At 46.1% G+C, this 144,179-nt stretch overlaps 1 pseudogene; it reads right to left on the reverse strand.

Annotated features, from left to right (window-relative positions):
- Window positions 1-9,946: 9,946 nt before the first annotated feature.
- On the reverse strand, window positions 9,947-118,690 carry LOC141258624 (dead end protein homolog 1-like; annotated as a pseudogene).
- Window positions 118,691-144,179: the final 25,489 nt, after the last annotated feature.

The raw sequence follows: 144,179 nt of genomic DNA on the forward strand, positions 1-144,179 counted from the left end.
ACATTCCTAAACCAGGGCCTCACATCTGTTAACCATCAGGAAGTTTCAATGGTTAACTAATTCCAAAGGAGGGGGTTAGCTGCACAGAGTGAAATTTAAAGACATCTGGTTAGCCGAGTGTAAACTCTTTTTTCACAGGAAAAATATATATATCTTTGTACCATGTTAACCAGTAGATAGGCTTTTATCATGAATTTTAATTTTCTCCATGACACCCTTAGTATTAAAAATCAAGCAAAAATTACTTACAGCAATCAGTCCACATAGGATTTTATTAAGGTCTTATGCAAATTAATACACTTAACTCTTCCAGTCTTCGGAAAAAAAATAGAAACTGTGATAATGGAAGAAGCATTCCGTGCCACTCTTTGGGTGGTACTGTTTAATTAAACTTTTGAGCTTTCCATAACTTCATTATGTGAAACTTGCTTAATTTGAGGAGACATTGACAATATAAAAATGCTAAATACAACGTAGTGTATTTAAAATTTTCAATCTGTAGCTTTAGTTAGTTGATAGTGATGAGCGAGCGTGCTCGCTCCTGCTCTGTACTCGCCCAAAGCATCTCACTGCTTGAGATGCTCAGCGCTTGGTGAGTACTTCTGGGATGTTCGGGCGGGAGCTCGAGTCCCCCCCCAGCATGTTTGGCTCTGTTTTAACAGCAAATAAACATGCAGGGATGGCCTGCCACTCACTGTAATACCGCAGCCATGCTGGTTGTGGCATTACCGTGATTGACTGGCTGCATAGCGTCATCGGGTTCAAAACTATTCACACTTGGTCGCTGACCAATATCATACTAATAGGCCACTGCCTAAAACCGTGTTCATCAGACGTGATCCAATATTACTGTGGTAATAATCGGGACATTTTGGGGAGTGTGCCAGATATTACACTCCATTTAAACTCTGCCAGCTTTGTGTTGTTCAAACCTATTTGCACTTCGTTGCTGACCAATAACATATCTGTGAACAATGTTGTCAGAGTATTATGACATTTTTATGGACTGACAATAAAACATACAAAAACAAAGCTAAAACAGATTTTCCTGGAAGAAATGTTAAACATTCTTTGCAGGGTCATGACTTGTATGTAAGGCAAAATAAATAATAATAAAGAAAAAGGTATGGACTGTGGAAGAGATTCATGCGACCACAATGAACACTCATGTCGAGCTGATGATATCACCTATCAGCACCTGTCTCTATTGTAAATGCATCTAACAGTAGTATCAATAGGGAATAGAAAAGATTTGTATTTTTTTTCTGCAGCACCAGCAGCACGCAGTATGAGGCAATAATACCTGGCTGGATCGGGGTAATACGCTATCCATACTGCGTTAGCTCACCCGTAAACAAATTTCAGATAAGACAGGCAATATTCTAAAATATAGAATCTATTTGAATTGTCCTTCCCATTATTAAGGGTCTCCAATACTGTTATTGCATATGCTGCAATTTCAAGGGCTGCCAAAAATTAGGATGCACTCCAATACACATTTGAAGAGACGTAAAAAATAAAGCTATAAAAACTCAGCAGGATCTTTAGTATAAAAACCAGACTCGCCAATGTAACCTCTTAATCCTTGCAAGCTTCAACACAATGTTCACAAATTAGACAGCAGCGTAGTCAGTCTCCTAGACAATGAGCAAACTCCTTCATGACGATAGAGGCCACCATCTCCTTAGCTTGCTGGTACTTTTCTGTGGGAATGAGCTTGTCTCCAACCAGCAAGGAATATCCAGTGAATGGCACGCCATGATTTGGTATTAGCACCCAGTACCAGAAGCGAAACCATCCACAATTTCCATATCTCAGTCATTAAAATTGGTAGACTGGCTGCCCAAACATTAGTTTCTCACAAAGGAGCTGAAGTGGCAGTAGGTGCAAGTTTCTCCAACATGACCTGTTTGTTAGATATGAGAGGGAGAACAGAATTAGGATTTGCCAAGGTGCCAGATTGCATCTTAAGTCTTATGGATTGCTGGAGTCAGTCCACAGTAGAGATGAGCGTTGTTCTACTCGAACTGTTCGCCAATCTCAAATTCGAGCTGTTTTGGGCGGTGTTCGAGCCGGTCGGCGAACACGAACAATTTGAGAAAAATTCGGCTGTTCGAGGTTATGTTCGATAACTGTTCGTGCACCAAAATCATAACTGGATTTTTTCTCAGTAATGATGAAAATTAATGTTAATACGCAGTTTGAGTGTACAGCGGGGCGGGGGGAGGGGCAGGGGATGGATCTCTGCAGGAACAATGAAGATCTCCATTTTTTTTTCTCTTTCCCGCATTTGCAGTGGGGAGGTGCAATCTGTCAGCCTATCAGCAGCGCACACACGGAGCGAAGTGCTTTTTTTCACACAAGCAAGGGCATGTGTGATTGGCAGTGTATGTCACATGTCCTTGCCCTATAAGACCAAGCCATTTTCCCCGTCGCCACCATTTTCTCACTGCTGCAGCTGCGTGTTAGACGGCACCGCTGTTGCTGTGTGCGCTATACCTTGTTAATTTCAAGCCAATTTTCGCACAAATAAACAGATAGCTTGGGAGTAGGGAATAGTTGTGATTGCAGTCCTTTTAAGGACTAGGTTACAGCATTTCCTACGACTTTTATCAGGCAGGTCTGTGCTCTTAAATAGATAGATTGTGGGAGTAAAGACTAATTGTAATTGGAGTCCTTTTCAGGACTAGGTTACATCAGTTCCTATCAGTTTTTGCCAGGCAGGTCTGTGCCAGTGCTGTGCAAGTTTTTTTCACAGCATTTGGCTGAATCTAGCAAAGCTAATCCTTTTTGGCCTATTGCAGAGTGTGTTAGTCAGTGGAGTAGCCTATCTGTGTTGCAAGATATACCACCTGTGTATAGAATACCAATTTTTTTACTGCACCTAGTGAAGTAAAATCTTTTGGGCATAGCATCATTCTATTAGTCCATCTATACTGACCTCCATCAGGTTGCAAACTGAATATAATTTTTTTCTGCATCTAGCTCTGAAAAAATATTTGGGCTTCTAGCAGTGTGTGGGACTTGGTCTATTAGTCCATCTATACTGACCTCCATCAGGTTGCAAATTAAAAATAATTTTTTTCTTCATTTAGCTCTGAAAAAATATTTGGGCTTCTAGCAGTGTGTGGGACTTGTTCTATTAGTCCTTCTATACTGACCTCCAGCAGGTTGCAAATTGAATATAATTTTTTTCTGCATCTAGCTCTGAAAAAATATTTGGGCTTCTAGCGGTGTGTGGGACTTGGTCTATTAGTCCATCTATACTGACCTCCATCAGGTTGCAAATTAAAAATAATTTTTTTCTGCATCTAGCTCTGAAAAAATATTTGGGCTTCTAGCAGTGTGTGGGACTTGGTCTATTAGTCCATCTATACTGACCTCCATCAGGTTGCAAATTAAAAATAATTTTTTTCTTCATTTATCTCTGAAAAAATATTTGGGCTTCTAGCAGCGTGTGGGACTTGTTCTATTAGTCCATCTATACTGACCTCCATCAGGTTACAAATTAAAAATAATTTTTTTCTGCATCTAGCTCTGAAAAAATATTTGGGCTTCTAGCAGTGTGTGGGACTTGGTCTATTAGTCCATCTATACTGACCTCCATCAGGTTGCAAATTAAAAATAATTTTTTTCTGCATCTAGCTCTGAAAAAATATTTGGGCTTCTAGCAGTGTGTGGGACTTGGTCTATTAGTCCATCTATACTGACCTCCATCAGGTTGCAAATTGAATAAAAAAATTTTCTGCATCTAGCTCTGAAAAAATATTTGGGCTTCTAGCGGTGTGTGGGACTTGGTCTATTAGTCCATCTATACTGACCTCCATCAGGTTGCAAATTAAAAATAATTTTTTTCTGCATCTAACCCAGCCAATAGTTTTGGCCTAATACCACAGTTTGGCCACTCAGCTCTGCTCGGTTACCATCCATTGTTTTTTTGTGCAAACAACTCCAGAGTTGTGAATTAGTTAACCACCAAAATGAGTGGAAAAAGGCCTGCTGCTGGTGGAAAGGGGAATAGGCGTGTTGGGAAGGGGAAAAAAGGTTGTGTCCGTGGGGTAGGTGCAGAAGAAAGACCATCTTCCAGCCAAACTAAAATGTCTACTTCTTTTAGCGGACAATGTGATAAGATCCCTTTCTTACGGCCACGCCAATCGCTACAAATTCCAGATGAGGCACAAAAACAGCAGGTGCTTCAACGGATATCAAGTGCTCCTTTAAGTGGGCTCTCCTCCACATCAACTTCAACATCACAAATACTCCAGTCCTCAAAGGTGTCACCCAAATCGCACTTGCTTCCTCACAGCTCCCAAATCTCCAGCTGCCCGTCTGAGTATGAGGTAGAACAGATGGTTGAGTCTGCAGAGCTGTTTACTCATACTATAGCCTGGGAATCAGAGGTCGACTCCAGCGCTTCTGTGAATCCAGACGAGGAAATGATCTGCACTGATGCCCAGAATCTTTATGAGTCGGATCCAGGACCAGACGCAGAAGGTTCTGACCATAATGTAGACCCTCATTCCCAAACTGTAACTCCTGTTGGTGGAGACAATGAGGAAGACGATGATAAGACTCAAATACCTGATTGGAGCGACAACTTTAGTTTTTTGTCAGGGCAGGAACAGGTTGGCTCTGAGGACGACGGGTGTGATAACGCACAGGGTGATGATGATGAGGTCGGAGATCCCACTTACTGTCAACCCACAGTCAGCCAAGAGATGAGGTCAGCAGAGGAGGTGGAGGAAGATGCTAGTGACGACGAGGTCAGGTTGCGCCTTCCTGGACAGAGACGTAGTACTGGAAGCACGTCAACAACTGCATCCTCAAACACAACTCTGCCTCTCACCACAAGTCGTGGTGGCTCTTCAGGTCGCATGGGTGCTAAGCCTTGCATAGCCTGGGCATTTTTTCAGATCGATAAAGATGACCCAACTCGTGTTATCTGTAACATTTGTCAGCAAAAGCTAAGTAGAGGCCAAAAAATACATAGTTTGAGTACTTCATGCATGAACCGGCACATGGACATGAAGCATAAGTTGCAGTGGGAAGCTCAGTGTGCTACAATGCGGTCTAGCCGGCCGGGCCAACCACCGTCTGCCATATCTTGTGCATCCGCGGCCTCTTCATCCTCTGTGACTGGGGGGACAGCAGTCACACCTGTTTTGGGGCGCAGACCTGCCACCTCTTTACCCGCAACAGCCAGCGTGATTGGCAGGTCATCATTTTCTTTGGAGGTGGTAACACCAGCTGGTCTTGAGCGCTGTCCGACATCGATAGCACCACCTTTGGATCAAGGCAACCTAACTTGTCCGCCTGCATCTTCCTCACAGACCGGCAGTTTGCCGGGGACACCCTTATCAACCCCGTCTAAGCACAATAGCCAGCCCTCGGTCCCTCAGATGTGGACAAGTAAAAGACCATTTCCTCCTAGCCATGAGAAAGCTAAGAGGTTGAATTTCACCATCTGCAAGCTCTTGGCTACAGAAATGCTGCCTTTCCGCCTGGTGGACACAGAGGATTTTCGAGACCTTATGTCCGTCGCAGTGCCCCAGTACCAGATGCCCAGTCGGCACTACTTCTCAAAGAAAGGTGTGCCTGCGCTCCACCAGCATGTCGCACACAACATCACCGCTTCTTTGAGAAACTCTGTGTGTGACAGGGTGCATTTCACCACAGACACTTGGACGAGTAGGCATGGACAGGGGCGTTACATGTCGCTGACTGGGCACTGGGTAACTATGGTGACAGCAGGACAAGGGGCTGCTGTCCAAGTCTTGCCGTCCCCACGAGTTGTGCGTCAATCCTCTTTATGTCATTTTTCCTCCACTGCTTCTGCCTCCTCAACCTCCTCTCGGTCTTCCACCTGCACCCATAGCCTGTCTGGTCATGCCACAAGCTTTCTAACTGCGCAGAAGGGATCCTGCACACCTCCTTACTATGCTGGCAGTAGGGCTCAACGTCATCAGGCGGTTTTTACATTGAAATGTCTGGGAAATGTGAGTCACACAGCTGAGGAGTTGTGGTCAGCTCTGGAGAACCAATTTCATGAATGGTTGTCTCCACTGCACCTGAAACCAGGGAAGGCCGTGTGCGACAATGCTGCAAACCTGGGTGCGGCCCTTCGCCGGGGCAATGTCACACACGTGCCTTGTATGGCTCACGTGTTGAACCTGGTTGTCCAGCAATTTTTAGCCCACTATCCCAGACTAGATGGCCTTCTGCAGAGGGCACGGTCGCTGTGTGCTCACTTCCGCCGTTCGCATCCCGCAGCTCAGCGACTTACATCTCTACAGAAGTCGTTGGGCCTGCCACTTCACCGGCTAAAATGCGATGTGCCTACCCGGTGGAATTCAACTCTGCACATGTTGCAGCGACTGTGGCAGCACCGACAAGCCCTCGTGCAATACGTTCTGACGTATAGCCTGGGCCAACGAGATTCAGAGGTGGGGCAAATCACGCTGGAGGAGTGGTCTCAGATCAGGGACCTATGCACCCTTCTGCACAGTTTTGAAATGGCGACGAAGATGTTTAGTGCTGACGATGCCATTATCAGCATGACTATTCCGGTGATTTACATGCTGGAGCACATGTTAAACAGAATTCGGAGTCAGGTGGTGGCACAAGAGGAGGTGGAGGAAGTAGAGGAGGAGGAGTTGTATGCGGAAGGGCTAACATCTGCAAGGTCCAGACGGTCGGCAGCACCAGGGCGGCAGGCATGTGAGGGTGGGGGAGATGATTTTACCAGGGCGCATGGTAGCAGCCAAACTAGTGAGGAAGGTGCAGGAGCCCAGGAAGAAGTGGAGGACGAACTGATGGAAGACTCATCAGATGAGGGAGTCCTTGATCACATTTCTGTTGTGCGAGGTTGGGGGGAGAGGACAGAGGAAGGAAGCATGATTGTTACCTCGCCACCAACACAACAGGGACTTGGTGCTCCTGGATGCGCAACACACATGAGTGCCTTCTTGCTGCACTACCTGCAACATGACCCTCGAATTGTGAGAATTAGAAATAATCCTGACTACTGGGTTGCCACACTGTTAGATCCCCGGTACAAAAGTAAATTTTCAGAAATTATTCCTGCCATAGAAAGGGATGCACGCATGCAGGAGTATCAGCAGAGACTGTTGCAGAATCTTACATGTGCTTTTCCACAAAATACCAGTGGTGCACGTAGTGAATCTCACAGTTCCAACTTGCCAACCGTGGTCTGTATGGAATTGTTCAATAAAGGGCCCAAAATTAAGATAACATAGATGGGAGAGGTCTCTATGAATAGGAATTCCTAAGTATTTGATACCCTGTGAGGGCCAGGCAAAGGGAAAGTTGGACTGGATGGAATCCTATATGGATTTAGGGAGGGAGACATCAAGGGCCTCAGACTTCGCTGCATTGATTTTAAAATTTTACCATGTAACAAAGTGATCTATTTCAGCCATAACAGCAGGGATGGATATATGTGATTGAGTGATATATACTAGGACATCATCAGCAAATAGAGAGCACTTGTACTCGGTGCCTCCCACCTCAATCCACCTAATATTGGGGTTATGGCGAATTGATGAGAGCAGGTGCTCCGTCACTAGGATGTATAAGAGAGGGGACAGAGGACATCCCTGCCTTGTCCCATTGGTGATTGTGAAAGGTGATGAAAATGTTCTGACGCACCCCCTGGGCCTTGGGACACCCGGAGCCGGACCCTTTTTGGTGGATGCTGGTGGTTGTAGTCTTCGTGGCGGCGATCCGGTTCCGTGGCTCAGGGCGGTCAAACCAGTGGCGGAACTATTTATGTGGTTTTGATGTTTAAATGTCCGACTACGCCACCCGTGGATTGCGGTCAGAGTGAACCGCCGCTACAGGGCAGACCGCTAAGGCTGGTGTTGTGGGTGCAGCAGAGCGTAGCATAACTCCCCACGGGAGGAGTATAGCCTCAGGGCAGTGTATGCGGAGGATGGGAGTGATGGTGCAGGGCAGCAGCAGTAACGACACGGAGTCAGTGATGCAGTTCAGGGCCTTTACTCACAGTTCTTATTATCCAGACCACGTCTGCAGGTAACGGCTGCCCACGTCGTACTGTGCTCACCAGGTGAGGGGCTCAGACAACTCCCAGATAACTTTGGAGCGCTTCACAGGACCCCCTTTGTGTGTCCTTTGTCTGGCCTTTCTTACCAACACTTCTGTCCGGCTGCCTCGGGCCTCCTCTTGGTAAACTTGGCGCCAGTTTCCCTGACCCTATGTGGTGCCTTCCTAGCGGGTGGAGCAAGGGGCTGCGCCACATAAAATGTCAGAGCCTCCGGTTTCTAGCTGAGGGTCGTTTCCTGCCTCCACTAGTTCGGGGACCGGTCTCCCCCTTTGGCCTGACCCCTCCACGCAGGTGGATTCGGGCGTGCGGTGGCGACTCGCCCGTCCGCACCCCTGGGATCCCTTCATTCCTCGTTCCTGGAGCCTTCTCCGCTCCTCTTCCTTCCTTCTCCCTCTTCCAGGCCTGGGCCTCTGTTACTAGGCCCGCCTCCGGAGCAGAGCTCATGCAGAGCCCCTGCTCCCTGCCACTTCTGCTCAGACTTCTCTGCACTGAACTAAGATGGTGCCCACCTTTTATACTCCCTTCTCAATGCACCCAGGAACTGCTTCCTCCCTGCTCCTGCACTGCAGGGTTCCCCTTCCTCAGTGTTCCCTCCCCCCACTCCAGCCAGGGACAGGGACTGTCGTGCCCATCTCAGGGGCATATTGGTCGCCCTGCCCCACGGCAATGTGGTGTAATGCATGCAGGTGTCGGGTCCTGATCCACACTCCATCCTTATCTGAGAGTGAGATATCACACCTCTGGGTGAGGTGCAATACGTCTGTAGCAACCGAGCCCTCGGTGCTACAGTTCCATTCATCTTCAGCCTAGGTGACGTATTGTGATACAGGGCCGTGATTTTGGCTATAAAAGGGTCCCCTAGACCCCTACCCCAAGCTTTTTAAGAGAATCATATATGGCGTGCCAGGAGACTCTATGGAATGCTTTCTCAGCATCCAACGAGAGTATCTACTTACAAATTTTTAACTGCATCTAGCCCAGGAAATACTTTGTGCCTAGTAGCAGTGTCTGCTAGTCAGCGGATTATCCCGGCTGTTAAGCAAGCTACACCACCTGTAGTTTGGACACTTAATTTTTTCAAAGGAAATGCTTCGGGACCACGGGATACTTAGTGAAGAGCATCAGGAGGCACCCCAAGGCATAGGGGCTGGGACTGGCACTAGGATGCCTTGCGGTGGACAGCCGAGCTCGATCCTTATAAAAGCTTTTTAACTGCAGCAGCTTTAGTGGACGCTACTGGAGCTGGAATTACGCGGCTGCTGGCATGAGACTTGCCCTCCAATAGATCCTTGTAAATGGATTTAAAGTGTATTCATTCAAATTAGAGGGACAATTTAAATTAAAAAGCTTAGAGCTGCCTCCACCACAGGGGGGCTCTCTCGACCCACCAGCGGACAGGCACCAGTATTGGGAGAGGGGGGCTGGCCGTCAGGGTTCACCGCGGCTCTGGCACAAACCCGGCGACACGGAGGTGGCACGGGCAGGAGCGGACTGGCCGTCTCGGCTTCTCACTTTTTGGATTTTAGAAGGGCATGACATGCCTATATCTGTGTCTCCCCCTCCTTTTACTCCTCCACCTCTTTTCTTTTCGCATGACTATATGTACTTGTCACTTTTCCATGTGTTAGTTGTGTCTTCTGAGCAGTTTATCAGCTTTTGGACACCTTTGAAGGTGTTTTCTATGTGTTTCTATGTGTTTTTGTTTGCCTGCCATTGGTTTTAACGGTGTTCGAAGGTGTTCGACGAACAGTTCGACGAACAGTTCGGCGAACACACGGGTGTTCGACGAACCGAACCGAACTCGAACACTACGGGGGTGGCTCAACACTAGTCCACAGTAAAAAAAAAGCAGCCATCGAGTGTCTAGGAACCCTCACAAAGACTTTTCTTAGCCTGTGCTGCTTTTCGGTGAGAGTCGTGTTTCACCTTAGTCATATTCTTTAGGTCGGTGAAAGGACTTGCATAGAAGGAAACCGTTTCTACTCTGGCTGTCATTTCTCCCAGGAAGTCCTCTATTGCAGCTTGTTCCATAAGCAATTGCAGCCCGTCCAACTTCATCTCACACTTTTTGGTGCTCTGATAAACAAAGATCTTTATGCCTTGAATTTCATGGCTACAAAGTTGGTCAGTGGCCTGATCTGCAATGCATTTTGAGAAATAACGTGCATAAGCAAAGCCACTGTTTAGGCCACTGAAGGTCATGATTAAGAGAAACTCATACAGCTTTCCCACAAACTGAAAGAGGGGTATCAATGCATCTTAATATATCTCCTGAGGAATATTGCCAATAAAAAGTTCAGAACCATGTGGAGGAGCTTCACCAACCCAACTTGGAGGGGGGCCACCATATTTCCTTTGTTCATTTTCTTGCACTAGTGAAAAATTAGAGCTCCTAATCCACTCAATGAGTCCAGCTTTATTTTTCCTGTTAACAGAGTTAACAGGTCACAGGTCAAGGATTAGGGAGGGTAATTCAGGAGGATGAGGGGAACATGGACAGTTGTCCTCATGGTGGGGCACGTGCTTGTGTAAGGCGGGGACGGCACACCGGGAGAAATAATGGTGGTTGGAGACTGAGTACCTGGGGATAGCAGCTGCCATCAGGTTGCGGAAAGCTTCCGCCTCCATGAGCCTAAAAGGCAAAATTTCTAGTGCAAGCAGTCGAGAAATGTGGCAGTTAAGTATTGTGAGCGGTGGGTGGATGTGTATTTGAACTTGCATTCCAAGGACTTGGGTAGGGACAACTGAACGCTGCGCTGGGACAAGGACGTGGACAAGGCTGCTTACTGTAATGAATGCAAGTGTGCAACGACAGGTGGAGGGTGGGAGGCATCTTCGCCTGCATCATGGACGGAGGCTTGGCGAGCAGGTACAACAGGGGAAGAGGCAGTGGCATCACCCTCAGACACTGTTTCTGGACCCTGGCATTCTGCCAAACTAGTTGGGTGCTTTGATGTCATATGCCTGAGAATGCTGGTGGTGGTCAGGCTGGTAGTTTTGCTGCCCCTGCTGATTCTGGCATGGCGAATGTTGCAAATGACCTTTTAGGGGTTAACTGGACAGTCTTTAAAAAAGAGCCAGACTCGGGAAAACCTAGCAGTTGGACTGGCAACTTCTCTGGTATTGGTGTTTTGGGGAACAGTTGCCAGCCTTGTGTCTGTAGCCACCCCACTGCTTCTTCCTGACAGTTGTCCTGCTACACCTCCCTCCCCCTCTGCGCTGCTGTCCTAGTTTTGCATGTCACCTTGCAAGGTTGGGTCAGTGACTTCATTGTCCACCACCTTGTCTTATACTTCCGCACCCTGATCCTCCCCCTGACTTTCTGTCCATTGTATCTCATTATCATACACCTTTTGCAACAGTAATTGCACTTTCCCTCCATCAACTTCATGTGATCATCATTGCTGAAATATTTGGGCATTGCTACATGCGATCTCTCTGTTGCCCCGGTTGAAACGGACCGAGCGAGAGGCCAGAATCTATAAATGGAAAGATGAACAAAACAGCTCTTCGGAGTGTCCAAGTATGGGATCAGTTGTCTCCAGGCACTCAACATGGTGGGAGGAAGGAGGATCAGGGTGAGGAATTTGCCGACTCCAAGTAAAAAAAATCTTCCGAATCCGCACACTCCTCAAACAAAAATATGCAAAAACAATTGTACATGCCCTCATCATCTCCCGCCTTGACTACTGCAACCTCCTGCTCTTTGACCTCCCTTTTAACACTCTCGCATCCCTGCAATCTATCCTAAACTCTGCTGCCCGACTAATCCACCTGTCCCCTCACTATTCCCCTGTTAGAACCCTCCTGTTAGTTTTTTCTATCTTGTGTTTTGCGGTCACGTGACCATCTGCCTATGTATTCCAGCTCTGCCCTTCTGGCCTTGCTGGACTTCAGTGTTGCTTGACTGTCTCTCTAGCCAGGTGCTTCGATGCCTATCTCTGTCTAGTTCGCTTGGTCCTCTGGGACCTCTAGTACTTTTTGTCAGTTTGTCTTTGTGCTCTGCAACAACTTCTGTTTAGGAGGTGTCCCATTTTTGTCCCAGTCGTTAGTTCATTTAGGGACCCCTTCCTTAATTCTATAGGTCTTCGTTCAGACTAGCCGAGGACTAAGGCGGGTCTGTTCACAAGGAACAGGCAGCCCGCTCCATCGTAGGGATTCAGCTTAGTCTTACTGTAGGGATAGTTTTCCCCTATCTTTCCTTAGTTTATGTTGCAGAACATAACAGTAAGTCTAGCCCAAAAAAAAAAATAAAAGGAAAGAAATTCGGAGATCAGTATGGTTTCCGTCCAGGAGTTTGCTCAACGCCTGCAGGGATTGTCTCTGGAGGTGGCCGAGCTTCAGCAACACGTGAGTAGCTGTCCTGGAGCGCATTTTGTCGAACCCAAGGTAGGACTGCCTGATGTTTTTTATGGTAAACAGCAAGATTATTTTTCCTTTAAAAATGCTTGTTTGCTATATTTTCATTTGAGACCAAGATCCTCTGGGAATGAATCACAGCGCATTGGTTTTATTATGTCACTTTTGCGCAAAGAACCACAGGGTTGGGCCTTTTCTCTCCAGCCTAATGATCCGTGTTTAAGTTCTGTTGAAGAATTTTTTTCTGCTATGGGGCTATTATATGACGATCCTGATCGAATCTCATCTGCTGAATCAGAACTTAGACGTTTGAATCAGGGGTCTGTTGATGTTGAAAATTATTGCACACACTTCAGGAGATGGGCCTCAGAAGTTAAATGGAATGATTCTGCGCTGAGATGTTTATTTCTTGCTGGTCTGAGTGAAAGGGTTAAGGATTTGCTAATTGCATTCCCTGCACCTGAGACTCTGCAGGAAGTTATGCAGTTAGCTGTTCGTGTGGACAGGAGACTGAGGTCCAGGGTGAATGATGTAAAAACTTCTGTAACGTCAGGTCCTAGTTCCCAGAAAATCTGCTCTGACAGCGGAGAACCAATGGAGGTGGGGGCAATGTCACTCCGCTCTCAGGAAAGAGACTGGAGATTCGCCAAGGGTTTATGTCTTTATTGTGGTAAGGCTGATTATTTGATTAAGTATTGTGAGTGTCGTTTAAGTAAAGAAAAAAAAAAGGTCAGTTACGCCCGTATAGCTGGTTTGCACTCTGCAGGAGTATTTCTTTCTGGGAGTACTACTCTGCAGGGAGATTTGATTGAATTTCAGGTATTTGTGGATTATGGTTCAACACTTAATGTGATTGAAAAGGGTTTTTGGAAAACCTTAAATTGAAATCCAAACCTTTATCATCACCTATTTCTGTGGTTGCAATTGATAACACTCCTTTGAAATGTATTACTCACAAGACTGCTGCATTTTCCCTCACTATCAATGGAGTTCACCAAGAAATTTTGGACTTGGTTGTTTTGGATAATTTGCCCTCTCCAGTTGTTCTAGGATTGCATTGATTAAAACTGCACAATCCTTTATTGGACTTGTCTCCTAATGTGATTAAGTGTTGGAGTCCGAAGTGCTATGATAAATGTTGTAATGGTCGCATTGCGGCTGTAAATAAAGGGGAATTACCTGCACCTATTCAAGATTTTTGGAGGGTTTTTTTGGAGGAGAAGTCGCAAGTTTTACCTCCTCATAGGGATTATGATTGCGCCATTGAGTTTGTTCCTGGAGCTACTCTTCCCAAAAGTCGCTTGTTTAATCTGACTATCCCTGAAAGAAAGGCTTTGGAGGAGTACATAGAGACTAGCCTGGCTGCTGGTCACATTAGACCTTCTAAGTCGCTTGTGGCAGTTGGATTCTTCTTTGTTAAAAAAAGGATGGCAGTTTACATCCATGTCTGGATTTTCGTGAAATTAATAAGATTACAGTATGCAATTCCTACCCATTACCGTTAATTCCTGACTTGTTTAACCAGTTAGTGGGAGCCAAGTGGTTCTCCAAAATTGATCTCCGGGGGGGCATACAATTTGTTACGTGTGAAGGAGTTGTGGTGGCGGCTTTGGACTCCGTTTTGGAGAATGGGATTCTGAAAGCTCAAGATGATGCTCCATCTAACGCTCCCCATGGGAGGTTGTTCGTGCCTAGAGCATTTAGGAGAGATTTGTTTGTGGAGTGTCATGAGTCTTTGTTGGCAGGTCATCCAGGAATTTCAGAGACTAAGAAACTAATCAGTCGCAGTTTTTGGTGGCCTGGATGGCAGAAGGAAGTCATCAAGTGGGTGCGTCAGTGTACTGTGTGCGCTAGGTCAAAGGCTTCACATACTCCTGCTGCGGGGTTGCTTTTCCCTCTGGAGGTTCCTAGTGCACATTGGACGCATCTCACTATGGATTTTATTACTGATCTTCCTGTGTCCGAGGGTTTTACTGTCATCTGGGTGGTCGTGGACCGTTTTAGTAACATATGTCATTTGGTTCCATTCATTAAGTTGCCCTGCGCAAAGACACTCGCTAAGGCATTTGTTAAGGAGATTGTCAACCTCCATGGCGTTCCCATGGATATTGTTTCTGATAGAGGACCTCAGTTTGTGGCTCGCTTTTGGCGTGCTTTTTGTGACAGGTTGGGAGTAGAGTTGAGCCACCCCGGTAGTGTTCGAGTTCAGTTCGGTTCGTCGAACACCCGTATGTTCGCCGAACTGTTCGTTGAACTGTTCGTCGAACACCTTCGAACACCATTAAAATCAATGGCAGGCAACAAAAACACATAGAAACACATAGAAAACACATAGAAAACACTTCAAAGGTGTCAAAAAGTTGACAAACTGCTCAGAAGACACAACTAACACATGGAAAAGTGAAAAGGACATATAGTCATGCAAAAAGAAAAGAGGTTGAGGAGTAAAAGGAGGGGGAGACACAGCTATAGGCATGTCATGCCCTTCTAAAACCAAAAAAGTGCGAAGCTGACACGGCCAGTCCGTTCCTGCCCGTGCGACCTCCGTGTCGCCGGGTTTGTGCCAGAGCTGCGGTGGACCCTGACGGCCAGCCCCCCTCTCCCAATACTGGTACCTGTCCGCTGGTGGGTCGAGCGAGCCCCCCTGCGGTGGAGGCAGGTCTAAGCTTTTTAATTTAAATTGTCTCTCTAATTTGAATGAGTACACTTTAAATCCTTTTACAAGGATCTATTGGAGGGCAAGTCTCATGCCAGCAGCCGCGGGAATTACAGCTCCAGTAGCGTCCACTAAAGCTGCTGCAGTTAAAAACCTTTTATAAGGATCGAGCTTGGCGGTCCACTGCAAGGCGTCCTACCGCCAGTCGCAGCCCCTGTGGCTTGGGGTGCCTCCCGATGCTCTTCACTGAGTGTACCGGGGGCCCGAAGCATTTCCTTTGAAAAAATTAAGTGTCCAAACTACAGGTGGTGTAGCTTGCTTAACAGCTGGGATAATCCGCTGACTAGCAGACACTGCTACTAGGCACAAAGTGTTTCCTGGGCTAGATGCAGTTAAAAATTTGTAATTAGATACTCTTGTTGGATGCTGAGAAAGCATTCCATAGTGTCTCCTGGCACACCATATATTTTTCTCTTAAAAAGCTTGGGGTAGGGGTCTAGGGGACCCTTTTATAGCCAAAATCACGGCCCTGTATCGCAATACGTCACCTAGGCTGAAGATAAATGGAACATTTTCATCACCTTTCACAATCACCAATGGGACAAGGCAGGGATGTCCTCTGTCCACTCTCTTATACATCCTAGTGACGGAGCACCTGCTCTCATCAATTCGCCATAACCCCCATATTAGGTGGATTGAGGTGGGAGGCACCGAGTACAAGTGCTCTGCATTTGCTGATGATGTCCTAGTATATATTACTCAATCAGATATATCCATCCCTGCTGTTATGGCTGAAATAGATCACTTTGTTACATGGTCAAATTTTAAAATCAATGCAGCGAAGTTTGAGGCCCTCGATGTCTCCCTCCCCATATCCATACAGGATTCCATCCAGTCCAACTTTCCCTTTGCCTTGCCCTCACATGGTATCAAATACTTAGGAATTCGTATTCATAGAGACCTCTCCCATCTATGTTATCTTAATTTTGGGCCCTTTATTGAACAACTCCATACAGACCACGGTTGGCAAGTTAGAACTGTAAGATTCACTACGTGAACCACTGGTGTTTTGTGGAAAAGCACATGTACACTGTGTTCCAAATTATTATGCAAAAAGTGTTTAGGAGTGATAAGGTAAGAATTTTTTTGTTTGCCAGTTAAACTCATTGATGGTGATGTGTGTTAGGGCTCTTTATATCACTGTAAGAAATTGCAGACACCTGTGCTAATTAGTTTGGCAGGTGTGTCCAATGAAAGGCAAGACTACTTAAGAAGGCTGTCCCACATTATTAAGCAGCCTACATTTTCTGCCAAAATGGGAAAGAAAAAGGATGTGTCGGCTGCTGAGAAGCAACAAATTGTGGAGTGTTTAGGTCAAGGCATGACTACAATCAACATTGCCAAGACACTTCATCCTGATCATCGCACAATCAAGAAGTATGTAGCTGATTCACAGTACACACGTGGGCGTGCTGATAAGGGAAAATTACGTCAGGTTAAAAGAGCAGCGGCAAAAAAGCCCTGTCATAGCAGCAGACAAGTTTTTGAAGCTGCTGGTGCCTTCAACGTCCCCCGAACAACAAGATGCACGGTCCTTCAGAGGTTTGCAGCTGTGCGTAAGACATCCTGTCGACCTCCTCTATCCACTGTACACAAGCAGAAATGGCTCCAGTGGGCCAAACAATACATGAAGACTGACTTCAAAACTGTTTTGTTCACCGATGAGTGCCGTGCAACGCTCGATGGTCCAGATGGATGGAGTGGAGGATGGCTGGTTGATGGACACCCCATGCAAACACGGCTACGGCACCAACAAGGAGGAGGTGGAGTAATGTTTTGGGCTGGAATCATGGGGAGAGAGATTGTCAGCCCCTTTAGGATCCCTGAAGGGGTAAAGATGAACTCCATAATGTATGTGGAGTTTCTCAAACAGCACTTCCTGCCATGGTTCAAGAAGAAGAACCATGTATTCCACAGCAAGATCATTTTCATGCATGATAATGCACCGTCTCATGCTGCACATAACACATCTGCATCTCTGGCTGATATGGGCATAAAAGGGGACAAACTTATGGTGTGACCCCCATACTCCCCTGACCTCAACCCCATTGAGAACCTCTGGAGCATCATCAAAAGGAGTGTCTATGATGTCAGGAGGCAGTTCACATCTAAGCAACAGCTCTGGGAGGGTATTCTGTCCTCATGCAAAACAATTGAAGCAGAAACCATCCAAAACCTGACAAATTCAATGGACAAGAGAGTTCAGAAGCTCCTTTCGAACAAGGGGTCCTATGTGCAAATGTAACATCACCTAGAATAAAGTTTTGAGTTGAAAACTGTTTGATTTCAGTTTCTAATAACATGCTAATGCTTATAATTTCAAAAATGACCATTTTTTTGTTCTTTATTAAAATGAAAAGGTTGATCGAAAAGTGTGGGGGATCTAAGAGTGTGGCAGCCCAGTAGTCAGGATTATTTCAAATTCTGACAATCTGAGGGTCATGTTGCAGGTAGTGCAGCAAGAAGGCACTCATGCGTCTTGCGCATCTAGGAGCCCCAAAATTATTTTCCGGGCTAGATGCAGCTAAAAATTATTATTAATTTGAAAGCTGGTGGAGCTTAGTATAGATGGCCTAATAGAATCAGTACTGCAAACTGCTACAAGGCCAAAATTATTTTACAGGCAAGATAGAGATAAACATGATTAGTAATAATTTGAAATCTGGTGGAGCTTAGTATAGATGGCCTAATAGAATCAGTACTGCAAACTGCTACAAGGCCAAAATTATTTTACAGGCAAGATACAGATAAACATGATTATTAATAACACTGGTGTACAACAAAAAAAAAAAATTTCTGGCATGGACTTTAAGAACAGTTTTAGACTAATTTGAGGGTGCTGAATTCAAATTTGATCTTATAATTTCTCTATCACATCACGTTTTTGCGCTATAGGTATATAGCCCATTTTCAATAATTCCAAGAAAAATATTTGTAGTGTATGAAAAGTGCCGGTTTATACGGTTCACTAAGGTAAATTTAGTTTTCATTTAGTCTCCCAATAAATGTGAGAATATCTTTGTTTTCTTTGAACATGCATAATTCCCATTTGTTATGATAAGAAAGTAAAAAAACTGTTTTCAAACACCCTTGTTTTCTGTGCTACTGGGACAGTAGAGCTACAGCAGAGCATTGGGTGAAAACTGAATGGCCTCAGCGACAGAGTTTGGCATCTGGCGATAAGAATGTCATCCATGATCCTCTAGTGGATAGGAAGAACATTGTCTTTCCTCCCTTGCACATAAAACTTGGATTGATGAAGCAGTTCGTCAAAGCTCTCAATCACAGTGGAGAATGCTTTAACTATATATGTTCAACTTTTCCTGGTCTTAGTGAAGAGAAGAAAAAGGCTGGAATATTTGATGTACCTCAAATAAGAACACTTATGAGAGACCCAAACTTTATCACATCAATGAATGAGACAGAAGAGCTTGGAATGCATTTTGTAATGTGGTGCAGAATTTTCTAGGGAATAAGAAAGAAGACAACTATGAAGAGATTGTGGAAGAGCTACTAATGAGTCTGCAAAATCTTGGATGTAGAATGAGTATCAAGATTCACTATTTACACAGCCATTTGGACTTTTTTCCAGAGAACCTTGGGGATGTGAGCGAGGAACAAGGGGAGCGTTTTCATCAGGACATTAAAACAATGGAAGAACGGTATCAAGGCCAGTGGGACTCACATATGATGACTGACTATTGCTGCAGCTTGATTAGAGACAACCCAGAAGCTGTACATCACAGATCAGCCAAGAAAAGAAAGTTCAAATAACTGCCATTTGCCATTCATCTGTGTGCCATATATATGTGTTTTTATATTTTATAGTTTAATTTTGTAAGTATATTTGATTTGCTGTACACAGACTTTGTAATTTTTGTTATTCCTTGATTAAAAATATACTAAATGTAGTAACGAAAATCATGAGGTTTTTATCAAAAAACATTCGGTAGGAGTAATTTCCATCAAAAATATCTCGAAATCCTGATGTGATAGCCAAAAACGGAGTTCGTATTAGTAATCAGCAGCCAAAATTGACTTAAAATATGTTTTAAAACCTTTTGACAGTAAAATTGCGTTAACCAGTTTAATTTTAAATCTGGTGGAGCTTTGCATAGATGGACTAATAGAATCAGTACTGCAAACTGCTACAAGGCCAAAATTATTTTCCAGCCAAGATACAGATAAACATGATTAGTGATTTTAAATCTGGTGGAGTTTAGTATAGATCGCCTAATAGAATCAGTACTGCAAACTGCTACAAGGCCCAAATTATTTTCCAGCCAAGACACAGATAAAAATGATTATTAATTTTAAATCTGGTGGAGTTTAGTATAGATGACCTAATAGAATCAGTACTGCACACTGCTACAAGGCCAAAATTATTATACAGGCAAGATACAGATAAACATGATTAGTAATTTGAAAGCTTAAAACGGTTGGTGAGGTGATTTTAACAAATCATCAAGCTTTTACTCTCCCCAGGGTGACACATGGGTAAAAAAGTCCTTTCGGATCCATGATTTGTTCATCTTTATGAACGTGAGTCTGTCTACATTATCAGTGGAGAGCCGCGTGCGCTTATCTGTCAGCACACCACCAGCAGCGCTGAACACACGTTCAGACAGAACGCTGGCTGCGGGGCATGACAAGATCTCCAAGGCGTAAGTGGCGAGCTCCGGCCATTTATCCAGATTGGAAGCCGAAAAAAAGCAAGCGTCCAGTGACACAGTCATTGCTTCACTGTTTACTTGGAGATACTCCAGTACCATCGTCTCTAGGCATTGACTATGTGTCAGACTTCTTGTCTCCTGTGGCCTTGCAAAGGATGGGCTAAAAAAGTGGTGAAATGATTCCGCAAAATTGATGTTACCAGCAGATACTGTGTTTCTGTTACGTTTTGAGTGCTGAACACTTGACGGTCCCACGGTTGGCAAGTTGGAACTGTGAGATTCACTACGTGCACCACTGGTGTTTTGTGGAAAAACACATGTAAGATTCTGCAACAGTCTCTCCTGATACTCCTGCATGCGTGCATCCCTTTCTATGGCAGGAATAATTTCTGCAAATTTACTTTTGCACCGGGGATCTAACAGTGTGGCAACCGAGTAGTCAGGATTATTTCTAATTCTCACAATTCGAGGGTCATGTTGCAGGTAGTGCAGCAAGAAGGCACTCATGTTTCTTGCGCATCCAGGAGCACCAAATCCCTGTTGTGTTGGTGGCGAGGTAACAATCATGCTTCCTTCCTCTGCCCTCTCCCCCCAACCTCACACAACAGAAATGTGATCAAGGTCGCCCTCAGTGAGTCTTCCATCAGTTCGTCCTCCACTTCTTCCAGGGCTCCTGCACCTTCCTCACTAGCTTGGCTGCTACCATGCACCCTGGTAAAACCATCTCCCCCACCCTCACATGCCTGCCGCCTTGGTGCTGCCGACCGTCTGGACCTTGCAGATGTTAGCCCTTCCGCATACAACTCCTCCTCCTCTACTTCCTCCACCTCCTCTTGTGCCACCACCTGACTCCGAATTCTGTTTAACATGTGCTCCAGCATGTAAATCACCAGAATAGTCATGCTGAAAATGGCATCGTCAGCACTAAACATCTTCGTCGCCATTTCAAAACTGTGCAGAAGGGTGCATAGGTCCCTGATCTGAGACCACACCTCCAGCGTGATTTGCCCCACCTCTGGATCTCGTTGGCACAGGCTATATGTCAGAACATATTGCACCAGGGCTTATCGGTGCTGCCACAGTCGCTGCAACATGTGCAGAGTTGAATTCCACCGGGTAGGCACATCGCATTTTAGCCGGTGAAGTGGCAGGCCCAACAACTTCTGTAGAGATGTAAGTCGCTGAGCTGCGGGATGCGAACGGCGGAAGTGAGAACACAGTGAACGTGCCCTCTGAAGAAGGCCATCTAGTCCGGGATAGTGGCCTAAAAATTGCTGGACAACCAGTTTCAACACGTGAGCCATACAAGGCACGTGTGTGACATTGCCCCGCAAAGGGCCGCACCGAGGTTTGCAGCATTGTCGCACACGGCCTTCCCTGGTTTCAGGTCCAGTGGAGACAACTATTCATGAAACTGGTTCTCCAGAGCTGACCACAACTCCTCAGCTGTGTGACTCACATTTCCCAGACATTTCAAAGTAAAAACCGCCTGATGACGTTGTGCCCTGCTGCCAGCATAGTAAGGAGGTGTGCAGGATCCCTTCTGCGCAGTTAGAAAGCTTGTGGCATGACCAGACAGGCTTTGGGTGCAGGTGGAGGACCGAGAGGAGGTTGAGGAGGCAGAAGCAGTAGAGGAACTTCGAGATAAAGAGGATTGACGCACAACTCGTGGGGACGGCAAGACTTGGACAGCAGCCCCTTGTCCTGCTGTCACCACAGTTGCTCAGTGCCCAGTCAGCGACATGTAACGCCCCTGTCAATGCCTACTCGTCCAAGTGTCTGTGGTGAAATGCACCCTGTCACACACAGAGTTTCTCAAAGAAGAGGTGATGTTGTGTGCGACATGCTTGTGGAGCGCAGGCACACCTTTCTTTGAGAAGTAGTGCCGACTGGGCATCTGGTACTGGGGCACTGCGACGGACATAAGGTCTCGACGTGGTTGAGAAGGGTGTCCCCGGCAAACTGCCGGTCTGTGAGGAAGATGCAGGCGGACATGTTAGGTTGCCTTTATCCAAAGGTGGTGCTATCGATGTCGGAGAGCGCTCAACACCAGCTGGTGTTTCCACCTCCAAAGAAAATGATGACCTGCCAATCACGCTGGCTGTTGCGTGTAAAGAGGTCGCAGGTCTGCGTCCCAAAACAGGTGTGACTGCTGTCCCCCCAGTCACAGAGGATGAAGAGGCTGCAGATGCACAAGACGGTAGTTGGCCCGGCCGGCTAGGCCGCATTGTAGCACAGTGATCTTCCCACTGCAACTTATGCTTCATATCCATGTGCCGGTTCATGCATGAAGTACTCAAACTATGTATTTTTTGGCCTCTACTTAGCTTTTGCTGACAAATGTTACAGATAACACGAGTTGGGTCATCCTTATCGATCTGAAAAAATGCACAGGCTATGCAAGGCTTAGCACCCATGCGACCTGAAGAGCCACCACGACTTGTGGTCAGAGGCAGAGTTGTGTTTGAGGATGCAGTTGTTGACGTGCTTCCAGTACTATGTCTCTGTCCAGAAAGGCGCAACCTGACCTCGTCGTCATTAGCATCCTTCTCCACCTCCTCTGCTGACTAGTGTTGAGCCACCCCCGTAGTGTTCGAGTTCGGTTCGGTTCGTCGAACACCCGTGTGTTCGCCGAACTGTTCGTCGAACTGTTCGTCGAACACCTTCGAACACCGTTAAAACCAATGGCAGGCAAACAAAAACACATAGAAACACATAGAAAACACCTTCAAAGGTGTCCAAAAGCTGACAAACTGCTCAGAAGACATAACTAACACATGGAAAAGTGACAAGTACATATAGTCATGCGAAAATAAAAGAGGTGGAGGAGTAAAAGGAGGGGGAGACACAGATATAGGCATGTCATGCCCTTCTAAAATCCAAAAAGTGAGAAGCCGACACGGCCAGTCCGCTCCTGCCCGTGCCACCTCCGTGTCGCCGGGTTTGTGCCAGAGCCGCGGTGAACCCTGACGGCCAGCCCCCCTCTCCCAATACTGGTGCCTGTCCGCTGGTGGGTCGAGCGAGCCCCCCTGTGGTGGAGGCAGCTCTAAGCTTTTTAATTTAAATTGTCTCTCTAATTTGAATGAATACACTTTAAATCCATTTACAAGGATCTATTGGAGGGCAAGTCTCATGCCAGCAGCCGCGGTAATTCCAGCTCCAGTAGCATCCACTAAAGCTGCTGCAGTTAAAAAGCTTTTATAAGGATCGAGCTCGGCTGTCCACCGCAAGGCATCCTACTGCCAGTCCCAGCCCCTATGCCTTGGGGTGCCTCCTGATGCTCTTCACTAAGTATCCCATGGTCCCGAAGCATTTCCTTTGAAAAAATTAAGTGTCTAAACTACAGGTGGTGCAGCTTGCTTAACAGCCGGGATAATCCGCTCACTAGCAGACACTGCTACTAGGCACAAAGTATTTCCTGGGCTAGATGCAGTTAAAAATTTGTAATTAGATACTCTCGTTGGATGCTGAGAAAGCATTCCATAGAGTCTCCTGGCACGCCATATATGATTCTCTTAAAAAGCTTGGGGTAGGGGTCTAGGGGACCCTTTTATAGCCAAAATCACGGCCCTGTATCGCAATACGTCACCTAGGCTGAAGATAAATGGAACTGTAGCACCCTGAGGGCTCGGTTGCTACAGACGTATTGCACCTCACCCAGAGGTGTGATATCTCACTCTCAGGTAAGGATGGAGTGTGGATCAGGACCCGACACCTGCATGCATTACACCACATTGCCGTGGGGCAGGGCGACCAATATGCCCCTGAGATGGGCACGACAGTCCCTGTCCCTGGCTGGAGTGGGGGGAGGGAACACTGAGGAAGGGGAACCCTGTAGTGCAGGAGCAGGGAGGAAGCAGTTCCTGGGTGCATTGAGAAGGGAGTATAAAAGGTGGGCACCATCTTAGTTCAGTGCAGAGAAGTCTGAGCAGAAGTGGCAGGGAGCAGGGGCTCTGCATGAGCTCTGCTCCGGAGGCGGGCCTAGTAACAGAGGCCCAGGCCTGGAAGAGGGAGAAGGAAGGAAGAGGAGCGGAGAAGGCTCCAGGAACGAGGAATGAAGGGATCCCAGGGGTGCGGACGGGCGAGTCGCCACCGCACGCCCGAATCCACCTGCGTGGAGGGGTCAGGCCAAAGGGGGAGACCGGTCCCCGAACTAGTGGAGGCAGGAAACGACCCTCAGCTAGAAACCGGAGGCTCTGACATTTTATGTGGCGCAGCCCCTCGCTACACCCGCTAGGAAGGCACCACATAGGGTCAGGGAAACTGGCACCAAGTTTACCAAGAGGAGGCCCGAGGCAGCCGGACAGAAGTGTTGGTAAGAAAGGCCAGACAAAGGACACACAAAGGGGGTCCTGTGAAGTGCTCCAAAGTTATCTGGGAGTTGTCTGAGCCCCTCACCTGGTGAGCACAGTACGACGTGGGCAGCCGTTACCTGCAGACGTGGTCTGGATAATAAGAACTGTGAGTAAAGGCCCTGAACTGCATCACTGACTCCGTGTCGTTACTGCTGCTGCCCTGCACCATCACCCCCATCCTCCGCATACACTGCCCTGAGGCTATACTCCTCCCGTGGGGAGTTATGCTACGCTCTGCTGCACCCACAACACCAGCCTCAGTGGTCTGCCCTGTAGCGGCGGTTCACTCTGACCGCAATCCACGGGTGGCGTAGTCGGACATTTAAACATGAAAACCACATAAATAGTTCCGCCACTGGTTTGACCGCCCTGAGCCACGGAACTGGGTCGCCGCCACGAAGACTACAACCACCAGCATCCACCAAAAAGGGTCCGGCTCCGGGTGTCCCAAGGCCCAGGGGGTGCGTCAGAACATTTTCATCACCTTTCACAATCACCAATGGGACAAGGCAGTGATGTCCTCTGTCCCCTCTCTTATACATCCTAGTGACGGAGCACCTGCTCTCATCAATTCGCCATAACCCCAATATTAGGTGGATTGAGGTGGGAGGCACCGAGTACAAGTGCTCTCTATTTGCTGATGATGTCCTAGTATATATCACTCAATCACATATATCCATCCATGCTGTTATGGCTGAAATAGATCACTTTGTTACATGGTAAAATTTTAAAATCAATGCAGCGAAGTCTGAGGCCCTCGATGTCTCCCTCCCCAAATCCATATAGGATTCCATCCAGTCCAACTTTCCCTTTGCCTGGCCCTCACAGGGTATCAAATACTTAGGAATTCCTATTCATAGAGACCTCTCCCATCTATGTTATCTTAATTTTGGGCCCTTTATTGAACAACTCCATACAGACCACGGTTGGCAAGTTAGAACTGTAAGATTCACTACGTGAACCACTGGTGTTTTGTGGAAAAGCACATGTACACTGCGTTCCAAATTATTATACAAAAAGTGTTTAGGAGTGATAAGGGAAGAATTTGTTTGTTTGTCAGTTAAACTCATTGATGGTGATGTGTGTCAGGGCTCTTTATATCACTGTAAGCAATTGCAGACACCTGTGCTAATTAGTTTGGCAGGTGTGTCCAATGAAAGGCAAGACTACTTAAGAAGGCTCTCTCACATTATTAAGCAGCCTACATTTTCTGCCAAAATGGGAAAGAAAAAGGATGTGTCGGCTGCTGAGAAGCAACAAATTGTGGAGTGTTTAGGTCAAGGCATGACTACAATCAACATTGTGCGATGATCAGGATGAAGTGTCTTGGCAATCAAGAAGTATGTAGCTGATTCACAGTACACACGTGTGCGTGCTGATAAGGGCAAATTGAGGACTCTTTCCTACAGGCAATTACGTCAGGTTGAAAGAGCAGCGGCAAAAAAGCCTTGTCATAGCAGCAGACAAGTTTTTGAAGCTGCTTGTGCCTCCAACGTCCCCCGAACAACAAGATGCAGGGTCCTTCAGAGGTTTGCAGCTGTGCATGCGCCATCCTGTCGACCTCCTCTATCCACTTCACACAAGCAGAAACGGCTCCAGTGGGCCAAACATTACATGAAGACTGATTTCAAAACTGTTTTGTTCACGGATGAGTGCCGTGCAGCGCTCGATGGTCCAGATGGATGGAGTGGAGGATGGCTGGTTGATGGACACCCCACGCAAACACGGCTACAGCGCCAACAAGGAGGAGGTGGAGTAATGTTTTGGGCTGGAATCATGGGGAGAGAGATTGTCGGCCCCTTTAGGATCCCTGAAGGCGCTAAAGATGAACTCCATAATGTATGTGGATTTTCTCAAACAGCACTTCCTGCCATGGTTCAAGAAGAAGAACCGTGTATTTCACAGCAAGATCATTTTTCTGCATGATAATGCACCATCTCATGCTGCACATAAAACATCTGCATCTCTGGCTGATATGGGCATAAAAGGGGACAAACTTATGGTGTGACCCCCATGCTCCCCTGACCTCTACCCCATTCAGAACCTTTGGAGCATCATTAAAAGGAGTGTCTATGATGGCGGGAGGCAGTTCACATCTAAGCAACAGCTCTGGGAGGGTATTCTGTCCTCATGCAAAACAATTGAAGCAGAAACCATCCAAAACCTGACAAATTCAATGGACGAGAGAGTTCAGAAGCTCCTTTCGAACAAGGGGTCCTATGTGAAAATGTAACATCACCTAGAATAAAGTTTTGAGTTGAAAACTGTTTGATTTCAGTTTCTAACAACCTGCTAATGCTTATAATTTCAAAAATGACCATTTTTTTGGTCTTTATTAAAATGAAAAGGTTGATCGAAAAGTTTGGGGGATCTAAGAGTGTGGCAACCCAGTAGTCATGATTACTTCGAATTCTGACAATATGAGGGTCATGCTGCAGGTAGTGCAGCAAGAAGGCACTTATGTGCCTTGTGCATCTCGGAGCCCCAAAATTATTTTCCGGGCTAGATGCAGCTAAAAATTATTTTTAATTTTAAATCTGGTGAAGCTTTAGTATAGATGGCCTAATAGGATCAGTGCTGCACACTGCTACAAAGCCCAAATTATTTTCCAGTCAAGATACAGATAAACATGATTAGTAATTTGAAAGCTTAAAACGGTTGGTAGGGTGATTTTAACCAATCATCAAGCTTTTACTCTCCCCAGGATGACACAGGGGTAGAAAAGTCGTTTCGGATCCATGATTTGTTCATCTTTAGGAACGTGAGTCTGTCTACATTATCAGTGGAGAGCCGCGTGCGCTTATCTGTCAGCACACCACCAGCAGCGCTGAACACACGTTCAGACAGAACGCTGGCTGTGGGGCATGACAAGATCTCCAAGGCGTAAGTGGCTAGCTCCGGCCATTTATCCAGATTGGAAGCCCAAAAAGAGCAAGGGTCCAGTGACACAGTCGTGGCTTCAATGTTTACTTGGAGATACTCCTGTACCATCGTCTCTAGGCGTTGACTATGTGTCAGACTTCTTGTCTCCTGTGGCCTTGCAAAGGATGGGCTAAAAAAGTGGTGAAATGATTCCGCAAAATTGATGTTACCAGCAGATACTGTGGTTCTGTTACGGTTTGAGTGCTGAACACTTGACGGTCCCACGGTTGGCAAGTTGGAACTGTGAGATTCACTACGTGCACCACTGGTATTTTGTGGAAAAGCACATGTAAGATTCTGCAACAGTCTCTGCTGATACTCCTGCATGCGTGCATCCCTTTCTATGGCAGGAATAATTTCTGCAAATTTACTTTTATACCGGGGATCTAACAGTGTGGCAACCCAGTAGTCAGGATTATTTCTAATTCTCACAATTCGAGGGTCATGTTGCAGGTAGTGCAGCAAGAAGGCACTCATGTGTGTTGCGCATCCAGGAGCACCAAGTCCCTGTTGTGTTGGTGGCGAGGTAACAATCATGCTTCCTTCCTCTGTCCTCTCCCCCCAACCTCGCACAACAGAAATGTGATCAAGGTCTCCCTCATCTGATGAGTCTTCCATCAGTTCGTCCTCCACTTCTTCCTGGGCTCCTGCACCTTCCTCACTAGTTTGGCTGCTACCATGCGCCCTGGTAAAACCATCTCCCCCACCCTCACATGCCTGCCGCCTTGGTGCTGCCGACCGTCTGGACCTTGCAGATGTTAGCCCTTCCGCATACAACTCCTCCTCCTCTACTTCCTCCACCTCCTCTTGTGCCACCACCTGACTCCGAATTCTGTTTAACATGTGCTCCAGCATGTAAATCACCGGAATAGTCATGCTGATAATGGCATCGTCAGCACTAAACATCTTCGTCGCCATTTCAAAACTGTGCAGAAGGGTGCATAGGTCCCTGATCTGAGACCACTCCTCCAGCGTGATTTGCCCCACCTCTGAATCTCGTTGGCCCAGGCTATACGTCAGAACGTATTGCACCAGGGCTTGTCGGTGCTGCCACAGTCGCTGCAACATGTGCAGAGTTGAATTCCACCGGGTAGGCACATCGCATTTTAGCCGGTGAAGTGGCAGGCCCAACGACTTCTGTAGAGATGTAAGTCGCTGAGCTGCGGGATGCGAACGGCGGAAGTGAGCACACAGCGACCGTGCCCTCTGCAGAAGGCCATCTAGTCTGGGATAGTGGGCTAAAAATTGCTGGACAACCAGGTTCAACACGTGAGCCATACAAGGCACGTGTGTGACATTGCCCCGGCGAAGGGCCGCACCCAGGTTTGCAGCATTGTCGCACACGGCCTTCCCTGGTTTCAGGTCCAGTGGAGACAACCATTCATAAAATTGGTTCTCCAGAGCTGACCACAACTCCTCAGCTGTGTGACTCACATTTCCCAGACATTTCAATGTAAAAACCGCCTGATGACGTTGAGCCCTACTGCCAGCATAGTAAGGAGGTGTGCAGGATCCCTTCTGCGCAGTTAGAAAGCTTGTGGCATGACCAGACAGGCTTTGGGTGCAGGTGGAAGACCGAGAGGAGGTTGAGGAGGCAGAAGCAGTGGAGGAACTTTGACATAAAGAGGATTGACGCACAACTCGTGGGGACGGCAAGACTTGGACAGCAGCCCCTTGTCCTGCTGTCACCATAGTTACCCAGTGCCCAGTCAGCGACATGTAACGCCCCTGTCCATGCCTACTCGTCCAAGTGTCTGTGGTGAAATGCACCCTGTCACACACAGAGTTTCTCAAAGAAGCGGTGATGTTGTGTGCGACATGCTGGTGGAGCGCAGGCACACCTTTCTTTGAGAAGTAGTGCCGACTGGGCATCTGGTACTGGGGCACTGCGACGGACATAAGGTCTCGAAAATCCTCTGTGTCCACCAGGCGGAAAGGCAGCATTTCTGTAGCCAAGAGCTTGCAGATGGTGAAATTCAACCTCTTAGCTTTCTCATGGCTAGGAGGAAATGGTCTTTTACTTGTCCACATCTGAGGGACCGAGGGCTGGCTATTGTGCTTAGACGGGGTTGATAAGGGTGTCCCCGGCAAACTGCCGGTCTGTGAGGAAGATGCAGGCGGACATGTTAGGTTGCCTTGATCCAAAGGTGGTGCTATCGATGTCGGACAGCGCTCAACACCAGCTGGTGTTACCACCTCCAAAGAAAATGATGACCTGCCAATCACGCTGGCTGTTGCGGGTAAAGAGGTGGCAGGTCTGCGCCCCAAAACAGGTGTGACTGCTGTCCCCCCAGTCACAGAGGATGAAGAGGCCGCGGATGCACAAGATATGGCAGACTGTGATTGGCCCGGCCGGCTAGGCCGCATTGTAGCACACTGAGCTTCCCACTGCAACTTATGCTTCATGTCCATGTGCCGGTTCATGCATGAAGTACTCAAACTATGTATTTTTTGGCCTCTACTTAGCTTTTGCTGACAAATGTTACAGATAACACGAGTTGGGTCATCTTTATCGATCTGAAAAAATGCCCAGGCTATGCAAGGCTTAGCACCCATGCGACCTGAAGAGCCACCACGACTTGTGGTGAGAGGCAGAGTTGTGTTTGAGGATGCAGTTGTTGACGTGCTTCCAGTACTACGTCTCTGTCCAGGAAGGCGCAACCTGACCTCGTCGTCACTAGCATCTTCCTCCACCTCCTCTGCTGACCTCATCTCTTGGCTGACTGTGAGTTGACAGTAAGTGGGATCTCCGACCTCATCATCATCACCCTGTGCGTTATCACACCCGTCGTCCTCAGAGCCAACCTGTTCCTGCCCTGACAAAAAACTAAAGTTGTCGCTCCAATCAGGTATTTGAGTCTTATCATCGTCTTCCTCATTGTCTCCACCAACAGGAGTTACAGTTTGGGAATGAGGGTCTACATTATGGTCAGAACCTTCTGCGTCTGGTCCTGGATCCGACTCATAAAGATTCTGGGCATCAGTGCAGATCATTTCCTCGTCTGGATTCACAGAAGCGCTGGAGTCGACCTCTGATTCCCAGGCTATAGTATGAGTAAACAGCTCTGCAGACTCAACCATCTGTTCTACCTCATACTCAGACGGGCAGCTGGAGATTTGGGAGCTGTGAGGAAGCAAGTGCGATTTGGGTGACACCTTTGAGGACTGGAATATTTGTGATGTTGAAGTTGATGTGGAGGAGAGCCCACTTAAAGGAGCACTTGATATCCGTTGAAGCACCTGCTGTTTTTGTGCCTCATCTGGAATTTGTAGCGATTGGCGTGGCCATAAGAAAGGGATCTTATCACATTGTCCGCTAAAAGAAGTAGACATTTTAGATTGGCTGGAAGATGGTCTTTCTTCTGCAGATGTTACTGTTGCTTTAACACCTACCCCACGGACACAACCTTTTTTCCCCTTCCCAACACGCCTATTCCCCTTTCCACCAGCAGCAGGCCTTTTTCCACTCATTTTGGTGGTTAACTAATTCACAACTCTGGAGTTGTTTGCACAAAAAAACAATGGATGGTAACCGAGCAGAGCTGAGTGGCCAAACTGTGGTATTAGGCCAAAGCTATTGGCTGGGTTAGATGCAGAAAAAAATTATTTTGAATTTGCAACCTGATGGAGGTCAGTATAGATGGACTAATACAAATAGTCCCACACACTGCTAGAAGCCCAAATATTTTTTCAGAGGTACTGTAGATGCAGATAAAAATTATTTTTAATTTGCAACCTGATGGAGGTCAGTATAGATGGACTAATAGACCAAGTCCCACACACTGCTAGAAGCCCAAATATTTTTTCAGAGCTAGATGCAGAAAAAAATTATTTTTAATTTGCAACCTGATGGAGGTCAGTATAGATGGACTAATAGACCAAGTCTCACACACCGCTAGAAGCCCAACTATTTTTTCAGAGCTAGATGCAGAAAAAAATTATATTCAATTTGCAACCTGCTGGAGGTCAGTATAGAAGGACTAATAGAACAAGTCCCACACACTGCTAGAAGCCCAAATATTTTTTCAGAGCTAAATGAAGAAAAAAAATATTTTCAATTTGCAACCTGATGGAGGTCAGTATAGATGGACTAATAGACCAAGTCCCACACACTGCTAGAAGCCCAAATATTTTTTCAGAGCTAGATGCAGAAAAAAATTATTTTTAATTTGCAACCTGATGGAGGTCAGTATAGATGGACTAATAGACCAAGTCCCACACACCGCTAGAAGCCCAAATATTTTTTCAGAGCTAGATGCAGAAAAAAATTATTTTTAATTTGCAACCTGATGGAGGTCAGTATAGATGGACTAATAGACCAAGTCCCACACACTGCTAGAAGCCCAAATATTTTTTCAGAGCTAGATGCAGAAAAAAATTATTTTTAATTTGCAACCTGATGGAGGTCAGTATAGATGGACTAATAGACCAAGTCCCACACACCGCTAGAAGCCCAAATATTTTTTCAGAGCTAGATGCAGAAAAAAAATATTTTTAATTTGCAACCTGATGGAGGTCAGTATAGATGGACTAATAGACCAAGTCCCACACACTGCTAGAAGCCCAAATATTTTTTCAGAGCTAGATGCAGAAAAAAATTATTTTTAATTTGCAACCTGATGGAGGTCAGTATAGATGGACTAATAGACCAAGTCCCACACACCGCTAGAAGCCCAACTATTTTTTCAGAGCTAGATGCAGAAAAAAATTATATTCAATTTGCAACCTGCTGGAGGTCAGTATAGAAGAACTAATAGAACAAGTCCCACACACTGCTAGAAGCCCAAATATTTTTTCAGAGCTAAATGAAGAAAAAAATTATTTTTAATTTGCAACCTGATGGAGGTCAGTATAGATGGACTAATAGACCAAGTCCCACACACTGCTAGAAGCCCAAATATTTTTTCAGAGCTAGATGCAGAAAAAAATTATTTTTAATTTGCAACCTGATGGAGGTCAGTATAGATGGACTAATAGACCAAGTCCCACACACTGCTAGAAGCCCAAATATTTTTTCAGAGCTAGATGCAGAAATAAATTATTTTTAATTTGCAACCTGATGGAGGTCAGTATAGATGGACTAATAGACCAAGTCCCACACACCGCTAGAAGCCCAACTATTTTTTCAGAGCTAGATGCAGAAAAAAATTATATTCAATTTGCAACCTGCTGGAGGTCAGTATAGAAGGACTAATAGAACAAGTCCCACACACTGCTAGAAGCCCAAATATTTTTTCAGAGCTAAATGAAGAAAAAAATTATTTTTAATTTGCAACCTGATGGAGGTCAGTATAGATGGACTAATAGACCAAGTCCCACACACTGCTAGAAGCCCAAATATTTTTTCAGAGCTAGATGCAGAAAAAAATTATATTCAGTTTGCAACCTGATGGAGGTCAGTATAGATGGACTAATAGAATGATGCTATGCCCAAAAGATTTTACTTCACTAGGTGCAGTAAAAAAATTGGTTTTCTATACACAGGTGTTATATCTTGCAACACAGATAGGCTACTCCACTGACTAACACACTCTGCAATAGGCCAAAAAGGATTAGCTTTGCTAGATTCAGCCAAATGCTGTGAAAAAAACTTGCACAGCACTGGCACAGACCTGCCTGGCAAAAACTGATAGGAACTCATGTAACCTAGTCCTGAAAAGGACTCCAATTACAATTAGTCTTTACTAGTGTTGAGCCACCCCCGTAGTGTTCGGGTTCGGTTCGGTTCGTCGAACACCGGGATGTTCGAGGAACTGTTCATCGAACTGTTCGTCGAACACCTTAGAACACCGTCGAACACCGTTAAAACCAATGGCAGGCAAACAAAAACACATAGAAACACATAGAAAACACCTGCAAAGGTGTCCAAAAGCTGACAAACTGCTCAGAAGACACTCTCTTTAAAAAAGCCGGCCGGCAAATTCAGCAGCGGCATACACCGGTACCCGACAATTTAGACAAGAAGGAATAGAGCATCACACATAGATTAGATAGATAGAAACATGTCAGTCACACATATAAGAAGCACAGTGACAGTGTTGGTTACTGCACTTGTCATTTAGTGTAAAGGATTTATTAAAAAAAATATTAGTGTTTTCATGCACCGTCTCTTTAAAAAAGCCGGCCGGCAATTCAGCATCTGTACCCGACAATTTAGAACAGAAAGAATAGAGCTTCACACATAGATTAGATAGATAGAAACATGTCAGTCACATATATAATAAGTACAGTGATAGTGTTGCTTACTGTACTTGTCATTTAGTGTAAAGGATTTATTTAAAAAAATAATAGTGTTTTCATGCACTGTCTCTTTAAAAAAGCCGGCCGGCAATTCAGCATCTGTACCCGACAATTTATAACAGAAGAATAGAGCATCACACATAGATTAGATAGATAGAAACATGTCAGTCACATATATATGAAGTACAGTGATAGTGTTGGTTACTGTACTTGTCATTTAGTATTAAAATAAAGGATTTATTATTAAAAAAATTGGCGTGGGGTTCCCCTTAATTTTAGGCTCTAGCGGAGGTTAAGCAGACGGCTGGGGCAGATGTTTGAAGCCTGGGAAGGGGGTAATACCCACGGAGCTTCCCAGGCTACTAATATCAGCCCCCAGCTGAATACATAGCCTTTACTAGCTATTAAAATGGGGGACCCCCCCAAAAAAATGACGTGGGGTCCCCCCTAATTTAATAGCTAGCAAAGGCTAGGCAGACAGCTGGGGGCTGATATTAATAGCCCAGGAAGGGAGCCATGAATATTGGCCCCCTCCCAGGCTAGAAACACCAGCCGTCAGCCGCCCCAGAAATGGCGCATTCATAGGATGCGCCAATTCTGGCACTTAGCCTCGCTCTTCCACGCTGCCCTGGTGCGGTGGCAGGGGGTAATAGGGTTGGGGTTGATGTCAGCTTATAATGCCAGCTGACATCAAGCCCAGGTTAGTAATGGAGAGGTGTCTATAAGACACCCCCATTACTAACCCCATAGTCAAAGTTAAAAAAAACACAAACACCCAGAATAAAGTCCTTTAATTGAAATAAAGACACAATCCTTTATTGTTCTAAATTAAACCATACTTACCATCACGCCCATTCCAGCTGAAGCCAACGATCTCCTGCAATAAAAGAAAAATAATAAAGCAACCTCATCCTTACCTTTCCATGGTTCCCACGACAGCTTCAGCTCTGCTACATCGAGATGACAGGCTGGACCGCAGCAGAACGCTGCCATCCAGCCTGTCATCCCGCAGACACTGAGAAGCGCAGGCTTGCTTGCGCTGCTCAGCGTCTCTCTGTGACGACATCCAGATGAGCCGAGTTCATGTCCATTGAACTCGGCTCACCTCATGCACGTCACTGACAGCGTGGGAAAATTCTCACGCTGAAGCGCTGATTGCAGGAGAATTTTCCCACGCTGTCAGTGACGTGCAGGAGGTGAGCTGAGTTCATTGGACATGAGCTCACCTCATGCACATCACTGACAGCGTGGGAGAATTCTCCTGCACTCAGCACTTCAGCGTGAGAATTTTCCCACGCTGTCAGTGACGTGCATGAGGTGAGCCGAGTTCATTGGACATGACCTCGGCTCATCTGGATGCCGTCACAGCGAGACAGTGAGGAGCGCAAGCATGCCTGCGCTTCTCAGTGTCTGCGGGATGACAGACTGGATGGCAGCGTTCTGCTGCGGTCCAGCCAGTCATCTCGATGTAGCAGAGCTGAAGCTGTCGTGGGAACCATGGAAAGGTAAGGATGAGGTTGGTTTATTATTTTTCTTTTATTGCAGGAGATCGTTGGCTTCAGCTGGAATGGGTGTGATGGTAAGTATGGTTTAATTTAGAACAATAAAGAATTGTGTCTTTATTTCAATTAAAGGACTTTATTCTGGGTGTTGTGTTTTTTTTAAATACTTTACTAGAAATTCATGGCGGTCATGTCTAATACTGGCGTGACCCCATGAATTTTGGGCTTGGGGCCAGCTGATAATACCAAGCTGGCCCTAACCCCTTTATTACCCAGTGAGCCACCGCACCAGGGCCCTGGATGAGTTGGGTACAGCGCCAGAAGATGGCGCTTCTATGAACGCGCCATTTTCCGGGGTGGCTGCGGACTGCAATTTGTAGCGGGGGGGGGGCCCAGAAAGCTTGGGCCTCCCTGCGCTGCAGATTCCAGCCCCCAGCTGCCTAGTTGTACCTGGCTGGACACAAAAATAGGGCGAAGCCCCACGTACTTTTTTTTTAATTATTTCATGAAATTCATGAAATAATTAAGAAAAAAAGGCCTTCCCTATATTGTTGTGTCCGGCCAGGTACAAATAGGCAGCTGGTGGTTGGGGGCAGCCCGTTCCTGCCTGCTGTACCTGGCTGGACACAAATATAGTGCGAAGCCCCACTTCAATTTTTTTTAATTATTTCATGAAATTCATGAAATAATTAAGAAAAAAAGGGCTTCCCTATATTGTTGTGTCCGGCCAGGTACAAATAGGCAGCTGGTGGATGGGGGCAGCCCGTTCCTGCCTGCTGTACCTGGCTGGACACAAATATAGTGCGAAGCCCCACTTCAATTTTTTTAAATTATTTCAGGAAATTCATGAAATAATTTAAAAAAAATTGACGTGGGGCTTCGCACTATATTTGTGTCCAGCCAGGTACAGCAGGCAGGAACGGGCTGCCCCCAACCACCAGCTGCCTATTTGTACCTGGCCGGACACAACAATATAGGGAAGCCCTTTTTTTCTTAATTATTTCATGAAATAATTTAAAGAAAATTGACGTGGGGCTTCGCCCTGTTTTTGTGTCCAGCCAGGTACAACTAGGCAGCTGGGGGCTGGAATCCGCAGCGCAGGGAGGCCCAAGCTTTCTGGGCCACCCCCGCTGCAAATTGCAGTCCGCAGCCACCCCGGAAAATGGCGCGTTCATAGAAGCGCCATCTTCTGGCGCTGTACCCAACTCATCCAGGGCCCTGATGCGGTGGCTCACTGGGTAATAAAGGGGTTAGGGCCAGCTTGGCATTATCAGCTGGCCCTAAGCCCGAAATTCATGGGTCACGCCAATATTAGACATGACCACCATGAATTTCTAGTAAAGTATTTAAAAAAAACACAACACCCAGAAAAAAGTCCTTTAATTGAAATAAACACACAATTCTTTATTGTTCTAAATTAAACCATACTTACCATCACGCCCATTCCAGCTGAAGCCAACGATCTCCTGAAATAAAAGAAAAATAATAAAGCAACATCATCCTTACCTTTCCATGGTTCCCATGACAGCTTCAGCTCTGCTACGTCGAGATGACAGGCTGGACCGCAGCAGAACGCTGCCATCCAGCCTGTCATCCCGCAGACACTGAGAAGCGCAGGCTTGCTTGCGCTCCACAGTGTCTCTCTGTGAGGGCATCCAGATGAGCCGAGTTAATGTCCAATGAACTCGGCTCACCTCATGCACGTCACTGACAGCGTGGGAAAATTCTCCTGCACTCAGCGCTTCAGCGTGGGAGAATTCTCACACTGAAGCGCTGAGTGCAGGAGAATTCTCCCACGCTGTCAGTGACGTGCAGGAGGTGAGCTGAGTTCATTGGACATGAGCTCACCTTATGCACGTCACTGACAGCGTGGGAAAATTCTCCTGCACTCAGCGCTTCAGCGTGGGAGAATTCTCACACTGAAGCGCTGAGTGCAGGAGAATTCTCCCACGCTGTCAGTGACATGCAGGAGGTGAGCTGAGTTCATTGGACATGAGCTCACCTTATGCACGTCACTGACAGCGTGGGAGAATTCTCCTGCACTCACCGCTTCAGCTTGAGAATTTTCCCACGCTGTCAGTGACGTGCATGAGGTGAGCCGAGTTCATTGGACATGAACTCGGCTCATCTGGATGTCGTCACAGAGAGACGCTGAGCAGCGCAAGCAAGCCTGCGCTTCTCAGTGTCTGCGGGATGAGAGGCTGGATGGCAGCGTTCTGCTGCGGTCCAGCCTGTCATCTCGATGTAGCAGAGCTGAAGCTGTCGTGGGAACCATGGAAAGGTAAGGATGAGGTTGCTTTATTATTTTTCTTTTATTGCAGGAGATCGTTGGCTTCAGCTGGAATGGGCGTGACGGTAAGTATGGTTTAATTTAGAACAATAAAGGATTGTGTATTTATTTCAATTAAAGGACTTTATTCTGGGTGTTTGTGTTTTTTTTAACTTTGACTATGGGGTTAGTAATGGGGGTGTCTTATAGACGCCTCTCCATTACTAACCTGGACTTGATGTCAGCTGGCATTATAAGCTGACATCAACCCCAACCCTATTACCCCCTGCCACCGCACCAGGGCAGCGTGGAAGAGCGAGGCTAAGTGCCAGAATTGGCGCATCCTATGAATGCGCCATTTCTGGGGCGGCTGACGGCTGGTGTTTCTAGCCTGGGAGGGGGCCAATATTCATGGCTCCCTTCCTGGGCTATTAATATCAGCCCCCAGCTGTCTGCCTAGCCTTTGCTAGCTATTAAATTAGGAGGGACCCCACGTCATTTTTTTTGGGGGGTCCCCCATTTTCATAGCTAGTAAAGGCTATGTATTCAGCTGGGGGCTGATATTAGTAGCCTGGGTAGCTCCGTGGGTATTACCCCCTTCCCAGGCTTCAAACATCTGCCCCAGCCGTCTGCTTAACCTCCGCTAGAGCCTAAAATTAAGGGGAACCCCACGCCAATTTTTTTAATAATAAATCCTTTATTTTAATACTAAATGACAAGTACAGTAAGCAACACTGTCACTGTACTTCGTATATATGTGGCTGACATGTTTCTATCTATCTAATCTATGTATGATGCTCTATTCTGTCTGTTATAAATTGTCGGGTACCGCTGCTGAATTGCCGGCCGGCTTTTTTAAAGAGACGGTGCATGAAAACACTATTATATTTTTAAATAAATCCTTTACACTAAATGACAAGTACAGTAATCAACACTGTCACTGCACTTCTTATATATGTGACTGACATGTTTCTATCTATCTAATCTATGTGTGATTCTCTATTCCTTCTATTCTAAATTGTCGGGTACCGCTGCTGAATTGCCGGCCGGCTTTTTTAAAGAGACGGTGCATTAAAACACTATTATTTTTTTTGATAAATCCTTTACGCTAAATGACAAGTACAGTAAGCAGCACTGTCACTGTACTTCGTATATATGTGACTGACATGTTTCTATCTATCTAATCTATGTGTGAAGCTCTATTCTTTCGGTTCTAAATTGTCGGGAACAGGTGTATGCCGCTGCTGAATTGCCGGCTTTTCATGTTTCACTGTTGGCACTGTTCCCATCGATTTGGGCAATCACTGTAATGCCACAACCACCATGGCTGTGGCATTACAGTGAGTGGCAGACAATCCCTGCATGATTGGTGCTCTAAATAGCGCCAGACATGCAGGACACGCTTTTGGTGCATGAACAGTTATCGAACATAACCTCGAACAGCCGAATTTTTTGCAAATCGTTCGGGTTCGTCGAACAACTCGAACACCGCCCAAAACAGCTCGAATTTGAGATTGGCGAACAGTTCTAGTCGAACACCGCTCATCTCTAGTCTTTACTCCCACAACCTATCTATTTAAGAGCACAGACCTCCCTGATAAAAGTCGTAGGAAATGCTGTAACCTAGTCCTTAAAAGGACTGCAATCACAACTATTCCCTACTCCCAAGCTATCTGTATATTTGTGCGAAAATTGGCTTGAAATTAACAAGGTATAGCGCACACAGCAACAGCGGTGCCGTCTAACACGCAGCTGCAGCAGTGAGAAAATGGTGGCGACGGGGAAAATGGCTTGGTCTTATAGGGCAAGGACATGTGACATACACTGCCAATGACACATGCCCTTGCTTGTGTGAAAAAAAGCACTTCGCTCCGTGTGTGCGCTGCTGATAGGCTGACAGATTGCACCTCCCCACTGCAAATGCGGGAAAGAGAAAAAAAAATGGAGATCTTCATTGTTCCTGCAGAGATCCATCCCCTGCCCCTCCCCCCACCCCGCTGTACACTCAAACTGCGTATTAACATTAATTTTCATCATTACTGAGAAAAAATCCAGTTATGATTTTGGTGCACGAACAGTTATCGAACATAACCTCGAACAGCCGAATTTTTCTCAAATTGTTCGTGTTCGCCGAACGTCTCGAACACCGCCCAAAACAGCTCGAATTTGAGATTGGCGAACAGTTCGAGTAGAACAACGCTCATCTCTACTGCTGACCTCATCGACTGGCTGACTGTGGGTTGACAGTAAGTGGGATCTCCAACCTCGTCATCATCACCCTGTGTGTTATCACACCCGTCGTCCTAAGAGCCTCTTCCTGCCCGGACAAAAAACTCAAGTTGTTGCTCCAATCAGGTATTTGAGTCTCATTATCGTCTTCCTCATTGTCTCCACCAACAGGAGTTACAGTTTGGGAACGAGGGTCTACATTATGGTCAGAACCTTCTGCTTCTGTTCCTGGATCCGACTCATAAAGATTCTGGGCATCAGTGCAGATCATTTCCTTGTCTGGATTCACAGAAGCTCTGGAGCCGACCTCTGATTCCCAGGCTATAGTATGAGCAAACAGCTCTGCAGACTCAACCATCTGTTCTGCCCCATACTCAGAAGGGCAGCTGGAGACTTGGGAGCTGTGAGGAAGCAAGTGCGATTGGGGTGACACCACTGAGGACTGGTGTATTTGTGATGTTGAAGTTGAGGTGGAGGAGAGCCCACTTAAAGGAGCACTTGATATCCGTTGTAGCACCTGCTGTTTTTGTGCCTCATCTGGAATTTGTAGCGATTGGCGTGGCCGTAAGAAAGGGATCTTATCACATTGTCCGCTAAAAGAAGTAGACATCTTAGTTTGGCTGGAAGATGGTCTTTCTTCTACAGATGTTACTGTTGCTTTAACACCTACCCCATGGACACAAACTTTTTTTCCATTCCCAACACGCCTGTTCCCCTTTCCACCATCAGCAGGCCTTTTTCCACTCATTTTGGTGGTTAACTAATTGACAACTCTGGAGTTGTTTGCACAAAAAATAATGGATGGGAACCGAGCAGAGCTGAGTGGCCAAACTGTGGTATTAGCCCCAAAGTATTGGCTGGGTTAGATGCAGTAAAACAATTTTATTACATACACAGGGGGTGGAGCTTAGTATAGATGGACTAATAGAACAAGTCCCACACACTGCTACAAGCCCAATTTTTTTTTTCAGAGCTAGATGCAGATAAAAATTATTTTTAATTTGCAACCTGGTGGAGGTTAGTATAGATGGACTAATAGAACAAGCCCACACACTGCTACAAGCCCAACATTTTTTTCAGAGCTAGATGCAGATAAAAATTATTTTTAATTTGCAACCTGGTGGAGGTTAGTATAGATGGACTAATAGAATAAGTCCCACACACTGCTACAAGCCCAATTTTTTTTTCAGAGCTAGATGCAGATAAAAATTATTTTTAATATGCAACCTGGTGGAGGTTAGTATAGATGGACTAATAGAACATGTCCCACTCACTGCTACAAGCCCAAATTTTTTTTCAGAGCTAGATGCAGATAAAAATTATTTTTAATTTGCAACCTGGTGGAGGTTAGTATAGATGGAATAATAGAACAAGTCCCACACACTGCTACAAGCCCCAAAATTTTTTCAGAACTAGATGCAGATAAAAATTATTTTTCATTTGCAACCTGGTGGAGGTTAGTATAGATGGACTAATATAACAAATCCCACACACTGCTACAAGCCCAAATTTTTTTTCAGAGCTAGATGCAGATTAAAAATTATTTTTAATTTGCAACCTGGTGGAGGTTAGTATAGATGGACCAATAGAACAAGTCCCACACACTGCTGCAAGCCCAAATATTTTTTCAGAGTTAGATGCAGTTAAAAATTATTTTTAATTTGCAACCTTGTGGAGGTCAGTATAGATGGACTAATAGAACAAGTCCCACACACTGCTACAAGACCAATTTTTTTTCAGAGCTAGATGCAGATAAAAATTATTTTTAATTTGCAACCTTGTGGAGGTTAGTATAGATGGTCTAATAGAACAAGTCCCACACACTGCTACAAGCCTAATTTTTTTCAGAGCTAGACGCAGATCAAAATTATTTTTAATTTGCAGCCTGGTGGAGGTTAGTATAGATGGACTAATAGAACAAGTCCCACACACTGCTACAAGCCAAAAAAAATTTTCAGAGCTAGATGCAGATAAAAATTATTTTTAATTTGCAACCTGGTGGAGGTTAGTATAGATGGACTAATAGAACAAGTCCCACACACTGCTACAAGCCCAATTTTTTTTTCAGAGCTAGATGCAGATAAAATTATTTTTAATTTGCAACCTGGTGGAGGTTAGTATAGATGGACTAATATAACAACTCCCACACACTGCTAAAAGCCCAAATTTTTTTTTTCAGAGCTAGATGCTGATAAAATTTATTTTTAATTTGCAACCTGGTGGAGGTTAGTATAGATGGACTAATAGAATGATTCTATGCCCAAGAGGTTTTACTTGGCTAGGTGCAGTAAAAAGTTTGTATTCTATACACAGGTGGTGTAGCTTGCAACACAGATAGGCTACTCCACTGACTAACACACACTGCAAGAGGCCAAAAAGGATTTGCTTAGCTAGATTTAGCCAAATGCTGTGAAAAAAACTTGCACAGCACTGGCACAGACCTGCCTGGCAAAAAGTCCTAGGAAATGCTGTAACCTAGTCCTGAAAAGGACTGCAATTACAATTAGTCCCTTATCCCAACCTATCTATTTAAGAGCACAGACCTGCCTGATAAAAGTCATAGGAAATGATGTAACCTAGTCCTCAAAAGGACTGCAATCACAACTATTCCCTACTCCCAAGCTATCTGTATATTTGTGCGAAAATTGGCTTGAAATGAACACTCAAAGTATAACGCACACAGCAACAGCGGTGCGGTCTAATACGCAGCTGCAGCAGTGAGAAAATGGTGGCTACGTGGAAAATGGCTGGGTCTTATAGGGCAAGGACATGTGACATACACTGCCAATGACACATGCCCTTGCTTGTGTGAAAAAAAGCAGTTCGCTCCGTGTGTGCGCTGCTGATAGCCTGACAGATTGCACCTCCCCACTGTAAATGCGGGAAAGAGAAAAAAAAATGGAGATCTTCATTATTTATGCAGAGATCCATCCCCTGCCCCTCCCCCTGCCCCGCTGTACACTCAAACTTCGTATTAACATTAATTTTCAGCATTACTGAGAAAAAATCCAGTTATGATTTTGGTGCACGAACAGTTATCGAACATAACCTCGAACAGCCGGATTTTTTTCAAAACGTTCGTGTTCGCCGAACGTCTCGAACACCGCCCAAAACAGCTCGAATTTGAGATTGGCGAACAGTTCGAGTCGAACACCGCTCATCTCTAGTTGGGAGTCCATTTGTCATTTTCGTCTGGTTATCATCCTGAGTCTAATGGACAGACTGAAAAAAAGAACCAGGATGTTGAACAGTTTTTGCGTTGTTTTGTGGCGGACAATTAAGAGGTGTGGTCAGAGTTTCTGCCTCTCTCAGAATTTGCTCTTAACAATCAAACATCCTCCTCTGCTGGGTGTTCTCCTTTTTTTGTTCTACTGGGAGACATCCGTCTTTTGGATCGTTTTCCAAATTGGGGTCGGCGGTGCCGGAGGAGGAGAATTTTTCCGGTGATTTGGAGAGAGTTTGGACTAATGTACGTTGTAACCTTCAAGAGGCTAACAAAAAGTCCAAGAAGTATTTTGACAGGAAACGTAAAGAGGTTTTGTTTACTGTGGGTGACATGGTTTGGTTGTCCTCGAAGAACCTGCGGTTGAGGATTCCCTCTAAAAAACTGGGTCCTAAGTTTGTGGGTCCATTTAAAGTGCTTCAGGTTGTTAACCCGTCTGCTGTTAGGTTGGATGTCCCCACTTCCTGGAAGATTAATCCTGTGTTTCTTGTTTCCTTGTTGAAAAAAGCTGACGTATCTGATAGGGATGCCACTTTCACAGTTCCTCCTGTGGTGGAAGACAGCGAATATGAAATTTTGCGTATCTTGAATTCTAGATGGCATAGAGGGAGATTACAATATCTTGTCTCCTGGAAGGGTTTCGGTCCCGAAGACAACTCCTGGGTAAGTACGGTTGATGTCTCTGCTCCTAGGCTTGTTAAAGCTCTCCACAGGAGGTTTCCGGATAGGCCTGGGCCTGGAGGATCCGGAGGATCCTCATAAAAGAGGGGGTACTGTTAGAACCCTCCTGTTAGTTTTTTCTACCTTGTGTTTTGCGGTCACGGTACCATCTGCCTATATATTCCAGCTCCGCCCTTCTGGCCTTGCTGGACTTCAGTGTTGCTTGACTGTCTCTCTAGCCAGGTACTTTGGTGCCTATCTCTGTCTAGTTCGCTTGGTCCTCTGGGACCTCTAGTACTTTTTGTCAGTTTGTCTTTGTGCTCTGCAACAACTTCTGTTTAGGAGGTGTCTCATTTTTGTCCCAGTCCTTAGTTCATTTAGGGACCCCTTCCTTAATTCTATAGGTCTTCGTTCAGACTAGCCGAGGACTAAGGCGGGTCTGTTCACAAGGAACAGGCAGCCCGCTACATCGTAGGGATTCAGCTTAGTCTTACTGTAGGGATAGCTTTCCCCTATCTTTCCTTAGTTTATGTTGCAGATCATAACATTCCCAGCCTCTCCTCTCTGTCAATCCCTTCACTGGCTCCCCATTGCCCAGAGACTCCTGTTCAAAACCCTAACCTTGGCATGCAAAGCCATCCACAACCTATCTCCTCCATACATCTGTGATCTAATTTCCCAGTACTTACCTGCACACAACCTCCGATCCTCAAAAGATCTCCTTCTCTACTCCCCTCATATCTCCTCTTCCCACAATCACATACAAGATTTCTCCCGTGCATCCCCCCTTCTCTGGAACTCTCTACCCCAACATATCAGGCTCTCGCCTACCATGGAAACCTTCAAAAGGAACCTGAACATCTACCTCTTCCAACAAGCCTACAACCTGCAGTGACCACCGCTCCACCATACCGCTGCACGACCAGCTCTACCCGCACCTACTGTATCCTCACCCATCCGTTGTAGACTGTGAGCCCTCACGGGCAGGGTCCTCTCTCCTCCTGTACCAGTCACCATCACGTTTTTGTTCAAGATTATTGTAATTGTTTTTGCTATGTATATCCCTTTTTCACCTATAAAGTGCCATGGAATAAATGGCGCTATAATATTAACCCCTTTAAATCCCATGACGTATTAATACGCGTCTGTGACCTGGGACTTAAAAGCCTGACCCGTAGTAGTACGTCATTGAAATCGCGCGCGCACACAGGCTGTGCTGGCGCGATCGCCGTCGGGTGTCAGCTGATTGTCACAGCTGACACCCGGTACTAAGTGCAGGGAGCGGTCCCGCACCACTCCCGGCACTTTAACCCCCGCAATGCTGCGATCGAAAATAAAAAAAACTTGGGTCTAAAGTAACATTTTTGTGAAAAAAGTTAAATGTTAATTTTTTTCTTCCACATTCCAAAAATTCCTGTGAAGCACCTGAAGGGTTAATAAAGTTCTTGAATGTGGTTTTGAGCACCTTGAGGGTTGCAGTTTTTAAAATGGTGTCACTTTTGTGTATTTTCTGTCATAAAGGCCCCTCAAAGTGACTTTAAATATGATGTGGTCCCTAAAAAAATGGTTTTGTAAATTTTGTTGGAAAAATGAGAAATCGCTGGTCAACTTTTAACCCTTATAGCTCCCCAATAAAAAAAAATTTTGGTTCCAAAATTGTGCTGATGTAAAGTAGACATGTGGGAAATGTTATTTATTAACTATTTTGTGTGACATACAGTACAGACCAAAAGTTTGGACACACATCAAAGCAAAAGGTGGCTACTTTGAAGAACCTAGAATATAAGACATATTTTCAGTTGTTTCACACTTTTTTGTTAAGTATATAATTCCACATGTGTTAATTCATAGTTTTGATGCCTTCAGTGTGAATGTACAATTTTCATAGTTATGAAAATACAGAAAAATCTTTAAATGAGAAGGTGTGTCCAAACTTTTGGTCTGTACTGTATCTCTCTGATTTAAGGGCATAAAAATTCAAATTTTGAAAATTGCAAAATTTTCAAAATTTTCACCAAATTTCCATATTTTTCACAAATAAACGCAAGTGATATCGAAGAAATTTTACCACAATCATGAAGTACAATATGTCACGAAAAAACAATCTCAGAATCAGGGGGATCCGTTGAAGCGTTCCAGAGTAATTACCTCATAAAATGACAGTGGTCAGAATTGTAAAAATTGGCCTGGTCATTAACGTGCAAACCACCTTGGGTTGTAAAGGGGTTAATAATAATAATAATAATGTGGTCCAGACTCATGACTACTAAGACTGGACTGTGTGGAAGACAGGGTGGCAGTGGTGGTGGTTGTAATCTGACTGGAAGCATTATCTATTTATCTGACTGCTATCCAACCAACAATCTTTTCACACTGGTCTGGGTAAAACAGTGGTATTCAGCGGCTCGGTAGAAAGTGGGACAGGAAGCTAGGTCGACATGATGTGGGTTCTTGTTATGCTCCCTCAGCAGGCTCATTTTCATCTTGCCCGTGGCCTCGGCCTCTGTGTAAACCATCACCATTACATCCACTTCCCTGTCCCTTGCTACGCGCCTTGCCCATTTTAAATGGCGTTTAATATTTGTCACATTGCCAAAAATATCTGTATTATTACCGCAGTAATATAGGATCACTTCTGATGACCACGGTTTTAGACAGTGACCTGGGATGCCGAGATGCTTCCAGGGGTCTTCCCCATTCTGTTCCCAAGTCATTTCAGCACTGTTCCATCGATTTGGGAAATTTTTAGGCTCCCTCAAGACCCCCGGGGGGGCCACCGGAAAAATGCTCGAGTTTCCCATTGACTTACATTGGGTTCATTGCTTGGGTCGAGCACCCGAGCATTACGATTTGCTTGACCCGAGCAACGAGCACCCGAGCATTTTAGTGCTCGCCCATCACTATTAGTCGATAAAACTTTCTAAAAGAAAAATACGACGATTTGTATTTCTAGAAAATGGAGACTTCAACCCACAGTAGCATGGGCATCTATGAGATAGAATGGAAATGTAAAAGAAAGAATTATACTAGGGAGCTGCCATAATTAGTAAGTAATCAAATCAACTTTCCTAAGTTCTTATCTTAATGAGAAATGTAATGGAATATCTTATCAGAAAAAAAAAATAATTATTTAATTAAGGACACATGTATGACCTGAAAACAGCTAAGGAGAATACAAAATATGGCAATTAAGATCTCACTATTTTTTTGCAATTTTTGATTATTTTCTTACATTATAGATTAGTGGAGATTAAACAGTTGAATTTATATATGGTAGAGGCTGCAAATTTTTCAATAGAAATTTTTTTAGATGTTATTGAAAATGGTAAATTAAAAATGTTAGTCAATTATTTTTAGTCCAGGTTCAAGTGAACTGAACTGTTCAGGTGACTGTATTTCACCATCTTTATATGGACCATAGTGCCGGGTCTGACCGCGGGTCTCCGGACCTGAACTTACAACATGATATGTGGCTATGAGGCTGTAAGTTTGGGTCAGTCCGGCATTCTATATCATCTGCCCACTCTAGTCCTTATCTAGTGCTTGATAATGACAGCTCTGATGGCAGTTTTTGGATAGTACACATTTCTGTTCTTACTCCACACTAGAATCTGAGAATTATTTTTAAATATCTTTATTGATTTTATTAGCTATAATACAGAAAATTAAAGGGTTTGTCCAGTCTAAACTGAAAAGTCTGCAGTCACACTGTGTGACTGCACACTTTTGAATCCCCATAGTGCACGCATAGTGCCCTGCGAGGATTCGCCAGTTTCTGGCCGCAGTGATGTATGCAATATGCATACTCCTGGGCAGAAACTGTCTAGTGGGCGTAGGCGTGGTCATCCAGTGGGCTCAACCGTCCAATGGACGTGGCCGTCTAGCGGGCGCAGCCTTACTCACTACAATTGTATGGAGCGAGGCCGTGTCCACTAGATGGCTTCTGCCGGGATTATGCATATTGCATACATCACTGCTGATCTCGGCTCAGAAACCTCGCAGCCACAGCCCCTTCAAATAGGCAAAAAAAATATTTCTGCCCATTTCTTCCCAAAATAGAAATGGACATAATCAATATTACTATCATAAAATGTCCTATCTAGTTTAAACAAGGACTTTAGTTATAAAAATACAAAATAATATTTATCCCCTTTGCATCATGGCTCCTTTCCATGTCTGCTTTTCCTCTTTTTCATTCAATAGCAATAACTTTTTTATGTTTCCATTAACATAGCCATATGGGGGCTTTTTTTTGTGAAACAAGTTATATTTTTAAATGACATTGTTCATTTTATCATGTGATGTACTGGAAAGTGGGGAAAATTTCCAAATACTAGGTATGCAAAAAAAAAGCGCAATTAATTTTTGATCTGTGCATGCTCCTGAAGTTGCTAGTAGGCGAGGGTCACAAGAGCAATGATGCGAGAGAATCGGCTCAAATATGTTAATGACACTCACTTCAAAAGCTGTCCGAGCTTGATCAGAGTGTCATGTTAATGTGATCCGATTCTCTCGCATAAGAGAATCGCAGCACAGGTGAGAAGACGGAGAACTTAATTTCTCCATCTTCTCCATTGTCTGAGTCTGTGGATATTGGTCTTATGATAGTGTAGCAACTCAGGAAAATAGGTAACGCACTAAAAAACTGCAACTCACTGAGCTGGTTCCTGTACCGACTAGAGATCCTCCTGATCCCACAGTCCCTGGTGGTTCCTGCATGAGCAGAGATAGCCCTAACCCCACACTAGACTATGGCAACTTGGACCTATGCTGCCTGAAAGGCTGTTGAGCGCTTCACATTCCTCCTTAAGAACCGAAGGGCAGAGTAGAGTGCAAATTACCTACATAAGGGAAAATGTGCTGAAATAGAAAGATCCCAGCGTGAGTAGAACAACCATGAAACCCAAAATAAAGGATTAAGTATGTACTGTTAGAGAATATGCTGCCTACTTCCTAAAAAAAACAGAAGATAGGTGCAGGGTAAAGAATATAAACAGCAGAGACATGAACCCTAGCTGGTCTTTTACTGACTGGTTTAAACTACAGCTGTGTATGGTTGGACATACAAATGAGCAGGAAATATTAGCAGGGGGAAAGTATATAAAGCCGCACCCAAAAGGTGATAGGGCAGACAGATGAGTAAATGAAAATACCAGTTACCCTAAAAAGACTGAAGCAAGGTTAACAGAAACTAAACACCCAGAGAAAAGGTGTTTTTCGCTGTGGCTTGGCGTACAGAGAAACCGACCACAAAGCACATTCACATGGGTTTGAAACTAGACACATGACAGACGGGCTGTATTCAGATGACATCCGAGTACAGTCTGATGTTTCACATGCACCCATAGACTTGAATGGATGCGTGTGATCTGAGTTCTGGAGCCACTTGCAGCACGCTGCAATTTTGCATGAGAAAAAAGTAGCAGATCTGCACTACTCCATAGATTCTGGGCAGTTCAGACCATCACTCAAACTATAGTGGATGTGACTAATAGCCAGAGGGCCATTACTGAACCGACAATCAGCACCACCTACATTACTGCAAGCTAGGGATTTACATTACAGGTAACTAAACATTAAAAATGTTTTCTTATTTGCTTACATACTGCGGCATACTGTATAGCTTTACGGAGATATGTTAGAGATGCTCATTACATGACTTCAATGGCATTGTGGTCAATTTATTAGGGAAAAATGGCGTTACAGGTTCCCTTTAAAGTTGAATTTAGCTAATCTGTTATATCCTCTTATGACACAAACTAATAGCATTGCCCTTGACATAATTATGTGCAATATAACAATTTTGCAGTACAGTATGTGAAGATTGTATAGTCCAAGGATTTTCTTAAATGGGAGAATGTCCTTTTCCTCCAGTAACATTCTGGCTTCTCTCATGCAGGAAATCCTGGGCAGCCTTCTGAGAGAAATTTCATTAGTTCTCTGTTTAGATTGCTGATTAATAAATCATCAGCTCTAGCAAGAAGTGATGGACCTGACAAAGATGTTCCTTGCTTTTACAATTGACTTTGCTGATTTTTACTTTTAAATACTCAAAATCTAATTTTCAGCAGATAAGATTGCCCTGCACCAGCAATTAAGTATTACAAAAGATTTGCTATAAAGAGCATTAACCAAACAGTGCATATACAGAGGTATTGCTACAGACATACAGGTACAGTACAGACCAAAAGTTTGGACACACCTTCTCATTTAAAGATTTTCTGTATTTTCATGACTTTAAAAATTGTACATTCACACTGAAGGCATCAAAACTATGAATTAACACATGTGGAATTATATACTTAACAAAAAGGTGTGAAACAACTGAAAATTAGTGTTGAGCATTCCGATACTGAAATATCGGGTATCGGCCGATATTCACTGTATCGGAATTCCGATACTTAATTCCGATACTTTTATAATATCGAATACCGGAATCGGAAGTTCCCATAATGCCTGCGCTCTGCAGTGTCTGTGAAGGATGACAAGCTGGATGGCAGCGCTCAGCTGCGATCCAGCTTGTCATCAGAATGCCATCCCAGCGTGGGAGAATTCTCCTGACTGTTTAAAAGCCGGCGCGCGGTAAAAAGACGCCGGCTTTTAAACAATCACGCAGCCCCATACTGCTTCCCCGCAGCCTCCCACCCCGATCCTCCGCTCCCCTCGCCACCTCCAATCCCAATCGTAAATTAGGACCGGGCGGGGAGTGCAGCACCAAGGAGCGAAGGACCCGGGCGGGGAAGCCGGCAGTGAAAAGACTTCACCGCCGGCTTTCCCGTTCTGTGCTGCGCTTTCCCGCCGGTTATTTCAAATGAACAGCTGAGGTATCAGGTGATGCCGATCAGCTGTTAATTTGAAGTAGCCGCGGTGCCCTCAGAGGGTTCATGTGAGTTCATGCTTGACTGCATGAACTCACATCAACTTTCCCACGGCCGCACAGGTCAGCCACTCCTCCCAAACCCGTCATGATTAGTGTGTGCGGGGTGTGTGTGCGGGGTGTGTGTGTGTGTGTGCGGGGTGTGTGTGTGTGTGCGGGGTGTGTGTGTGTGTGCGGGGTGTGTGTGTGTGCGGGGTGTCTGTGCGTGCAGGCAGACATAGGCCGATGTGACACTACTACTCCCATCGGCCTATGTCTGTCCCCCGTCCACTCCTGCCAGCAGGATCAGCTCGATGGGAGCAGTAGTTCCCATCAGCCTGATCCTGCTATTTAAATTGCCCTACTGTGTCCCCAATAAATTTTAAATACATGTCATTGGTGGCCAGTGGTTACCTACAATAAATTAGTTCATACATTACCTGTCCCCGCCGATCGCCACCTAAAATAAAGTAAAAAATAAAAAACTACACCTATACTCACCTAGACACCTAATTCCCCGAAGCCATCGATCTCCTGTAATAAAATATAAAATAATAAACCACAACCTTATCCTTACCCCTCCGTAGCAGTCCACGAGTGTCCCACGAAGATCTCCAGTTCAGAGCAGCCACATAGAATGTGACCGCTCTGAACCGCTGCCGCCGCTAGAATGACGGGGCCGTAAGGGTTCACCGGAGTTCAGGCAGCGCTGCTCCGGTTAGCTCCTTTACGGCACTGCTGTATCGTGAGAAATTCCCACGGTACAGCACTGCCGTAAAGGAGGTCTCCGGAGCTGCGCTGCCTGAATGCACTCCGGTGACCTCAGTCAGTGGCTCCCGCTGCCGGGAGCGGACGTGTTCCCGGCAGCGTGAGCTTACAGCAGCCATGCACAGCTGTCACCATCTCCAGATGTGACAGCTGTGCTTGGGAGATCAGCGCAGGAACGTGGACAGGTAACTATTTTTTTTTTAGTAAACTAAGAATTAAATAAAATGGTGTTTTATTTCATATAAATTTTTTTTTTCTGGGTGTAGTGTGTTTTTTCTTTTTAACACTTTGTAGGTTAGTAATGGGGGTGTCATATAGACGGCCATCATTACTAACCTGGGCTTCATGGCAGCTGGCGCTGACATGAACCCCACCACTATTACCCCCTGCCACCGCACCAGGGCAGCGTGGAAGAGCGAGGCTAAGTGCCAGAATTGGCGCATCCTATGGATGCGCCATTTCTGGGGCGGCTGACGGCTGGTGTTTCTAGCCTGGGAGGGGGCCAATATTCATGGCACCCTTCCTGAGCTATTAATATCAGCCCCCAGCTGTCTGCCTAGCCTTTGCTAGCTATTAAAATAGGGGGGACCCCATGTCATTTTTTTTGGGGGGGTCCCCCATTTTAATAGCTAGTAAAGGCTAGGTATTCAGCTGGGGGCTGATATTAGTAGCCTGGGAAGCTCCGTGGGTTTTACCCCCTTCCCAGGCTTCAAACATCTGCCCCAGCCGTCTGCTTAACCTCCGCTAGAGACTAAAATTAGGGGGGCCCCCACGTCATTTTTTTGGGGGGGGTCCTCCATTTTAATAGCTAGTAAAGGCTAGGTATTCAGCTGGGGGCTGATATTAGTAGCCTGGGAAGCTCCGTGGGTATTACCCCCTTCCCAGGCTTCAAACATCTGCCCCAGCTGTCTGCTTAACCTCCGCTAGAGACTAAAATTATGGGGGATCCCACGCCATTTTTTTTTAAAATAAATCCTTTATTTTAACACTAAATGACATTTGAGGACTTAATAAAGATGCAGTCCCTAAATTATTATTTATTTTTTAATAAATTTTTCCCAAAACTTTTGACGTGGGCTTCGCCATATTTTTGTATGCCAGCCAGGTACAGCATCCAGCTTCTATGAACACGCCATTTTCCGGGGCGGCCGCGGACTGCAATTTTCAGCGGGGGGGGGGGGGGCAGAAAGCTTGGGCCTCCCTGCGCTGCAGATTCCATCCCCCAGCTGCCTAGTTATACCTGGCTGGACACAAAAATAGGGAGAAGCTCCACGTTTTTTTTTTTTTAATTATTTCATGAAATTCATGGAATAATTAAGAAAAAAAGGGCTTCCCTATATTGTTGTGTCCGGCTAGGTACAAATAGGCAGCTGGTGGTTGGGGGCAGCCCGTTCCTGCCTGCTGTACCTGGCTGGACACAAATATAGTGTGAAGCCCCACGTCAATTTTTTTTTAATTATTTCAGGAAATTCATGAAATAATTAAAAAAAAAAATGTGTGGCGCTTCGCCCTATTTTTGTGTCCAGCCAGGTACAACTAGGCAGCTGGGGGCTGGAATCTGCAGCGCAGGGAGACCCAAGCTTTCTGGGCCCCACCCGCTGCAAATTGCAGTCCGCAGCCGCCCCGGAAAATGGCGCGTTCATAGAAGCGCCATCTTCTGGCGCTGTACCCAACTCATCCAGGGCCCTGGTGCGGTGGCTCACTGGGTAATAAAGGGGTTAAGGCCAGCTTGGCATTATCAGCTGGCCCTAAGCCCGAAATTCATGGGGTCACGCCAATATTAGACATGACCGCCATGAATTTCTAGTAAAGTATTTAAAAAAAACACAAACACCCAGAAAAAAGTCCTTTAATTGAAATAAAGACACAATTCTTTATTGTTCTAAATTAAACCATACTTACCGCCACGCCCATTCCAGCTGAAGCAAACGATCTCCTGCAATAAAAGTAAAATAATAAAGCAACCTCATCCTTACCTTTCCATGGTTCCCAGGACAGCTTCAGCTCTGCTACATCGAGATGACAGGCTGGACCGCAGCAGAACGCTGCCATCCAGCCTGTCATCCCGCGGACACTGAGAAGCGCAGGCATGCTTGCGCTCCTCAGTGTCTCTCTGTGACGTCATCCAGATGAGCCGAGGTCATGTCCAATGAACTCAGCTCACCTCATGCACGTCACTGACAGCGTGGGAAAATTCTCCTGCACTCAGCGCTTCAGCGTGAGAATTCTCCCACGCTGTCAGTGACGTGCATGAGGTGCGCCGAGTACATTGGACATGACCTCACCTCATGCACGTCACTGACAGCGTGGGAAAATTCTCACGCTGAAGCGCTGAGTGCAGGAGAATTCTCCCACGCTGTCAGTGACGTACATGAGGTGAGCCGAGTTCATTGTCGGCTCATCTGGATGCCGTCACAGCCAGACACTGAGGAGTGGAAGTATGCCTGCGCTTCTCAGTGTCTGCGGGATGACAGGCTGGATGGCAGCGTTCTGCTGCGGTCCAGCCTGTCATCTCGATGTAGCAGAGCTGGAGCCGTCGTGGGAGCCATGGAAAGGTAAGGATGAGGTTGCTTTATTATTTTTCTTTTATTGCAGGAGATCGTTGGCTTCAGCTGGAATGGGCGTGACTGTAAGTATGGTTTAATTTAGAACAATAAAGAATTGTGTGTTTATTTCAATTAAAGGACTTTTTTCTGGGTGTTTGTGTTTTTTTTAAATACTTTACTAGAAATTCATGGTGGTCATGTCTAATATTGGCGTGACCCCATGAATTTCGGGCTAAGGGCCAGCTGATAATGCCAAGCTGGCCTTAACCCCTTTATTACCCAGTGAGCCACCGCACCAGGGCCCTGGATGAGTTGGGTACAGCGCCAGAAGATGGCGCTTCTATGAATGCGCCATTTTCCGGGGCGGCTGCGGACTGCAATTTGCAGCGGGTGGGGTCCAGAAAGCTTGGGCCTCCCTGCGCTGCAGATTCCAGCCCCCAGCTGCCTAGTTGTACCTGGCTGGACACAAAAATAGGGCGAAGCTCCACGTTTTTTTTTTTTAAATTCATGAAATTCATGGAATAATTAAGAAAAAAAGGGCTTCCCTATATTGTTGTGTCCGGCCAGGTACAAATAGGCAGCTGGTGGTTGGGGGCAGCCCGTTCCTGCCTGCTGTACCTGACTGGACACAAATATAGGGCGAAGCCCCACATCAATTTTTTTAAATTATTTCATGAATTTCCTGAAATGATTTAAAAAAAATTGACGTGGGGCTTCGCACTATATTTGTGTCCAGCCAGGTACAGCAGGCAGGAACGGGCTGCCCCCAACCACCAGCTGCCTATTTGTACCTGGTTGGACACAACAATATAGGGAAGCCCTTTTTTTCTTAATTATTTCATGAATTTCATGAAATAATTAAAAAAAAAAAAAATACGTGAAGCTTCTCCCTATTTTTGTGTCCAGCAAGGTACAACTAGGCAGCTGGGGGATGGAATCTGCAGCGCAGGGAGGCCCAAGCTTTCTGCCCCCCGCTGAAAATTGCAGTCCGCAGCCACCCCGGAAAATGGCTGGATGCTGTACCTGGCTGGCATACAAAAATATGGCGAAGCCCACGTCAAAAGTTTTGGGAAAAATTAATTAAAAAATAAATAATAATTTAGGGACTGCATCTTTATTAACTCCTCAAATGTCATTTAGTGTTAAAATAAAGGATTTATTTTAAAAAAAATTGACGTGGGGCTTCGCCCTATATTTGTGTCCAGCCAGGTACAGCAGGCAGGAATGGGCTGCCCCCAACCACCAGCTGCCTATTTGTACCTGGTTGGACACAACAATATAGGGAAGCCCTTTTTTTCTTAATTATTCCATGAATTGCATGAAATAATTTAAAAAAAAAAATGCGTGGGGCTTCGCCCTATTTTTGTGCCCAGCCAGGTACAACTAGGCAGCTGGGAGCTGGAATCCGCAGCGCAGGGAGACCCAAGCTTTCTGGGCCACCCCCGCTGCAAATTGCAGTCCGCAGCCGCCCCAGAAAATGGCGCGTTCATAGAAGCACCATCTTCTGGCGCTGTACCCAACTCATCCAGGGCCCTGGTGCGGTGGCTCACTGGGTAATAAAGGGGTTAAGGCCAGCTTGGCATTATCAGCTGGCCCTAAGCCCAAAATTCATGGGGTCACGCCAATATTAGACATGACCACCATGAATTTCTAGTAAAGTATTTAAAAAAACACAACACCCAGAAAAAAGTCCTTTAATTGAAATAAACACACAATTCTTTATTGTTCTAAATTAAACCATACTTACCACCACGCCCATTCCAGCTGAAGCCAACGATCTCCTGCAATAAAAGTAAAATAATAAAGCAACATCATCCTTACCTTTCCATGGCTCCCACGACAGCTTCAGCTCTGCTACATCGAGATGACAGGCTGGACCGCAGCAGAACGCTGCCATCCATCCTGTCATCCCGCAGACACTGAGAAGCGCAGGCATACTTCCACTCCTCAGTGTCTGGCTGTGACGGCATCCAGATGAGCCGAGGTCATGTCCAATGAACTCAGCTCACCTCATGTACGTCACTGACAGCGTGGGAAAATTCTCCTGCACTCAGCGCTTCAGCGTGAGAATTTTCCCACGCTGTCAGTGACGTGCATGAGGTGAGCTGAGTTCATTGGACATGACCTCACCTCATGTATGTCACTGACAGCGTGGGAGAATTCTCACGCTGAAGCGCTGAGTGCAGGAGAATTTTCCCACGCTGTCAGTGACGTGCATGAGGTGAGCTGAGTTCATTGGACATGAACTCGGCTCATCTGGATGACGTCACAGAGAGACACTGAGGAGCGCAAGCATGCCTGCGCTTCTCAGTGTCTGCGGGATGACAGGCTGGATGGCAGCTTTCTGCTGCGGTCCAGCCTGTCATCTCGATGTAGCAGAGCTGGAGCTGTCCTGGGAACCATCGAAAGGTAAGGATGAGGTTGCTTTATTATTTTTCTTTTATTGCAGGAGATCGTTGGCTTCAGCTGGAATGGGCGTGATGGTAAGTATGGTTTAATTTAGAACAATAAAGAATTGTGTCTTTATTTCAATTAAAGGACTTTACTCTGGGTGTTTGTGTTTTCTTTTAACTTTGACTATGGGGTTAGTAATGGGGGTGTCTTATAGACGCCTCTCCATTACTAACCTGGGCTTGATGTCAGCTGGCATTATAAGCTGACATCAACCCCAACCCTATTACCCCCTGCCACCGCACCAGGGCAGCGTGGAAGAGCGAGGCTAAGTGCCAGAATTGGCGCATCCTATGGATGCGCCATTTCTGGGGCGGCTGACGGCTGGTGTTTCTAGCCTGGGAGGGGGCCAATATTCATGGCACCCTTCCTGGGCTATTAATATCAGCCCCCAGCTGTCTGCCTAGCCTGTGCTAGCTATTAAATTAGGGGGGACCCCACGTTATTTTTTTGGGGGGGTTCCCCCATTTTAATAGCTAGTAAAGGCTAGGTATTCAGCTGGGGGCTGATATTAGTAGCCTGGGAAGCTCCGTGGGTATTACCCCCTTCCCAAGCTTCAAACATTTGCCCCAGCTGTCTGCTTAACCTCCGCTAGAGCCTAAAATTAAGGGGAACCCCACGCCAATTTTTTTTTAAATAAATCCTTTATTTTAACACTACATGACAAGTACAGTAATCAACACTGTCACTGTACTTCATATATATGTGACTGACATGTTTCGATCTATCTAATCTATGTGTGATTCTCTATTCCTTCTATTCTAAATTTTCGGGTACAGATGCTGAATTGCCGGCCGGCTTTCTTAAAGAGACGGTGCATGAAAACACTATTATTTTTTTAAATAAATCCTTTACACTAAATGACAAGTACAGTAAGCAACACTGTCACTGTACTTCATATATATGTGACTGACATGTTTCTATCTATCTAATCTATGTGTGAAGCTCTATTCTTTCTGTTATAAATTGTCGGGTACCGCTGCTGAATTGCCGGCCGGCTTTTTTAAAGAGACGGTGCACGAAAACACTAATATTTTTTTTTAATAAATCCTTTACACTAAATGACAAGTACAGTAAGCAACACTGTCACTGTACTTCATATATATGTGACTGACATGTTTCTATCTATCTAATCTATGTGTGATTCTCTATTCTGTCTGTTATAAATTGTCGGGTACAGATGCTGAATTGCCGGCCGGCTTTTTTAAAGAGACGGTGCATGAAAACACTATTATTTTTTTTAATAAATCCTTTACACTAAATGACAAGTACAGTAATCAACACTATCACTGTACTTATTATATATGTGACTGACATGTTTCTATCTATCTAATCTATGTGTGATGCTCTATTCTTTCTGTTCTAAATTGTAGGGTACCGGTGTATGCCGCTGCTGAATTGCCGGCCGGCTTTTTTAAAGAGACGGTGCACGAAAACACTAATATTTTTTTTAATAAATCCTTTACACTAAATGACAAGTACAGTAAGCAACACAGTCACTGTACTTCATATATATGTGACTGACATGTTTCTATCTATCTAATCTATGTGTGAAGCTCTATTCTTTCTGTTGTAAATTGTCGGGTACCGGTGTATGCCGCTGATGAATTGCCGGCTTTTCATGTCATTCTACATTATTCTTAGTTGTTTTACTTCATGTAGAATTAACCTACAAGGAAAGAAAGGGTTTATTTTCATTCCGATATTTGTGTCCCATTGACTTGCATTGGTTTCCGGTATCGGAATCGGCGATATCCGATACTTTTTGGGTATCGGCCCGATCCAATCCGATACGATATTTCCTGATATCGGAAGGTATCGCTCAACACTACTGAAAATATGTCTTATATTCTAGGTTCTTCAAAGTAGCCACCTTTTACTTTGATGACTGCTTTGCACACTCTTGGCATTCTCTTGATGAGCTTCAAGAGGTAGTCACCAGAAATGGTCTTCCAACAATCTTAAATGAGTTCCCAGAGATGCTTAGCACTTGTTGGCCCTTTTGCCTTCACTCTGCGGTCCAGCTCACCCCAAACCATCTCGATTGGGTTCAGGTCTGGTGACTGTGGAGGCCAGGTCTTCTGGCGTAGCACCCCATCACCCTACTTCTTGGTGAAATAACCCTTACACAGCCTGGAGGTGTGTTTGGGGTCTTTGTCCTGTTGAAAAATAAATGATGGTCCAACTAAACGCAAACCGGATGGAATAGCATGCCGCTGCAAGATGATGTGGTAGCCATGCTGGTTCAGTATGCCTTCAATTTTGAATAAATCCCCAACAGTGTCACCAGCAAAGCACCCCCACAACATAACACCTCCTCCTCCATGCTTCACGGTGGGAACCAGGCATGTAGAGTCCATCCGTTCACCTTTTCTGCGTTGCACAACGACACGGTGGTTGGAACCAAAGATCTCAAATTTGGACTCATCAGACCAAAGCACAGATTTCCACTGGTCTAATGTCCATTCCTTGTGTTCTTTAGCCCAAAAAAGTCTCTTTTGCTTGTTGCCTGTCCTTAGCAGTGGTTCCTAGCAGCTATTTTACCATGAAGGCCTGCTGCACAAAGTCTCCTCTTAACAATTGTTGTAGAGATGTGTCTGCTGCTAGAACTCTGTGTGGCATTGACCTGGTTTCTAATCTGAGCTGCTGTTAACCTGCGATTTCTGAGGCTGGTGACTCAGATAAACTTATCCTCAGTAGCAGAGGTGACTCTTGGTCTTCCTTTCCTGGGGCGGTCCTCATGTGAGCCAGTTTCTTTGTAGTGCTTGATGGTTTTTGCAACTGCACTTTGGAACACTTTCAAAGTTTGCCCAATTTTTCGCACTGATTGACTTTCATTTCTTAGAGTAATGATGGCCACTCGTTTTTCTTTACTTAGCTGCTTTTTTCTTGCCATAATACAAATTCTAACAGTCTATTCAGTATGACGATCAGCTGTGTATCCAGCTGACATCTGCACAACACAACTGATGGTCCCAACCCCATTTATAAGGCAAGAAATTATTATTATTATTATTATTATTATTATTATTATTATTCCCACTTATTAAACCTGACAGGGCACACATGTAAAGGGAAAACCATTTCTGGTGACTACCTCTTGAAGCTCATCAAGAGAATGCCAGGAGTGTGCAAAGCAGTCATCAAAGCAAAAGGTGGCTACTTTGAAGAATCTAGAATATAAGACATATTTTCAGTTGTTTCACACTTTTTTGTTAAGCATATAATTCCACATGTGCTAATTTATAGTTTTGATGCCTTCAGTGTGAATGTACAATTTTCATAGTCATGAAAATATAGAAAAATCTTTAAATGAGAAGTTGTGTCCAAACTTTTGGTCTGTACTGTACATAGATTTATTTCATACAAAGCGGAAAATACTTTAAGTGTAAAGTATGCCACTGTTGTACGTGGCCCCAAGAAAGTATTTTTTACTGTTACAGATGGTACTCATCACTATTCAGCAAGTCACATACCTTCATGGAATGTCTGAGTGTCTCCGTAAAAGGATTGTCTAGGCTTAGGGTACAAGTTTGCAGTCACTCTGTTTGCACGCGCTTTCTCCGATGCCAGCACTGGGTGTGGGTGGTCATGTTATCACAAGTATGTGATTTACATACTTTCAGCCACATTCCGACTAGCCATGTCCAGTTTCTCTCAATTCACTTGCATTGGGCAAGGTCACTCACATCTAGCTGGTACGTGACTGTGTGTATGCAAATCAAATAATTACGGTAATGTTCCCAGCGCTGGCATTGGAGAATCCTCAAAGCGCATAGAGTGACTGCAGATTTGTTTTCCATAATTCTTCACAAAGGTTTATCTTGCATTAAGGAGGCATGTCTAGTGTTGAGCGAGCACTAAAATGCTCGGGTGCTCCAAGCTCGGGCCGAGCTCACCGTGATACTCGGGTGCTCGACCCGAGCAACGAGACCAATGTTAGTCTATGGGAGACCTGAGCATTTTTGCGGCGGCACCCCCGGCAGTCAATAGAAAGCCTAAAAAGTGCCCAAAACGATAGTGACAGTGCTCAAATGACATGGGGACAGCATGGGGATCGCCCTAGGAAGCATTTCTGACCCCCAGGTCACTGCTGTAAACAACGTGGTCAGAGGTATAAAGCCACTTTTACGGGCTCACAATAAAACATTTAAAAACGAAATTGAAACGGTTTTCCTGTGAAATATGTTAAGGAACATCCCTTCCAGGGTAAAGACTTGTGTATAAGGTAAAATAAATAACCAAAAACAAAAATACTCCTCCACACCTTGGGCTATGTTCACAAGTAGCATTTTTTGTGCTTTTTTGCACTTTTGTATTGCTTTCAACTGTGACAAATGCATTCAATGGGAAATGTCATTTTAACATTTTACAACCTTATCTGGCCATGTGCTGTGTGACACATGCATACAGTGCTGAAAAAACATGGGAACAGCATGGGGAAGACCCCTGGAAGCATCTCTGACACCCAGGTCACTGCCTAAATGTGTGCTCACCAGAAGTGATCCTTGTCGCCTCAGAAGATGCAGACTTGCAACTATCCCCGTGCAAGTCCTTGTCCCAGGGCAGTGTTCAATTGTACCTCCCCCATTCCTTGCAATGCAAGCATAAGTATGCAGCCTGCCACCCACCCACCCCCAGGCTGCAATACTATACTGTTTGCTTGCTTGCACTTGAAATTGGGCCTTTTAGGCATGTGGAGGCGGAATCTGGCCACCAGGTCATGGCTGCGTCGGTGACCTGGTATCCATACTCAGTTCCCAGCTGCCCCGTGGCCGGGTGTCCACGCTTGGTTCCCAGCCGCCAGGGGGCTGCCGGGTGTCCATACTCGGTCCCCAGCCGCCCCGTGGCGGGGTGCCCACACGCGGTCCCCAGCCACCCGTGGGCGGCCGGGTGTCCATACTCGGTCCCCAGCCACCCCTATTTGTCCCGATGTGCCTTACACACAAGAGCGCATACCAAAACATTACCTGTGACCTCCCCAGTTCATTTAGTGGGAAGGACAGCCTAACCACAAACACGTGGACAAGTGAATGTGGCCAGGGATGGTCCATCTCACTGACGCCTTCACACTGGGTTTATATTGTGGAAGCCAGGACACAGTTGGACACTGGGATGCAACACATCCTCCAGACATAGAGGATTGCGGGTCCTGGGTCAATCAGGCTTCAACACAAAGTTCAAAAGGTAGACAGCAGCAGTGGTCGGCCTCCTACACAACGAGTAAATTATTCATGATCATGAGGCCATCCATCTCCTTAGCTTTCTGTTCCTTGGAATGCAAGCGCTTGTATGTAGTAGCGGCTAGGCCTGAGGTGGTCAGCATTTTGGCGCATATCCTACCTCCTCCGAGGATTGCTGGATGTTTTCCTGCTACTATCCCAGTTCTATAACTCCCGTTAAAACATAGCTTCAGGTGATGAATGATGGATGAGGTGAAGGCAAAGGAGAAAGAACAGGAGAAACAGGGACCATTCACATCAATATCGGGCCAGTCAACCACACATGTCTTATAGGATATATTTATGTACCAAAAGGAGCGGTTCGGCTACACAGTTATATGGCATACAGTGAGTGCAAGGCCTACCAAAAATTTCGAGGCACTCCAATGCCCCTTGGAAGTGACATGGTGCTCAGAGGGCCTTAACTAAACTGTTTTTTCCATTTATAGCAACTGGGTCTCTTGTACACTGTTGGCCTAAGCAGTGAATGGAAGGCTTTCCAAAAATTATGAGGAACTGCAATGCCCCTTGAAACAGACGTGTTTACAGCATACTAAAAACCTTCTACCCATTATTGGGGAGTGGGTCTTACTTAGTGTTCGCATGTGCATTGAAAAGCAAAAGCTGACTAAAATTAGGAGGAAATGCAATGCCCATTGGAAGAGTCGTGGAGGTTAGAGTTAATTAAAAACAACATTTCAATGCCACTTGGAAGAACTGTGGAGTTCAGAGTGGTTTAACAAAACAGTTTTAATGCCCCTTGGAGGAGACGTGAAGGGCAGAATGGTTTAATAAGTCGGTTTTAATGCCCCTTGGAAGAGACGTGGAGGTCACAGTAGCTTAACAAAACGGTTTTAATGCCCCTTGGAAGAGTGGTGGAGGTTACAGTGGAATAAAAAGACAATATCAATGCCCCGTGGAAGAGACGTGGAGGTCACAGTAGCTTAACAAGACGGTTTTAATGCCTCTTGGAAGAGTGGTGGAGTTCAGAGTGGTTTAACAAGACGGTTTTAATGCCCCTTGGAAGAGTGGTGGAGGTCGCAGTGGAATAAAAAGACAATATCAATGCCCCTTAAAAGAGACGTGGAGGTCACAGTAGCTTAACAAGACGATTTTAATGCCCCTTGGAAAAGACGTGGAGGTCACAGTAGCTTAACAAGATGGTTTTAATGCCCCTTGGAAGAGTGGTGGAGGTTATAGTGGAATAAAACGAAAATATCATTGCCCCGTGGAAGAGTGGTGGAGGTCGCAGTAGCTTAACAAGACGGTTTTAATGCCCCTTGGAAGAGTGTTGGAGGTCACAGTGGAATACAAAGACATAATCAATGCCCCGTGAAAGAGATGTGGAGGTCAGAGTGGTGTAACAAGATGGTTTAAATGCCCCTTGGAAGAGACGTGGAGGTCACAGTAGCTTAACAAGACGGTTTTAATGCCCCTTGGAAGAGTGGTGGAGGTTACAGTGGAATAAAAAGACAATATCAATGCCCTGTGGAAGAGACGTGGAGGTCACAGTAGCTCAATAAGACGGTTTTAATGCCCCTTGGAAGAGATGAGGAGGTCACACTAGCTTAACAAGACGGTTTTAATGCCCCTTGGAAGAGTGTTGGAGGTCACAGTGGAATACAAAGACATAATCAATGCCCCGTGGAAGAGATGTGGAGGTCAGAGTGGTGTAACAAGATGGTTTAAATGCCCCTTGGAAGAGACGTGGAGGTCACAGTAGCTTAACAAGACGGTTTTAATGCCCCTTGGAAGAGTGGTGGAGGTTACAGTGGAATAAAAAGACAATATCAATGCCCCTTGGAAGAGTGGTGGAGGTCGCAGTGGAATAAAAAGACAATATCAATGCCCCGTGGAAGAGACATGGAGGTCACAGTAGCTTAACAAGACAGTTTTAATACCCCTTGGAAGAGACGTGGAGGTCACAGTAGCTTAACAAGAGGGTTTTAATGCCCCTTGGAAGAGACGTGGAGATCACAGTAGCTTAACAAGACGGTTTTAATAACCCTTGGAAGAGACGTGGAGGTCACATTAGCTTAACAAGACTGTTTTAATGCCCCTCGGAAGAGTGGTGGATGTTACGTGAAATAAAAAGACAATATCAATGACCCGTGGAAGAGATGTGGAGGTCAGAGTGGTGTAACAAGATGGTTTTAATGCCCCTTGGAAGAGACGTGGAGGTCACAGTAGCTTAACAAGACGGTTTTAATGCCCCTTGAAAGAGATGTGGAGGTCACAGTAGCTTAACAAGACGGTTTTAATGCCCCTTGGAAGAGTGTAGGAGGTCACAGTGGAATGCAACGACATAATCAATGCCCCATGGAAGAGATGTGGAGGTCAGAGTGGTGTAACAAGATGGTTTTAATGCCCCATGGAAGAGACGTGGAGGTCACAGTAGCTTAACAAGACGGCTTTAATGCCCCTTGGAAGAGTGGTGGAGGTTACAGTGGAATAAAAAGACAATATTAATGCCCCTTGGAAGAGTGGTGGAGGTCGCAGTGGAATAAAAGGACAATATCAATGCCCCGTGGAAGAGACATGGAGGTCACAGTAGCTTAACAAGACAGCTTTAATACCCCTTGGAAGAGACGTGGATGTCACAGTAGCTTAAAAAGAGGGTTTTAATGCCCCTTGGAAGAGACGTGGAGATCACAGTAGCTTAACAAGACGGTTTTAATGACCCTTGGAAGAGACGTGGAGGTCACATTAGCTTAACAAGACGGTTTTAATGCCCATCGGAAGAGTGGTGGAGGTTACAGTGGAATAAAAAGACAATATCAATGCCCCTTGGAAGAGTGGTGGAGGTCGCAGTGGAATAAAAAGACAATATCAATGCCCCGTGGAAGAGACATGGAGGTCACAGTAGCTTAACAAGACAGTTTTAATACCCCTTGGAAGAGACGTGGAGGTCACAGTAGCTTAACAAGAGGGTTTTAATGCCCCTTGGAAGAGACGTGGAGATCACAGTAGCTTAACAAGACGGTTTTAATAACCCTTGGAAGAGACGTGGAGGTCACATTAGCTTAACAAGACTGTTTTAATGCCCCTCGGAAGAGTGGTGGATGTTACGTGAAATAAAAAGACAATATCAATGACCCGTGGAAGAGATGTGGAGGTCAGAGTGGTGTAACAAGATGGTTTTAATGCCCCTTGGAAGAGACGTGGAGGTCACAGTAGCTTAACAAGACGGTTTTAATGCCCCTTGAAAGAGATGTGGAGGTCACAGTAGCTTAACAAGACGGTTTTAATGCCCCTTGGAAGAGTGTAGGAGGTCACAGTGGAATGCAACGACATAATCAATGCCCCATGGAAGAGATGTGGAGGTCAGAGTGGTGTAACAAGATGGTTTTAATGCCCCATGGAAGAGACGTGGAGGTCACAGTAGCTTAACAAGACGGCTTTAATGCCCCTTGGAAGAGTGGTGGAGGTTACAGTGGAATAAAAAGACAATATTAATGCCCCTTGGAAGAGTGGTGGAGGTCGCAGTGGAATAAAAGGACAATATCAATGCCCCGTGGAAGAGACATGGAGGTCACAGTAGCTTAACAAGACAGCTTTAATACCCCTTGGAAGAGACGTGGATGTCACAGTAGCTTAAAAAGAGGGTTTTAATGCCCCTTGGAAGAGACGTGGAGATCACAGTAGCTTAACAAGACGGTTTTAATGACCCTTGGAAGAGACGTGGAGGTCACATTAGCTTAACAAGACGGTTTTAATGCCCATCGGAAGAGTGGTGGAGGCTACAGTGGAATAAAAAGACAATATCAATGCCCCGTGGAAGAGATGTGGAGGTCAGAGTGGTGTAACAAGATGGTTTCAATGCCCCTTGGAAGAGACGTGGAGGTCACAGTAGCTTAACAAGACGGTTTTAATGCCCCTTGGAAGAGATGTGGAGGTCACAGTAGCTTAACAAGACGGTTTTAATGCCCCTTGGAAGAGTGTTGGAGGTCACAGTGGAATACAAAGACATAATCAATGCCCTGTGGAAGAGATGTGGAGGTCAGAGTGGTGTAACAAGATGGTTTTAATGCCCCTTGGAAGAGACGTGGAGGTCACAGTAGATTAACAAGATGGCTTTAATGCCCCTTGGAAGAGTGGTGGAGGTTACAGTGGAATAAAAAGACAATATCAATGCCCCTTGGAAGAGTGGTGGAGGTCGCAGTGGAATAAAAAGACAATATCAATGACCCGTGGAAGAGACATGGAGGTCACTGTAGCTTAACAAGACAGTTTTAATACCCCTTGGAAGAGACGTGGAGGTCACAGTAGCTTAACAAGACGGCTTTAATTCCCCTTGGAAGAGACGTGGAGATCACAGTAGCTTAACAAGGCGGTTTTAATGACCCTTGGAAGAGACGTGGAGGTCACATTAGCTTAACAAGACAGTTTTAATGCCCCTCGGAAGAGTGGTGGAGGTTACAGTGGAATAAAAAGACAATATCAATGCCCCGTGGATGAGTGGTGGAGGTCGCAGTAGCTTAACAAGACGATTTTAATGCCCCTTGGAAGAGTGGTGGAGGTCGCAGTGGAATAAAAAGACAATATCAATGCCCCGTGGAAGAGACGTGGAGGTCAGAGTGGTTTAACCAGACGGTTTTAATGGCCCTTGGAAGAAACGTGGAGGTCACAGTAGCTTAAGAAGACGGTTTTAAATGCCCCTTGGAAGAGTGGTGGAGGTTACAGTGGAATAAAAAGACAATATCAATGCCCCATGGAAGAGACGTGGAGGTCACAGTAGCTTAACAAGATGATTTTAATTTTTTAATGCCCCTTACAAGAGACATGCAGTACAGCATATTAAAAATATTATTTCCATTATTGGGGAGTGGGTCTCCCATAGTCTTTGCCTATGCCTTCCAAGCAAAAGCTGCCAAAAATTAGGACGGAGGAACTTGCAATGCTGGCAACACGGACCACGGTCCCTCTGGTGGTATAGTGTTGCTGGAGGCTGAGGATAAGGAGAAGAGCAAAAAAGAGCCGAAATAAGGAAGCGTATACCCATGTGTGGGTGGGAAGCGGTGCATGGGAATACACCTCCCGAAACAACTCATTGGATTTGACTTTATGTTACTCTGCTGTCATTTGGTGGTGATAAGAAGTCTGGCCCAATCCAGCCCTTGTTCATTTTGATAAGGGTCAGCTTGTCAGCATTGTCAGTTGACAGGCGAGTGCGCTTATCAGTTATAATTCCCCCAGTGGCACTAAAAACACGCTCCGATAACACGCTAGCGGCAGGGCAGGCCAGGACCTGCAACGCGTACAGAGCGAGTTCATTCCAAGTGTCCAGCTTGGATACCCAATAATTAAAAGGCACAGAGGAATCACGGAGGACACTGGTATGATCGACAAGCTACTTCCTCACCATCTTTTGAAACTTTCCACTCCTTGTGAGAGTACCCCACGCCTCAGGGCCTGTAAGCTGGGCGGGTCTCAGAAAACTGTCCCAGAACGTTGACAGTGTTCCCCTGTCTCTGCTGGATTGGAGTTGCGTCTCTCTCGCCTGTATGCCTTGGTTGGTCATTGTACTGTGACCTCTGCCGCTAGCGTGTTCAGATGGGAATTTTTTAACATTTATGCAGCAAGGGCCTTCTGGTACTGCCACATTTTTGTAGACCTCTCCACCTCAGCAATAAGAGAGTGAAAGTTCTCCTTGTAGCGGGGGTCTAAAAGTGTCACCAACCAGTAACGACTGTCACCCAACATTTTGACAACACGAGGGTCACGGTTAACGGTTAAGGCAGCGTAAAATAAAGTCAGCCATGCGTGCCAGACTGGTAACGGGCAAGACTTCCGTGTCCTCACCAAGATGATGACTGACCATGCTCTCCTCCTCCCCCCTGTTCTCAGGCCACCCACGCTGACCCGACGGTATGACAGTTGAACCGGTACTACCCTCTACAGTGCATGATACCAGCTCCTGTTCTTCCTCCGCCTCCTCTCCTTCATTGTCCCCCAATGCACGTTGGGATGAGATGAGGCTGGGATGTGTGTAATCGCCCACTACGGCTTCTTGATCCAACGCATCATACTCTGGCTGCAATGCCTCCTCTTTAATTCTCTGCAGAGAGCATTGCAAAAGACAGACAAGTGAGATGCTGACGCTAATGACGGCGTCATCGCCACTCACCATCTCGGTGGACTCCTCAAAGTTTGTCAGGATGGTACATATGTCTGACATCCAGGTCCACTCCTGAGGTCTTATGTGTGGAGTCTGACCTGAATATCGACGGCTTTGTTGCAGCTGGTACTCCACAACTGCTCTCTTCTGCTCACAAATCCTTTGCAACATGTGGAGGGTAGAGTTCCACCGTGTGGGGACATCACACACCAGTCGGTGTGCCGGAAGCTGCAAATGCTGCTGCAACACAGCAAGGGCGGCGGAAGCTGTAGCCGACTTCCAAAAATGAGCTGACAGGCGGCGTACCTTGAAGAGCAAATCTGGCAACTCGGGGTACGATTTAAGATACCGCTGAACCACAAGGTTAAGCACATGAGCCAAACATGGTACGTGTGTGATCTCGCCTCGTCTCAGAGCCGCCACCAGGTTACGGCCATTTTCACACACGACCATGCCTGGATGTAGGTTCAGCGGTCTCAGCCACAGATCTGCTTGCTCTTTCACAGCTGTCCACAACTCACAAGCAGTGTGAGGTTTATCACCTAAGCTTATGAGTTTCAGTACAGCCTGTTGCTGCTTGGCTGAGGCTGTACTGCAGTGCTTCCAGCTTTTACCTGATGTGGTGATATCTGAGATGGAGGCTGAACATGAGGAGGAGGAGGAGGATGCGCAGGAGCTGTTCACTGTGGGGGCAACTCTGACTGACTTAGGGCCCGCAATCCTCGGTGTGGGGAGGATGTGTTCCATCCCAAGTTCCGACTGGGTCCCGGCTTCCACTATGATTACCCAGTGTGCCATCAGGGAGATGTATCATTCCTGGCCACAAGCACTTGTCCACGTGTCCGTTGTCAGGTGGACTCTCCCAGTAACTGCGTTGTTGAGGGCACGGCAGATGTTTTGGGACACATGCTTGTGTAGTGCGGGGATGGCACACCGGGCAAAATAGTGTCGGCTGGGGACCGAGTGCCGAGGGACGGCCACCGCCATAAGGTTACAGAAGGATTCTGTCTGCACCAGCCTAAAAGGCAGCATTTCCAACGCAAGCAGTCATGAAATGTGCGAATTTAGGACTGTGGCCTGTGGGGCATTGGCTGCGAATTTGCGCTTTTGTTCAAAGGTCTGGGATATGGACAATTGAATTCTGCGGTGGGACGTGGACGTTGATGCTGTTTCTTGAGAAACTGCCATAACAAGTGTAGACTGAGAGAAGGATGCATCTTTGTATGCAGTTTGGACAGGGGATTGCCTTGCACGCACAACAGGGGATTCTCTTACATGCACAACAGCGGAAGAAGCAGTGCTGACACCCGCTGACTCTGGTGTTCGCCCCACAAAGTTGGGTGCTTTGCTGACATGTGCCTGATCATGCTGGTGGTGGTCAGGCTGGTAGTTTTGTCACCACTGCTGATGCTGCCCTGGCAGGTGGTACAAATGGCCTTTTTGGGGTTATCAGCAGAGTCTTTAAAAAAATTCCAGACTCTGGAAGACCTACAGGTTGGACTGGCAACGTCCCTCGTGTTGGTCTTACGGGGAACGGTTGCCTGCCTTCTGTCTGAGGCCACCACACTGCTTCTTCTTGCTTGCTGGGGTACTCTGTCTCCCTCCCCCTGTGTGCTGCTGGCCTCGCTCTGCGTGTCCTCCTGCCACATTGGGTCAGTTACTAGATCATCCACCACCTCCTCCTCTTCCACTTCCGCACCACGGTCCTCCTCACATCGTGGCAATTGTGTCTCGTCATCGTCCACCTTTTGTGACAAATTGCCAGCGTCGCCTTCTTGTGGCCGTGGCTGTTCAAATATTTGGCGATCGCTACATGGGATCTCCTCTTCCACGACTTCAAGCGGAGCAGGCGAGGGGCGCAAATATGGAAATGGACCAGTGAACAGCTCTTCAGAGTGTCCAACTGTGGGATCAGTTGCTGTCTGATGACACTCGGCATGGTGGGAGGAAGGAGCATCAGGGTGAGGAGGAGTATGCAGTCGAGACTCACGGCTACTAACACTTGACCGTGTGGAAGACAGGTGACTGGAAGTAAAATCTGCTATCCAATTAATAACCTGTTCACACTGATCAGTTCGCAATAGTGGTGCTGTTGTGTGCTTCCCTAGTAATTCGGTCAAGAAGTGGGAGCGAGAAGATGTGGCTGTTGGTTGTGGCACATTTTCACCTTGGCCACGGCCCCGTCCTCTGCACGCATCATCACCAGAACGTCCACTTCCACGTCCCTTGCCCATTGTAAATGAAGTAAAATAGCTTACGCTCGCACTATCAATGGCAAAAGGGTAATAAAAAGGAGATTTGAACATGGAAGAGGACAGCCACAGTTCTAGTTATCTGGCCTACAAAAAGGAGATTTGAACGTGGAAGAGGACAGCCACAGTTCTAGTTATCTGGCCAACACCAGACTCTTTTAAACAGAGATATTTGTGTCTGAACATTCAGCAAGACACTCAAAATGTTTTTTTTATGCAAAAAGGCGGATTACACCCAGATTTGAACCGTGGGAGAGGAAAACCACAGTTCTAGTTATCTGGCCTACACCAGAATCTTTTAAACAGATATATTTGTGTCTGATCAGTCAGCGAAACACTCAAAATGTTTTTTTTTTATTCACAAAAGGCAAAAAAGAGGATAATACAGAGATTTCAACTGTGGAACTGCAAAACCACAGTTATAATTTCCTCGTGTATACCAGACTTGTTAAAATAGATATATTTGTGTCTGAACAGTCAGCGACACACTCAAACTGTTTTTTTTTATGGAAAAAAGGCAAGCAGGTTGATAACACCCAGATTTGAACCATGGAAGAGGAAAACCACAGTTCTATTTCTCTGGCCTACACCAGACTCTTTTAAACAGATATATTGGAGTCTGAACAGTCAGAGAGACACTGAAAATGTTTTTGTTTATGCAAAAAGGACAAAAAAGGGAATAATACAGAGATTTGAACCGTGGAACTGCAAAACCACAGTTATAATTTCCTGGTGTATACCAGACTTGTTAAAATAGATATATTTGTGTCTGAACAGTCAGCGACACATTCAAACTGTTTTTTTTTTATGTAAAAAAGGCAAGCAGGTTGATAACACCCAGATTTGAACCATGGAAGAGGAAAACCACAGTTCTAGTTCTCTGGCCTACACCAGACTCTTTTAAACAGATTTATTTGTGTCTGAACAGTTAGCGAGGCACTCATTTTTTTTTGGGGGGGAGGGAAAATGACGGGTATTTGTACAGTCTGACTGAGGGGAAAAAAAAAAAATGGATTTAGATGAAAAAAAAGGATTTTTCCTGGCCCCGGAGACCTGGGGATAAGTCTAGCAATTTGACCAGCAGGAGCACACAGGACTGTAATGCAGTGTTTGTTGGTATAATCACAAACGACATGGCTGCGGAATTACAGTGACTGGCTGGCAATCCCTGCATGTTCATTTGCTCTGTAAAGAGCGACAAACGTGCAGGGCGGAGTCCCGAGCTCCCGCCCGAGTAACCCGAAAATGCTCGGTGCTCACCGAACATCCCGAGTAGTGAGATGCTCGGGCGAGTACCGAGCAGTGTCGAGCATGCTCGCTCAACACTAGGCATGGGCACTTCTCGGTTACGTTTAATGACACTTCATTTCTCCTGCACTTCACACTCTTGCATCTCATGACAATCCAGCAAACGATTTTGTGAGACTTCATCTTCCCATGTGAAGGCCAAATGGGTCTAGGTGTAACGATACGGCCATTCACAACTACTCGCAGTTCCCAATTGACTAATGAGGACCCCACTACTTGAGGTACGTCGGTACGACTCCTCACTAAAACCTTGAAAGTCCACTGCTCTCCGTAATATGGTGACCATTGCTTCCTTTCAATATACACAACTAAGCATCCTTTCACCGTAAACAGCTGTTCTTTAACATCCTTTAATACAATTCCTTCTCTACAATAAATCCCCTTTAAGTGGGCCTTCTATTTCCTGATGGATAAAGTTCCTTACCATTTAGGTGGCCTCCCTGGCATGGGTTCCAATTTGTCAATGTCTCATTACGTTTTCTAGGTCCTTAGGACATATTATCTGATGTCCTGTGGTCTTCTCTCTTCGCACACAACACACTATAACATCTCAGTCTGCTAACTGTCAGTTCTTAACTCTACTGAACATTGGCTCTAACTCACTTCTAGGAAGCTGTCTTCCGTCTTCCCACATAGCCCCTGCCATTCGGGACTAGTCCCAACTATTAACTCTATTTATTCCCCAACTAAGGGCATACAAATTTTCAAACAGCTAAAATCACATTTATACAGTGCAATGCATTATATAACAGTACACATCTTTAACCTCTTTACCCCGAAGGTGGTTTGCACGTTAATGACCAGGACAATTTTTACAATTCTGACCACTGTCATTTTATGAGGTAATAACTCTGGAACGCTTCAACAAATCCCACTGATTCTGAGACTGTTTTTTTCCTGACATATTGTACTTCATGATAGTGGTAAAATTTATTTGAGAAAAAATTGGAAATTTGGCAAAAATGTGGAAAATTTTTACAATTTTCAAAATTTTTATTTTTATGCCATTAAATCAGAGAGATATATCACACAAAATAGTTCATAAATTACATTTCCCACATGTCTACTTTACATCAGCACAATTTTAAAACCAAATTTTTTTTTAGTTAGGAAGATATAAGGGTTAAAAGTTGACCAGCAATTTCTCATTTTTCCAATAAAATTTACAAATCCCTTTTTTTAGGGACCACATCACATTTGAAGTGACTTTGAGGGGCCTTTATGACAGAAAATACCAAAAAGTAACACCATTCTAAAAACTGCACCCCTCAAGGTGATCAAAACCACATTCAAGAAGTTTATTAACCTTTCAGGTTTTTCACATGAATTTTTGGAATATGAAAGAAAAAAATGAACATTAAACTTTTTTTACAAAAATGTTACTTTAGACCCAATTTTTTTTTATTTTTGCAATGGTAACAGGAAAAATTGACCCCAAAATTTGTTGTACAACTTCTTCTGAGTACGCCGATATCCCATATGTGGGGGAAAACCACTGTTTGGCCACACGTCAGGATTCGGAAGGGAAGGAGCGCCATTTTGAATGTAAAATTTGCTTGAATAATTAGTGGACGCCATGTCGCATTTGGAGAGTCCCTGATGTGCCTAAACAGTAGAAACCCCCCACAAGTTACACCATTTTAGAAACTAGACCTCTCAAGGAACTTATCTAGATGTATGGTGAGCACCTTGAACCCCCACGTGCTTCACAGAAGTTTATAACGTAGAGCCATGAAAATAAAAAAAATCTAACTTTTTCCACAAAAATGATGTTTTAGCCCCAAATTTTTTATTTTCACAAGGGTGACAGGAGAAAATGGACCCCAAAAACTGTTGTGCAATTGCTCCTGAGTAGTGTTGAGCGAGCATGCTTGACACTGCTTGGTTCTCGCCCGAGAATCTCACTACTCGGGATGTTTGGCGAGCACCAAGCATTTCCAGGTTACTCGGGTGGAAGCTCTGGTCTCCGCCCTGCACGATTGGCGCTCTTTACAGAGCCAATGAACATGCAGGGATTGGGATTGCCAGCCAGTCACTGTAATGCCGCAGCCATGTTGTTTGTGGGCATTACAGTGATTGGGTGGCCGCACAGCGTCACCTCGAGTATTTAAAACCGGGCGCCGCTATCTTTGACACAGTCACTCCAGATCAGTCAGTGCTGCAGAGCTAGGGAGAGATTTATACTGCAAAATAGTTAGTGTAGGGTCTCTAAAGCCTGCCAAATCAAACAAACAGTCCTTCTCAGGACTAATATCCATCCCAGATAACAGGCAGGCAGGCAGGCTGTATAGGAGACGCAATGCTTATACCAGCAAACGCTGCATTACAGTCCTGTGTGCTCCTGTTGGTCAAATTGCTAGACTTATCCCTCGGTCTCAGGGGCCAGGAAAAATCTTTTTTTTTTCTTCATCTAAATCCTGCATTTTTTTTTTCCTCAGTCAGACTGTACAAATACGCGTCTTATTAACCTTTTGGTATTCCCCCCCTCCCAAAAAAATTTTTGTGGGTCTTTGACTGTTCAGACACCAATATATCTGTTTAAAAGAGTCTGGTGTAGTCCAGATAACTAGAACTGTGGTTTTGCAGTCCCACGGGTCAAATCTCTGTATTATCCTGCTTTTGGCATTTTTTCCGTAAAAAAAAACAGTAATAGTGTCTCCCTGACTGTTCAGACACAAATATATCTGTTTAAAAGAGTCTGGTGTAGGCCAGATAACTAGAACTGTGGTTTTGCAGTTCCACGGGTCAAATCTCTGTATTATCCTGCTTTTGGCATTTTTCCGTTAAAAAAAAACAGTAATAGTGTCTCCCTGACTGTTCAGACACAAATATATCTGTTTAAAAGAGTCTGGTGTAGGCCAGATAACTAGAACTGTGGTTTTGCAGCTCCACAGGTCAAATCTCTGTATTATCCTGCTTTTGGTATTTTTTCCGTTAAAGAAAAACAGTAATAGTGTCTCCCTGACTGTTCAGACACAAATACATCTGTTTAAAAGAGTCTGGTGTAGGCCACATTACTAGATCTGTGGTTTTGCAGTTCCACGGGTCAAATCTCTGTATTATCCTGCTTTTGGCATTTTTTCCGTAAAAAAAACCAGTAATAGTGTCTCCCTGACTGTTCAGCCACAAATATATCTGTTTAAAAGAGTCTGGTGTAGGCCAGATAACTAGAACTGTGGTTTTGCAGTTCCACGGGTCAAATCTCTGTATTATCCTGCTTTTGGTATTTTTTCCGCTAAAAAAAAAAACAGTAACAGTGTCTCCCTGACTGTTCAGACACAAATACATCTGTTTAAAAGAATCTGGTGTAGGCCAGATAACTAGAACTGTGGTTTTGCAGTTCCACGGTTCAAATCTTTGTATTATCCTGCTTTTGGCATTTTTTCCGTAAAAAAAAACAGTAATAGTGTCTCCCTGACTGTTTAGATGCAAATATATCTGTTTAAAAGAGTCTGGTGTAGTCCACATGTCTATAACTGGTTTTGTATTATCCACCTTTTTGCCTTTTTACATTAAAAATAAAAAAATTGATTGTCTCGCTCAGTGTTCAGGCAAAAATATCTCTGTTTAAAAGATTCTGTTGTAGGCCAGAGAAATAGAACTGTGGTTTTCCTCTTCAACGGTTCTAATCTCCTTTTTATTACCCTTTTTCCATTGATAGTGCGAGTGTAAACTATTTTACTTCATTTACAATGGCCAAGGCACGTGGCAAGGGACGTGGAAGTGGATGTTCTGGTGATGGTGCGTGTAGAGGATGGGGCCGTGGCCAAGTTGAAAATGTGCCACAACCAACAGCCACATCTTCTCGCTCCCACTTCTTGACCGAATTACTAGGGAAGCTCAATACAACACCAGTATTGCAAACTGATAAGTGTGAACAGGTTATTAATTGGATAGCAGATAATACTTCCAGTTACCTGGGCACCACCACCTCTGGTCTGTCTTCCACACGGTCAAGTGTTAGTAGCCGTGAGTCTAGACCGCATACTCCTCCTCACCCTGATGCTCCTTCCTCCCACCATGCCGAGTGTCGTCAGACAGCAACTGATCCCACACTTGGACACTCTGAAGTACTGTTCACTGGTCCATTTCCATATTTGTGCCCCTCGCCTGCTCCGCTTGAAGTGGTGGAAGAGGAGATCCCATGTAACGGTGGCCAAATATTTGAACAGCCACGGCCACAGGAAGTCGACGCTGGCAATTTGTTACAAGAGGTGGACGATGACAAGACACAATTGCCAGGAAGTGAGGAGGAGGATCGTGGTGCGCAAGTGGAAGAGGAGGAGGTGGTGGATGATCTAGTAACTGACCCAACGTGGCAGGAGGACACGCAGAGCGAGGCCAGCAGCACACAGCAGGAGGGAGGCAGAGTACCCCAACAGGCAGGAAGAAGCATTGTGGTGGCCACACACAGAAGGCGGGCAACAGTTCCCCGTAACACCAACACGAGGGACGTTGCCAGTACAACTGGTAGGACTTCCAGAGTCTGGAATTTTTTTAACGACTCTGCTGAAAACCCCAAAAAGGCCATTTGTACCACCTGCCATGCCAGCGTCAGCAGGGGTGACAAAACTACCAGCCTGACCACCACCAGCATGATCAGGCACATGTCAGCAAAGCACCCGATTTTGTGGGGCGTACCCCAGGGTCCACGACCAGTGTCAGCGGGTGTCACTACTGCTTCTTCCGCTGTTGTGCATGTAAGAGAACCCCCTGTTGTGCGTGCAAGTCAATCCCCTGTTGTGCATGCAAGGCAATCCCCTGTCTATACTGAATGCAAAGTTGCCCCCTCCTCTCAGTCTTCACTTGTTATGGCAGTTTTTCAAGAAACAGCATCAACGTCCACGTCCACGTCCCAACGCAGCGTTCAATTGTCCATATCCCAGACCTTTGAACGAAAGTGCAAATTCGCAGCCAACGCCCCACAGGCCACAGTCCTAAATTTGCACATTTCACGACTGCTTGATTTGGAAATGCTGCCTTTAAGGCTGTAGGAGACGAAATCCTTCCGCAACCTTATGGCAGTGGCCGTCCCTCGGTACTCGGTCCCCAGCCTACACTATTTTGCCCGGTGTGCCATCCCCGTACTACACAAGCAGGTGTCCCAAAACATCTGCCGTGCCCTCAACAATGCAGTTACTGGGAGAGTCCACCTGACAACGGACACGTGGACAAGTGCTTGTGGCCAGGGATGGTACATCTCCCTGACGGCACACTGGGTAAACATTGTGGAAGCCGGGACCCAGTCAGACGTTGGGACAGAACACATCCTCCCCACACCGAGGATTGCGGGCCCTATGTCAGTCAGAGTTGCCCCCATAGTGTACAGCTCCTGCCCATTATCATCCTCCTCATGTTCAGCCTCCATCTCAGATATCACCACATCAGTTACATGCTGGAAGCACTGCAGTACTGCCTCAGCCAAGCGACAACAGGCTGTGCTGAAACTCATAAGCTTAGGTGAGAAACCTCACACTGCTTGTGAGTTGTGGACAGCTGTGAAAGAGCAGGCAGATCTGTGGCTGAGAACGCTGAACCTACATCCAAGCATGGTCGTGTGTGACAATGGCCGTAACCTGGTTGCGCCTCTGAGGCAAGGCGAGATCACACACGTACCATGCCTGGCTCATGTGCTTAACCTCATGGTTCAGCGGTTTCTTAAATCGTACCCCGAGTTGCCAGATCTGCTCGTCAAAGTACGCTGCCTGTCAGCTCATTTTCGGAAGTCGGCTACAGCTTCTGCCACCCTTGTTGTGTTGCAGCAGCGTTTGCAGCTTCCGGCACACCGACTGGTGTGTGATGTCCCCACACATTGGAACTCTACCCTCCACATGTTGCAAAGGATTTGTGTGCAGAAGAGAGCAATTGTGGAGTACCAGCTGCAACAAGGCCGTCGATATTCAGGTCAGACTCCACACATAAGACCTCAGGAGTGGACCTGGATGTCTGACATATGTACCATCCTGACAAGCTTTGAGGAGTCCACCAAGATGGTGAGTGGTGATGACGCCATCATTAGCTTCAGCATTCCACTTGTCTGTCTTTTGCAACGCTCTCTGCAGAGAATTAAACAGGAGGCATTGCAGCCAGAGTATGATGAGATGGATCAAGAAGCCGTAGCGGTCGATTACACACAGCCCAGTCTCATCTCATCCCAATGTGCATTGGGGGACAATGAGGGAGAGGAGGAGGAGGAGGATGAAGAACAGGAGCTTGTATCATGCGCTGTAGACGGTAGTACCTGTACAACTGTTATACCGTCGGTTCAGCGTGGGTGGCCTGAGGACAGGGGGGAAGAGGAGGAGGAGGAAAGCATGGTCAGTCGTCATCTTGGTGAGGACATAGAAGTCTTGCCCGTTACCAGTCTGGCACGCATGGCTGACTTTATGTTATGCTAACTTAACCGTGACCCTCGCGTTGTCAAAATGTTGGGTGACAGTCATTACTGGTTGGTGACACTTTTAGACCCCCGCTACAAGGAGAACTTTCACTCTCTTATTGCTGAGGTGGAGAGGTCTACAAAAATGGGGCAGTACCAGAAGGCCCTTGCTGCAGAACTGTTAAAAAAATTCCCATCTGAACACGCTAGCGGCAGAGGTCACAGTTCGTTGCCCAAGCAAGGCATACATGCGAGAGAGACGCAACTCCAATCCATCAGAGGCAGGGGAACACTGTTAACATTCTAGGACAGTTTTCTCAGACCCTCCCTTTTGACAGACCCTCAGGCGCGGGGTACTCTCACAAGGAGTGGAAAGTTTCAAAAGATGGTGAGGGAGTACCTTGCCGACCGTACCAGCATCCTCTGTGCCTTTTAATCATTGGGTATCCAAGCTGGACACTTTGAATGAACTCGCTCTGTTTTCCTTGGAGGTCCTGGCCTGCCCTGCCGCTAGTGACTCGCCCCCTGGGCCGTGGGGCACTCGGATCCGGGCAACAGGGCAATAATGGGGGTAGTAGTGGCAACCCAGTTCGTGGCTCAGGGTGGTCAGACCAGTGGCAGTCTTGTATATGTTTTGCAATGTCCGAATACGCCACCCGTGGATTGCGGTCAGGGCTAACCGCAGCTGCAGTGCAGACCGCTGGTGCAGATGTAAGTGTGCAGCACTGAATAATATAACTCCCCACGGGAGGAGTGTGGCCCCAGGGCAGTATATAATGGATGATGGAGGGGATGATTCCGACAGCAATAGCCAGGAAACGGAGGCCTCTTAAACAGTTCAGGGACTTTATTAGAACAGGTGAAATGACCCAAAAACAGGCCCGGCTAGGAGGGGGCCTGGATGTCTGAGAACAAGTGGGAAGCTGGCCCTGATCAGGGTGAGGGTGTAGGCCTACCGTGCTCTCTGCGCTCTCTCTGGCTATTTCCCTCCTCGTGGTGTAATAGCCCACGTTCCTGAGCTCACCGTGTCTTCTCGCCCGTATGGCTGGCGACTTGGGTCCCTTTTTACTCTTGGCCTAGTGTGGCTTCACTGGTCCCTTCTGCTGTGGCGGAACCTCCGGGCTTCTTATGCCAAAGGACATATAGTCCCCTGCGGGCTGGTTATTTGCTGTAGGACTTGGAATCCTAACAGCCTCGGACACCAAAGTCTGGTAGATTAGCTTCTCTATCTGCCAGGTCAGGCTCGCTTCGCCTCTTGCCCCTGGCTCATGGCTCTCCTACTGCCACACGGCCTTTTAGGCTGCAACACAACTGTCTGTCCCTGCTCTGGGACACCTCTCAATCCAGAGACAGGTTGTCCAGTTCTCTCTAACCCTGCCTCCAGTTCCAGCTTTTATAGGGGCAGCCTGCTCCCCCTACTGGCCTGGGACAGGAGGTATTGCATGCTAATGGTCCTTCACTAGAGAACCTCCCCCTTGCTCTCAGACACAGCTTCATTATACATTTTTGGCATCCAGGCCAGGGTGACACACTAGCGTGTTATTGGAGCATGTTTTTAGTGCCGCTGGGGGAATTATAACTGATAAGCACACTCGCCTGTCAACTGACAATGCTGACAAGCTGACCCTTATCAAAATAACCAAGGGCTGGATTGGGCCAGACTTCTCATCACCACCAAATGACAACAGAGTAACATAAAGTCAAATCCACTGTGTTATTTCGGGAGGTGTATTCACATGCACCACTTCACACCCACACATGGGTATACGCTTCCTCATTTCGGCTGCTTTATGTTCTTCTCCTTATCCTCAGCCTCCACCACCACTATACCACCAGGGTGACCGTGGTCCGTGTTGCCATTATTGAAAGTTCCTCCGTCCTTATTTTTGTCAGCTTTTGCTTGGAAGGCATAAGCAAAGACTGTGGGAGACCCACTCCCCAATAATGGGAATAATATTTTTAAGATACTGTACTGTATGGCTCTTGTAAGGGGCATTAAAACCATCTTGCTAAGCTACTGCGACCTCCAACACTTTTCCAGTGGGCATTAAAACCATCTTGTTAAGCTACTGTGACCTCCACCACTTTTCCAAGGGGCATTAAAACCGTCTTGTTAAGCTACTGTGACCTCCACCACTTTTCCAAGGGGCATTAAAACCATCTTGTTAAGCTACTGCAACCTCCACCACTTTTCCAAGGGGCATTAAAACCGTCTTGTTAAGCTACTGGGACCTCCACGTCTCTTCCGAGGGGCAATAAAACTGTCTTGTTAAGCTACTGTGACCTCCACGTCACTCTTGAGGGACATTAAAACCATCTTGTTAAGCTACTGTGACCTCCACCACTTTTCCAAGGGGCATTAAAACCATCTTGCTAAGCTATTGTGACCTCCACCACTTTTCCAAGGGGCATTAAAACCGTCTTGCTAAGCTACTGCGACCTCCACGTCTCTTCCGAGGGGCATTAAAACCGTCTTGTTAAGCTACTGTGACCTCCACGTCTCTTTCGAGGGGCATTAAAACCGTCTTGTTAAGCTACTGTGACTTCCACCACTTTTCCAAGGGGCATTAAAACCTTCTTGTTAAGCTACTGTGACCTCCACGTCTCTTTCGAGGGGCATTAAAACCGTCTTGTTAAGCTACTGTGACCTCCACCACTTTTCCAAGGAGCATTAAGACCGTCTTGTTAAGCTACTGTGACCTCCACCACTTTTCCAAGGGGCATTAAAACCGACTTTTTAAGCTACTGCGACTTCCACCACTTTTCCAAGGGGCATTAAAACCGTCTTGTTAAGCTACTGTGACCTCCACGTCTCTACCAAGGGGCATTAAAACCATATTGTTAAGCTACTGTGACATCCACGTCTCTTTCGAGATGCATTAAAACCGTCTTGTTAAGCTACTGTGACCTCCACCACTTTTCTAGGGGGCATTAAAACTGTCTTGTTAAGCTACTGGGACCTCCACGTCTCTTTCGAGGGGCATTAAAATCGTCTCGTTAAGCTACTGTGACCTCCACCACTTTTCCAAGGAGCATTAAAACCGTCTTGTTAAGCTACAGGGACCTCCACGTCTCTTCCGAGGGGCATTAAAACCGTCTTGTTAAGCTACTGTGACCTCCACGTCTCTTCCGAGGGGCATTAAAGCCGACTTGTTAACCTACTGTGACCTCCACGTCTCTTTCGAGGGGCATTAAAACCGTCTTGTTAAGCTACTGTGGCCTCCACCACTTTTCCAAAGGGCATTAAACCCATCTTGTTAGGCTACTGTGCCCTCCACCACTTTTCCATGGGGCATTAAAACCGTCTTGTTAAGATACTGCGACCTCCACCACAATTCCGAGGGGCATTAAAACCGTCTTGTTAAGCTACTGTGACCTCCACAGCTCTTCCAAGGGGCATTGAAATGTTGTTTTTAATTACCTCTAACCTCCACGCATTGCATTTCCTCCTAATTTTAGTCAGCTTTTGCTTTTTAATGCAAAGGCAAAAGCTAAGGGAGACCCACTCCCCAATAATGGGTAGAAGGTTTTTAGTACGCTGTAATCCACGTCTGTTTCAAGGGGCATTGCAGTTCCTCATAATTTTTGGAAAGCCTTCCATTCACTGCTTAGGCCAACAGTGCACAGGAGACCCAGTTGCTATAAATGGAAAAAACGGTTTAGTTAAGGCCCTCTGACCTCCATGTCATTTCCAAAGGGCATTGGAGTACCTCAAAATTTTTGGTAGGCATTGCACTCACTGTATGCCCTATAACTGTGTAGCCGAACCACTCCTTTTGTTACAGAAACATATCCTACAAGACATATGCGGTTGACTGGCCTGATATTGATGTGAATGGTTCCTGTTCCTCCTGCTCTTTCTCCTTTGCCACCACCTCATCCATCATTCATCACCTGAAGCTTTGTTTTAACGGGAGTCACAGAACTGGGATAGTAGTAGGAAAACATCCAGCAATCCTCGGAGGAGGTAGGATATGCGCCAAAACGCTGACCACCTCAGGCCTAGCCGCTACTACATACATGCGCTTGCATTCCAAGAAAGCAAAGCAGATGCTAACTTCTATCATCATCATCATGCTCCTCACCTTGGCACTCTCAACTCCCCTGATGGATAAGCCAGGGCCCACCGGAGGAGTCTGGTTCTCTGGTGGGCTCGTCCAATGCTGCCCTAAAGTTGGCCAGGCTAATAAAAGTGTGTGGGAAGGTGACAGGAGAAATAGGGGCGGCTGGGGACCGAGTGTGGACACCCGGCCGCCGGGTGGCTGGCGACTGAGTATGGATACCAGGTCCCCAACGCAGTCATGACGTGGTGGCCAGATTCTGCCTCCACATGCCTAAAAGGCCCAATTTAAAGTGCAAGCAAGCAGTATGGTATTGCAGCCTGGGGGTGGGTGGGTGGCAGGCTGCATACTTGTGCTTGCATTGCAAGGAATGGGAGAGGTACAATTGAACACTGCCCTGGGACAAGGACTTGAACGGGGATAGTTGCAAGTCTGCAACAACAGGGGCAGGATGGGAGGCATCTTCACATGTACCATGAACAGGGGTTTGGCATGCACACACTACAGCGGAATAGGCTGTCCTTCCCACTAAATGCACTGGGGAGGGCACAGGTAATATTTTGGTATGCGCGCTTAATCATATGTATAAAGCGCATAGGGACAAATAGGGGCGGCTGGGGACCGAGTATGGATACCTCGCTGCCGAAGCTAACTTCTATCATCATCAGTGTGGGGAAGGTTTCCAGGACAAATAGTGGCGGCTGGGAACAGAGTATGGAGACCTCGCCGCCGACGCAGCCATGAGGTAGTGGCCAGCTTCGGCCTCCTCCAAACTAAAAGGCCCCATTTCAAGTGCAAGCTAGCAGTATGGTATTGCAGCCTGGGGGTGGGTGGGTGGAAGGCTGCACACTTACGCTTGCATTCCATGAAATCAAAGCAGATGCTAACTTCTGTCATCATCATCATCATCATGCTCCTCACCTTGGCACTCTCAACTCCTCTGAGGGAGAAGCCAGGGTCCACCGGAGGAGTCTCTTGTTGTCTGGTGGGCTCGTCCAATGCTGCCCTAAAGCAGGCCAGGCTAAGAAAAGTGTGTGGGAAGGTGACAGGAGAAATAGGGGCGGCTGGGGACCTAGTATAGACACTCGGCTGCCCCCTGGCGGCTGGGGACCGAGCGTGGACACCCGGCTGCCGGGCGGCTGGGGACTGAGTATGGATACCTTGCTACCGAAGCAGCCATGAGGTAGTGGCCAGCTTCGACCTTCTCCAAACTAAAAGGCCCCGTTTCAAGTGCAAGCTAGCAGTATAGTATTGCAGCCTGGGGGTGGGTGGGTGGCAGGCTCCACACTTACGCTTGCATTAGAAGAAAACAAAGCAGATGCTAACTTCTATCATAATCATCATGCTCCTCACCTTGGCACTCTCAACTCCCCTGATCGAGAAGCCAGGGTCCACCGGAGGAGTCTGGTTCTCTGGTGGGCTCGTCCAATGCTGCCCTAAAGCAGGCCAGGCTAAGAAAAGTGTGTGGGAAGGTGATAGGAGAAATAGGGGCGGCTGGGGACCGTGTGTGGACACACGGCTACGGGGCAGCTGGGGACCGAGTATGGACACCCGGCCGCCCCCTGGCAGCTGGGGACCGAGCGTGGACACCCAGCCGCCGGGCGGCTGGGAACTGAGTATGGATACTTCGCTGCCGAATCAGCCATGAGGTAGTGGCCAGCTTTGGCCTCCTCCAAACTAAAAGGCCCCATTTCAAGTGCAAGCTAGCAGTACAGTATTGCAGCCTGCGGGTGGGTGAGTGGGTGGGTGGTTGGCTGCATATTTGCGCTTGCATTGCAAGGAATGGGGGAGGTACAATTGAACACTGCCCTGGGATAAGGACTTGAACGGGGATAGTTGCAAGTCTGTACCTTCTGATGTGGCAAGGATCACTTCTGATGGAAACACTTTTAGGCAGTGACCTGGGTGTCAGAGATGCTTCCAGGGGTCTTCCCCATGCTGTTCCCATGTCTTTTCAGCACTGTATGCATGTGTCACACAGCACATGGCCAGATAAGACTGTAAAATGTTAAAATGACATTTCCCGGTGAATGCATTTGTCATGGTTGAAAGCAATACAAAAGTGCAAAAATGCATAAAAAATGCTAGTTGTGAACATAGCCCAAGGTGTGGAGGAGTATTTTTGGTTTTGGTTATTTATTTTACCTTATACACAAGTCTTTACCCTGGAAAGGAAGTTCCTTAACATATTTCACAGGAAAACTGTTTCAGTTTCGTTTTTGAATGTTTTATTGTGAGCCCGTAAAAGTGGCTTAATACCACTGACCATGTGCAGTGACCTGGGGGTCAGAAATGCTTCCTGGGGCGATGCCCATGCTGTCCCTATGTCTTTTGAGTACTGTCACTATCGTTTTGGACACTTTTTAGGCTTTCTACGGACTGCCGGGGGTGCCGCTGCAAAAATGCTCGGGTCTCCCATAGACTAACATTGGGCTCGTTGCTCGGGTCGAGCACCCAAGTATCACGGTGAGCTCGGCCCGAGCTTCGAGCACCCGAGCATTTTAGTGCTCGCTCAACACTACTCCTGAGTATACCCCATATGTGGGGAAAATACACTGTTTGGGCGCAGGGCAGGGTTCAGAAGGGAAGGAGCACTGTGTGATTTTTTTAACCCAAAATTGGCTGGAATCGAGAGCGGATGCCATGTCGTGTTTGAAGAGCCCCTGATGAGCCTAAACAGTGAAAATCCCCCACAAGTGACCCCATTTTGGAAACAAGATCCCTCAAGGATTTTATCAAGAAGTATGGTGAACATTTTGAACCCAGATGTACGACACAGAATTTGATAACATTAGGTCATCATATTGAATAAGTTGTGATTAGTCTTGAGCGCAAGTGCTCGCTACTTGAATTTGCATCGGGTACTTGGGTTTGCACCGTGTATCTCGGGTGCTCGAGTGACATGCTCAAGTCCCCCCCCCACATGTTTCACGCTTGTTAGACACCCAAAAAAAAACATGCGGGGATCGCTCGTGCATGGCAGGCAATCCCCGCAAGGTTTTTTTGGCTGTATAACAGCCGCAAAATATATGGGGTGGTGACTCGAGAATGTCACTCAAGCACCCGCGATACTCGGTGCATACCCGAGCACCCGATGCAAACTCAAGTAGTGAGCACTTGCACTCAACATTAATCGCCATTTTATCATTTTTTTTTCTTTACTTTTGAAAATATCCCAACCCCAACACAACCCTAACCCCTACCCTAATACAACCTAAACCCTAGTACAACCCCAACCCTAGCACAACCCTAACCCTAGCACAACCCTAACCCTAGCACAACCCTAACCCTAGTACAATCCTAACCCTAGCACAACCCTAACCCTAGCACAACCCTAAATCTAACCCTAGCACAACACTAACCCTAGCACAACCCTAACTCTAATACAACCCTAGGGTTTATTTTTTACGCCATTCCTCATGCGGTATAAGTGATTATGCGACTTTATTCTTCAGGTCGGTGCGATTACAGCGATACCAGATTCATATCGGGTTTTTATGTTTGGCAGCTCTTACAAACTAAAAGACGCTCTTTTTTGCAAAGACTAGTTTTTTTCAATAATTTTTCGATATTTTGGCCGACAGAGTCATGTAAGGGCTTGTTTCTTGCGGGATGAGATGACGTTTTTATTGGTACCATTTTCGGGCACGTGAAATTTTTTAATCGCTTTCTATTCAGATTTTTGGGAGGCAGAATAAATAAAACCAACAATTCAGGAATTGTTTTTTTGAGGGTTTTTTTATGCCGTTCCTGTGTGGTAAAATTGATAAGGCTGCTTTATCCGTAAGGTCAGTACGTTTACAGCGATACCAGATTTATATCGCTTTTCTATGTTTTGGCGCTTTTACACGATAAAAACTATTTTATAGAAAAAAATATTTTTTTGCATCGTTTTATTCTGAGCGCTATAACTTTTTTATTTTTTGGCTGATGGAGCTGTATGGCAGCTTGTTTTTTTGTGGGACAAGATGACATTTTCAGCGGTACCATTTTTATTTACATTCGTCTTTTTGATCGTGTTTTATTCCATTTTTTGTATGATGATAAAGCATCGTTTTTTGCTTTGTTTTTTATTTATTTTTTTACAGTGTTCACTAAAGGGGTTAACTAGTGGGACAGTTTTATAGGTCAGGTCGTTCCGGACATGGCGATACCAAATATGTGTACTTTTATTGTTGTTTTTTTCCCTAATATTTATTTATGGGTACAGTATATTTTTTATTTTATGGGGATTATATATAAAATATAAAAAAAAATGAAAAATTAATTGTTTTTTCATTTTTTTTATATTTTTACTTTTTTTTTAAATTTTATTTCACTTTCTGACACTTTTTTTTTTAACTTTTACACTTTGTCCCAATATGGAACTTTCATTTTTTGCAGGCTGATCACTTTTATAGCATAAAGATGCAGCAGCATATCTATGCTATACAGCCTATCAGCGAAGCACAGGCACAAGACACTTTGATCGTGCACTGTGCATCAAAGTAACTTCCTGATGCCTGGTGACCCGGATGTCATCATGACGACATCGGGTCACCGTGGCAATGATCGGGACCCAGCAGACACAGCTCTGGACCCCGGAAACAAGGTAAGAGGCACATGCTAACCTCCCCTTGCTCCCGGAATTCTGCAATCGACTTTGATCGCAGCATTTCGGGGGTTAAAGTGCTGTGAGCGCTGCGGCACCGCTCCTGGCAAATAGCACCAGGTGTCAGATGCGAGAATCAGCTGACACCCGGTAGAGATCGGCCCCACAGCTTGTGTGGGGGCGCAATCACATTGTGTGTAATAGTACGTACCTTGTCCAATAGGCCCAGGGCACAGGGACATACTATTACTGGCAATGTCAAAAAGAGGATAAAAGGGGGCATCGGCAGCACCTCTGCTTCCTTAAACCATGACCAGCTTATATGAAGAGGAGGGATGTACAGTAAACATTGAAAGGAGCCGAACAGTTCAGCTCTGTTTAATGTGTAGGCTATCTGCCGAGATCAGAACCTATGTTTAAGGAATCGGATAGGTACTGTATTAAAATTTGATGACCAGACAACCGCTTATATATATATATATATATATATATATATATATATATATACAGTGCTGGCCAAAAGTATTGGCACCCCTGCAATTCTGTCAGATAATACTCAGTTTCTTCCTGAAAATAATTGCAATCACAAATTCTTTGGTATTATTCTCTTCATTTAATTTGCTTGCAAGGAATAAACACAAAAGAGAATGAAGCAAAAATCAAATCATTGATCATTTCACACAAAACTCCAAAAAAGGGCCGGACAAAAGTATTGGCACCCTCAGCCTAATACTTGGTTGCACAACCTTTAGCCAAAATAACTGCAAACAACCGCATCCGGTAACCATCAATGAGTTTCTTACAATGCTCTGCTGGAATTGTAGACCATTCTTCTTTGGCAAACTGCTCCAGGTCCCTGATATTTGAAGGGTGCCTTCTTCAAACTGCCATTTTGAGATCTCTCCACGGGTGTTCTATGGGATTTAGGTCTGGACTCATTGCTGGCCACCTTAGAAGTCTCCAGTGCTTTCTCTAAAACCATTTTATAGTGCTTTTGGAAGTGTGTTTTGGGTCATAGTCCTGCTGGAAGACCCATGACCTTTGAGGGAGACCCAGCTTTCTCACACTGGGCCCTACATTATGCTGCAAAATTTGTTGGTAGTCTTCAGACTTCATAATGCCATGCACACGGTCAAGCAGTCCAGTGCCAGAGGCAGCAAAGCAACCCCGAAATATCAGGGAACCTCCACCATGTTTGACTGTAGGGACCGTGTTCTTTTCTTTGAATGCCTCTTTTTTTTTTCCTGTACACTCTATGTTGATGCTTTTTCCCAAAAACTCTACGTTTGTCTCATCTGATCAGAGAACATTCTTCCAAAATGTTTTAGGCTTTCTCAGGTAAGTTTTGGCAAACTCCAGCCTGGCTTTTTTATGTCCCGGGGTAAGAAGTGGGGTCTTCCTGGGTATCCTACCATACAGTCCCTTTTCATTCAGACGTCGACGGATAGTACGGGTTGACACTGTTGTACCCTCGGACTGCAGGGCAGCTTGAACTTGTTTGGATGTTAGTCGAGGTTCTTTATCCACCATCCGCACAATCTCGCGTTGAAATCTCTCGTCAATTTTTCTTTTCCGTCCACATCTAGGGAGGTTAGCCACAGTGCCATGGGCTTTAAACTTCTTGATGACACTGCGCACAGAAGACACAGGAACATTCAGGTCTTTGGAGATGGACTTGTAGCCTTGAGATTGCTCTTGCTTCCTCACAATTTGGTTTCTCAAGTCCTCAGACAGTTCTTTGGTCTTCTTTCTTTTCTCCATGCTCAATGTGGTACACACAAGGACACAGGACAGAGGTTGAGTCAACTTTAATCCATGTTAACTGGCTGCAAGTGTGATTTAGTTATTGCCAACACCTGTTAGGTACCACAGGTAAGTTACAGGTGCTGTTAATTACACGAATTAGAGAAGCATCACATGATTTTTCAAAGGGTGCCAATACTTTTGTCCACCCCCTTTTTTAGGTTTGGTGTGAAACTATATCCAATTTGGCTTTAGGACAATTCTTTTTGTGTTTTTTCATTGAAGACAAATTAAATGAAGAGAATAATACCAAAGAATTTGTGATTGCAATCATTTTCAGGAAGAAACTGAGTATTATCTGACAGAATTGCAGGGGTGCCAATACTTTTGGCCAGCACTGTATATAGGCCAGGATATGCCATAAATGCCTGATAAATGCTCATTTCACCTCTATGACCCACACTTATTGCAAGATTGTGGGTCGCCGCTTTTGCTTTTTGTTCTCTGCTGTTTACATTAATCACATGTGTTGACATCTCTCCAATAATTTCCCACAAGAAAGCACAAGGGTTGATAACTGATGGTCTGAAGATAAGTCTGTCTATCAAAGTCTATCAAATACCTATGACATATCATGTGGAACAAAGATGCAGTTTAATTTTATTTTTTTCAGGTAAGACATATTTATCAAACATTAATGGGATATTTTGTGGAATATACCTTAATTATACAAAAAGGTGACTTTTATTTGTTTCTTTTTTTACAGAAAGTTTTCACAATTCCCATTTCATTTCCATTCTTCTTGACCTTCGTTTGTGAAGCATAACCATTTATATATTCTAACATCAATATCTAAAATAAAGAAAAGAGCAGTGGGCTAAAATACAGAATATATTGGAAGGAATAGCTGCCCTGGACTGATCAAATGAATAGTTGAGAGATTTGAAATAAAACAACATAAATGTATTAAGGCTAAAAAGTGCAACAATAAAAAAGTGTAGATGTGGAGGACGTTCTGGATGTGGGGTCGAAGTCCTGCTTTAGGGTTGAAGTCCTGTTAAAGAGTCGAGTCACCTAGGTGACAGTGGGAGGCTGTTGAGGTTAAGATTTGGGGTAGCGAAATTATGACAATTACCAAGGCAATTAAGTTGATCCAGCTTTCTTTACCTCCTCTATATCAACCTCCACTACGTCCCTAAGAGGATCACGAACACTATACTGAGGCCCAGGTAATTGTCATATTATCAACCAGGACTATCCCGTTCTACAACTTAGATTTAATTTTATTACTTTCCTCTCAGCATCTCCCTAATCCGAGCCATCTACGTCCAAAAGGGCCTCCATGCTATAACCTGATCTTCAGACATTATTCAGGTACTGACCACTGACACTCGAGACACATACATTTCCTATAATACCATACTATCCCACTAACTTGTATCCACTAACTTGTATTCGCTTCTTTTCCCATCCAGGGGATGATTGCTACCCCAAATCTAAACCTCAACAGCCTCCCACTGTCACCTAGGTGACTCAACTCTTTAATAGGACTTCTACCCTAAAGCAGGACTTCTACCCCACAACCAGAATGTCCTCCACATCTACACTTTTTTATTGTTGCACTTTTTAGCCTTAATACATTTATGTTGTTTTATTTCAAACAAACACGCAGGATCCTCCGTGGCCTGGAAATAGAAAGGACATGTTGGAGAGTTACACTTGTTGGCCAAGTTGCTGGAGTGGAGACCCAGGGCATGCTGCAACAAGCTGAATTATTTTAGAAATAAAATGCCTTTCTAATGGAATGAGTATAAAGAGTTAATAAAGCTGTGACCGATCCTCACCCATCCAGTTGTAAGAGTTACATTATTGTATTGTCAAGGAAAGGGGGGCGGTAGGGGGGCTGAGCGTCTGGGTTTGGTTGGGGGTCCCCACAGTCTGCCTAGGCTAGATGCATTTAAAAATTCTTATTAGATACACAGGCGGTGCAGCTTGCTTCGCAGCTGGGCTACTATGCCCAAAGTATTGCCTAGGCTAGATGCAGTTAAAAATTCTACGCTGACTAGCAGACACTGAGGATTTGGAGCAGACTTCTGAGTAAACAGCTCTTCAGACTCAACCATCTGTGTTACCCCAAGCCATAGTGTATGTAGTTTCTTACAGTTAAAAGGGGGGGTGAGCGACCCAACCCACCTGGAATTGACGATGCCAACGTCACGTAAGACACAGCAAGGGGACTAGTGTTGAGCCACCCCCGTAGTGTTCGAGTTCGGTTCGGTTCGTCGAACACCCGTGTGTTCGCCGAACTGTTCGTCGAACTGTTCGTCGAACACCTTCGAACACCGTTAAAACCAATGGCAGGCAAACAAAAACACATAGAAACACATAGAAAACACCTTCAAAGGTGTCCAAAAGCTGACAAACTGCTCAGAAGACACAACTAACACATGGAAAAGTGACAAGTACATATAGTCATGCGAAAAGAAAAGAGGTGGAGGAGTAAAAGGAGGGGGAGACACAGATATAGGCATGTCATGCCCTTCTAAAATCCAAAAAGTGAGAAGCCGACACGTTCAGTCCGCTCCTGCCCGTGCCACCTCCGTGTCGCCGGGTTTGTGCCAGAGCCGCGGTGAACCCTGACGGCCAGCCCCCCTCTCCCAATACTGGTGCCTGTCCGCTGGTGGGTTGAGCGAGCCCCCCTGTGGTGGAGGCAGCTCTAAGCTTTTTAATTTAAATTGTCTCTCTAATTTGAATAAATACACTTTAAATCCATTTACAAGGATCTATTGGAGGGCAAGTCTCATGCCAGCAGCCGCGTAATTCCAGCTCCAGTAGCGTCCACTAAAGCTGCTGCAGTTAAAAAGCTTTTATAAGGATCGAGCTCAGCTGTCCACCGCAAGGCATCCTACTGCCAGTCCCAGCCCCTATGCCTTTGGGTGCCTCCTGATGCTCTTCACTGAGTATCCCGTGGTCCCGAAGCATTTCCTTTGAAAAAATGAAGTGTCCAAACTACAGGTGGTATAGCTTGCTTAACAGCCGGGATAATCCGCTGACTAGCAGACCCTGCTACTAGGCACAAAGTATTTCCTGGGCTAGATGCAGTTAAAAATTTGTAATTAGATACTCTCGTTGGATGCTGAGAAAGCATTCCATAGAGTCTCCTGGCACGCCATATATGATTCTCTTAAAAAGCTTGGGGTAGGGGTCTAGGGGACCCTTTTATAGCCAAAATCACGGCCCTGTATCGCAATACGTCACCTAGGCTGAAGATAAAAGGAACTGTAGCACCCTGAGGGCTCGGTTGCTACAGAGGTATTGCACCTCACCCAGAGGTGTGATATCTCACTCTCAGGTAAGGATGTAGTGTGGATCAGGACCCGACACCTGCATGCATTACACCACATTGCCGTGGGGCAGGGCGACCAATATGCCCCTGAGATGGGCACGACAGTCCCTGTCCCTGGCTGGAGTGGGGGGAGGGAACACTGAGGAAGGGGAACCCTGTAGTGCAGGAGCAGGGAGGAAGCAGTTCCTGGGTGCATTGAGAAGGGAGTATAAAAGGTGGGCACCATCTTAGTTCAGTGCAGAGAAGTCTGAGCAGAAGTGGCAGGGAGCAGGGGCTCTGCATGAGCTCTGCTCCGGAGGCAGGCCTAGTAACAGAGGCCCAGGCCTGGAAGAGGGAGAAGGAAGGAAGAGGAGCGGAGAAGGCTCCAGGAATGAGGAACGAAGGGATCTCAGGGGTGCGGACGGGCGAATCGCCACCGCACGCCCGAATCCACCTGCGTGGAGGGGTCAGGCCAAAGGGGGCGACCGGTCCCCGAAACTGGTGGAGGCAGGAAACGACCCTCAGCTAGAAACAGGAGGCTGTGACATTTTATGTGGCGCAGCCCCTCGCTACACCCGCTAGGAAGGCACCACATAGGGTCAGGGAAACTGGCGCCAAGTTTACCAAGAGGAGGCCCGAGGCAGCCGGACAGAAGGGTTGGTAAGAAAGGCCAGACAAAGGACACACAAAGGGGGTCCTGTGAAGCACTCCAAAGTTATCTGGGAGTTGTCTGAGCCCCTCACCTGGTGAGCACAGTACGACGTGGGCAGCCGTTACCTGCAGACGTGGTCTGGATAATAAGAACTGTGAGTAAAGGCCCTGGACTGCATCACTGACTCCGTGTCATTACTGCTGCTGCCCTGCACCATCACCCCCATCCTCCTCATACACTGTCCTGAGGCTATACTCCTCCCGTGGGGAGTTATGCTACGCTCTGCTGCACCCACAACACCAGCCTCAGCGGTCTGCCCTGGAGCGGCGGTTCACTCTGACCGCAATCCACGGGTGGCGTAGTCGGACATTTAAACATCAAAACCACATAAATAGTTCCGCCACTGGTTTGATCGCCCTGAGCCACGGAACCGGGTTGCCGCCACGGAGACTACAACCACCAGCATCCACCAAAAAGGGTCCGGGTCCGGGTGTCCCAAGGCCCAGGGGGCGCATCAGAACATTTTCATCACCTTTCACAATCACCAATGGGACAAGGCAGGGATGTTCTCTGTCCCCTCTCTTATACATCCTAGTGACGGAGCACCTGCTCTCATCAATTCGCCATAACCCCAATATTAGGTGGATTGAGGTGGGAGGCACCGAGTACAAGTGCTCTCTATTTGCTGATGATGTCCTAGTATATATCACTCAGTCACATATATCCATCCATGCTGTTATGGCTGAAATAGATCACTTTGTTACATGGTCAAATTTTAAAATCAATGCAGCGAAGTCTGAGGCCCTCGATGTCTCCCTCCCCAAATCCATATAGGATTCCATCCAGTCCAACTTTCCCTTTGCCTGGCCCTCACAGGGTATCAAATACTTAGGAATTCCTATTCATAGAGACCTCTCCCATCTATGTTATCTTAATTTTGGGCCCTTTATTGAACAACTCCATACAGACCACGGTTGGCAAGTTAGAACTGTAAGATTCACTACGTGAACCACGGGTGTTTTGTGGAAAAGCACATGTACACTGTGTTCCAAATTATTATGCAAAAAGTGTTTAGGAGTGATAAGGGAAGAATTTGTTTGTTTGTCAGTTAAACTCATTGATGGTGACGTGTGTTAGGGCTCTTTATATCACTGTAAGCAATTGCAGACACCTGTGCTAATTAGTTTGGCAGGTGTGTCCAATGAAAGGCAAGACTACTTAAGAAGGCTGTCTCACATTATTAAGCAGCCTACATTTTCTGCCAAAATGGGAAAGAAAAAGGATGTGTCGGCTGCTGAGAAGCAACAAACTGTGGAGTGTTTAGGTCAAGGCATGACTACAATCAACATTCTGCGATGATCAGGATGAAGTGTCTTGGCAATCAAGAAGTATGTAGCTGATTCACAGTACACACGTGTGCGTGCTGATAAGGGCAAATTGAGGACTCTTTCCTACAGGCAATTACGTCAGGTTGAAAGAGCAGCGGCAAAAAAGCCTTGTCATAGCAGCAGACAAGTTTTTGAAGCTGCTTGTGCCTCCAACGTCCCCTGAACAACAAGATGCAGGGTCCTTCAGAGGTTTGCAGCTGTGCATACGCCATCCTGTCGACCTCCTCTATCCCCTTCACACAAGCAGAAACGGCTCCAGTGGGCCAAACATTACATGAAGACTGATTTCAAAACTGTTTTGTTCACGGATGAGTGCCGTGCAGCGCTCGATGGTCCAGATGGATGGAGTGGAGGATGGCTGGTTGATGGACACCCCACGCAAACACGGCTACAGCGCCAACAAGGAGGAGGTGGAGTAATGTTTTGGGCTGGAATCATGGGGAGAGAGATTGTCGGCCCCTTTAGGATCCCTGAAGGCGCTAAAGATGAACTCCATAATGTATGTGGATTTTCTCAAACAGCACTTCCTGCCATGGTTCAAGAAGAAGAACCGTGTATTTCACAGCAAGATCATTTTTCTGCATGATAATGCACCATCTCATGCTGCACATAAAACATCTGCATCTCTGGCTGATATGGGCATAAAAGGGGACAAACTTATGGTGTGACCCCCATGCTCCCCTGACCTCTACCCCATTCAGAACCTTTGGAGCATCATTAAAAGGAGTGTCTATGATGGCGGGAGGCAGTTCACATCTAAGCAACAGCTCTGGGAGGGTATTCTGTCCTCATGCAAAACAATTGAAGCAGAAACCATCCAAAACCTGACAGATTCAATGGACGAGAGAGTTCAGAAGCTCCTTTCGAACAAGGGGTCCTATGTGAAAATGTAACATCACCTAGAATAAAGTTTTGAGTTGAAAACTGTTTGATTTCAGTTTCTAACAACCTGCTAATGCTTATAATTTCAAAAATGACCATTTTTTTGGTCTTTATTAAAATGAAAAGGTTGATCGAAAAGTTTGGGGGATCTAAGAGTGTGGCAACCCAGTAGTCATGATTACTTCGAATTCTGACAATATGAGGGTCATGCTGCAGGTAGTGCAGCAAGAAGGCACTTATGTGTCTTGCGCATCTCGGAGCCCCAAAATTATTTTCCGGGCTAGATGCAGCTAAAAATTATTATTAATTTTAAATCTGGTGAAGCTTTAGTATAGATGGCCTAATAGGATCAGTGCTGTACACTGCTACAAAGCCCAAATTATTTTCCAGTCAAGATACAGATAAACATGATTAGTAATTTTAAATCTGGTGGAGCTTATTATAGATGGCCTAATAGAATCAGTGCTGCACACTGCTACAAAGCCCAAATTATTTTCCAGTCAAGATACAGATAAACATGATTAGTAATTTGAAAGCTTAAAACGGTTGGTAGGGTGATTTTAACCAATCATCAAGCTTTTACTCTCCCCAGGATGACACAGGGGTAGAAAAGTCGTTTCGGATCCATGATTTGTTCATCTTTATGAACGTGAGTCTGTCTACATTATCAGAGGAGAGCCGCGTGCGCTTATCTGTCAGCACACCACCAGCAGCGCTGAACACACGTTCAGACAGAACGCTGGCTGCGGGGCATGACAAGATCTCCAAGGCGTAAGTGGCTAGCTCCGGCCATTTATCCAGATTGGAAGCCCAAAAAGAGCAAGGGTCCAGTGACACAGTCATGGCTTCAATGTTTACTTGGAGATACTCCTGTACCATCGTCTCTAGGCGTTGACTATGTGTCAGACTTCTTGTCTCCTGTGGCCTTGCAAAGGATGGGCTAAAAAAGTGGTGAAATGATTCCGCAAAATTGATGTTACCAGCAGATACTGTGGTTCTGTTACGGTTTGAGTGCTGAACACTTGACGGTCCCACGGTTGGCAAGTTGGAACTGTGAGATTCACTACGTGCACCACTGGTATTTTGTGGAAAAGCACATGTAAGATTCTGCAACAGTCTCTGCTGATACTCCTGCATACGTGCATCCCTTTCTATGGCAGGAATAATTTCTGCAAATTTACTTTTGTACCGGGGATCTAACAGTGTGGCAACACAGTAGTCAGGATTATTTCTAATTCTCACAATTCGAGGGTCATGTTGCAGGTAGTGCAGTAAGAAGGCACTCATGTGTGTTGCGCATCCAGGAGCACCAAGTCCCTGTTGTGTTGGTGGCGAGGTAACAATCATGCTTCCTTCCTCTGTCCTCTCCCCCCAACCTCGCACAACAGAAATGTGATCAAGGTCTCCCTCATCTGATGAGTCTTCCATCAGTTCGTCCTCCACTTCTTCCTGGGCTCCTGCACCTTCCTCACTAGTTTGGCTGCTACCATGCACCCTGGTAAAACCATCTCCCCCACCCTCACATGCCTGCCGCCTTGGTGCTGCCGACCGTCTGGACCTTGCAGATGTTAGCCCTTCCGCATACAACTCCTCCTCCTCTACTTCCTCCACCTCCTCTTGTGCCACCACCTGACTCCGAATTCTGTTTAACATGTGCTCCAGCATGTAAATCACCGGAATAGTCATGCTGATAATGGCATCGTCAGCACTAAACATCTTCGTCGCCATTTCAAAACTGTGCAGAAGGGTGCATAGGTCCCTGATCTGAGACCACTCCTCCAGCGTGATTTGCCCCACCTCTGGATCTCGTTGGCCCAGGCTATACGTCAGAACGTATTGCACCAGGGCTTGTCGGTGCTGCCACAGTCGCTGCAACATGTGCAGAGTTGAATTCCACCAGGTAGGCACATCGCATTTTAGCCGGTGAAGTGGCAGGCCCAACGACTTCTGTAGAGATGTAAGTCGCTGAGCTGCGGGATGCGAACGGCAGAAGTGAGCACACAGCGACCGTGCCCTCTGCAGAAGGCCATCTAGTCTGGGATAGTGGGCTAAAAATTGCTGGACAACCAGGTTCAACACGTGAGCCATACAAGGCACGTGTGTGACATTGCCCCGGCGAAGGGCCGCACCCAGGTTTGCAGCATTGTCGCACACGGCCTTCCCTGGTTTCAGGTCCAGTGGAGACAACCATTCATGAAATTGGTTATCCAGAGCTGACCACAACTCCTCAGCTGTGTGACTCACATTTCCCAGACATTTCAATGTAAAAACCGCCTAATGACGTTGAGCCCTACTGCCAGCATAGTAAGGAGGTGTGCAGGATCCCTTCTGCGCAGTTAGAAAGCTTGTGGCATGACCAGACAGGCTTTGGGTGCAGGTGGAAGACCGAGAGTAGGTTGAGGAGGCAGAAGCAGTGGAGGAACTTTGAGATAAAGAGGATTGACGCACAACTCGTGGGGGCGGCAAGACTTGGACAGCAGCCCCTTGTCCTGCTGTCACCATAGTTACCCAGTGCCCAGTCAGCGACATGTAACGCCCCTGTCCATGCCTACTCGTCCAAGTGTCTGTGGTGAAATGCACCCTGTCACACACAGAGTTTCTCAAAGAAGCGGTGATGTTGTGTGCGACATGCTGGTGGAGCGCAGGCACACCTTTCTTTGAGAAGTAGTGCCGACTGGGCATCTGGTACTGGGGCACTGCGACGGACATAAGGTCTCAAAAATCCTCTGTGTCCACCAGGCGGAAAGGCAGCATTTCTGTAGCCAAGAGCTTGCAGATGGTGAAATTCAACCTCTTAGCTTTCTCATGGCTAGGAGGAAATGGTCTTTTACTTGTCCACATCTGAGGGACCGAGGGCTGGCTATTGTGCTTAGACGGGGTTGAGTAGGGTGTCCCCGGCAAACTGCCGGTCTGTGAGGAAGATGCAGGTGGACATGTTAGGTTGCCTTGATCCAAAGGTGGTGCTATCGATGTCGGACAGTGCTCAACACCAGCTGGTGTTACCACCTCCAAAGAAAATGATGACCTGCCAATCACTCAAACTATGTATTTTTTGGCCTCTACTTAGCTTTTGCTGACAAATGTTACAGATAACACGAGTTGGGTCATCTTTATCGATCTGAAAAAATGCCCAGGCTATGCAAGGCTTAGCACAGTCATGGCTTCGATGTTCACTTGGAGATACTCCTGCACCATCCTCTCTAGGCATTGACTATGTGTCAGACTTCTTGTCTCCTGTGGCCTTGCAAAGGATGGTCTAAAAAAGTGGTGAAACGATTCCACAAAATTGCTGTTACCTGCAGATACTGTGTTACTGTTACGGTTTGAGTGATGAATAGAGATGAGCGTTGTTCTACTCGAACTGTTCGCCAATCTCAAATTCGAGCTGTTTTGGGCGGTGTTCGAGCCGGTCGGCGACCACGAACAATTTGAGAAAAATTCGGCTGTTCGAGGTTATGTTCGATAACTGTTCGTGCACCAAAATCATAACTGGATTTTTTCTCAGTAATGATGAAAATTAATGTTAATACGCAGTTTGAGTGTACAGCGGGGCGGGGGGAGGGGCAGGGGATGGATCTCTGCAGGAACAATGAAGATCTCCATTTTTTTTTCTCTTTCCCGCATTTGCAGTGGGGAGGTGCAATCTGTCAGCCTATCAGCAGCGCACACACGGAGCGAAGTGCTTTTTTTCACACAAGCAAGGGCATGTGTGATTGGCAGTGTATGTCACATGTCCTTGCCCTATAAGACCAAGCCATTTTCCCCGTCGCCACCATTTTCTCACTGCTGCAGCTGCGTGTTAGACGGCACCGCTGTTGCTGTGTGCGCTATACCTTGTTAATTTCAAGCCAATTTTCGCACAAATATACAGATAGCTTGGGAGTAGGGAATAGTTGTGATTGCAGTCCTTTTAAGGACTAATTTACAGCATTTCCTACGACTTTTATCAGGCAGGTCTGTGCTCTTAAATAGATAGATTGTGGGAGTAAAGACTAATTGTAATTGGAGTCCTTTTCAGGACTAGGTTACATCAGTTCCTATCAGTTTTTGCCAGGCAGGTCTGTGCCAGTGCTGTGCAAGTTTTTTTCACAGCATTTGGCTGAATCTAGCAAAGCTAATCCTTTTTGGCCTATTGCAGAGTGTGTTAGTCAGTGGAGTAGCCTATCTGTGTTGCAAGATATACCACCTGTGTATAGAATACCAATTTTTTTACTGCACCTAGTGAAGTAAAATCTTTTGGGCATAGCATCATTCTATTAGTCCATCTATACTGACCTCCATCAGGTTGCAAACTGAATATAATTTTTTTCTGCATCTAGCTCTGAAAAAATATTTGGGCTTCTAGCAGTGTGTGGGACTTGGTCTATTAGTCCATCTCTACTGACCTCCATCAGGTTGCAAATTAAAAATAATTTTTTTCTTCATTTAGCTCTGAAAAAATATTTGGGCTTCTAGCAGTGTGTGGGACTTGTTCTATTAGTCCTTCTATACTGACCTCCAGCAGGTTGCAAATTGAATATAATTTTTTTCTGCATCTAGCTCTGAAAAAATATTTGGGCTTCTAGCGGTGTGTGGGACTTGGTCTATTAGTCCATCTATACTGACCTCCATCAGGTTGCAAATTAAAAATAATTTTTTTCTGCATCTAGCTCTGAAAAAATATTTGGGCTTCTAGCAGTGTGTGGGACTTGGTCTATTAGTCCATCTATACTGACCTCCATCAGGTTGCAAATTAAAAATAATTTTTTTCTTCATTTATCTCTGAAAAAATATTTGGGCTTCTAGCAGCGTGTGGGACTTGTTCTATTAGTCCATCTATACTGACCTCCATCAGGTTGCAAATTAAAAATAATTTTTTTCTGCATCTAGCTCTGAAAAAATATTTGGGCTTCTAGCAGTGTGTGGGACTTGGTCTATTAGTCCATCTATACTGACCTCCATCAGGTTGCAAATTAAAAATAATTTTTTTCTGTATCTAGCTCTGAAAAAATATTTGGGCTTCTAGCAGTGTGTGGGACTTGGTCTATTAGTCCATCTATACTGACCTCCATCAGGTTGCAAATTGAATAAAAAAAAATTCTGCATCTAGCTCTGAAAAAATATTTGGGCTTCTAGCGGTGTGTGGGACTTGGTCTATTAGTCCATCTATACTGACCTCCATCAGGTTGCAAATTAAAAATAATTTTTTTCTGCATCTAGCTCTGAAAAAATATTTGGGCTTCTAGCAGTGTGTGGGACTTGGTCTATTAGTCCATCTATACTGACCTCCATCAGGTTGCAAATTAAAAATAATTTTTTTCTGCATCTAGCTCTGAAAAAATATTTGGGCTTCTAGCAGTGTGTGGGACTTGGTCTATTAGTCCATCTATACTGACCTCCATCAGGTTGCAAATTGAATAAAAAAATTTTCTGCATCTAGCTCTGAAAAAATATTTGGGCTTCTAGCAGTGTGTGGGACTTGGTCTATTAGTCCATCTATACTGACCTCCATCAGGTTGCAAATTAAAAATAATTTTTTTCTGCATCTAACCCAGCCAATAGTTTTGGCCTAATACCACAGTTTGGCCACTCAGCTCTGCTCGGTTACCATCCATTGTTTTTTTGTGCAAACAACTCCAGAGTTGTGAATTAGTTAACCACCAAAATGAGTGGAAAAAGGCCTGCTGCTGGTGGAAAGGGGAATAGGCGTGTTGGGAAGGGGAAAAAAGGTTGTGTCCGTGGGGTAGGTGCAGAAGAAAGACCATCTTCCAGCCAAACTAAAATGTCTACTTCTTTTAGCGGACAATGTGATAAGATCCCTTTCTTACGGCCACGCCAATCGCTACAAATTCCAGATGAGGCACAAAAACAGCAGGTGCTTCAACGGATATCAAGTGCTCCTTTAAGTGGGCTCTCCTCCACATCAACTTCAACATCACAAATACTCCAGTCCTCAAAGGTGTCACCCAAATCGCACTTGCTTCCTCACAGCTCCCAAATCTCCAGCTGCCTGTCTGAGTATGAGGTAGAACAGATGGTTGAGTCTGGAGAGCTGTTTACTCATACTATAGCCTGGGAATCAGAGGTCGACTCCAGCGCTTCTGTGAATCCAGACGAGGAAATGATCTGCACTGATGCCCAGAATCTTTATGAGTCGGATCCAGGACCAGACGCAGAAGGTTCTGACCATAATGTAGACCCTCATTCCCAAACTGTAACTCCTGTTGGTGGAGACAATGAGGAAGACGATGATAAGACTCAAATACCTGATTGGAGCGACAACTTTAGTTTTTTGTCAGGGCAGGAACAGGTTGGCTCTGAGGACGACGGGTGTGATAACGCACAGGGTGATGATGATGAGGTCGGAGATCCCACTTACTGTCAACCCACAGTCAGCCAAGAGATGAGGTCAGCAGAGGAGGTGGAGGAAGATGCTAGTGACGACGAGGTCAGGTTGCGCCTTCCTGGACAGAGACGTAGTACTGGAAGCACGTCAACAACTGCATCCTCAAACACAACTCTGCCTCTCACCACAAGTCGTGGTGGCTCTTCAGGTCGCATGGGTGCTAAGCCTTGCATAGCCTGGGCATTTTTTCAGATCGATAAAGATGACCCAACTCGTGTTATCTGTAACATTTGTCAGCAAAAGCTAAGTAGAGGCCAAAAAATACATAGTTTGAGTACTTCATGCATGAACCGGCACATGGACATGAAGCATAAGTTGCAGTGGGAAGCTCAGTGTGCTACAATGCGGTCTAGCCGGCCGGGCCAACCACCGTCTGCCATATCTTGTGCATCCGCGGCCTCTTCATCCTCTGTGACTGGGGGGACAGCAGTCACACCTGTTTTGGGGCGCAGACCTGCCACCTCTTTACCCGCAACAGCCAGCGTGATTGGCAGGTCATCATTTTCTTTGGAGGTGGTAACACCAGCTGGTCTTGAGCGCTGTCCGACATCGATAGCACCACCTTTGGATCAAGGCAACCTAACATGTCAGCCTGCATCTTCCTCACAGACCGGCAGTTTGCCGGGGACACCCTTATCAACCCCGTCTAAGCACAATAGCCAGCCCTCGGTCCCTCAGATGTGGACAAGTAAAAGACCATTTCCTCCTAGCCATGAGAAAGCTAAGAGGTTGAATTTCACCATCTGCAAGCTCTTGGCTACAGAAATGCTGCCTTTCCGCCTGGTGGACACAGAGGATTTTCGAGACCTTATGTCCGTCGCAGTGCCCCAGTACCAGATGCCCAGTCGGCACTACTTCTCAAAGAAAGGTGTGCCTGCGCTCCACCAGCATGTCGCACACAACATCACCGCTTCTTTGAGAAACTCTGTGTGTGACAGGGTGCATTTCACCACAGACACTTGGACGAGTAGGCATGGACAGGGGCGTTACATGTCGCTGACTGGGCACTGGGTAACTATGGTGACAGCAGGACAAGGGGCTGCTGTCCAAGTCTTGCCGTCCCCACGAGTTGTGCGTCAATCCTCTTTATGTTATTTTTCCTCCACTGCTTCTGCCTCCTCAACCTCCTCTCGGTCTTCCACCTGCACCCAAAGCCTGTCTGGTCATGCCACAAGCTTTCTAACTGCGCAGAAGGGATCCTGCACACCTCCTTACTATGCTGGCAGTAGGGCTCAACGTCATCAGGCGGTTTTTACATTGAAATGTCTGGGAAATGTGAGTCACACAGCTGAGGAGTTGTGGTCAGCTCTGGAGAACCAATTTCATGAATGGTTGTCTCCACTGGACCTGAAACCAGGGAAGGCCGTGTGCGACAATGCTGCAAACCTGGGTGCGGCCCTTCGCCGGGGCAATGTCACACACGTGCCTTGTATGGCTCACGTGTTGAACCTGGTTGTCCAGCAATTTTTAGCCCACTATCCCAGACTAGATGGCCTTCTGCAGAGGGCACGGTCGCTGTGTGCTCACTTCCGCCGTTCGCATCCCGCAGCTCAGCGACTTACATCTCTACAGAAGTCGTTGGGCCTGCCACTTCACCGGCTAAAATGCGATGTGCCTACCCGGTGGAATTCAACTCTGCACATGTTGCAGCGACTGTGGCAGCACCGACAAGCCCTGGTGCAATACGTTCTGACGTATAGCCTGGGCCAACGAGATTCAGAGGTGGGGCAAATCACGCTGGAGGAGTGGTCTCAGATCAGGGACCTATGCACCCTTCTGCACAGTTTTGAAATGGCGACGAAGATGTTTAGTGCTGACGATGCCATTATCAGCATGACTATTCCGGTGATTTACATGCTGGAGCACATGTTAAACAGAATTCGGAGTCAGGTGGTGGCACAAGAGGAGGTGGAGGAAGTAGAGGAGGAGGAGTTGTATGCGGAAGGGCTAACATCTGCAAGGTCCAGACGGTCGGCAGCACCAAGGCGGCAGGCATGTGAGGGTGGGGGAGATGATTTTACCAGAGCGCATGGTAGCAGCCAAACTAGTGAGGAAGGTGCAGGAGCCCAGGAAGAAGTGGAGGACGAACTGATGGAAGACTCATCAGATGAGGGAGACCTTGATCACATTTCTGTTGTGCGAGGTTGGGGGGAGAGGACAGAGGAAGGAAGCATGATTGCTACCTCGCCACCAACACAACAGGGACTTGGTGCTCCTGGATGCGCAACACACATGAGTGCCTTCTTGCTGCACTACCTGCAACATGACCCTCGAATTGTGAGAATTAGAAATAATCCTGACTACTGGGTTGCCACACTGTTAGATCCCCGGTACAAAAGTAAATTTGCAGAAATTATTCCTGCCATAGAAAGGGATGCACGCATGCAGGAGTATCAGCAGAGACTGTTGCAGAATCTTACATGTGCTTTTCCACAAAATACCAGTGGTGCACGTAGTGAATCTCACAGTTCCAACTTGCCAACCGTGGGACCGTCAAGTGTTCAGCACTCAAACCGTAACAGAACCACAGTATCTGCTGGTAACATCAATTTTGCGGAATCATTTCACCACTTTTTTAGCCCATCCTTTGCAAGGCCACAGGAGACAAGAAGTCTGACACATAGTCAACGCCTAGAGACGATGGTACAGGAGTATCTCCAAGTAAACATTGAAGCCACGACTGTGTCACTGGACCCTTGCTCTTTTTGGGCTTCCAATCTGGATAAATGGCCGGAGCTAGCCACTTACGCCTTGGAGATCTTGTCATGCCCCGCAGCCAGCGTTCTGTCTGAACGTGTGTTCAGCGCTGCTGGTGGTGTGCTGACAGATAAGCGCACGCGGCTCTCCACTGATAATGTAGACAGACTCACGTTCATAAAGATGAACAAATCATGGATCCGAAACGACTTTTCTACCCCTGTGTCATCCTGGGGAGAGTAAAAGCTTGATGATTGGTTAAAATCACCCTACCAACCGTTTTAAGCTTTCAAATTACTAATCATGTTTATCTGTATCTTGACTGGAAAATAATTTGGGCTTTGTAGCAGTGTGCAGCACTGATCCTATTAGGCCATCTATAATAAGCTTCACCAGATTTAAAATTAAAAATAATTTTTAGCTGCATCTAGCCCGGAAAATAATTTTGGGGCTCCGAGATGCGCAAGACACATAAGTGCCTTCTTGCTGCACTACCTGCAGCATGACCCTCATATTGTCAGAATTCGAAGTAATCATGACTACTGGGTTGCCACACTCTTAGATCCCCCAAACTTTTCGATCAACCTTTTCATTTTAATAAAGACCAAAAAAATGGTCATTTTTGAAATTATAAGCATTAGCAGGTTGTTAGAAACTGAAATCAAACAGTTTTCAACTCAAAACTTTATTCTAGGTGATGTTACATTTTCACATAGGACCCCTTGTTCGAAAGGAGCTTCTGAACTCTCTCGTCCATTGAATTTGTCAGGTTTTGGATGATTTCTGCTTCAATTGTTTTGCATGAGGACAGAATACCCTCCCAGAGCGGTTGCTTAGATGTGAACTGCCTCCCGCCATCATAGACACTCCTTTTAATGATGCTCCAAAGGTTCTGAATGGGGTAGAGGTCAGGGGAGCATGGGGGTCACACCATAAGTTTGTCCCCTTTTATGCCCATATCAGCCAGAGATGCAGATGTTTTATGTGCAGCATGAGATGGTGCATTATCATGCAGAAAAATGATCTTGCTGTGAAATACACGGTTCTTCTTCTTGAACCATGGCAGGAAGTGCTGTTTGAGAAAATCCACATACATTATGGAGTTTATCTTTAGCGCCTTCAGGGATCCTAAAGGGGCCGACAATCTCTCTCCCCATGATTCCAGCCCAAAACATTACTCCACCTCCTCCTTGTTGGCGCTGTAGCCGTGTTTGCGTGGGGTGTCCATCAACCAGCCATCCTCCACTCCATTCATCTGGACCATCGAGCGCTGCACGGCACTCATCCGTGAACAAAACAGTTTTGAAATCAGTCTTCATGTAATGTTTGGCCCACTGGAGCCGTTTCTGCTTGTGTGAAGTGGATAGAGGAGGTCGACAGGATGGCATATGCACAGCTGCAAACCTCTGAAGGACCCTGCATCTTGTTGTTCGGGGGACGTTGGAGGCACAAGCAGCTTCAAAAACTTGTCTGCTGCTATGACAAGGCTTTTTTGCCGCTGCTGTTTCAACCTGACGTAATTGCCTGTAGGAAAGAGTCCTCAATTTGCCCTTATCAGCACGCACACGTGTGTACTGTGAATCAGCTACATACTTCTTGATTGCCAAGACACTTCATCCTGATCATCGCACAATGTTGATTGTAGTCATGCCTTGACCTTAACACTCCACAATTTGTTGCTTCTCAGCAGCCGACACATCCTTTTTCTTTCCCATTTTGGCAGAAAATGTAGGCTGCTTAATAATGTGAGAGAGCCTTCTTAAGTAGTCTTGCCTTTCATTGGACACACCTGCCAAACTAATTAGCACAGGTGTCTGCAATTGCTTACAGTGATATAAAGAGCCCTGACACACATCACCATCAATGAGTTTAACTGACAAACAAACAAATTCTTCCCTTATCACTCCTAAACACTTTTTGCATAATAATTTGGAACGCGGTGTACATGTGCATTTCCACAAAACACCAGTGGTTCACGTAGTGAATCTTACAGTTCTAACTTGCCAACCGTGGTCTGTATGGAATTGTTCAATAAAGGGCCCAAAATTAAGATAACATAGATGGGAGAGGTCTCTATGAATAGGAATTCCTAAGTATTTGATACCCTGTGAGGGCCAGGCAAAGGGAAAGTTGGACTGGATGGAATCCTATATGGATTTAGGGAGGGAGACATCGAGGGCCTCAGACTTCGCTGCATTGATTTTAAAATTTTACCATGTAACAAAGTGATCTATTTCAGCCATAACAGCAGGGATGGATATATGTGATTGAGTGATATATACTAGGACATCATCAGCAAATAGAGAGCACTTGTACTCGGTGCCTCCCACCTCAATCCACCTAATATTGGGGTTATGGCGAATTGATGAGAGCAGGTGCTCCGTCACTAGGATGTATAAGAGAGGGGACAGAGGACATCCCTGCCTTGTCCCATTGGTGATTGTGAAAGGTGATGAAAATGTTCTGACGCACCCCCTGGGCCTTGGGACACCCGGAGCCGGACCCTTTTTGGTGGATGCTGGTGGTTGTAGTCTTCGTGGCGGCGATCCGGTTCCGTGGCTCAGGGCGGTCAAACCAGTGGCGGAACTATTTATGTGGTTTTGATGTTTAAATGTCCGACTACGCCACCCGTGGATTGCGGTCAGAGTGAACCGCCGCTACAGGGCAGACCGCTAAGGCTGGTGTTGTGGGTGCAGCAGAGCGTAGCATAACTCCCCACGGGAGGAGTATAGCCTCAGGGCAGTGTATGCGGAGGATGGGGTGATGGTGCAGGGCAGCAGCAGTAACGACACGGAGTCAGTGATGCTGTTCAGGGCCTTTACTCACAGTTCTTATTATCCAGACCACGTCTGCAGGTAACGGCTGCCCACGTCGTACTGTGCTCACCAGGTGAGGGGCTCAGACAACTCCCAGATAACTTTGGAGCGCTTCACAGGACCCCCTTTGTGTGTCCTTTGTCTGGCCTTTCTTACCAACACTTCTGTCCGGCTGCCTCGGGCCTCCTATTGGTAAACTTGGCGCCAGTTTCCCTGACCCTATGTGGTGCCTTCCTAGCGGGTGGAGCAAGGGGCTGCGCCACATAAAATGTCAGAGCCTCCGGTTTCTAGCTGAGGGTCGTTTCCTGCCTCCACTAGTTTGGGGACCGGTCTCCCCCTTTGGCCTGACCCCTCCACGCAGGTGGATTCGGGCGTGCAGTGGCGACTCGCCCGTCCGCACCCCTGGGATCCCTTCATTCCTCGTTCCTGGAGCCTTCTCCGCTCCTCTTCCTTCCTTCTCCCTCTTGCAGACCTGGGCCTCTGTTACTAGGCCCGCCTCCGGAGCAGAGCTCATGCAGAGCCCCTGCTCCCTGCCACTTCTGCTCAGACTTCTCTGCACTGAACTAAGATGGTGCCCACCTTTTATACTCCCTTCTCAATGCACCCAGGAACTGCTTCCTCCCTGCTCCTGCACTGCAGGGTTCCCCTTCCTCAGTGTTCCCTCCCCCCACTCCAGCCAGGGACAGGGACTGTCGTGCCCATCTCAGGGGCATATTGGTCGCCCTGCCCCATGGCAATGTGGTGTAATGCATGCAGGTGTCGGGTCCTGATCCACACTCCATCCTTATCTGAGAGTATGATATCACACCTCTGGGTGAGGTGCAATACGTCTGTAGCAACCGAGCCCTCGGTGCTACAGTTCCATTTATCTTCAGCCTAGGTGACGTATTGTGATACAGGGCCGTGATTTTGGCTATAAAAGGGTCCCCTAGACCCCTACCCCAAGCTTTTTAAGAGAATCATATATGGCGTGCCAGGAGACTCTATGGAATGCTTTCTCAGCATCCAACGAGAGTATCTACTTACAAATTTTTAACTGCATCTAGCCCAGGAAATACTTTGTGCCTAGTAGCAGTGTCTGCTAGTCAGCGGATTATCCCGGCTGTTAAGCAAGCTACACCACCTGTAGTTTGGACACTTAATTTTTTCAAAGGAAATGCTTCAGGACCACGGGATACTTAGTGAAGAGCATCAGGAGGCACCCCAAGGCATAGGGGCTGGGACTGGCACTAGGATGCCTTGCGGTGGACAGCCGAGCTCGATCCTTATAAAAGCTTTTTAACTGCAGCAGCTTTAGTGGACGCTACTGGAGCTGGAATTACGCGGCTGCTGGCATGAGACTTGCCCTCCAATAGATCCTTGTAAATGGATTTAAAGTGTATTCATTCAAATTAGAGGGACAATTTAAATTAAAAAGCTTAGAGCTGCCTCCACCACAGGTGGGCTCTCTCGACCCACCAGCGGACAGGCACCAGTATTGGGAGAGGGGGGCTGGCCGTCAGGGTTCACCGCGGCTCTGGCACAAACCCGGCGACACGGAGGTGGCACGGGCAGGAGCGGACTGGCCGTCTCGGTTTCTCACTTTTTGGATTTTAGAAGGGCATGACATGCCTATATCTGTGTCTCCCCCTCCTTTTACTCCTCCACCTCTTTTCTTTTCGCATGACTATATGTACTTGTCACTTTTCCATGTGTTAGTTGTGTCTTCTGAGCAGTTTGTCAGCTTTTGGACACCTTTGAAGGTGTTTTCTATGTGTTTCTATGTGTTTTTGTTTGCCTGCCATTGGTTTTAACGGTGTTCGAAGGTGTTCGACGAACAGTTCGACGAACAGTTCGGCGAACACACGGGTGTTCGACGAACCGAACCGAACTCGAACACTACGGGGGTGGCTCAACACTAGTGATGAAGACTCGACAGTCCCACGGTTGACAAGTTAGAACTGTGAGATTCACTTCGTGCACCACTGGTGTTTTGTGGAAAAGCACATGTAAGATTCTGCAACAGCGTCTGCAGATACTCCTGCATGCGTCAATCCCTTTTTATGGCAGGAATTATTTCGGCAAATTTACTTTTGTACCGGGGATCTAAGAGTGTGGCAACCCAGTAGTCGGGATTACTTCGAATTCTGCAATCTGAGGGTCATGTTGCAGGTAGTGCAGCAAGAAGGCACTCATGTGTCTTGCGCATCCAGGAGGACCAAGTCCTTGTTGTGTTGGTAGCGAGGTAAGAATCATGCTTCCTTCCTCTGCCCTCTCCCCCCAACCTCGCACAACAGAAATGTGATCAAGGTCTCCCCCATCTGATGAGTCTTCCATGCCCATCGCCAGTTCATCCTCCACTTCTTCCTCGGCTCCTGCACCTTCCTCAACAGTTTGGCTGCTACCATGCGCCCTGGTTAATCCCTCTCCCCCACCCTCCCATGCCTGCCGCCTTGGTGCTGCCAACCGTCTGGACCTTGGAGATGTTATCCCTTCCGCATACGACTCCTCCTCTACTTCCTCCACCTCCTCTTATCCCACCACCTGACTCTGAATTCTGTTTAATGTGTGCTCCAGCATGTAAATCACCGGAATAGTCATGCTGATAATGGCATCGTCGTCAGCACTAAACATCTTCGTCGCCATTTCAAAACTGTGCAGAAGGGTGTGTGGCGCCCCTGAGGGTTCAGTCGCCACAGAGTTACTGCATCTCACCCAGAGGTGTGGTATCTCACCCTCAGGTAAGGAAGGCGTATGGCTCGGGACCCTAACACCTGCATCCAACACATACCCGCAGTGGGGGTAGGGCGAGATTGCTCCTAAGGGAGAGCACAGTCCCAGGTCCCTAGCTGGTGGGAGGGTCCTATGTAGTGGGTGCTTAGGGGAGCAGCTTAGGGGAGCACTTGACAGGGAGAGTATAAATAGGAAGCCATCTTAGAAAGAGCAAGCCAGTCAGAGGAGGAAAAGTGACAGGAGCAGAGGCTCGGCATGAGCTCTGCTCCGGAGGCGGGCCTAGCTTGGGAGGCCCAGGACTGAAGGAGAGAAGAGAGGAGAGGGAGCAGGAAGGCTCCAGGAACCGAAGGGACCCTAGGTCTACGGGCCGTGCAGAAGGCCACCCGTACTCCCGCTGCTACCAGGAGGTAGAGGGGTCAGGCCAGATAAGGGGAACCGGTCCCTCAACTAGAGGAGAAACAGCAAGGCTCAACTAGAAACCGGAGGCTGCAGCATTTCATGTACTGCAGGCAAAAGTCCACACCAGTCTCACTAAGAAGGTAGCCACATAGGACCCAGGGGACGGAACACAAGTCGCCCGCCAAGGACTTGTGCCTGTCACTGAGTACGCACAGCACGACGGGTGAGATTGCTCTGGTACCTGTAATCTGGACTGCAACAACTGTGAGTAAAGATCTTGGGACTGCATCACACGGACTCTATGTTCATTACTGACTCCCTGCACTACAACCACCATCATCCACCCACACTGCCCTGAAGCTACACTCTTCCTGTGGTGAGTAATAATACCATTGCTGCAAAACCACCAGCTTCAGAGGACTGTTCCGCAGCGGCAGCCCCTTTGGCCGCACTCCACAGGTGGCGTAGTCGGACAATATAAAATCCATATATACAAATTACCGTTGGATTGACCGCCCTGGGTCACGGACCGGGTCACCGCCACAGTGACTACAACCCCCAGCGTCTACCGGCCCGGCTCAGGGTACCCCACGGCCCAGGGGGCGCGTCAACTTCATAGGTCCCTGATCTGAGACCACTCCTGCAGCGTGATTTGCCCCACCTCTGGATCTCGTTGGCCCAGGCTATACGTCAGAACGTATTGCACCAGGGCTTGTCGGTGCTGCCACAGTCGCTGCAACATGTGCAGAGTTGAATTCCACCGTGTCGGCACATCGCATTTCAGCCAGTGAACTGGCAGGCCCAACGACTTCTGTAGAGATGTAAGTCGTTGAGCTGCGGGATGCGAACGGCGGAAGTGAGCACACAGCGACTGTGCCCTCTGCAGAAGGCCATCTAGTCCGGGATAGTGGGCTAAAAATTTATGGACAACCAGGTTCAACACGTGAGCCATACAAGGCACGTGTGTAACATTGCCCCGCGAAGGGCCGCACCCAGGTTTGCAGCATTGTCGCACACGGCCTTCCCTGGTTGCAAGTCCAGTGGAGACAACCATTCATGAAACTGGGTCTCCAGAGCTGACCACAAGTCCTCAGCTGTGTGACTCACATTTCCCAGACATTTCAAAGAAAACACTGATGCCCTTGAGCCCTGCTGCCAGCATAGTAAGGAGGTGTGCAGGATTTCTTCTGCGCAGTTAGAATGCAGGTGGCATTACCAGACAGGCTTTGGGTGCAGGTGGAGGACCGAGAGGAAGTTGAGGAGGCAGAAGCAGAGGAGGAACTTCGAGATAAAGAGGATTGACGCAAAACTCGTGGGGACGGTAAGACTTGGACAGCAGCCCCTTGTCCTGCTGTCACCATAGTTACCCAGTTCCCAGTCAGCGACATGTAACGCCTACTCGACCAAGTGTCTGTGGTGAAATGCACCCTGTCACACACAGAGTTTCTCAAAGAAGCGGTGATGTTGTGTGCGACATGCTGGTGGAGCGCAGGCACACCATTCTTTGAGAAGTAGTGCCGACTGGGCATCTGGTACTGGGGCACTGCGACGGACATAAGGTCTCAAAAATCCACTGTGTCCTCCAGGCGGAAAGGCAGCATTTCTGTAGCCAACAGCTTGCAGATCGTGAAATTCAACCTCTTAGCTTTCTCATGCCTAGGAGGAAATGGTGTTTTACTTTTCCTTATCTGAGGGACTGAGGGCTGGCTGTTGTGCTTAGACGGGGTTGAGTAGGGTGTCCCCGGCAAACTGCCGGTCTGTGAGGAAGATGCAGGCGGACATGTTAGGTTGCCTTGATCCAAAGGTGGTGCTCTCGATGTCAGAGAGCGCTCAACACCAGCAGGTGTTTCAACTTCCCAATGAACTGACGACCTGCCAATCACACTGGCTGTTGCAGGTAAAGAGGTGGCAGGTCTGCGTCCAAAAACATGTGTGACTGCTGTCCTCCCAGTCACAGAGGACGAAGAGGCCGCGGATGCACAAGATGGGGCAGACGGTGGTTGGCCCGGCCGGCTAGGCCGCATTGTAGCACACTGAGCTTCCCACTGCAACTTATGCTTCATGTCCATGTGCCGGTTCATGCATGAAGTACTCAAACTATGGATTTTTTGGCCTCTACTTAGCTTTTGGTGACAAATATTACAGATAACACGAGTTGAGTCATCCTTATCGATCTGAATAAATGCCCAGGCTATGCAAGGCTTAGAGCCCATGCGACCTGAAGAGCCACTACGACTTGTGGTCAGAGGCAGAGTTGTGGTTGAGGATGCAGTTGTTGACGTGCTTCCAGTACTCTGTCTCTGTCCAGGAAGGCGCAACCTAACCTCGTCGTCAATAACATCTGTGACGCCCCGCTGCGCTGGGTATCACAGATCCTAGAAGAGTGTATTGATGGAATCCTCCACAAGAGGCCCCCATAAACATTCACACATCTCCACCTTCCACCTCAGACCAGCAGAGGGAGCCCGTTAGGGATATAAATAGGGAAGGTGGAGCTAGGCAGTTCAGTTCCTCTGAAGAGTTCCTGCAGTAGAGAAGCCTAAGAGAGGTCAGTCTGCAGTGGAGCACAGTCTAGTTTAGAGAACTCAGTTAATAGTTCAGCAGTGGAGCACGAGGCTCCTGCTAGCTAGATTCAGGGAGCCCAGATAGAGCTTAAGGTGTGCCCGCGCCATAAGATCGGTGAAGCGCGGCAAGCTGCCGTTAGTGTGTATAGCCTAGTGAGGGCCCGAGTAGGCCGAAGGCGAGTGGCGAGTTAGTACATAAGGGGCAGAGGAGCTTAACCAGCTCACCCCGAAGCATTTACCGGACACCGGATCCGAGCTTACCGGGATCTCTATGACCCAGTAAGGCATAACCGGAATCCCTGGAGAACTACAAGTCCCAGGATCGCTAACGTGCTGATACGTAACAGAGCCAGGAGACGCTTAGGCCCCGCATACTGGGAGCGTGAACTCCAAGAGAAGGCCCTACCACAAGGTCAGCCAGTGCAGGACAGAGACAAAGTTAGGCCTAGCCCCAGGCAGGTCAGAAACTTACTACGCAGAAGCAAGAAACAGGAGGCCCTACACCCGCTCATTGGGGAGGATCCTGATATGCACCCTTCACCCTACAGTGCTCCGGGATGTGCCTGAATTTCCTCCTGTAAAAGGTACTGAAGTGACTACCGTGTCCGTTCCCGTTCTTGCTCTGACCCAGCTGGGTCTCGCCTGTCCTGCATTCCCCCTGCATACGCTGCCCTGAGACCTAGCTCCACCTGTGGGGAGCTATACCATCGAGCTGCCTTATCACGGGCCTCAGTGGACTGCTGCAGCGCTGGTGCTTCTCACCAGATACCACAGGTGGCGTCACAAACTCTTATAAAATTAACAATTATCCACCCTTTTTAAGAGTGACCCCAGGGTATGGGCCAGGGAGCCGACCACCGCGACATCCCCAAGGCCAGGCAAAGGCCCGGGTGACCTCATCGACTGGCTGACTGTGGGTTGACAGTAAGTGGGATCTCCAACCTTGTTATCACACCCGTCGTCCCCAAAGCCAACCTCTTCCTGCCCTGACCGAAAAGTCAAGTTGTCGCTCCAATCAGGTATTTGAGTCTCATCATCGTCTTCATCATTGTCTCCACCAACAGGAGTTACAGTTTGGGAATGAGGGTCTACATTATGCTCACAACCTTCTTCATCTGGTCCTGGATCCGACTTATAAAGATTCTGGGCATCAGTGCAGATCATTTCCTCATCTGGATTAACAGAAGCTCTGGAGCAGACCTCCGTTTCCCAGGCTATAGTATGAGTAAACAGCTCTGCAGACTCAACCATCTGTGTTACCCCATACTCAGACGGGCAGCTGGAGACTTGGGAGCTGTGAGGAAGCAAGTGCGATTGGGGTGACACCTCTGAGAACTGGAGTATTTGTGATGTTGAAATTGAGGTGGAGGAGAGCCCACTTGAAGGAGCACTTGATATCCGCTGAAGCACCTGCTGTTTTTGTGCCTCATCTGGAATTTGTAGCGATGGGCGTGTCCGTAACAAAGGGATCGTATCACATTGTCCACGAAAAGAAGTCGACATGTTAGTTTGGCTGGAAGAAGGTCTTTCTTCTGCAGATGTTACTCCCCCCCCACCGCGGGGGGGCTCGACCCACCAGCGGACAGGCACCAGTATTGGGAGAGGGGGGCTGGCCGTCAGGGTCCACCGCGGCTCTGGCACAAACCCGGCGACACGGAGGTGGCACGGGCAGGAACGGACTGGCAGTGTCGGCTTCTCACTTTTTGGATTTTTGAAATGCATGACATGCCTATATCTGTGTCTCCCCCTCCTTTTACTCCTTCACCTCTTTTCTTTTCGCATGACTATATGTACTTGTCACTTTTCCATGTGTTAGTTATGTCTTCTGAGCAGTTTGTCAGCTTTTGGACACCTTTGAAGGTGTTTTCTATGTGTTTCTATGTGTTTTTGTTTGGCTGCCATTGGTTTTAACGGTGTTTGAAGGTGTTCGGCGAACAGTTCGACGAACAGTTCGGCGAACACACGGGTGTTCGACGAACCGAACCGAACTCGAACACTACGGGGGTGGCTCAACACTAGTGCTGGCCTCACTCTCCCTGAAAAATAGGGATTGAGAAGGTGTTGTCTGAGTAGTGGACAACCCCTTTAAAGTTGTATACAATGCACACTTTGTATGTATTCCTCTGATTCCATGTAGACACATCCCAAAGACCGTGGTGCAACTATAGTAAGTACAGGGGATGCAGTTGCACCGGGGCACTGGAGTCTGGGCACCCAAAAGGTTTCTTTGACCATTATGAGAAGAGTGAAGACCAATACTAATAAAAATCCATGATAGTTAGGTGCCTTGTTGGATATTTTGCATTAGAGCCCACAGGCTTCAAGTTGTACCACTGACAATATATTTTTCATGTGAACTACAAGTCTTTTTTATTACACTTTTATTATTTATGGCAGAAAATCTCCAAAATATGATGTCACAGAGTAGCACCATATGTCAACACACAAAGTTCCTATAACTCTGTAATGTGGAGCCCTAGGGACTCGGTTTTCCTTCTGTAGAGTACAAGTGGGCTGAAGCCTATTTGGTGTAACCATTTGGGGTAGTTTTAATGGAACTTTGTAATATATCTCTAGACTTTTGACTTTGATACCCAACAATTTGCTTTCGTGTGGACAGCTGGCACCTAGACTTTAAATGACACAATCTGTAGAGTATGTGTTAGTTCAAGGTGACCCAGATATCTGCTCTACATAGGATAGGACTTTTTAACTTGTCATAGCTCATAATGGTTTATGGATATCCTCACACAAACTCTTACCATAGCAAAATGTTCTATTTTTACTTCCTTAAATGTGTAAATCTATCACTATACCGCTGACATTTCAGTGGTTCGGAAAAATGATTCTGACAGATACCGACAGCTTGTTGAACACTGACATCTGATCTACAAAGCCTTAGAAAGTGACTTGTTCATGAGTTGTAGGAAATGGAAACTGCTGAAAGAAAAAAAGAAAAAGCTATTTATTATGTATCGAGCATTTCTTACTCTTGTACTAATAAAGAAAGGAGTTTCGTTGGCCAGACTTCAGATTAGTCTTAATTAACAATCCCATAAGAATACACACTGCTACAAAAGTACAATAAGAATCAAATAGAGTTTAGCAGTTCGCAAAACTTGATATGAAGAATATTCTATTATAGAAAATTAAAGCAAATAAAGGGTGGTGAAAACCAAAACAGCGACCAGCTAACACCCAAGTTTTTTTTAGGTATTTAAACCATTATCAAAATTTTACACACTGGTATCCTATTTGCCAAGGTGTTCCTGCAAATGGATGTCCTTGTCAGTCCTGGTGATCATGCGGGCACTGGAGCTGCCACCAGTCCTGGCTGTTGCTGCTCCAGCTCGGCTGTCTGTTAAGCTGAGCTTCCACGGTGATCACGCCGGGCACTGTTCCAGTACCCACATGATCACGTAGACTTACCGGTACATCAATTTGAGGAAACACCTTGGGAAATATAAAAACAGTATGCAAAATTTTGAGAATGGGTTAAATACCTAAAAAAACACAGTTTTTTAGTAGCTGTTTTTTTAACCCTCTGGAAGCTGCAGTCAATAGCGACCACAGCATTTAGATTGCTGTGAGAGGGAGGGGGCTCTTTCTTTAGCCCCACCGGCAACCCAGTACCACGATCTTGTGGTATCAGTGATTGCCACCCAGAGCTCAAGCAATGACTTATGGGTCTGCGAGGTAGGGGATTCTTTAAAACCCTACTATAAGAAAGGTGTACTAGGTCTCCTGTCAAAATAAATCTGACAAGTCTAATACATTGCAGGTGAGTATGGCAAGTAGAGTTGATCAAATCTGCCAAATTGTAGAGAGCAAAGTTATTCATTGAGAATTTAGTGTACCTTATTATGCTCTGAGGTCTCATCATTAGCAGAGGGGGGTGTAAATAACAGGCAAAAGGCTCATTATAGTGCCTACAGAGAGCAGGATGGTAGCACTATAGCAATGATCTTTTCCAAAGGAGCGGTGCTCACAGGATTCTCTGGGGAGATATCTTTAGGTTGCTATGCATTATTACTCTGTGAGCCGCAGCCCCTTGTTCGGACAGAACATAGAAAAGAGCACTTAATAAAAAGGTCCATAACTCTCGAGCTTTATTTCAGATACATCTGCAATAGATATGTGACTTTTTATTTAGTAAAATTTTTATAATCTTTACAGTCTATACCTAGGGGGCGTGACTCACATGACTCCCTGGGGCCATGTGTTTAGGCTGTTATGCATTATTACCCTGTGAGCAACAACCCCTTGGTAAACACTATAAAAATTAGCACCAAATGAGAAGGTCCATATCACTGGATCCATATGATAGATTAAAAAAAAAACTGCATACTCAGTGGAGCAGTGGAAATAAAGTAACAGAAAAGCAAATACTGGTCACTTTAGATCTGGTGACAATTCCGCTTTAAACAGCCATCAAATCTATCTACCTACATATATATACTTTAAAGGGCTATTCCCATCTCCAAGATCCTATTCCAATATGTAGTATGCATAGTAATAATAATATTAATAATAATAATAATAATAATATTAGCAAAACCTTCAATTATAAATATAGTATAGTTCTTCCGATTCATTCGCTTTGTCGCTTACCCCATGTGCAGGGCACTGCAGTAGCTTAGGTAGACATGATTATGACCACTCATATAGTGACAGTTATCTAGCTGTTAGTGGTTGTAACTGTGAGGGGCACAGGGTCGTAGTTGTGGCGAGGGGCTGATGTGTGCCTACACCCTGGCTCCCTGACAAAGACAAATGTCCCAATTCTCCAGTGCTGTGCGTGTGGTGCAGAACACTCATGTTTTGGTTGCAAATCTCTGCTGTCTTTGCTTCTTCCACCTCAGGAACCGCCGCACACACATTTAGGGACTTCCATTCCATTTTATAAAAAAGAACTTTACTTGAACACTTGAAATCAACTTCATACAGCATGCAGCATTGATCACATACTTTTCCAGGGTTACTGTCCGATGCACCACACGTAATGATGTTCACTGTCCTTTTGTCCTGAGCTGTTCCTTCCATAGTCGACCTTCTTCGCCTATGAGACACTCGCAGCTCTAAGAATCCCGTACTGTCTTTGTACTATTTCCCATGAGACTTCCCCTTCTGAGAACATTTCCAAACACACAATTCTCTGTAGCTTCTGTGGACCGTAGGCCCTGAACATTAAGGAAATATCTGCTTCAGAGTTTCTGATTGAGGCTTGTTTGCTGCTGGAAAGACCGTGCCCCCAGTGCCCCCTGGACCACCAACTGCTATGCTGTTACATCTCTCTCACTCTCACTAGAACTGCCTGCAATCAGGAAGTGTCTCAGTTCTTCACTGAACCTGCTGCTCCCACACTGGAACAGCTCCTAAACCCCTTAACTCTTTCCTAACTTACAACCACATTTTCTCTAAGCTATAGTACCCACTTCTGCACTACTCTTCTACTAATCTAATACTATACCAACACTAAGCTATAATCTACCTGCACTAGCCTATACAGACCCTGTAACTGACACATCAGACAATTGGTCATAACACATACTCATATATAAAACAGGGTATACCTTTATGTGCATACAGAGGGAGAAGGCGCATGACCGTCCTGGTCACCCTCTTACATTCCTCCCTCCTAAAACATGGTCGTCCCGACCAGGAGAGCACCTGTAAAAACACCAATGCACATTTAAAACCTTCAACACATAGTTTTATATAACATGCACAATAGATTAACACATTTTGATCAATTCTTCTGTTGGTCAACCTTGACCTCGGTCCCACTCGGTTAGGACCCTGGAACAGAGAGTTCAAGTCTGTTTCTCTTGACCGGCATTTTCTCCCACTTTAGTAGTTGCCCACATACAAAGGCAGAGTCCTTTGACCTGGCTCATTCATCGGGTCATCCGAAGAACCAGGCAGATCTGCCTGACCCTAGTCCCTCCGCTGTAAGGGACTAATCACAAATGTTCAAGTTCCTTTAAACAAGGGTCCATCTGACCCCGGTCCCCTTGCTCCTGGGACCCACAAAAAATGTCCATCACAGGCCCATTGGCCAGCAAATCCTGCTCCGGGTTTACCAAACACAGGAAGTCCTTGTTAATAACACAATGGCCCACTGGCCAACTTACATCAGCTCTGACAGTCCTGGAGCAGTGACCCGGAACGATCCTCGGGTCGTCCTGACAGTTTTCCCCCTCCCTCCTTTTTGCTGAGCATGGTCCCTTTAAGAACCATGTGTTGCTCAATAGCTCCTATACAAGAGCACAGTCAATGGAGCAGTTGCACACAGTCCTTTAGTGTGGGAGATTTAACCCTATCAGGGTTCAGTCCCGTAATCCAGCAGGGGAATGTGCAACAGGCGCAAGAACTTGGAGGGGGGAAAACAAAGAAGAAAGATTCCTCTCTTTCAACTGTGGCCAATTCCTTTTGGTGCCATTAGGGCTCCTTGCCCTTTAAGAGATGCAGAACAGTCTCATCCATTCCTCTTTTTATTTTTCAGTGCAACTAGCACAACAAGACACTTTTAAAGTGGCCCCTTCACTCAGGGATTCCCCTGTGACCGCCTTAATGGGCCACTCCCTGGCTTTGAATGTAGATGATGGTGGTCCCAGAGGATGAACCACTGGAGGCAGACCCTCCGCTGCTGCTCCGGCTTCTTGTCTCCGATGTTGACAGGCTTGCTGATTCAGACCTAACACTCCCCTGAGAGCCCGCTTTAGCACCAGGTGACTCAGCAGTATGGGGAGTTCCTGTCTAGTGACCGCCACCTGCGCGGGGACATATAACTGGAAGCGCACAAGCTTTTCTCCCCTTTTCTTCTCTTGGATGACTCCCACCTGTACTGCGGCTATCACAGCTGGCTGCACAGGCCTTTTGAATTTCTCTTTCCTGCCGCTCCATCTCCTGGCACGTCTTGCGCCGGTCCCACTTCATTCTCCCGAGGCCTCCACGGAAAGACATGATGTTGAGCTGTTGCACTTCCAGCATCACCTCCAGCAATGGTGCTGCACTGCTTAACACAAGGGATCCTCCCTCCAGGCATTGCACGTCCGTGGGTGGAGCCGCCTCCACCAATTCCTATCACTCTGACTCTGTTTCTGGGATCTTCAATGGTGGGCAGGGTTTCTTCTTTCTTCGCCGTGCCCACCATAGGCGGACACAGCTCACAGGGGGCCGCAGTCTCAGCCCAACCTGGCGTCGATGCCATACAGTTTTTTGTGCCGTTTTGCACTCAGGACGCCCACGATGAGCGGTGCTATCGCCAGCCTCCGCATCATCATCCGCCATCTTTCCTTTCACTGAAATCTTCCCCTCACCTGTCTCGTTCTCACGATGCATGATTTCGTCCTGCAGACTACGCCAATTACCTGCACTAAGCTATACTCTACTTGAACTAACCCATACTGGCCCTGTAACTGACACATCAGACAGTTGGTCATAACACATACTCATATATAAAACAGGGTATAACATTATGTACATACAGAGGGAGAAGGCGCATGACTGTCCTGGTCACCCTCTTACATAACTATGGATACCTACAGTTGAATATTCTCTCTCTCTCTCTCATTATTCTGGCATTTGGCAAATATTAAAAATTATGGTAACCTAATTGACCTAAAACGGGAAAGGTTTATTCTGATTTCATGTCAGATATTGAGAAAAATATGCATATTTGTCTTTTTATATAGTGTATGTAAACTTCTGGTTTCAACTGTAAGTTACTGCAATGGCCTGAACATGAACTAAGCGACATAGTGAATCAGAAGAGCTATACTACATTTATAATTGGAGGTATTTGCTATATATATTTCCACAGTATCACGGATGAAAATGCTGTGGCATTCGTGTGACATCCATTTGTTGTCCGTATTTAACACTGCGAGGGATATGAGAAGCTTTATAATGCATTTATTTATTTATCCATCCATGAAAAACACTGATGGTAAAAAGGGACTCACGGACCATACACTGATGACACACTGATCCAATACACTGATGACAGTGGTACCATTTTTTCACTTACATGTTTAACCTTCGTCAGGCTGCATAATTTTACATTAACAGGATGCAGAGGTACAATTGTACCTTCATATATACCTCCACTGTGGGAAGACTTTCTCCTTTACTTGGTTTCAGAAACTAAAGTTCATTCAGCTACAAATGTTATGCTGATATCTATTGGCCAGTGTTGTTACTGCTCACTTATGTTGCTGTCAATTAAGTTGATTCAAACTGGGAGTGGCTTCTACTTCTCTTCCTGCCTCCCTCCTCTCAGTAGCCATTTCGCTGTTCATCTCATTGCTGTGAGCACACACATTTCTAGGCTTGTGAAGTCTTCAATTTCTTGGATACGAAGGTAGGAAAGTCTCACAGCATCTAACAGCCAGTTATACCTTCATTCGCCTTATGTGGGGACAGAACAGTCAGAAATTGTCTTTGAGCCTGGACTTGGCTTACATATATTTTGTATGAAACTTATCACTATAGGTATGATTTTTATACGAAAAATGGATAATAATTAGTATTTACATATTGTCTTACGAAGTTTTACTTATATTCAGCACAAAATAAAGATGGTTGCTCTGTTACAATTTTCCTATTTGTCGAAAAAACAGTCAAAGATGGAATGAAAATTCTGAAACCGTATACGGTTTACATAATATATAAATGACATTTATAAATAATTATCACTAGAAATAATTTACTTTTTTATCTGCACTTTAGAATCGAGTTTCATTCTACTTGCCACGTGTTACTGAACTAAATTACGAAGCCAAAATTCATCTACCAAGTCATCATGAGTGATAGTGATGCTGGATCTAGCTTCCGCCATAATCCAAGAAAATGTGTTTTCAGGTTAGTATCATTTTGTGAAAAGCCAATAATGTATTATTGTGTAGTATTTTGGAAAATTATTTATTTTTAATTTTTTCATATTTACAGATTTACGTCTGATGAAATAATGCGAATGCTAGAAGAACCTGATTCTGAGCATGAGGAAGAACCATATGTTGCATCTGATGATGAAAACTATCTACCACAAGTGGATGTTACTGAAGAAGATTCAGACATTGAACAAGAAATGGTCATAGAGCAGGAAAAAGAATACAACTCAGACGAAAGTGTTGAGGATGAGTCTGTGCCTCAAAGTGCAGGCGACATTTGGACTGCTAAGGATAAAACTCAATGGTGTAGTGATCCACTGCCAAATGCACAAACAAAATCTCGTAATGTCCTGTGACAAAGAGGTGGCCCTGCAGCAATCAGCAACCTGTATACAGCAAAAGAGCTATTCAAGTCAATCATGACTCCCGAGATGTGTGACATCATATTACGAGAAACAAATCGAAAGGCCAAGAGAGTTTGTGATGCTTACAACAACGAACTGGTACAACGTTTTCCTAATTCGTCTGAACGGCCACCACAAAAAACATTCAAGCAATTTACTGAAACTGAACTCCATTCATTTTTGGGCATACTGATTGCTGCTGGTGTGCACAGAGACAACAAAGAGAATCTGGAGGAAATGTGGAAAGTTGCTGCTCTGCATCTTATACGTGCAGCCATGCCTCGTGACCGCTTCAAGGTGATACTCAAATTTATCAGATTTGACAACGAAAATACACGTGCAGAACGTGAGCAAACAGATAAAGCTGCACCAATACGGGACATCTGGACAATGCTGAACAGAAATCTGGAGAGAGCCTACAAGCTATATAATTGTATCACCGTCGACGAGCAATTATTTCCATTTAGAGGCCATACTAAATTTACCCAGTACATGCCTTCAAAACCAGCTAAATATGGCATAAAGATTTTCTGGGCTTGTGACTCGTCAAACGCCTACCCATTACAAGCTCAGCTCTACACTGGGAAACCAACTGATGGTCCTCGACAAGTAAACATTGCTGAACGAACAGTATTGGACCTAGTGAGCTCGTATAAAGGCTCTGGAAGAAATGTCACCACCGATAACTTCTTTACAACCATGGAACTAGCTAAGGTATTGAACTCCTGGAACATGACACTAGTTGGTACAGTGAGAAAAAACAAAAGGTTCCTACCTAGCAACATGCAGCCTGCCAAAGAAAGGCCTGTAAACTCGACAAATTTTGCCTACAATCATGATGCAACAGTCTGTTCATATGTACCAAAGAAGAACAAATCAGTCGTGCTTCTATCATCTATGCACATGACGGGAGAAGTTGAAGAGACACTAGCAGCCAAGCCAGAGATAATAAAATACTACAACAAAACAAAAGGCGGAGTTGATGTTATGGATAAAATGTTGGGAGAGTACACTGTGAAACGACTAACATTACGTTGGCCTCTCGCATTTTTCTACAATATGATTGACGTCACTGGGTTAGCATCCTACATCATCTACAGAGAACACAATCCAAGCTTCAAGACAAAGGATCAACGAAGAAAGTTCCTGAAAGATCTCGCAAATCAGCTGTGTATGCCTGCAATTGAAGATCGTAGTACAAACCGAATGATGATGAGAAACCATTTTCTTCGAGGTGCAGTAGAAATGGTGCTTGGACGATGCATTCTGGTAGCATTGCAAGCAGCAGCTGGCCCTCAAATACCTCATGGTAGTCGTGGACCCTCCCCTGTTGTTGGTAGTTGCTATGTCTGCCGAGACCTGAGGCGAAAACAACGTAAGACTAGAAAGTCTTGTGTGGTTTGTGTGAAACTCATTTGCGATGAACACTCGGTAGCAAAGACAACATGCATTACCTGCGAAGAAAATCAATAAAAAAAGTTTCTTACATTTTCTTTTATAATGTAAATGAACAGTTTTTTTACTTGTTTATAGCAAATGGTTTAAAAATGCGTTACAGAGCAGATTAGACATTATTTTGGTGTAAAAATGCACCAAAAATAGAAGCAACTACATTGATAAATGTGGGACAACAACTTGAGAGTGTTCATCTACAGGGGCATAAACAGATGAAATTTTACAAACTTTGTAATACACAAGAGAGAACAAGCAGCTATCATATTCCTTAGTAACGGAGTTTGTAAATTTAGGTCACAGTTTTTATTTTGTCCCCAAAATTGACCAAAAATGATCACAAACTGTAGATTTTAGAACGAGCAATAGCAATTATATTTTTAGAGAAGGTTCCAGGACACATAGACTTTCCGTTCACTACATCTGGTAAATTGCTAGAACCCATTAAACAAGTGAAGGCAACATAAACAACATTTACTATTTTTCAATATATGTTTGTTCTTTTTCTCCTTTTGAGGGATTTTATTCCATTGTTGTTTTTCTCCAAGGGTATACGTGCGCTTTATTTATGCCTTTGTTGTTTTCTAAAATGCTTTTGGCAGTGAGAACACTTTGCAATTAATATCTCTGCTGGATCAACCCTAAAACTGTTCAGTCTTCAAGCCATCAGACATTAACTTATCCGCTTAAGATAAGAACTAAAAATTTATAGCGACCTAGTTCGGCTTAATAGTGTAGTATAGTTTTCATAGATTACATGTTCTTATGCAGGGCTTCCAAAAAAGCAGAGCATTGGTGAAAGAAGAGAAAATTGGTACCAGTTAAAGAGTAACTAAACTTTCATTTTTTTTTGTGTAATAATTTTATCCAGCATGGAAAGTTATGAAACTTTTCAAATCTCTTTACTAGGGGATTTGTCTTTATTCCTGAAAAAAAATATTGCTTTCAAGTGGTTTTGAAAACCCCTGGCTTTACCTAATCTATTTGCCTGCCTTTAGCTGCTGTAGTGCTGGCGTACCTGCGTGATTCCTATTCTCCTCTCCCCGGCAGGGTTGCTGACTCAATCACCACCCCGTTTCTCGGACCACGCTTCCTCCTGTGGTCTCCCGGGGTCTGCTCACATCTGGCAGATCTCTGGGCACTGCGCTTAGGGCACATGTACTCTTGGTCTCTTAAAGAGACAGGGTGCACTATCCTAAAGTGTCCCCAGCCAATGGCTAGGAGACATTTATCATTTAAGGCACCTCCACCTGTTGGGAGGTGCCTGTGTTCTGTCAATTTTCTGCACGCCTGCTAGTTGTCAGGTCCCCTGTTCTTGTATTGCTGCCTGTTTCTGCCTGTACTCGCCTGTGCTTGCCTGTGCATGCCCGTTCCTGCCTGTACCAGCCTGTACCTGCTTGTTCCTGCCAATACCTACCTGTACCCGCCAGTACCTGCCAGTGCCTGCCAGCATCTGTCGTGCCTTCCTGTATACCAGCCGTGCCTGCCAACACCTGCCGTGTATTCCTGTATACCAGCCATGCCTGCCTGCACCTGCCATGTCTTCTTGTATAACAGCCATGCCTGCCAGCACTTGCTGTGCCTTCCTATATATCAGCTGTGCCTGCCTGTACCTGCCGTGCCCACCCATTCCTGGCCGTTCCAGCTTCCTACCCCTTTGGGGATCAGCTGCCATGTGTCCGAGGTCTGTCCTAGAGTAGCACCTGGTGTCCATCTGGAGCCAAGTCTAACCACACCATTAGGGGCTCTTGCGAAAAGTCAGGTGTTTGCCTAGTCACGCCCCTCCATGCCCTCCTCGGTCCATGGCACAGTGGTTCCACTATCACGTGCATTACAGCTGCATTAATATCAGAACATACTCAATTGCAGTACAGATGCTGGCAGTGAAAGGGTTAGGACTAGGGTTGAGCGAGCATGTTCTGTCCGAGTATGCTCGGGCCAAGCTCCGAGTATTTATAGCTGCTCAGTGATAAGGTTAAATCGCTCCCGTGTGCATGATTTGCAACTGTTTGACAGCTTTATTACATGTGAGGAATGTGTAAGAAATAGACATTCCTCACATGTAATAAAGCTGTCAAACAGTTGCAAATCATGCACACGGGAGCGATTTAACCTTATCACCAAGCAGCTATAAATACTCGAAGCTCGGCCCGAGCATACTCGGCGAAAGGGTTAATAGAACATACTCGCTCAACACTAGTTAGGACCTGTGTCTTCCTCTGAGTGTCCCCCAAAAGATGCTTATTTTGCTATGAGGTCTGTCCTGACCCTCAAAGCATAATACACAGAGGGGAAGTAAGGGATTAAAAAAAATAATAACCATTATACTAGTTCTCTGCAATAAGTTCTCAGATCTTCTGACACACTTTCAGTTCTGGTGCTGAAGCTTGTGAGGTATATTATTGCACGCAGTCACGTGGTGGGGTAACTCACATCATCCTTGTGTCAACCCCTTCACATGATCATGTGAGGCTAATTATGGACCAGAATGCAGTACACTGGGAGATCTGAAGAATAGCCCCAATGGACTGGCCACCATTTTGCTAGATTCTTGCTAACTAAACTAAAAAAAATGTTGGATTCGCTAGAATGTCAATTCTTTAAAAAATTTGTAATTAATTAAATTTGTTACTAGTCAATTCACTCATATGTAATACAGACATGATAAGGCATAATGATAATGCCATACACAAAACCTTTTTTAGTTGGTCACTCAAAATTGCAGTGAAAATTGATCTTCTAGGGAGGGGTTGTCACCTCAGATACAAAAGACAGGAAAAATGTAAAGTCTATCACAGGAAGCACTGGCTTAGAATTGGGGTTGTGGTCTTTTGAAGAAGTTTTTGTAAGGGGGTGGACTGCCCTGAAGGCAGAGTTGAATTATAACAATAGTGTTAAGCGGTTTTAGTGTGTTTTATTGTGCCATGTGAAGTGTGTACTGTGTCATGTGGTTTTTAGTAATGTAATGTAACCATTGTATAGTGTTGTAGGAACACATGCTGCTGTGTGAATAGTGTACAAGTAATGCCTTTTGTGAGTTATATACACTTCAGTTCAGGTGTAGGGAAAGTATAGGATATAGCTTAGTGTTTACGCTAGAGATAGATAGTGACTGTAGATACAGTGGGTATGGAAAGTATTCAGGCCCCTTTACAATTTTCACTCTTTTTTTCATTGCAGCCATTTGGTAAATTCTAAAAAGTTCATTTTGTCTCATTAAAGTACAGTCCGCACCCCATCTTGACTGAAAAAAAAAAAGAAATGTAGAAATTTTTGCAAATTTATTTAAAAAGAAAAACTGAAATATCACATGGTCATAAGTATTCAGACCCTTTGCTCAGACATTCATATTTAAGTCACATGCTGTCCATTTCCTTGTGATCCTCCTTGAGATGGTTCTACTCTTTCATTGGAGTCCAGCTGTGCTTAATTAAACTGATAGGACTTGATTGGGAAAGGCACACACCTGTCTATATAAGACCTCACAGCTCACAGTGCATGCCAGACCAAATGAGAATCATGAGCTCAAAGGAACTGCCCAAGGAGCTCAGAGACAGAAATGTGGCAAGGCACATATCTGGCCAAGGTTATAAAATAATTTCTGCATTACTCAAGGTTCCTAAGAGCACAGTGACCTCCATAATCCTTAAATGGAAGAAGTTTAGGTCCACCAGAAGTCTTCCTAGACATGGCCGTCCAGCCAAACTGAGCAATCGTGGGAGAAGAGCCTTGGTGAGAGAGGTAAAGAAGAACCCCAAGATCACTGTGGCTGAGCTCCAAAGATGCAGTAGGCAGATGGGAGAAAGTTCCACAAAGTCAACTATCACTTCAGCCCTCCACCAGTCAGGCCTTTATGGCAGAGTGGCCCGAAGGAAGCCTCTCCTCAGTGCAAGACATATGAAAGCCCGCATACAGTTTGCTGAAAAACACATGAAAGACTTCCAGACTGCGAGAAATAAGATTCTCTGGTCTGATGAGACAAAGATAGAACTTTTTGGTGATAATTCTAAGCAGTATGTGTGGAGAAAACTAGGCACTGCTCATCACCTGCCCAATACAATCCCAACAGTGAAACATGGTGGTGGCAGCTTCATACTATGGGGGTGTTTTTCAATTGCAGGGACAGGACGACTGGTTGCAATTGAAAGAAACATAAATGTGGCAAAGTACAGAGATATCCTGGATGAAAACCTCTTCCAGAGTGCTATGGACCTCAGACTTGGCCGAAGGTTCACCTTCCAACAAGACAATGACCCTAAGCACACAGCTAAAATAACAAAGGAGTGGCTTCAGAACAACTCTGTGACCATTCTTGACTGGCCCAGCCAGAGCCTTGACCTAAACCCAATTGAGCATCTCTGGAGAGACCTGAAAATGGCTGTCCACCAACGTTCACCATCCAACCTGATGGAACTGGGGAGGATCTGTAAGGAAGAATGGCAGAGGATCCCCAAATCCAGGTGTGAAAAACTTGTTGCATCATTCCTAAGAAGACTCATGGCTGAACTAGCTCAAAATGGTGCTTCCACTCAATACTGAGCAAAGGGTCTGAATACGTATGACCATGTGATAGTTAAGTTTTTCTTTATTAATAAATTTGCAAAAATTTCCACATTTCTGTTTTTTTTAAGTCAAGATGTGGTGCAGAGTGTACTTTAATGAGAAAAAAATGAACTTTTTAGAATTTACCAAATGGCTGAAATGAAACAAACAGTGAAAAATTTAAAGGTGTCTGAATACTTTCCGTACCCACTGTACATTAGGACGTGATACAGTTAAATGTTTGGGACTAGCACAGAATCGGGTGGGGTATAGGGCAAGTAGAAATGGGAACTGCTTCCTTGTTTAGGCAGTTAGTGAAAGAGATTTTGAAAGTGTTCATTGGAGGCAAGGTGAAGTTCAAGATGCAGTGGGCTGGAAGCACGGTGTAGTCAAAACGTTCTGGCGGTATGAGGTCATGCAAAACTCCCTGTGGACATTCCTGCAATGTCCGGAGCCTACGGCTCGATAGTGGTGGAGAGCACTTTAACCCCTTCCATACAGAAATAGATGGCAAGTCAGCAACATAAGAGCCCCAAAGCAGAGGATTAAAATGCTATAGTGCATTTAATATATATAGAAGCACTCATGGCTGATCATCCTGAGAAGGGCACTTTACCTAAGGACTCATCAAACCCGTGATGGCCACATTCTCCACCAGACTGCTGGCATTTAATCAATATGTACACCCCAAACTCGCAAAATGAAATGCTAAATGTTGGATAAAGATCGATCAACATTTTTTGAGATATAGAAGAACATTCATTAAAATGTAGCCTTATAACCATTACGATTGGAAGCTATATGCCAGCGGCCCGACTCCAGGCGGGCATGTCCATCTTCCATACCACTGTGATTTTGAATAGTACGTTTTAATAACACAACACATAAATAAGTCAAACCATATTATATTGTATACATATGCAGTGTCGGATTGGGGTGTCTGGGGGAATTGATCATCGGGGCGCACCCTACAGCTATATGCAAATACCTGATAGCTGATATCCCCGTTATAGTGGAGCGTCTGCTGTAAATCACAGGTGGCTCCGGCACATCTACTGTGCACATGCTATAACTGGGATGTACAAATACGGTAGTTTGCAGTAAAGGGGTTCTTTGATTAAAACAAGTTATCACCGATCCAAGGGCTCCACAGGATTGGTGATAACTTACTGATCGTTTGGGTCCAATCATTGGAAACCACACAGATTGGAAGAATGGGAAAGTTTTATCCCTGTCAGGACACTTAGTTCTCCTCATTTTAAAATGCAGCGGCAGGTGGGACGTCTGACCGCAGCTCCATTCATTCTCTTTGGTACTTCCAGAAAAAAAACAAGAACAGCCACTGAGGGAATGAATGGATCAGTGGTCAAGTCGCACATGAGCTCCAGTCTAATGGGGATAAAAGCTCCACATTCTACCAATTGGTGCAGGTCCCAGCAGTCAGACCCCCACTAATCAATAGAGTAATGTATCACTTATCCTGTGAAGAGGTGATTACTTGTTTTTAGTAATGAGCGAGCACTAAAATGCTCGGGTACTCATTGCTCAGGTTGAGCAAATTGGAATACTCGGGTGCTCGACCAGAGCAACGAGCCCAATATAAGTCTATGGGAAACTCAAGCATTTTTCAGGTAGCTCCCCCGGCGGTCTGCAGAGGGCCTAAAAATTGCCCAAATCGATGGGAACAGTGCTCAAATGACATGGGAACACCATGGGGAAGACCCCGGAAGCATCTCTGACTCCCAGATCACTGCTGTCAACAACGTTTTCCGAGTATTACGCCACTTTTATGGACTCACAATAAAATATACAAAAACAAAAACAAAATGGAAATATGTTAAGGAACATCCTTTCCAGGGTAATGACTTGTATATAAGGCAGAATAAATAACCAAAAACAAAAATATGCCTCCACACCTTGGGCTATGTTCACACGTAGCATTTTGCACTATTGCATTGCTTTCAACCAAGACAAATGCATTCACCAGGAAATGTCATTTTAACATTTTACAACCTTATCTGGCCATGTGCTGTGTGACACATGCATACAGTGCTGAAAAGACATGGGAACAGAATAGGGAAGACCTCTGGTAGCACCTCTGACTCTCAGGTCACTGCCTAAAAGTGTGCCCAGCAAAAGTGATCCTTGGCGCATGTGTAGATGCTTCCCGCCATGCACCTGTCATTGCAGACTTGCAACAATCACCGTCCACGTCCTTGTCCCAGTGCAGCGTTCCGTTGTCTCTACCCCATTCCTTGGAATGCAAGCGCAAGTATGCAGTCAGCCACCCACAGGCTGCAATACTATACTCCCAAATTTTTGACAGCTGCTTGCACTTGAAATGTGCCTTTTAGGCTCGTGGAGGCGGAAGCTTTTCATAACCTCATGCCGACGGCAGCCAGGTGTCCATACTCGGTCCCCAACCGCGACTGTTTCTCCCGGTGTCGTCTCCGCCTTCCACAAGCAAGGGTCCCACAACATCACCCGTGCCCTCCCCAGTGCAGTTACTGGGAAGGACCGCCTAACCACAAACACGTGGACAGGTGAATGTGGCCAGGGACAGTACGGAGGCAGTCCACAGCTTTTTTTGCTGAGTTGTATTTCACCACAGCCATATTCTTTAGCTTGGTGAAAGGACTTGGGAAACCATATCTACCCATCTGTCATTTCTCCCAGGAAGTCCTCTAAAGCTGCTTTAACTTGAAATGTGGCCTTTTAGGCTCATGGAAGCGTAAGCTTTTCACAACCTCAAGCCTCGTGTCCATGCTCGGTCCCCAGCCGCCACTATTTCTCCCGGTGTTGTCTCCGCCTTCTACAAGCGCGGGTCCCTGAACATTACTGCTGGTACTTTTCTGTGGGAATCTTCTTGCCTCCTACCAGCCTGGAATATTTCCAGTAAACTATGGTACGACGCCATGGTATTAGCACTGCCCCCAGTACCAGTAGCGAAGACTTCCCCAATTTCCTTCTCAGGAATTTTATTTGGTAGACTGAGTGGCTGCCCAAATACATTAGTTTATCACAAAGGAGCTGAAGATAGAGTGGCAGTAGGTGCAAGTTTCTCCAGCCTGTTAGATATGAGAGGGTGAACGGCAGCACATTGGATCAGTGGTTAGCACTGAAGCCTTGCAGCGCTGGGATCCTGGGTTCAAATCCCAGCAAGGACAACATCTGCAAGGATTTTGTATGTTCTCCCCGTGTTTGCGTGGGTTTCCACCTCAGTAAAAAAGCAGCCATAGAGTGTCCTGGAACCTTCCCACACACTTTTCTTAGCCAGGACTCCTTCTCGGCAGGGTTGGACGGTTCCACCAGAGAATCCTCTGGTATGCCCTGGCTTTTACATCAGGAGAGTTCATGATAGCGCTAACTTTGCAGCTGTTATGAGGCTCTTGAGCGGGGGAGAAAGGTGAGCCCTCAGAATCAAATCCTCTGGTGGCCTAAATGTTTTTCAATCTGAAACAGCTTCTCAGTGGAAGTTGTATTTCACTACAGCCATATTCTTTAGCTCGGTGAAAGGACTGGCATAAAGGGAAACCTTTATCTACTCCGGCTGTCATTTCTCCGTAACCAGGTTCCGCCCATTGTCACACACGACCATGCCTGGCTGTATGTTCAGCGGAGAAAGCCACAGATCAAGCTGCTGTGTTACAGCTTTCAAAAACTCTGCAGCGCTGGGCGGTTTGTCACCTAAGCATTAAACATGTTATCTTCAGCACAGCCTGTTGCCGCTTGGCCAAAGCAGTGCTGCAGTGCTTTCAGCTTGTGACTGATGTTGTCATTTTGGAGATGGAGGAGGAGGTGCAGGAGCTGAACAATGTGATTAGATTGAGGTTACATTGGCGACTCTGTTTTTTATACTAAAGAAAGATCCTACTGTTTTGGGGTTTTTTAACGTTTTTTTTAAGGCAAATGCATTAACTGGGAAATGTCATTTTAACATTTTACAACCTTATCTGGCAATGTGGTGTGTGACACATAATCAGACACATCCTGTTTCATTGATGATGGAGGGACTCTAAAAGACACATAGAACAGGGCCACAGTAACGAATACGACATGTTCCCATTAGAAAGGAGAGAGTCTGCTATACAGTTATAGGGTATGCAGTGAGTCTAACAGCTGACCAAATTTAGCAAAAACCACACTAAGAAATTAACCAAATTGACCAAATTTAAGAAAAACCCCACTAAGAATTTAAAGACACATAGAGCAGGGCCACAGTAACAAGTACGACATGTTCCCATTAGAAAGGAGAGGGTCTGCTATACAGTTATAGGGTATGCAGTGAGTCCAACGGCTGACCAAATTTAGGAAAAACCCCACTAACAATTTAAAGAGACATAGAGCAGGGCCACAGTAACGACAAATTCTCATTAGAAAGGAGAGAGTCTTCCATAGTGTTGGCCTACGCAGCGAATGCAAGGGGTGACAAAATTTTGGAGGCACTTCAATGCCCCTTGGAAGAGACGTGGAGGAGGACCTCATAAAAAAATTTCCCATTAGAAAGAAGCAGGCCTCCTATACTTGTAATGCCCATGCACAAGTGTATGGGCTGACAAACATTTACCCCTGGGGGGTATACATGAACATACTGTAAAATTTTTTTTTTTACGGGCATCAAACACCCTTTAAAAAAATTATGTGGGTGTTGCACCATGGACCACGGTCACCCTGGTGATATGGTGGTGGAGGATGAGGAGAAGGAGGAGGACAAGGGTAAATAGCAAAAAATCAAAAAGCGTATACCCATGTGTGGGTGTGAAAAGGTTCATGGGAATACACCTCCCAAGAAAAGATACTGGATTTGAGTTTGTTACGCTGCTATCATTCGGTGGTGTTGAGAAGTCTGGCCCAATCCAGCCCTTGTTCATTTTGATAAGAGTCAGCCTGTCAGCATTTTCAGTTGACAGGCGGATGCACTTATCAGTTATAATTCCACCAGCGGCACTAAAAACCCGCTCTGATAAAACGCTAGCGGCAGGGCAGGCCAGGACCTCCAAGGCATAGAGAATAGAGAGTCAGTTGATTCCCCGTATCCAGCTTGGATACCCAATAATTATAAGGCACAGAAGAATCACGGAGGACGTTGGTACGGTCGGCAAGGTACTCCCTCTGCATCTTCCAAAACTTTGCACTCCTTGTGAAGGTACCCCACACCTCAGGGCCTGTGCTATAGGAGGGTCTGAGAAAACTCTCCCAGAAATTTGACAGTGTTCCCCTGCCTCTGCTGGATTGAAGTTGTGTCTCTCTCGCCTGTACTCCTTGGTTATCCAACGAAGTGTGCCCTCTGCCACCAGCCTTTTTCAGATGGGAATTTTCTTAATAGTTCCGCAACAAGGGCCTTCTGGTACAGCCCCATTTTGGTAGACCTGTCCGCCTCAGGAATAAGAGATATAAAGTTCTCCTTGTAGCGTTGGTCTAGAAGTGTCACCAACCAGTAATGACTGTCACCCAAAATTTTGAGTACGCGAGGGTCATGGGAAAGGCAGCGTAACATAAACTCAGCCATGCATGCCAGACTACTAACAGGCAAGACTTCCGTGTCCCTACCAAGAGAATGACTGACCATGCTCTCCTACTCCTCCTCCTCCTCTCTGTCCTGTGGCCATCCATGCTGAAAGGACGGTATGACAGCTGTGCAGGTAGTACCGTCTACAGTGAATGAAACTAGCTCCTGTCCTTCCTCCTCCTCCTCTTCCTCATTGTCACCCAATCCACGTTGGGATGAGATGAAGCTTGGCTGTGTGTAATCACCCTGTATGGTTCCTTGCTCCATCTCATCGTGCTCTGCCTGCATTGCATCCTCTTTGATTGTGAGCAGAGAGCGTTTCAGAAGACAGAGAAGTGGGATGGTGGCGCTAATTATGACGTCATCGCCGCTCACCATCTTGGTGTAGTCCTCAAAGTTTTGGAGGATGGTACATATGTCTGACATCCATGTCCACTCCTGAGGTCTTATGTTTGGAGTCTGAACTGAATACCGACGGTATTGTTGATGCTGGTACTCAACAACTGCCCTCTTCTGCTCACAAATCCCTCTCAACATCTGCAGTGTAGAGTTCCAATGCGTGGGGACATCACACACCAGTCTGTGAACCGGAATATGCAAACGCTGCTGAATCACAGCAAGGGCGGTGAAAGCTGTAGCTGACTTTCAAAAAGGGGCACACAGGCGGCTTCATTTAACAAGCAGATCCGGCAGCTCCGGGTAGGATTTGAGAAACCGCTGAACCACGAGGTTAAGCACATGGGCCAGGCATGGTATGTGTGTGAGCTTGCCTCGCCTCAGAGCCGCCACCAGGTTCTGACCATTGTCACACACGACCATGCCTGGCTGTAGGTTCAGCAGTGTGAGCCACAGATCTGCCTGCTCTTTCAGAGCTGTCCACAACTCTTCAGCATTGTGCAGTTTGTCACCTAAGCATATTAGCGTCAGCACAGTCTGTTGCCGCTTGGCCGAGGCAGTGCTGCAGTACTTCCAGCTTGTGACTGATGTGGTCATTTTGGAGATGTAGGCTGAAGAGGAGGAGGAGGCTGAGGAGGATGAGGTGCTGGAGCTGTAGACCGTGGGGGCAACCCTGATTGATCTAGGGCCCGCAATCCTTGGCGTCGGGAGGACGTGTTCGGTCCCAAGGTCCGACTGGGTCCCAGCTTCCACTATGTTAACCCAGTGTGACATCAGCGAGATGTACCGTCCTTGCCCACAAGCACTTGTCCACGTGTCTGTGGTTAGGTGGACTTTCCCGGTAACAGCCTTGTTGAGGGCACGGCTAATGTTTTGGGACACGTGCTTGTGTAATGCGGGGACGGCACACCGGGAGAAATGGTGGTGGCTGGGGACAGAGTACCGAGGGACAGCCACCTCCATCAGGTTGTGGAGTTTTTCCATCTCCCCGAGCTTTAAAGGCAACATTTCGAGCGCAAGCAGTCGTGAAATGTGAGGATTTAGTAGTGTGGCCAGTGGGGCATTGGCTGCATATTTGCGCTTGCGTTCCAAGGACTGGGGTATGGACAACTGAACGCTGCACTGGGACAAGGACATGGACGTGCTTCCTGATGCTGCTACTTGAGAGTGCACAATGACAGATGCTGGGCAGGGGCATCTTCGCATGCACGATGGACAGGGGATTGGCTTGCATGCACAACAGCGGAAGAAGCAATCGTGCCACCAGCAGACACTATTCCTGGACCCCGAGGTTCAGCCCACAAGGTCAGGTGCTTTGCTGCCATGTGCCTGATCATGCTGGTGGTGGTCAGGCTGGTCGTTTTGCCACCCCTGCTGATGCTGGCCTGGCAGGTGGTGCAAATGGCCTTTTTGGGGTTATCGGCAGAGTTTTTAGAAAACAACCAGACTCGGGAAGACCTAACAGTTGTACTGGCAACTTCCTTCGTGTTGGTGTTACGGGGAACGGTTGCTTGCCTTCTGTCTGCGGCCACCACACTGCTTCTTCCTGCCTGTTGGGGTGCTCTGCCTTCCTCCCCCTGTGTGCTGCTGTCCTCGCTCTGCATGTCCTCCTGCCAGGTTGGGTCAGTTACTATATCATCCACCACCTCGTATTCCACTTCCGCACCCTGGTCCTCCTCCTGACTTTCTGACAATTGTGTCTCATCATCGTCCACCTCTTGTGACACTTTTCCACTGTCGCCTTCATGTGACCGTGGCTACTCAAATATTTGGGCATCGCTACAAGCAATCTCCTCTTGCCCCGCTTCAAGTGGACCGGGCGAGAGGCCCGAATCTATAAATGGAAAAGTGAGCAGCTCTTCAGAGTGTCCAAGTGTGGGATCAGTTGTCTCCGGGCACTCGGCATGGTGGGAGGAAGGAGGATCAGGGTGAGGAATATGCGGTCCATACTCACGGCTACTGAGACTTGACCGTGTGGAAGACAGGGTGGTGGTGGTGGCTAAGTGACTGGAAGCATTATCCGCTATCCAACAATCAACCTTTTGACACTGCTCTGGGTTCAATAGTGGTGTGCTGCAGTCCCCTAGGAATTGGGACAGGAAGGTCAGGCGAGAAGATGTGGGTGTTTGTTGTGGCACAATTTCAGCTTGCCCATGGCATTGTCCTCGGCCTCTGCATGCACCATCACCATCACGTCCAGTTCCCCGTCCCTTGCCATGTGCCTTGCTCATATTAAATGGAGGACAGTATCTCCCACGCTCACTACAAATGACTGAGTTTGGGGCGAACTTATATGTGATCTGTGTGACGGAGAAGACAGAGTTTTAAATACCTGGCTTGTAGGTAAGTAGTTAGAACATTAAACTGGTGTGAATTGCTTCACTGACACATTAAAGGAAATTTTTAATGGAGGCCAGAAATGGCAGTATTTTCTGACAACGTATATGTGATCCATGTGACGGAGAAAACAGAGTTTTGAATACCTGGCCTGTAGGTAAGTCGTTTGAACAGCAAACTGGTGGGAATTGCTTCACTGACACTCTAAAGGAAATTTTTAATGGAGGCCAGAAATGGCAGTATTTTCTGACAACGTATCTGTGATCTGTTTGGCGGAGAAAACAGAGTTTTAAATACCTGGCCTGTAGGTAAGTAGTTTGAACAGCAAACTGGTGTGAATTGCTTCACTGACACACTGAAAGAAATTTTTAATGGGGCCAGAAATGGCAGTATTTTCTGACAACGTATATGTGATCCGTTTGACGTATAAAACATAGCTTTAAATAGCTGGATTTCTAGTGCTGTAATACAGAAAGGACCTGGCTGTATTCTGCAGTGCCAACAAGCAAATGGCGCCGAAAAACGGTGTTCTCTGGATTGCTTTTTAAGCAAATAATGAGGATTAAGATCCAAAAAAAGTATTCCTGGCCCCTGAGACTTGGGCCTTTGTATAGAAATATCTAACAGCAGCAGAAAGCAGAACTGGAATGGAGCCTCTTGTGCTATATGCACAACAGCCTGCTTTATACCCTGCCTGCCTGCCTATATACACTGCCTGCCAGATATCTCTGCAGATGGATTAGTTAGTCCTCAAAAGGACTGTTTGTTAAGATGGATATGTGTAATGTATAGTTTTTCTCCCTACACTACCTAATACACAAGCAAATCTCTCCCTGACGCAGCAGCACCTCTCCCTACTCTGCCTGATTCCGGAGTGACTGTGACGCCGTGCGGCCAGCCAATCACTGTAATGCCACAACCAGCATGACTACGGCATTACAGTGAGTGGCAGGCAATCCCTGCATGTTTATTGGTGCTTTAAAGAGCGCCAAACATGCAGGGAGGGGACCCGAGCTCCCGCCGAGCAACCCCGGAAATACTCAGTGAGCGCCGAGCGTCTCGAGCAGTGAGATGCTCGGGCGAGCTCCGAGCAGTAGCGAGCATGCTTGTTTTCCCCGGAGAACCCCTGTAAGTGCATCATGTTTCAAGTATTTAATCACTAACGGAAATAAAGAATGAATATCAGAGAGAACAAATGACTACCATACACAACACAATTCACTGTACCAACACAAATAGTACCACATACAAGGCAGAAATACTGCCACACCATGACTGGACTACATATTACCACCACATAGTGACTGAATAATACTACATACAAGGGAGAAATACCACCACACCATGACCAGACCACATATTACCACCCCATAGTGACCAAATAATACTACATACAAGAGAGAAATACCACCACACCATGACCAGACCACATATTACCACCACATAGTGACTGAATAATACCACATACAAGCTAGAAATACCACCACACCATGACCAGACCAGATATTAACAGCATATAGCGTCCAAATAATTCCCCATCATTTCTCTCCCCCGCCTCCATAATTGCTATCCCCATCCCCATCATTACTCTCTCCCCAGCTCCTCCATCATTGCCCCCTCCCATCCCCATCATTGCTCCCCCCCACCTTCTCCAACATTGTCAAATCTCCCCCACCTTCTCCATCATTGTCATATCTCCCCCACCTCCTCCATCATTGTCATAGCTCCTCCATCATTGTCATATCTCCCCTACCTCCTCCATCATTGCCATATCTCCCCCCACCACCTCCGTCATCATTCCCATATTTCCCCCCCACCACCTCCATCATTGTCATATCACCCCCAACCTGCTCCGTCTTCATTGCCATATCTCCCCCCACCTGCTCCGTCATCATTGCCATATGTCCCGCCACCTGCTCCGTCATCATTGCCATATCTTCCCCCACCTGCTACATCATCACTGCCATATCTCCCCCCACCTGCTCCGTCATTATTGCCATATCTCCCCCCACCTGCTCCATCATCATTGCCATATCTCCCCCACCTCCTCTATCACTAATGCCATGTCATATCTCCTCCCACCTCCTCCATCACCATGCCATGCATTCCCCCCCTACTGCCTCCATCACCATGCCATGCATATCTCCCCCCACCTCCCCCCATTGCCATGCCATATATTCCCCACCATGTCATATCTCCCCCACCTCCCCCATTGCCATGCCATATCTTCCACCACCTCACCCATTGCCATGCCATATATCCCCCACCATGTCATATCTCCCCCCACCTCCCCCATTGCCATGCCATATATCCCCCCACCTCCTCAATCACCATTGCTCTCCCTCAAAAAAAGCAAAAAAAAACACTTACCTCTCATGGCGCTCCCCCGCAGCACCGTCCTCTGCTTCCTGCCCGGCATCTTTTTCCCTGACACAGGCTTGCGCTGCATGATGCACCGGCAGCTATGTTAACTAGGGGCCCCCGTGCATCCTGTTCGGGGGCCCGCTGAGGACCAGGGCCCACCGGAGAATTCTCTGGTGTCCCGGTGCCCCAGTCCGACCCTGTACATACGTAAAATCATTCATAATCAATTTCCTGTGTGCACTAAAAGAAGGAGAAAATTACAACAGATAGGGACAAAGTGCATTCAGGAACAAAAAGACTGGGGAGGGATAACAAGAGCTATAATAGTAGCCTCCCAGACAATGCCATTCTGGCTACTAAAATAATGGCAATGCTTCAGGAAAAAATAATTTCTCCCAACAAAATAGGGGGGTGTAGGTAGGTCACCACACATGACAATAGGACCCCGTAACACTACTACCCCATCAGTCAGTCAGTGGCCTCCCTAGCCATTCAGGTTCATTTCAGGCTGCCAGTGTATTTTATTTTCTTCTTTCTTTTCTAGCCTCTTCTAAATCCCTTTATTACGGTTTATCAGCATGTTAAAACTGCTCTGAGACATCAGTTTAATGCATTAGAGTTTCTAATACCACAACTAAGCGCGCAAAATAATTCTCCCCAACTTGTTAGAGTTTGTAAAACAGAAACTCTTCTCTTGAATACTTTGCTTATTAGACCAGATGAACGTTCTGCATTTTAAATGTAGCTCTCACCTATGTGAGCAGATCCAGGATAACAATAAGGGTTGCATTTAAAGCAAAATTGTCAGAAAAATCCCTCTCCCCCCCAAACAATGTTATATTGTTATGATTTGCTCTGAAAGTTATTGTCATCCGAACCCATACTAATACAATCTATTTCCCAGGCAACCCTTTCCTCTGGTTGACTGATAGCTCATTGGCTGTGCTGTCAAGTTGGTGAACTGTCAGTCAAGCAGAAAAAGGTGGAGCTGGGTGGGGAATAGAACCAGGGAGGTAGATGTTTGGAAAGTGCTCTGTTCATGCCCAGAGCACTTAAAAAGGATTAGTTATCAGATCAAAAGTGTTCAGTTTTGCCATTGTTTTATTCCTGTAGCTCTATTCAGCTTATGTTTGTTCTTTTCTAAATTCCAAGGGGGTGTGGCTAAAAGGATCCCCTGGTTCATGTAATTAGGCTGCTCTGCATTATTAACCTGTGAGAGCTGTCTTCTTAGCAAAGGTCATGGAAGTTAGCATTAAATGAAAGACCATGAACTTGCATGGCGATGTAAGGAAAAAAAAAGAAAACAATACTGATGGGTGAAGGGGAATAAAATAAGATAAAAAACTTGCCACTTTTGACCTAGTGATAAGGTCATCTTTAAGCTGCATTTACATATGAATTAAAATAGTGTGCATCAGTATTAGTAATAGGTAATATAAGATAACCAAGATCACATTATTCACAAATGGTGATGGACCTGCTCTCCTTCTCCTCAATTCACGACTACCTTTGACTTGAACAGACCAAGCTCAGAAAATACTTCTATAGAAGTCAGAGTCAAAGCCAGTTTATTGCAATATATGTACATTTCTGCTGAAAAGAACAAGAAGCATAATATTGGACTAATAGGATTAGTGGCCAGGGTGTAATTTGCAGATAAAATGAAAAGGCTGCAATCAATCAGTGGTCGCTGATTAGATGCAGAAGTCTTGTGATATCCCCCCCTCCACACACACACACACACACACACACATACACACACACTCTCTACTTCGGATGCCGATGGCAAAAGACAGGCGGAGATGCATTAGAGAGTGCAAAGGAGCATTATTGGTCCATGAGGTGCGTATAATTTTTTTTCCTTAAACCATCCTTTAAAATCTTGGTGACGACCATTGTACATGTTTGACGGCTGTCCACCATCACTATACTAGCCATTGTGGCACCCTGCTGTTCACAGGTACCACAGGACCCAAAAGGGTGCATGGACGGACTTCTCCACAAGAGGCCCTCATTGCATGCAGACACCTCCACCCTTCCACCTCATACCACCAGAGGGAGTCCTGTTAGGGATATATATATGGAGGGTGGAGTCAGGCAGTTCAGTTTAGTCAGAGAGTGTGCTGCCACTGAGAGCAGTGAAGATGCAGCACATCTGCTGCTGGATTGAGGGCCCCGAGTGTGGCCGGGTTCAGTAAGGAGAGGAGAGAGGAGTTGAGGGGGCAGAGGAGCATCATAGGCTCACCCCAAGACACAAACCGGACACCGGATCCGCGCCTACAGGGTCCTCTATACCCAGTAGGGACTACCGGCTTACCAGGAGGCTTCCAGACCCCTGGTCATCCTGAAGCTACCAGCAATAACCGGACTAGGAACCACAAAGGCCCCGGCATCCAGGGATAGTGGTTGCCAACGAAAGGTCCTACTACCAAGCAGTCAGGTGAGAGAGCAACACAACACAGAAGCTAGGCCAAGTTTCAGGCTGGCTAGAAGCTTAGAGAGAGGGAGACATGGATCAGGAGGCCTTATACCCACTCACTGGGGAGAAGTCCTGAAGTGCACCCTTCCTAACAAGTACCCTGGACCATACCTGCCGTTACTCCAGTAAAGGTACTGAAGTGAACCCCCTGTGTGCGTGTCCGTCATTCCCCTTGACCTGGCCATCTTTCACCTGCATCCCTTCCATCAACTCTGCCTGTGGGGAGCAGAAACATCCCAGCTGCCATTTCATCACCCCGGAGGTCTGCAGCAGCGCCGGTAACCATTACCGGAAACCACAGGAGGCATCATGAAACAAACTATACACTGAAAACCCCTTTTTCAACAGAGACCCCAGAGTACGGGCCCGGGAGCCGACTGCCGTGACATCCTAAGCAAAGTTAAAGGCCCGGGTACCGAGTCCCCTATATCCCCCTGGGTGACACACCATGACTGAACGCTCTGTGATGAATGTATCCATCAAGAACATTTGTTAATTTGTGCCCCATGACAGGTGTCATGTCTTGAGATTCGATCCGGCAGTCCTGTGCTCTTCTGTTGGCATCCCTATCCGCTGAGCCGCAGCAGGTTTTGTGGCTGTCCGGGTGCTGATTACCTTTTGCCTTTGTCCATTCTTTTCGGACAGCAGGTGTTTTTCATTTGTCATCTTTCCTGTCCTATCACACAGCAGGTGCTACTACTTAAACCTCCCCCCTGCTGGTCTTCTCTGCTGGTGATAGTCTTTAGTGGACTCTGCTTGTGCTAATACTACTTCTGAGTATCTAGACCAGTCAGATAAGTGTACTGCTGGAGTTTCTTTGTGCGCTGTACTCTTCCTCGGTTCCTTAGAAGGTACGTGATACACTTGACAGCCTTTCAGGGTCCAGGTCCGAGTTGTCTTCTCTAGTTTTATCTTCAGGGTTTATCCAGGTTGCGCTGAAGCAGATAGGGCCTGCTTTACTGGATACTATAGTTTGTATAGGAACGGGGTGGGTTTTGTGCAGCATTTTCATAGTTACATCCTTTATCCCCATGTTTACTACCAGGTGTGCAAAACAACAGGTATATATACATCATTATAATTGCATGGGTAGTGCCTCTACAGTACAAAAGCTTGTCTAATATGCTTGGTTCCTGCTGACGCAGCATGGATCAGTGCAATCACAGATTAATTCCTTAGAATCTGCGGTCAATAGTGACCAGAGCATTTGAGTACTTTGTCAAAAGGAGAGTGTTCTCTCTATCAGCTCATCACTCTCCCCTGCTCCTCCCCATAGCACATTCGATAGGTTGCTAATGCAACCAATTGTATAACAATGGCCTCTGAGTCTGCCATATTTATTTATTTGTATTATTTAGTGGCCTTCAACTCGCCTCAAGCCATGGCGACTTGATGAATGAACGCTATGTAGGGAGATTGATCTTGTGCAAGCCTAGATAGATCCACCAGGGTCTACTCTACCATCTTCCATATACCAAGGCCTACTATATCCTGCAAAAAGTAGGAACAAATAGACTGATAGTACATTAGTAGTGCAGTGTATTATCTAACCAAGCAAATAATGGCATGTTTAAGTGCCCTTGTGGGACTAATAAATATTAATAAATAAATATATAAAAGTGTTTAAAAAATTGTAAAAATTATAATTTTCCCCCAGAAAAAGATGCATATTTGGTATTTCTATGTCCATGACACTCATACTATAAAACCATCTAAATATTTATGTCTCAGAGTGAACACCGTATAAAAAAAAATCAAGAATTTTAAAAATAAAACCAGGATTGCTGTTTTTGATAATAGCACAAGTACTTCTCTTCTAATGCTTATGTCTGGGTACCTTTTAGAAAGTACGTGAAAATGCATTAGAATTTTTCAACTCAGGACTCTAGGTAAGAATTTGAGATGCTAAAAGGGAAAAGAAGTAAAGCGTAATTGTCAGGGTTTGTTTTTGTGTGTGTGTGTGTCAGTGGTCCCCAAGATTTCTTACCTTGAGAGCCACATTGAACTCTGATAATGGTCACGATCCACATTCAGAGCCACCGAACAGTGACATTTAGCTTCTGTCACCTCCACAGTAGTGACAACCAGAGCCTACAAAATAGGTATAACGACAGCCAAAGCTTTCCCATAGAAATCACATTGAGGCAGTACACTTACCATACATCCAGGGGCTCCTACCTTACCACCATTTGGTATTCTCGCATCAGGCTCTCCCATCAAACTATTGCATTCAGCTTCAAGCAACTCTCTAACTGCCAAAATCATCAGCAGAGCCTGTGGCTAAGTAGCTTTAGTTCCTGCTTGTAATGTTAAGGTTGTGGGTTTTATTACTGGAGAGACTCTCACAAAAATACAAATTCTATGATTAAATCATATCTCCAGCTTACAAAACCTCTCCACCCCCATGGCAAGTACATTGTGCAAATCCATGCACATCCAGATCTGTTCTTCTGTGCGAGGTTATTCACAATAGTCACCATGTAGATACCGGCTCTTCATAACTGTTTGTTAGACCTGGTGCTAATGCAACAAACTGACAAACAGCCCCAAACAAGACATCATGGACCTGAGAGCCAAATGTGGCTACCGAGCCACAGGTTAGGGATCCCTGGTGTAAAATCAACTTAAATAGCTGACACATATTCTAAATGAATGATGTTAAAACTCATCACCTGATTGCAATGAGGATTTGTTTGTCTTTCTTAGACAGTCTGTCCACACAAATGAGATAAGTGCAAAGAAATGACTGACTGTATCACATCCAGAGTTTACAGAATCTATAAACCTGTTATTCTCTATTGATTCTCCAAAATGTAAATCTTACTGATTTGGATCTGGGCATCTTAAATCTGCCAAATTGATTCTGCTATTTTCAGTCAAGTCCATGCAGGGAACATAATTTTTTAATCTTCTTGCATAACAAAAGTATAGAGTTCCTCGTAACAATCACAACTTTTCTATATTTGTGCACATTTTTTTCTGTTGTGATTATACTTACTGTCAGTATTCTTAATGATAACTTAAAGGGAACCTGTCACTAGATTCATGCTGCCTGAACCAAGGGAGGAAACCATGATTCAGAGCCTGTGTGTATGATTGCAGTCAAATATGTTTTACCCTGATACGCTGCGGCATGTCAGAGAAAATATAGTTTCAGAAGCCGGTAGGGGAATATAAAGACCTGACTAGTCCGATGATGTCACCTACCAGCTTGTTGCATGCGAAGATACGTCCTGCCCTGCACCTGTCGTTGCACACTCTCAAGTAGCAGCATCAGGAAGCACGTCCACGTCCTTGTCCTGCAGCATTCAGTACCCCAGTCCTTGGAACGCAAGCGCAAATATGCAGCCAACACCTCACAGGCCACACTACTAAATTCTCACATTTCACGACTGCTTGCGCTCGAAATGTTGCCTTTTAGGCTTGTGGACACAGACGCATTCCGTAACCTGATGGCGTCGGCCGTCCCTCGGTACTCGGTCCCCAGCTGCCACTATTTCTCCCGGGGTGCCGTCCCCACATTACACAAGCACGTGTCCCAAAACATTAGCTGTGCCCTCAACAACGCAATTACAGGGAAAGTCCACCTAACCACGGACACGTGGACAAGTGCTTGTGGGCAGGGACGTACATCTCGCTGATGGCACACTGGGTTAACATAGTGGAAGCCAGGACCCAGTCGGACCTTGAGATGGAACACGTCCTCCCGACGCCAAGGATTGCGGGTCCTAGGTCAATCAGGGTTGCTCGCACAGTCTACAGCTCCTGCACCTCATCCTCCTCAGCCTCCTCCTCCTCTTCAGCCTGCATCTCTGAAATGACCACATCAGTCACAAGCTGGAAGCACTGCAGCACTGCCTCGGCCAAGCGGCAACAGGCCGTGCTGAAGCTAATATGCTTAGGTGACAAACCACACAATGCTGAAGAGTTGTGGACAGATCTGAAAGAGCAGGCAGATCTGTGGCTCACACTGCTTAACCTACAGCCAGGCATGGTCGTGTGTGACAATGGTCGGAACCTGGTGGAGGCTCTGATGCGAGGCGAGCTCACACACATACCATGCCTGGCCCACGTGCTTAACCTCGTGGTTCAGCGGTTTCTCAAATCCTACCCGGATCTTCCGGATCTGCTTGTTAAAGTACGCCGCCTGTGTGCCCATTTTAGAAAGTCACCTACAGCTTCCTCTGCCCTTGCCGTGTTTCACCAGCGTTTGCAGCTTCCGGCTTCCAGACTAGTGTGTGATGTCCCCACACGTTGGAACTCTACACTGCAGATGTTGAGAAGGATTTGTGAGCAGAAGATTGCAGTTGTTGAGTACCAGCATCAACAAGGCCGTCGGTATTCAGTTCAGACTCCACACATAAGACCTCAGGAGTGGACATGGATGTCAGACATATGTACCATCCTCCAAAACTTTGAGGACGCCACCAAGATGGTGAGCGGCGATGACGCCATA

The sequence above is a fragment of the Phyllobates terribilis genome, unplaced genomic scaffold, assembly GCF_046119375.1.
Source record: "Phyllobates terribilis strain yellow unplaced genomic scaffold, ASM4611937v1 Scaffold_3__8_contigs__length_932513732, whole genome shotgun sequence".
Lineage (NCBI taxonomy): Eukaryota > Metazoa > Chordata > Amphibia > Anura > Dendrobatidae > Phyllobates > Phyllobates terribilis.